The sequence below is a fragment of the Mercenaria mercenaria genome, chromosome 14 (assembly GCF_021730395.1).
Source record: "Mercenaria mercenaria strain notata chromosome 14, MADL_Memer_1, whole genome shotgun sequence".
In the NCBI taxonomy this organism is placed as follows: Eukaryota; Metazoa; Mollusca; class Bivalvia; order Venerida; family Veneridae; genus Mercenaria; species Mercenaria mercenaria.
This window is the reverse complement of record NC_069374.1, coordinates 57,196,034-57,315,659: the sequence shown is the minus strand read 5'-3', so window position 1 is coordinate 57,315,659 and position 119,626 is coordinate 57,196,034. Positions and strand designations below refer to the sequence as shown.

At 34.8% G+C, this 119,626-nt stretch overlaps 3 protein-coding genes across 4 annotated transcripts; 2 read left to right on the top strand and 1 right to left on the bottom strand.

Moving 5' to 3' along the window:
- The first annotated feature begins 10,684 nt into the window (after positions 1–10,684).
- On the top strand, positions 10,685–29,520 carry LOC123527885 (SCO-spondin-like). The gene is made up of 19 exons (XM_045307598.2): positions 10,685–10,726; positions 11,598–11,677; positions 12,691–12,759; positions 14,196–14,289; positions 15,402–15,563; positions 15,881–15,960; positions 17,611–17,679; positions 18,659–18,752; positions 19,460–19,621; positions 19,912–19,991; positions 21,649–21,717; positions 22,711–22,804; positions 23,511–23,672; positions 24,031–25,008; positions 25,929–26,022; positions 26,725–26,886; positions 27,127–27,206; positions 28,165–28,233; positions 29,364–29,520. The coding sequence occupies exons 2-14, from the start codon at positions 11,657–11,659 to the stop codon at positions 24,198–24,200; spliced, it is 1,326 nt and encodes a 441-aa protein (XP_045163533.2). The 5' UTR covers positions 10,685–10,726; positions 11,598–11,656; the 3' UTR covers positions 24,201–25,008; positions 25,929–26,022; positions 26,725–26,886; positions 27,127–27,206; positions 28,165–28,233; positions 29,364–29,520.
- Positions 29,521–33,779: 4,259 nt separating this feature from the next.
- Positions 33,780–88,146, top strand: LOC123527883 (eukaryotic translation initiation factor 4 gamma 1-like). 2 transcript variants are annotated; one of them, XM_045307593.2, is made up of 31 exons: positions 33,780–33,909; positions 37,523–37,746; positions 38,964–39,103; positions 39,924–40,022; positions 41,436–41,575; positions 43,873–44,059; positions 44,697–44,866; positions 45,537–45,732; positions 46,849–46,982; positions 47,496–47,621; positions 48,058–48,229; positions 52,237–52,406; positions 52,909–53,113; positions 57,640–57,777; positions 59,479–59,538; positions 59,952–60,098; positions 60,680–60,759; positions 61,698–61,854; positions 62,401–62,505; positions 66,324–66,450; positions 72,106–72,230; positions 72,459–72,598; positions 72,941–73,102; positions 74,037–74,223; positions 74,745–74,914; positions 79,020–79,224; positions 82,864–82,959; positions 83,492–83,714; positions 84,339–84,485; positions 84,857–84,924; positions 85,279–88,146. In XM_045307593.2, exons 2-31 carry the CDS (start codon positions 37,635–37,637, stop codon positions 85,378–85,380), a joined length of 4,290 nt encoding a protein of 1,429 aa, XP_045163528.1. In that variant the 5' UTR covers positions 33,780–33,909; positions 37,523–37,634; the 3' UTR covers positions 85,381–88,146. The 2 variants fall into 2 exon arrangements, with proteins under 2 accessions (XP_045163528.1, XP_045163527.1); XM_045307592.2 differs by having other exon boundaries at positions 47,493–47,621.
- Positions 88,147–103,039: 14,893 nt separating this feature from the next.
- Positions 103,040–118,555, bottom strand: LOC123527886 (uncharacterized). Its single transcript, XM_053523588.1, has 4 exons — positions 118,488–118,555; positions 116,810–117,152; positions 115,966–116,049; positions 103,040–105,789 (listed from the first exon to the last, which is right to left on the bottom strand). Exons 2-4 carry the CDS (start codon positions 117,144–117,146, stop codon positions 103,136–103,138), a joined length of 3,075 nt encoding a protein of 1,024 aa, XP_053379563.1. The 5' UTR covers positions 117,147–117,152; positions 118,488–118,555; the 3' UTR covers positions 103,040–103,135.
- Positions 118,556–119,626: the final 1,071 nt, after the last annotated feature.

Below are 119,626 nucleotides of genomic sequence, written 5' to 3'. Positions count from 1 at the left end.
GTTACACCCACAAGTTCATATGCTGAAATCTGGCTATTAACAATGCTTGTTTCTGTAAACCTGCAGAAAGACTATTTAAGTCATATCTTACTATACTTAAAGTAAATCAAAACTGCTAGTGCTAATTTATGTTGCCTTCTACAGAAGTATTTCAGTTTATGACACTGTCATATTTTATTTGTAGCAGGCTTCCTGCATTAGATTTTGGAAAAGTTGTACTCTTACATGTAGAGTGTTCTGTTGACAATGATGTTTAAGTAAAAAGACAATCGGATAACAACTCTATTTTCATCACCATTATCCATATTTGTGTTTTCTTACACTACAATAGGTATTTATTGTAGCGGGGACTTTTTTGTCGAGCCCGCTTGCGGAAACGAAGACATAGTTGTCCAAATGGCTGTTTGGTGTATCTGCGTGCGTGCGCCCGTCCGTCCGTCAATGCGTGCGTGCGTCCGTCCGGATTTGTTTGTCCGGACCATAACTTTGACCTCTATGGAGCAATCTTGTTTATATTTGGCATGAATGTTAACCTCAGCAAAGCGGAGTGTCAGGCGCAAATCCAAGGTTCATAGCTCAAAGGTCAAGGTCACACTTAGAGGTCAAAGGTCAAATTCAATAATGACTGTCCGGAGCATTTCTTCTTCATGCATGGAGGGATTTTGATGTAACTTGTCACAATTGTTCACCATCATGAGACGGAGTGCCATGCACAAGAATCAGGTCCCTAGGTCTAAGGTCAATGTCACACTTAGAGGTCAAAGGATACAAAAATTACAACTTTGTCCGGAGCATTTCTTCTTCATGCATGGGGGGACTTTTATGTAACTTGGCACAAATGTTCACCACCATGAGACGGAGTGTCATGTGCAAGAAGCAGGTCCTAAGGTCAAGGTCACAGTTAGAGGTCAAAGGTCAGATATCAGAATGACTTTGTCCGGAGCATTTCTTCTTCATGCATAGAAGGGTTTTGATGTAACTTGACACAATTATTCACCATCATAAGATGGAGTGTCATGCGCAAGAACCTATAATTACTTCCTTTTGTTGTTATTATAAATAACTTATATTGTAACTTTTTTTTTATTACTGGTCGTAGGGAAAAATCAAGACCACTTTTCTGTAGTACAACATGCATGTTAGATAAAATTCTGAGGCGTATTTTGACCTATCTCTACTGGTAAGGATTTTTGTGTGGACTTAAAACTTTTTTTTAATTTCCCTTTGCTGTTACTACAAATAACTTATATTGTAACTTTTTGCAATCTTTTTTTTTATTTGGCATAAATGTTAGCCTCAATGAGACAGAGTGTCGTGTGCAACTCCCAGTCCTTTAGACAGCTGACGGGCTCGACATGTTGCCCGTGGGCATCTAGTTTCTACATTCTGTCAATTCAGATTTATAAATACAATGTCTTTAAAAATTGATATTATGTTTAAGTTGAATGTCTTAAGCATGTATTTGGATAAATATACTATTTCTTTTACAGAATGACCACATTTTACCATGTAAAAATTAGATGTATAAAAATAGACTATTTTCTACCTATAATTTCATTTGAAAATTATGTTTTTCATGTATATAAAAACAATACTTGACTAAAACTTTAAAGAAACTTTGTAAATACACTCCTTCACTATTAAGAAATATAAATTTCCACTTCTAAATTAGAAAAGCAGGTTTATTTTAAGGCTAGATTGAATATATAAGGGCATACTAACTGAAATGTAGCAGCCATTTTGAAATTCAAGATGGCCGCCACACTGATGGCCTAAAATGTTACCAATGGAATTCTTAAAAAGTATCACATAAGCTTTCATAAAAACATAACTTTTCAAAATATAGGGAAAAGAATCACAGGATTACGATTTGCCACAGACTAGTAAGAATAACCTAAAATAAACTCATTGAAAGCAAGATTAACTTTTCTAGTTTACTTCAATAACTTAATAAATGTTGTGAGATGAGTATAAATAGAAAATTCTAACATGGCTCGATTTGATTTCACAAAGAAGTAAATTAAGCTCTGTATATTCTGAAATAAACAACGATTGACGCGCGGACCGGAAAAGAGCATTATGACTTCAAGTATGACGTCAAATTGCCGCATGACGTCCAATACATTATTCCTCGCGTAAATGAAGTCCATTATAATATTTATTGAAATATAGCAATGAGCATGTCAGAATGAAAACAATCAAGACCATCTTGTGATTTATCGTCTAATTTACCACGGTTCTTTGTTCAGATGCTTCAATATTTAACCAATTCCTACGCATCTGAACTCTGAACCGTGGAAAATTAGACGATAAACAACTCGAAGGCCTTGGTTATTTGTTAGATACATCATTTAAATAGAACATGTAAAGCTTAAAATCTGTCATTTCCTACAGAAATCAATGGGTCCCGGCATCAGAATTACTTACTTATTTCAAACGCTTAGGGAAGCGAGAAGATCATATTTTATTTTACTAAAAATTATATTGAAAGAACATATAAATATTGAAAATTACTTCAATAACTTGATAAATATTGTCAGATAATGCTTTTGATGTCATTTGATGTGTTAAAGGTTTTTCCCTTCTATATGTCAACAGGCGTAAATTGACCGATAACGGCTAATCGATATACTCGATAAGCTGTTTTCAAGGGAGACAATTACATATATAACTCTTGCAAGTAATTAAGAATTAAATCTTAAGTGCAATAACCTGTACGTTGTATGACATGTCCATTATTTACTAATAAGTTTGTTATTTAAAACATTCGCAAATTGAAGTAGTTAACAATACTTGCTCAATATTGCTTTGAACAGCATAGGCATGACTAAATTGTATGTAATTATTTAATTTCTAGTACCTTCCACTACTGGATGCACATACCATTAAACATGGTTTAAAACCATGTAAAATACCCATTAAAATAGGAAAAACCGTTAATTAACCCCATTAATTCTTGCATCACTTTATTTAACAGGTTTCACAATATTAATGGGTTACATGTTAAAATACCATTAAAACACCCATTTTTTACCATGAATCATGCCATTAAAAATCAAGTTTGGTAGCTAAAAATGTTAATGGCTTTGACAAAATAGTGAAATTCTGTATATTTTGAATTTAACAGGATTATTCATTGCTATTAAAATTGTTTGAATGCCCATTAAATATTCAGGTTCTTTACGATTTCATTTAAGAGTAAACTTAATGGCCCTTAACAGCAATGTGATGCCCATAAAATCCTTCATTCTGTAAAATGTGATTCGTATATTTTCTTTTTTTGGGTTTTTGGCTTGCACTCCAATTGAATGCTTATAATTCCAGTCCCATATTGTTCTAAAATGGACTTTAGTCACAATAAATACATACTATGCACTTATTATCTATAATATATCATGATGTTATATTTGGTTGCATTAAAGTTATTTCCCCTTGATGCAGTTATGCCATTGTTTTTCAATTGTTTGCCAAATTGTGTTCCTACAAAAAATCGGATTTATTTCAATGAAAGTCGGATGAAAACATATTAATTTATTTGATAACATCAATCTACATTATTTTGGTAAAGGTAATAACGATATCACTGAAATTTCCGATAGCGCAGTACACATCTGTCACAATGTATAACTGATACACAAAAATCCAAAATATAAACTTACATATAAATTGAAATGTTATAAAAACTTTACAAATTGATAAAATGTATAATAATCTCACTCAATATCCATACATCATCAGGAAGAATACATTTGTAAGTTCCAAATTCGATCGATAAACTTCCGCCTTTCAACATTTTATACCGTCACTGACGCGCTTGTCTTTCATAACTGGCATTTGGTCAAAACATGTAAATCATCATGGTTTTACTATCAAATGAAAGCTTTTTGTGAGCAGATTAACGTCCAGTAAAATATTTCCTGAAAAATGATACAGTAGTATTTTCTAAGCGCGAGTAGTTTGCCAATTTTCAACAAAAAATTCTTCAATTTAGATATATAATTAGGCAAAGATATGATAAAATATACTCAATACAATCCTTTACAAACAATATGAAGTCATAAAATATTGATTTCATTGCAGCGCAATGTGGCGCAGCAGGATTGAAGTGACCGGGGATGAGAAAGATTTCCTCGTCAAATTTCCGCTATTTTCCGCTGCTAAACCGGAAATGAACGAATGCTCACGAGGCATATGTCGTAAAATTTCGGTGATTTCCGTCAATAAGATTTACGTTCCCTTGAAGCTCTCCTGTAAAATGGCCGACAATGTTTTGACAGAAATGAAAATGCATTTCAAGCGAGGATATAATGTATTAAAATTATTCTTTATTGAAAATAATGTTATAAATTGATTTATAAAGCAGCATGCTATTATTGAGTATAGAATCAGCACATGACACTCATTATTTATATAGTTCCAACGTTTTTTATACACTCTAGTGTACCCCACCCACACATTTTAAGCTTGTTTATCTTTGAGCACAAATTATCATTGGTGTTTATGATTATAACATGGAGAGTTACAGGTTCTTATCTAAATAAATATATATTCAGGCAACTGTTTCCATTCCTTGAATAATTTTGTCTATTTAACCCATTTAGTGAGACATTATTTATTGTGATCACACTCTGTCTGTTGTTTTCAATGTAATAACTTAAATGTGTATTCATTTATTATAACTGAACGATTCTTCACTTGACTGCCATAATATATTCTACCGAAAACTAAGTTCTCCAGCCCCCAAAATGACCTATGAACGAAACAGAGGAGTTGACAAAATAAAAAGGATAAAATTTCATTTAATTTTTGAAAAAACAATTTTTTTTTTGCCATTAGGGTCTATTTATATTACACTATTGCTTTTCCTTTGACAAAACCTTCATTTTTATGTATTATATGCTTATATTGTTTTAAAATTAAAAAAATCCTTTGTTATCGCTAAAGGTAAATATTTATTGATGCATGCCACTTTTCTGTTTTTTGTTTTTCCTGTCCAAATAATTAGCATTTGTATAAGAAAAAGGGTGGGGTAAGGAATTTACATTATAAAATGTGCTCAGACCAGTTTAGATTTTCAAATTAATTTTCCAATCCTTGAGTAGAAATTAAGGTTTATAGAGAAGTGAACAGTACAGATGATTGTGAAGATTTACAGTCAGACTTAAATTCATTTGGGGCATGGGCAGATCAATCGCTTCTTCGTTCCGATGAATCAAAGAGTGTGGTACGCTTGATTGGGGAGGGGGAAACTTGTGATGCAATCCCTCAAACGTTTGCGCTTAGCTGTTTAAGTACATGCACCTGAGCACAAAGTACTGAAGTAGAGCTAAGTTGTGATTGCCCATTGGGCGCTGACATTGTCATCAACAGTTGCTTTTTGAATACATCTGATGCCTAATGTCTGTACCAATAAAAACTTGGTCAGAATGTTGGTCAATATTATAAGGTTGAATAGTTAAAACTACCCACATGGTCACTTGATCTATTAAACTGGTACCTGTAAACCTTTCTCAGTACAAAACAATACAATACAAAATCCATTTATTTTCTCATTTCATATGAACATATGACAGAATAAGGATACAATATGACAATATGTACGAGGCTGTTACATGTGTTTACATTACAAAATAATGAGAGAAAAAAGAAGAAACAAATATGCTTCTAGCATTTTACAAAACAGTACATATGTAAAGATACTATTACAAGTATAGTAATACATAGTTTAAATCAATACGGCAAAAATAAATATGAAGTTGATTATCTTAAGATGTCTATTCTTATGGCAAATTTGCATGGCCCTTAATTTGATATACCATTAAAATATTACGAACCCATTAAAATTGAATCTGGGATATTTAATGAGACCATTAATCGATTTTTTATAATTAACGGGCTTTAACAGAGTATTAAAAGAATTAATGGGGAATTAAGGGGTATTTTTTAATGGCACATTAATTTCATGCCAGTTAAAAATTTTCACGGAGTTTTAAGGAGTCTGTTAACTTATTTTAACGGTTCATTTTAAGCAGCTTTTCATGGCCATCAAAGTCATTTTAACAAGGTATATTTTACCATGGTTTTAATATACATATTTCATGGCTTTTTAATGTATGGCATTAAAACTATGGTCATGAAAATCCCATTAAATAGTAAGAACTAATGGGTGAATTTTAATGGTGACCTGTTAAAACTCTCTTAAAAACGTTTGAAAAAATTAAGGCCAGTTTCATGACCCTTTTAATGGCATATGCATGCAGTAGTGTTCCCTATTTATATCAACATAAGATTGATTTTTCTTTACCCGGGCCTCCTAGTCAGGTACGTTAGAAACACAATTTTTACATATTTCAAATAAAAATAGTTTATGAAAGAACTTTCATGCTCTCTAGGAGATAGACTTGGATAGTAAAATTATTAGTCATAACAGCAAATGCATTTTTTCAAGATAGAGGAACCTCACTGTAGATAGAGAATTATTTTTTTACTCCCGAAAAGTTGTGTATACAGAACAACAGTATATTAAGTATAACTGATTTCACCAATTTGAAATTCTCGCGAGTGAAGAGAAACACCTACTTGCATGAACCTTAAACGTGTATATATGCGATTCAATTATCAGTAACTTAAGGTCAAATGGCACATTTAAGGGCATATTACGACCTAATATTCGTTCATGGATCTGAAGAACTGAACACGTAGTTAGAATGTGCAATGGCGTCTTCTTGTAAGTAATCTTTCTTCTTATGGAAAAACAAAATGAAATTTAATGATTAAAGGATTAAAGATAATGTCAATGTTATTCATAAAGCACAGGTTTTTTGTTGTTGTTGTTTTGTTTTTTTGAAAATGTAAAATAAACGTAGATTCTAATTTCATTGAAAAACGCATATTTTGTAACCCATTGAAATTTAGTAGCGGACAAAGATCGGGTTCAACACCATTTTAGATGGGCAAATTTATTTTCACGTCTACCAGAAAGAACGTAATAAATACGCCTACACTCATTTTAAAAGTAACCATCCACCAGGTGTACGCAAAGGTATTATTATAACAGAATGTCATAGATATGCTAGAAACTCAGTCAATGAATTAGAATATACGCACATGATTAGTTTGTTTAGACTTAGGTTGCATAGATGTGGATATCCTTATAGGTTTATCGGTAAGCATATGTTAAATTTTGACGGTTCATCTATGTGTTATAAGGGTCAGGGTCGTTTATCTCGGTATAAGAAAAAGAATCATACTACAAGATACTATCCAATTACTTTTAACAGGCTGGACGGTAGACATATCATTGCGAAAAAGCTTTTGAATAGAGCAAAAAGAGGTTGTTTTTTGAAACCATGTTACAGAGTACAAGTGAAGAATAAGATCTTGTTACTGACAAATAGGAAACTCCACAAGAAAATGAGAAATTATATTGATAGAACAAATAACTTGTTTAATCAATAGAACTTGATGGATTACATGAGTAGTGGTACAGATAACGTCGCACGCTGGTGAAATTCTGGCGGTTAATAATTATGTTGTGTAAAACGGTACCTTGCTGAAGTTTTCCTTGTGGCATTTAGATAACTGTATTAAATATGTAAGAGGTATTACATAATCTACGCACATGCCGGCTTAGAGTTTGTATTTGAAGGTCATATAATTCTAAGGCGGTGCCCAGCTGTTTTTCAATGTAGTTGTTTTCGACTGGCATTTTTTACATCATGGACTGCTGGTATGCACTGCCGTATTTGGTAATACCATATAATTTAACTCTTAAAACGTTAACTGAAAATGTTTGATTAGATACTAACCTCGGACGCTTGTCTAAGTACAGTGGCCTGATAATTGGCGGAGTTTTTTTCTCCTGATCCGGAGTTACTTAGGTGTTTGTATGTTGTTTTTTTGGGGGCCCTACTACGATATGTATGGTTTCACTAGATTCGGAAATTGCTTTGATGATTATGTCTGCTTAGTTGTATGTTACGGTATATCTCTGTGTGTTTTAGAGAGTGTTTCGACACGTGTCTGCTTGGTTCTATTCAGATAGTTGAATTTCGATGGGCTCAACAGCGGCGTGTGTTTGGTATTGACAGATATTAACATAATAGTTATAAATTGGTAATACCATATGCTTTCATTCTTGTTCTGGTAACTGAAACATTTGATTGGATAAAATAACCTTGTACGCTTGTCTGGATATGCTGGCTTATTTTTGGGCGGAGATGGTTTCCCCCATCCCCCGATCCGGAGTTAACCTTGGAGTTTTGTATGTTTCTTGGTATAATTTATAGTATGTCTCTGAGTGCTTTAGAGTGTATTTCAACATGTATCTACTTGTTTTCATTTGGTGACATGAACCTTGCGTCCTATTGTAAAATTTTCGATTCTTACACACTGTATACAACAGGACATGAACACATACGACAGTGTGAAAATTCCAAGGTGTATAGTGTACTTTTCGGACACCAGATCATGTATGTACTATGTTGGAGATGGTTACTTGTGCTTGTTTTTTGCTTAGTTTTCGTAGTTTATACCGGGTCCCTCTTTATTTCTTACTAAATCATTTTGGCGGGGAATCAATAAATACGGCTGGCTGACGGAGATCATGCGGTGTGACCGGAGATCTAGGAGGATAAGTGGGCTGAAGGCTCTTGGCCGATGAATTTGTTTAAATGTTGGGAGGTTTTGCTCAGAATTCGGACGAAATCTTGGTATGTGCTCGAAATTCGGAGATTTGTTTTTCATAGTTTCTATCGCGGTGCCCGAATGGTTTCACTCCATGTGTTAAGGTAAGTATGTCGCATTGTCACAATTTGGAGAGGATTTCTGTTGTTGTCCTAGGATTGGATATAGATTGGTGTGGCTTCGGATTTCGGTAGTGGCCCAGCCACTTGAATTGTTTTGAGACTCATAGAACGGACAGATATTTTGATGGAGTTTTGAGCAGAATTACGGCATAATTTTCCTCGGCTATATATAGGGTATCGACTTTCAAAGATAATACGTCATATGCGGAACGTGCATCAATCTTGGTTGTTTACACAGACTAGTAATACCTATCTAATACTTGAATTAATTTTATCATAAGAACATGGATTGGGTCAAGGATATAACAAGACTGCTTCTTAGTGATAAGGTGTGCCATTTTTATGATCACATGGATATAAGGATTGATAGATTGCTTGTTGACTCAGAAGATGTTTTTTGGATGGCAAACAGCTCCCGTTTTGATCTCAAACAAATGCAAGTAACCAGTGACGCATATAAAAAAATTAGGAACAGAAGGCAGATTGGATGATCATCACAATTACTACAAACACTTTTGTCTTATCATCTACGATGTACAAAGTGATTGCACGGTTAAACTGATAGCCTCTTTCAATAAGGATCTGGCTAGGTTCTTGCACAAAATGAATAATGATTAAAAACAAGTGGTGTACAAAAATCTCCATAATCACTTTTTCATGGAAGATATTAACTTCGATGAAGACATGTAAACAATTTTGCTTAGGGGTTTTCTTCGGATTTGAGCCAGATAGGCAAGGAGCGTTGCGCGCGCGTAAAGGCCTTAACTTGCCATTAATTCTTCGCAAGGGAATTTATCTGGTGGTGTTTCCGGGGAATTCGTCGGGCTACTATTGTGCATGTCGGGGTGTGTTGATACAGGATGTTTGGGAGTGATTATAATGTTACGTTTGATTAATCAAAATTAACCAAACTGCTTTTAAACAGTTGGACACGGCCGATTGTATTTGCATTTAATGTGGAATATTTGAATGGCACTTTTCTGCGTGCCAGTTCATTCATTTCATTAATACAACTTGATGTTGCATGTCTCATGGGTACAGTGGTGAAGAGCACATACTTGTATGTGTCAAGCCAACCAATACATATACATACTATGTGTAACAAATTTATACATTCTTATCTGCTACCAAAGAATTTTTTGCTGCTATGCTATGAAATATAGTCCAGCAGGCGGTTATTGTGCACTAAAGGTCAAGAGAAATTTCTCTAGAAAAGATTTAGTAGACATGTCCCATTTGTGCAGGAAGACGCGATTAAAAGAAAATAAACGACAATTTTACAAATTTATCCCCATCCATTCATTTTACTATCCTGTAAGAGTGACGAAATATTTTAGTACAAAACAGTGCGTCACTTTGACAAGATCGTTTACATACTGGACATCATATCACGTTACTTATAAAATATACGATGGTCGTTTGACAAAATAGTATGTCACTTTCACATAGTACATATGTTAGACATGATATACCCACTTAACAGTATTGCTTGCAAGTCAACATGATAACAGAGTAAATAACAAGACATAACGAGATCTTGAGAAGATACCATTCTCAAAAAAGCAGATTCCTCGTATTCATCAACATAAGATAGCTTTCGCTTTTCATATTTTACCAGGAATAGATCTCTCATCCGCTGTATGTCCCATTAACATTTCTGTCGGTGATCTTTGACGTAACACGTAAATATTTTGCATCCAAAGTTTAGCCATACTAAGATTGTAGATAAACCCATAATGGTTTAGCTAAAACGGAGTAAAATATCTAACAGTTGTCACATGAAAGTCTTGCTATGAAAATAAAAACGAGTTTAGGAGGGCTAACAATCATCCTGCAGCAGCATTATAAATATGATATTATTATGATTCCAGGGTTGCACATTCATTTACTGTTTCTGTCAATACCAATCACAAATGCAGGTGGGTATTTCGTATATTTATTTATTTGTTTTTTAATTCATGAAAGAAAAAGTCTTCTTTTAAAACCATACATGTATAGTTACCCAAATCATTACCGTGCTTACCTGAGTTCGTCTTTCCGTAAAAACTGGTAACGTTATCATCATCATCTTACTTCAGTAATCGCCTCACTCTAGAAGAGTATACTCGCGATATACTTCTAACGAAAGATGTCGTGTTTTATGTGCTTTTACATTAATACATGACATTGCTATATTCGATAGGCATTTGTGAAACATTTTACGAATATCTATAGAAACATATAGTATTTCATCTCAAGGAAGAGCTGCTATTTCGATCTTTTCAGTTCGTTCAGCATGATATTTATGTTATGTTATATGTATTGTTTGATAGCTCTGAGTATTGTTTTATCACAACTTTTAGATTTTTTAGTCTTTTAGCAGTGTAGATCATACAACGCCCCCCCCCCCCCCCCCCACCACCACCACCACCATTTCTTGATATTCAGATTTCCATTCCACATTCAAATTATAGTGTAGATATTTCTGCCCACTGTTTTTTTTTTTTGTTTTTTTTTCGTGCAAACCCATCACCTTAACTGGGGACCATATGGCGCTTAATCTGGAAATGAGCTCCGAGTTTCACTGGCGGCTCCATGTACACGGCCGTTTTAACAACTCTGTGGATGTCTCTATTTTTTTGTACATGCAACAAGTGCAAATACAGAGTTCTGCTCAACCCGCGGTTGTTGGCATTAGCAATGGAACATTAATATAGTTGTTATGTTTAGCGAACGAAGGTTCCATTTTTTCTATCTTCGTATTGTAAGATGGACCCTACTCCACATTGTGAACATTGTTATTACTTACAGAACCGCTTGAATGTTATTCATGTCTAATTGGCTGGGATGTTAGGGGCTGCAACACTACGATGACTTGTCAAAATGGCGAAGTGAGTACAAGATTAAATATATTACGATATATATAGAGTATGTTTCTTTAAATAGGAAACTGTCAGGTTGATATTATATTTTATTCAAATACTAGTGGCTGTTGGTACAAAATGATGTTTTTGTTTCGTTTCGTTATGATACCGAAGCTAAACACTATTTCAAAACTTGATTCTTTGTTCAGAGTGTTCAAAAAGCCAATTCTCAATCAAATGCAAATAAAAAATTAAAAATAATATTTAAATCAAATGCAATAGTTCACTTTTTAAAACTTTCGTATTGAAAAGGGCTAATTACAAAATGTCTTTAGAAAATAACAAAACATACATGTTTTGACAGGGATCTAACTCTGTGGACCGGGTCATTTTGTTCTTTAAATAAATATCTGACAGATTATTTTAAAAATGAAAAATGTCACAAAATGGTGCTTAATTTTTAGTCTGCTTGCGGTAAGTGTTTCTATTTTGCCTTAGCGGTAAGTGGTTCTATTTTGCCTTTGCGGCCAGAGTACAGCTAGATCAGACTGCACATCTGTGTAGGCCGATCATGGTCTGCACTGTCCGCTATTCAGTCATTAAATTTTCAGTGAACATCCCTTTGAATAAGAAGTGGAACTGCTAAAACTGAATGCTGAACCAATCTATTTTAGAAATTTAGCAGGGTAAAAGTTAAACGTAATTGACCACCTTTAATCATTTGCTAATTTGATTTGAAGCTGTTGCTCTATTCTTTCTTGTTTATCTTATTTTACTGGATCGTGTGGATACAGAGTACACTTTTCAAAATTGTTGGTGCTATTCTCCGCATAAACGTGTTCAAAAATTGATTTGGCACAACGCTTTTTTTTGTCAAATTAAAGGAAGCTATGAAAGTGTGCGACTTCATAAGTAAGCGTATTCGCGAAATATATTTTGAAACTAATGACATAAATAAAATGAATGTCACAAACTTTGACCATAGTTCTATGTTTTTATAAAGCATTTTGAATTAAAACAAAATCTATGTTATTTTATAGGTTTGCTTTGTGGATTTAATCAGTGCTGGAATGGGTATCTCTTATACGCTTGGCTGCTCTGCGGAAGAGGTATTATTTTAATAGTGTAAATTCAGAAATTCAGGAAAAATCAGTTATTGTAAAATTAAACAAAGAATTTAACATTCTTTCGGTAGTCTTTGTTTCTTTTGCAATTCAACGCACCATAAATACCAGTAAAATACTAAACCTCCACGAGTAAATACAAAACAAAGACGGTAAGCGCGTACACGTAAATTCCGGAGGAAGATCTTATGCAAAAGGATTGAACTGACAAGGATCTGCGAAAGTTTAAACTTTTTTTTCACCCTTTACATGTACGTCTTCTATACACGTCAAACATTTTTATTCGTTTTAATCGTTATAACTGCATTATATCAAGGCTTGTGGCGGTTATTTGGAGGTTGGAAAACCAATCAATCTGACTAAAGTACTTGATCTTCTAAACGAAGATCTGAGAACGACCCATTCACATTCGTCTTCTGTATATTTTGGATTTCCAGTATTGCTATTTTTATTTTATCCAATCAGACGACTTGTTCGAATGTCAATGAGTAAGAAAAATGTGCAGTCATTCCAGGGCTCGAACCCGGGACCCCTCGCTTACAAAGCAAGTGGCCTACCGACTGAGCTAACCGGCTATCTGATACATTATGACATAAAAATTGTAAATATCAAAAGTCAAGGCTACAGGTAGATTTGCAAGATGTTGTAAGTTAGGCTCTGATTGGCTAGCGAAAGGGTCGTCAGAACGAGGCAATGAATAGGTCGTTCTCAGATCCTATGCGTAGCGTAATAGGATATGTACTTTAGTCAGATTGGAAAACCAATATAGCTAATTCTTCGTAGATCAAGCATATCTAAATCATCGTCGTTATATCATTAGATATGTAATTTTACAACATCACTTTGCATAATTTATAAGTTTGTATGTACATATTTGACCAACACAATCCGTAACAAAGATTTTCTTGAATAGCGGATTTGTCTTGCCAGATGTAGAATGAACTACAGTATTTCAAAGGTTCTCGGGAGTGATAGTAGAAGTCTTTTGAATTTCGAAAATGTCTTATAAATGATCAATTTCATGGCCCCTAAATATACTTTTCCATTCACAATTTCGAAAAAGAAATATTTTAAGACATTTTACAATTTAAAGATTTACATGGATTTATTGCTTTAATGCTTATTAAGATATCCTGAAACTTTTATAACAATCCATTTAGAAATAAAATCAAATTTGTATCTTTGGTATAGAAATATTTTGAAATTTACAAGTTTAAAAACGATTTTGCTATATGACGATGAATTGAAAATCAATCGAGATATTTTGAGCATTTAAAAGTGTCTATCAGCCTCGGGGTTCTTTTGTATGATATGTAATATCAATGGTATTACCCTATCCTTTAGATGAAATAGGTGCGGGGGAAAGTGTGGAATATATATAACAACCACTATAACTATGATTGGGTGCCTTATAATTTCAGCATTGCAAAGATGGTTCGTTCGCACCGGTACCACCAGGTCTCATTCACCTCTGGAGTTGCTGTCAATACAATCTATGTAACAACCAAAACCTAGGTTAATCTTTTTGTTCGCTTACCTTCTGTTGTACAATTGACAAATGCATTAGTTGCTTTTCGGCGCTGCCAATCGTCTCAAAACACCTTTATTTGTTATTATTTGTAACAAGACGTGAATGGAGATAAAGAAAATCATGCAAAAATGCTAGATAAATAAGTACTAAAGCCACTGCGGGGAATCACAAGATCAAAATAATCTCTAAACCAAAAAAAAAAAAAATTGATGAATAATGTCGGAATATATTGAAGAATCTTTTGCTGTAAATCTAAGATACAGCCTATCATACACCAACATACATGTATCCTAAACCTACATAGATTTCGATCACAATCACCTTCTGGTTATCTGGAACACTTCAATAAACTGATACTACTTATTTTCCTTAGTGTTTGTAATTATAGGATATCTATCATTAATGTCAACTCCATGATAATTTAACAATTTTCATTTCTGATATGGCTATGTTTAAATTTCATATCTTATCATGACAGGAAATTTATTCATGTTCTTCAAAATATAACTTTGGTTTAGAGATTATTTTGATCATGTGATTCCCCACAGTGAAAACTAAGGGGGAAGAAAAGGTCGTTCAACAAAACCTGCAGTTTTTCAATATCCGACTGCCTGTAAATGGACATACAAAACGTATACTGTAAAAGCAGAAATTTTCGCGAGGGTTTATTTTTTACTATAATCGCGAGGCCCTTTATCTGTCAAAAATTAATCCTTGAGAAAATACTTACCATTAGTATAATTCAAATTCAAGTAGTAGTTTTACGATTTTGCGAATATCAAACCTCGCAAACAACTCTCAGATTCAAATTCGCGAAATTTTGACCCAGCGGAAATATGTGCTTATACAGTGGTGTGTTTGCACTTAAAAAGACAAATGCAAATCTATGTTAAAGTTAAACCAATTTCTCCACATAAAAAAGGCACTGTTTCCGGAAAGATTATTTTCCTAATGCTGTGTCTCATTTTTATATGCAAATTCTTTTTATTCAGGGACATAAACTTACTACGTTTAGAATAATGTAATATGATTTTTATTTGGAGGTCTTCAGTACAAGTTTGACTGTATTGCAAACACTTAATAGCTCTTCTTTCAGGTCCGCCTGGTCCCTGGTCAGAATGGGGACCCTGGTCTCCATGTGATGTCACCTGCGGAAACGGAACACGATCTCGCGACAGACATTGCATTACTGGGCCGCCAGGTTCTTGTTCTGGAAATAGTACAGAAACTGAGCATTGTCAACAGGACCCATGTCAGGGTAGGCATTCGTCCTTGGAAATAAGCACAACTCAACAAGTGTTATTTGCTGGAAATATTTTAAATATTCAGTCTGAAATATGCTCGCATGATAGACAAATCCGTTTAGTATGAAAACTGGGCCTTTATCACGGAGTCGTTATTACATATTGTGTAATAGAACAAACAGCCCGGGGAAAGCGGTTGCGGGCTTTAGCATGCATTCCAATCGAACATTGGTATATTTGTAATGTTTATCGAACGAAGTTTCCATTTTTTCTATATTCGTATTGTAAGATGGACTCTACTCCACATTGTGAACATTGTTATTACTTACAGAACCGCTTGACTGTTATTCATGTCTAATTGGCTGGGATGTTAGGGGCTGCAACACTACGATGACATGTCAACATGGCGACGTGAGTACAAGATTAAATATATTACGATATCTATAGAGTATGTTTCTTTAGATAGGAAACTGTCAGGTTGATAATATATTTTATTCAAATACTAGTGGCTGTTAGTACAAAATGATGTTTTTGTTTCGTTTCGTTATGATATCAAAAAACACTTTACCTGTTGTTTTCTAGCGTTTTTATCAATTCTAAAAATGTTTGCATAATTTTTTCAAGATTATGTATTTAAAATGAAAGGAAAGTGCCATTAAAATTTGCGCTAAAAATAACATAACAACATACATATTTATTAGTAATACGAGTGAAAACTATTTGACCGCTGGTTTAATAACATACATATTTATAACGAAGATTCTATTTCCTCCTAAAGCGTAAATTAAACGCTTGTACAAAATGATAACATGTAGATCACATAATTCCATTATATCTATAGATAGCCAAAGTCTGTCCCTTTTAAAGGTGGTTAATCAGATTTTGATCAAGTAATGGTCATTATCATTTTTGTGTTCACTATCTGCTTTATGTACATGATGTATATTAAATTTCAACGGGTGGGTTTTCAAAATTTGATTTTCCTGTTCTTGTTGGAGTTATTTCAGCATATGTTTATATTTCATAAACATACTTTGTCTAAGAAATCATATAAGTATACGAACCATTGGTTTTATTTAACAATTCTTTACGAAGCCAAATTTCATTAGAAATGCATATGTGTGTTATTATATCATGACCTTTCTTTAACTGTCTTGGTTGCGCAACCAGGATGGATTGGAAATATAAGAATAACGAAGCTAAACACTATTTCGAGACTTGATTCTTTGTTCAGAGTGTTGAAATAGCCAATTCTAAATTAAATGCAAATGTGAAATAAGAAATAATATTAAAATCAAATGCAACACTTTACTTACTTTTTAAAACTTTCGTATTGAAGGAGGGTGGTGGTGGAGGTAACTACAAAATGCCTTTAGATAATAACAAAACATACATTTTTGAAAGGGATCTAACTCTATTTTAGTTCTTTAAATAAATCACTGACAGATAATTCTAAAAACAAAAAAAAAATGTATAAAATTGTGCTTCATTTTTAGCCTGCTGGCGGTAAGTGGTTTTGCTTTTGTGGCCAGAGCAGACAAGATCAGCCTGTACATCTGTGCAGGCTGATCATGGCCTGCACTGTTCGCTATTCAGTCAGTAAATTTTCAGGAACATCTCTTTGAATTAGAAGTGGAACTGGTAAAATTGAATGCTAGACCAATCCATTTTAGAAATTTAGCAGGGTAAAAGTTAAATGTGATTGACCACCTTTAATCACATGCTAACTTGATTTAGGCTGTTGTTCTATTCTGTCTTGTTTGACTTATTTTCCTGGATCGTGTGAATACACAGTACACTTCTAAAGATTGTTGATGCCATTTTCCTCATAAACGTGTTCACAAATTGATTGGACGCAATGCTTTTTGTCACATAATAGGAAGCAATGATAGGGCGCGGCTTCATAAATAATCGTATTCGCGAAATACATTTTGAAATTAATGATCTAAGTAAAATCAATGTCACAAACTCTGAGCATAGTATTCATGTATAATGATGATGTATTCCGTGATTTTTTAAAAATCATTTTGAATTAAAAGAAAATCTATGTTGTTTTTTTAGGTTTGCTTTGTGGATTTAATCAGTGCTGGAATGGGTATCTCTTATACGCTTGGCTGCTCTGCGGAAGAGGTATTATTGTTATAGTGTAAAATAAGAAATTCAAGAGAAATCAGAGTTATTGTAAAATGAAACAAAGAATTTAACATTCTTTCGGTAGTCTTTTTTTCTTTTGCAATTCAACGCACCATAAATACCAGTAAAACACTAAACCTCCACGAGTTAATACAAAACAAAGACGGCAAGCGCGTACATGCAAATTCCAGAGCAAGATCTTATGCAAAATATTGAATAGACACAGATCTGTGGAAGTTTAAACTTTCTTTTTGCCCTTTACATGTACGACTTCTAGACACGTCAAACATTTTTATTCGTTTTAATCGTTATAACTACATTATATCAAGGCTTGTGGCGGTTATTTGGAGGTTGGAAAACCAATATAGCTAATTCTTCCTAGATCAAGCATATCTAAATCATCGTCGTTATATCATTAAATATGTGATTTTACAACATCACTTTGCATATTTTATAAGTTTGTATGTACATATTTGATCAACACAATCCGTAACAAAGATTTTTTTGAATAGCGGATTTGTCTTGCAAGATGTAGAATGAACTACAGTATTTCAAAGGTTCTCGGGAGTGATAGTAGAAGCCTTTTGAATTTCGAAAATGTCTTATAAATGATCAATTTCATGGCCCCTAAATATACTTTTCCATTCACAATTTCGAAAAAGAAATATTTTAAGACATTTTACAATTTAAAGATTTACATGGATTTATTGCTTTAATGCTGATTAAGATATCCTGAAACTTTTATAACAATCCATTTAGAAATAAAATCAAATTTGTATCTTTGGTATAGAAATAGGTTGAAATTTAGATATTTTGAGCATTTAAAAGTGTCTACCATTCTCGGGGTTCTTTTGTATGATATGTTATATCAATGGTATTACCCTATCCTTTAGATGAAATAGGGGCGGGGGAAAGTGTGGTATATATATATATATAACAACCACTATAACTATGATTGGGTGCCTTATAATTTCAGCATTGCAAAGATGGTTCGTTCGCACCGGTACCACCAGGTCTCATTCACCTCTGGAGTTGCTGTCATTACAATCTATGTAACAACCAAAACCTAGGTCAATCTTCTTGTCCGCTTACCTTCTGTTGTACAACTGACAAATGCATTAGTTGATTTTCGGCGCTGCCAATCGTCTCAAAATACCGTTTTTTGTTATTATTTGTAACAAGACGTGAATTGAGATAAGCAAATCATGCAAAAATGCTAGATAAATAAGTACTAAAACTAAAAGTCGGTTAAAAAAGTCATTCAACAAAACTTGCAATTTTTCAATATCCGACCTCATGTAAATGGACATACAAAACGTATACTGTAAAAGCAGAAATTTTCGCGAGGGTTTATTTTTTACTATAATCGCGAGGCCCTTTATCTGTCGAAAATTAATCCTTACGAAAATACTTACCATTAGTATAATTCAAATTCAAATAGTAGTTTTACGATTTTGCGAATATCAAACATCGCAAACAAACTCTCAGATTCAAATTCGCGATATTTTGACCCAGCGAAAATATGTGCTTATACAGTGGTTTGTTTGCACTTAAAAAACAAATTCAAATATATTTTAAAGTAAATCCCAATCCTCCATAAAAAACACTGTTTGCGGAAAGATTGTTTTCCTAATGCTGTGTCTCTTTATAACATGCAAATTCTCTTTATTCAGGAACATAAACTTACTACGTTTAGAATAATGTAATATGATTTTTATTTGGAGGTCTTCAGTACAAGTTTGACTGTATTGCAAACACTTACTAACACTTCTTTCAGGTCCACCTGGTCTCTGGTCAGAATGGGGACCTTGGTCTCCATGCGACGTCACCTGCGGAAACGGAACACGATCTCGCGACAGACATTGCATTACTGGGCCGCCAGGTTCTTGTTCTGGAAATAGTACAGAAACTGAGCATTGTCAACAGGACCCATGTCAGGGTAGGCATTCGTCCTTGGAAATAAGCACAACTCAACAAGTGTTATTTGCTAGAAAGCTCGCATAATCAACAAATCCGTTTAGTATGAAAACTGGGCCTTTATCATGAAGTCGTTAGTACATACTGTGTAATTGAACAGCCCGGAGAAAGCGGTTGCGGGCTTTAGCATGCATTCTAATCGAACATTGATATATTTGTTATCATGTTTATCGAACGAAGTTTCCATTTTTTCTATCTTCGTATTGTAAGATGGATTCTACTCCACATTGTGAACATTGTTATTACTTACAGAACCGCTTGAATGTTATTCATGTCTAATTGGCTGGGATGTTAGGGGCTGCAACACTACGATGACATGTCAACATGGTGACGTGAGTACAAGATTAAATATATTACGATATCTATAGAGTATGTTTCTTTAGATAGGAAACTGTCAGGTTGATAATATATTTTATTCAAATACTAGTGGCTGTTGGTACAAAATGATGTTGTTTCTTTTTGTCGTTTCGTTATGATATCTAAAGGCACTTTACCTGTTGTTTCTAGCGTTTTTATCAATTCTAAAAATGTTTGCATAATTTTTTCAAGATTATGTATTTAAAAAGAAAGGAAAGTGCCATTAAAATTTGCGCTAAAAATAACAATACGAGTGAAAACTATTTGACCGCTGGTTTAATAACATACATATTTTATAACGAAGATTCTATTTCCTCCTAAAGCGTAAATTAAACGCTTGTACTAAATGATAACATGTAGATCACATAATTCCATTATATCTATAGATAGCCAAAAGTCTGTCCCTTTTAAAGGTGGTTAATCAGATTTTGATCAAGTAATGGTCTTGGTCAAACGTTTAACAAATGGTTATTATCATTTTTGTGTTCACTATCTGCTTTATGTACATGATGTATATTAACTTTCAACGGGTGGGTTTTCAAAATTTGATTTTCCTGTTCTTGTTGGAGTTATTTCAGCATATGTTTATATTTCATAAACATACTTTGTCTAAGAAATCATATGAGTATACGAACAATTGGTTTTATTTAACAATTCTTTACGAAGCCAGTCATTAGAAATGCATGTGTGTAATTATATCATGACCTTTCTTTAACTGTCTTGGTTGCGCAACCAGGATGGATAGGAAATATAAGAATAACGAAGCTAAACACTATTTCGAGACTTGATTCTTTGTTCAGAGTGTTGAAATAGCCAATTCTAAATTAAATGCAAATGTGAAATTAGAAATAATATTAAAATCAAATGCAACACTTTACTTTTTAAAACTTTCGTACTGAAGGAGGGTGGTGGTGGAGGTAACTACAAAATGCCTTTAGATAATAACAAAACATACATTTTTGAAAGGGATCTTACGCTATTTTTGTTCTTTAAATAAATCACTGACAGATAATTCTAAAAATAAAAAAAATGTATAAAATGGTGTTTCGTTTTTAGCCTGCTGGCGGTAAATGGTTTTGCCTTTGTGGCCAGAGCAGACCAAGATCAGCCTGTACATCTGTGCAGGCTGATCATGGTCTGCACTGTACGCTATTCAGTCAGTAAATTTTCAGGAACATCTCTTTGAATTAGAAGTGGAACTGGTAAAATTGAATGCTAGACCAATCCATTTTAGAAATTTAGCAGGGTAAAAGTTAAATGTGATTGACCACCTTTATTTATTTAATCATATGCTAACTTAATTTGAAGCTGTTGTTCTATTCTGTCTTGTTTGACTTATTTTCCTGGATCGTGTGAATACACAGTACACTTCTAAAAATTGTCTGCGCCATTTTTTCGTCATAAACGTGTTCACAGATTGATTGGACGCAATGCTATTTGTCACATAATAGGAAGCAATAATAAGGCGCGGTATCATAAATAATCGTATTCGCGAAATACAATTTGAAATTAATGATCTAAATAAAATCAATGTCACAAACTTTGACCATAGTATTCATGCATAATGATAATGTATTCTGTGTTTTTAAAAAACATTTTGAATTAAAAGAAAATCTATGTTGTTTTTTTTAGGTTTGCTTTGTGGATTTAATCAGTGCTGGAATGGGTATTTCTTATACGCTTGGCTGCTCTGCGGAAGAGGTATTATTGTTATAGACTGTAAAATCAGAACTTCAAGAGAAATCACAGTTATTGTAAAATTAAACAAAGAATTTAACATTCTTTCGGTAGTCTTTGTTTCTTTTACAATTCAACGCACCATAAATACCAGTAAAATACTAAACCTCCACGAGTAAATACAAAACAAAGACGACAAGCGCGTACATGCAAATTCCAGAGCAAGATCTTATGCAAAAGGATTTAATAGACACAGATCTGCAGAAGATTAAACTTTCTTTTAGTCCTTTACATGTACGTCTTCTAAACACGTCAAACATTTTTATTCGTTTTAATCGTTATAACTGCATTATATCAAGGCTTGTGGCGGTTATTTGGAGGTTGGAAAACCAATATAGCTAATTCTTCGTAGATCAAGCATATCTATATCATCGTCGATATATCATTAATTATGTGATTTTACAACAACATTTTGCATATTTTATATGTTTGTATGTACATATTTGATCAACACAATCCGTAACAAAGATTTTTTTGAATAGCGGATTTGTCTTGCCAGATGTAGAATGAACTACAGTATTTCAAAGGTTCTCGGGAGTGATAGTAGAAGCCTTTTGAATTTCGAAAATGTCTTATAAATGATCAATTTCATGGCCCCTAAATATACTTTTCCATTCACAATTTCGAAAAAGAAATATTTTAAGACATTTTACAATTTAAAGATTTGCATGGATTTATTGCTTTAATGCTAATTAAGATATCCTGAAACTTTTATAACAATCCATTTAGAAATAAAATCAAATTTGTATCTTTTGTATCAAAAAAGGTTGAAATTTACAAGTTTAAAACGATTTCGCTATATGACGTTGAATTGAAAATCAGTCGAGATATTTTGAGCATTTAAAAGTGTCTACTACCAGCCTCGGGGTTCTTTTGTATGATATGTAATATCAGTGGTATAACCCTATCTTTTAGATGAAATAGGGGCGAGGGAAAGTGTTGAATATATATTTTCAGCATTGCAAAGATGGTTCGTTCGCACCGGTACCACCAGGTCTAATCCACCTCTGGAGTTGCTGTCATTACAATCTATGTAACAACCAAAACCTAGGTTAATCTTTTTATTCGCTTACATTCTGTTGTACAACTGACAAATGCATAAGTTGGTTTTCGGCGCTGCCATACCGTTTCAAAACACCGTTTTTTGTTATTATTTGTAACAAGACGTGAATGGAGATAAGCAAATCATGCAAAAATGCTAGATAAATAAGTACTAAAACTAAAAGTAGGGTAAACAAATCGTTCAACAAAACTTGCAATTTTTCAATATCCGACTGCATGTAAATGGACATACAAAACGGATACTGTAAAAGCAGAAATTTTCGCGAGTGTTTATTTTTTGCTATAATCGCGAGGCCCTCTATCTGTCGAAAATTAATCTTGCGAAAATACTTACCATTAGTATAATTCAAATTCAGGTAGTATTTTTACGATTTTGCGAATGTCAAACATCACAAACAAACTCAGTTTCAAGTTCGCGAAATTTTGACCCAGCGAAAATTTCCGTTATACAGTAGTGTGTTTGCGCTTAAAAAGACAAATTCAAATATATTTTAAAGTAAAACCAAATCCTCCATAAAAAAACACTGTTTGCGGAAAGATTGTTTTCTTAATGCTGTGTCTCTTTATTACATGCAAATTCTCTTTATTCAGGAACATAAACTTACTACGTTTAGAATAATGTAATATGATTTTTATTTCCAAGTCTTCAGTACAAGTTTGACTGTATTGCATACACTTACTAACTCTTCTTTCAGGTCCACCTGGTCTCTGGTCAGAATGGGGACCTTGGTCTCAATGCGACGTCACCTGCGGAAACGGAACACGATCTCGCGACAGACATTGCATTACTGGGCCGCCAGGTTCTTGTTCTGGAAATAGTACAGAAATTGAGCATTGTCAACAGGACCCATGTCAGGGTAGACATTCGTCCTTAGAAATAAGCACATCTCAACAAGTGTTATTTGCTAGAAAGTTTTTAAATATTCAGTCTGAAATATGCTGGCATGATAGAAAAATCCGTTTAGTATGAAAACTGGGCTTTTATCACGAATTCGTTATTATATATTGTGTAATAGAACGTACAGCCGTACACTAAAAACGATATTTTATTTATGGCGACTAGTTTGATATTTAGAAGAACTTTGTTTAAAGGAAAAAGATTGTTATGTGTGTTATCGTTCTGATTTTTTAAACATATGCGTATATTTTGCTGTATTAAGCCGCAGTTGTGATAAAAATTACTTGTCGTTCCATTAAAAAATCATTGCTTTACAGAACCTCTGGAATGTTATTCATGCGTAGTTGGATGGGTTGTTAGCGGCTGCAACACTACAACGACATGTCAGTCTGACGAAGCTAGTATAAATAATGGATATGTGTTTGTCTTTAAGCTTCTTCTACAAACGTTTGATAACGTAACGTCATTTAATATCCGGAAAACGTAGAATAAAGCCTGGTGGAAAGCATTAACTTAAAGGAAAAATGATACTTAAATCGTTACACCAAAACTAGTAAATAATTTTAGAAATGTAGAACTTTGAATCCAATGTAATAACAATCAACTAATTTGCTTGAATAAGCAAGGATATGATGACCAAGATTGCCAACCAAGAAGTTAAAGATGGTATAACCTTACCTTACATGTATTAAGTTTGAATCATTGGCTGCAGTAACGTACTTGAAAATATGTTGCAACAAAATATTCACTGTATTGTTAATCCAATACGAGAACGAAAGACAAACTAATACGTTCAAAGTACAGTAACGAAATAATAATATCCATTGAAAACAAATGCAGGCGAGATAATCTTGACATCAACATCGCAAATCGCACATCTGAACGCAATGTCTTCATTACAAAAGAACGTACATGTACTCCACGTTGCATAATTTAAACGAATCACAGTCTAAACATACCAATGTTATATTTCTATTTCTAAAGTAAAGATTTCAGTCCTTTATTTATCATAAAACCCCTTTACTTGTATCTGGTATTATTTACGCAGATATGCTGCTTTCGTTTCTATAGAGACACACTACGTATGTTGCGATGTCCACAAACAGGAAACATCGCAAGTTATTGTACAAATCGCAGAATCGATGAGTTATAACCTTGTTTGAAACTAGTTGTTATCAAATGTTTGAGTTATCAGATAATATAAAGTATTTGTACTAATTTTCAAGGTCTGCTTCGTGGATTACATCAGCGCTGGAATGGGTATTACATATACGCTCGGTTGCTCTGCTGAAGAGGTATTAATTATGTTGTTATAAGGTATTATATATAGTGTTACTACCGTTATGCTATGGGCAAAGCATCGATTCCGTTTCACTTCTATACATTATAAGTTTCATTTATGGTACTTTTAATTACACCGATTTGGACAATGTAGCCACTGATTGCGGAGTAATTACACATTACTTTGAACAAGTATATGTATAGTACGAACTGAAGAGACATTTCCAGCTAGGGTCCTTTATCTGTTTGTTTTGTGATTCTATGAACATAAGAACGTCCAAGAACCCCAACTGCTTTTCAAAATAGTCAGTCTTCAATAGAACATCCTTTGCAAAGAGCAATTATACGTAAACAAAAATGTGATAATAAACTAACTTAAACAAATATCGATCACCTAGCTACATGCTATCTATACAATTCTTTGATTTCTGAGAGAAACTTGCTTTGAGTGTGACAACTGATAAATGTCTAAACTCTTTCGAAACAGAAATTTGCATGTTACGTTTTGCAAAAAAAACTCATGTTGTCAGTACAAATATTCTTAAACCGTCAAGTCAAGACGATTGCGAAGTATAGCTTCCGTGATATTTTAATGCTTATAAACATGATGTTCCGAATGCTCTGATATAATTGTTTTTTAAGCATTTTGGTCACATTTGGTTAAAATGTTACAGTTGAATGAATATCAATAAAAGTGTCTTATGAAACTAACATCAAATTCTGTGGTACAGCCGTATATGTATAGTAATACAACATAACTGATCCTGTGTGATGCAAGTCAACTTGTACATGTATGATTCAGAAAACAGTTTGACATTTATTTTAACTGATTAGGAAGGAAAAGCGTAACAAAAATAACAATTATCCTGTAATTGAAATTTACAGATTATTGTAGTGACAAAAACCACTTATGCTATTTCATTTATTATTTCAGCATTGCAAAGACGGTTCATTCGCACCAATACCACCAGGCCTCATTCACATGTGGAGCTGCTGCCATTCAGATCTGTGTAACAAGTACAATCTAGGTAAAAACATTGCTGCGTGTCTAAATATATAAAGTGTTATTTGCCCTGAAGAGTTATAAACGAAACCGGTAGGCAAATATAATGTAACTCATGTATATATATATGTGTGTGTGTGTCTGGGCGTGTGTGTGTGTGTGTGTGTGTGTGTGTGTGTGTGTGTGTACGTGCGTGCGTGTGACTCGAAGATGATGGAAACTAAACACATCACTTAAAACATTTAACTTTAACACACCAATTATACCTCGTGGTTGCGTTTAATGTATGAAATATATCACAAATATTTGGTCTGACTTCGACGCCTTCATATTGTGTCAAATATAGAACTATCTTATAGTAATATACAAACATTAAAAAAGTTAAATGTGATTATTTTTAATTCTTGGTGAAAACAAATCTAGGGAAGATACAAATTGAAAACTGATTAATTGACGAAAATATGATTTTTCGCGATCGAAATACAATGTACATACATGAAAGTGGACGCAAAACCTCGACAAAATAGTTAAGGTTGTACTTTGAGCTAAAATCAAATGTTGTCGTTAGAATAGATGCTAACATTTGAAGGTAAGACGATAAATGGTACTTTATCTTCTTGTTAAAACGCGAAACTGTTCTACTATAGAAATTATATGTGATATTTGTTTTGAGGCAGTATTTGATATCTACTTGTTCATTGTAAATCACCTATTCGCTTTCTTTAAGGGCCGCCTGGTGGCTGGTCAGACTGGGGTCCGTGGTCTTCATGTGACGTCACCTGCGGAAACGGAACACGATCTCGCGACAGACATTGCGTTATAGGGACACCAGGTTCTTGCTCCGGAAGTAGTACAGAAACTGAGCATTGTCAAGAGGAGCCATGTCAGGGTAGGCATGTTTCCCTACTGGGAAGGAATTAAACAGTTAAAACATTTGCAGTTAAAAGCATGTTGCATTAGTAAATCTGAAATACATGTATGTACGTTCACATATTATTCTTACAAAAACAAAAGAAACAAAATCATCAATATCAACCACTCTCTTTAAGAACGGAATCTTCAAACGAAAATAAGATTGATGTTGAATACCATGTGACCGATTTTGAATTTATCATGTTACTTTACACAGACCTACTTGAATGTTTTTCATGCACACTCGGACTGGATGTTAACGAGTGCAAAGCGACATCCACGTGTCAGCCTGGAGAAGTGAGTACAAAGAGAATTTTTTAGGCATTTTGTGTAGCCTGATACCATTTATATAATGTGGAACAACTTGATATACATTACATTTAGAAGATAACATCAGTTATAGTTAAAGTGTTAAACTGATATTTTACCAATCATTTTAAGTGCTCGAATTTGCCTTGGTCACGTATATTGGACCATCTATTCCATGATTTGATTTAACCATATTTTGTTGCTCATATATACATGCAAATAGATATATAGAACTACAAAAATACAAAGGCAAATGGGTTGGGCAACAGGTTCTAATATATTCCATGAAAATGGCAAATTTTAATAACTTTTACATATGGTATTCTCTATCGACTTGTTTAATTTTAACCGTACAGTCACACCTTCTGCGCATGCATACCTATATTAAACTGGTAAAATCTGCTAGACATGTAATTGCCACACTGTAAAACAATACATTTTCTTATGTATTGGTTTTAAATTCTGTTGCCCTTATATTGTCTACCTGTCTATTGGCGGTAAACTGGACCACTTTTGAAAAATATATGGCAGGTAAACATTTATGAAAATGGCTGATCATGGGGACAACCATTTTAGTGTATCAATGGTATCAATGACGTCACTTAGCAAATAACCATTAAGATAGATCAACTTCCATTTTTTCTTGTGTTTAAGATTAAAACATGGGGAATATTTTCATTATACAGCTGGGAAAGGTAAAGAAACTGTTTTACAGAAATATGTAAATACAATTCAAATATTTATTTAGAAATTAAATAGTTCCGCCATTTTGTTTAAGGTTGCGTTGCTAGGGAAACAAAATGTCTGCCATTAGATCAAATATTGAACCTTTAATTATTAACTTATTTGTTTGCCTGATTTTGAAAATACCTTCCCCTCTTTAAATAATTTAAGAAATCCTAGCAGACGGAATTAAATTACGAACACCATTTCTTTTCCCTTTAAGGTTTGCTTTGTGGAATCCAGTAGTAGCGGACAGTTTATTTCATATAAGCTCGGCTGCGCCAAGAAAGAGGTAATATTTAATACTAAGTCTCACATATACATTGCAGTTTATGGTTATTATTGAGGAAGGCAGATGTAACTGTACCCAGTGCCTAATGTGTAGTATATTTCTAGTACACATTATGTTATTTGCTTCACACAATCATTTAACCAGGTGTGTATCAGGTAAGTATAGAATGAAACATTTTGAAAGAAGATTCTGGAAAACCATATAACAATCCAGACTTTAGAAATAATTAAAACAACCTGTTTGTCAGTATTGTGTTAGAATATTCTAGACCACCATAGTATATAAACTACTCATAAAGTTGTCTCAAATCTAGGTCAGTAAAAAATGAATTATCAATAAAGCCTGAAGGGAATGGCATGTACTAGGCATTGTAACTGAAAATACAAACTTCAAGTAGGAGCTTTCTATATCAAATATATGTGTAGTTAACTGCATCAAAATACAAGGACTGAAAAAATTATTAAAATATCATTTCCTGAAAAAGAGTTATTTGAGCTGAAAAAAAAATGATCCTGGATGAAATATTTGGAAAAAATGGAGACAACTCCGCAAACACTTTATGATAGGCTTAGGTGACTATTGACCTTGAACCTCATTACAAACTATGGACTTTTTACCTCTAATCATGAAAAAAGCATGCATACTTCCACATGGATTAGCAACCTGAATAAAAAACTATGTAAAGATCAAATAATTAATTGCCCTGGGGAGTTATGGTGAAACTTGTCAACAAACAGAAGATTTTTTTAAAAAGTCAAAACCCACAGAATTGCACAAGGTGAAATATGTTGAAAAGGCTACTGCTGGATAGAGAACGATCTCAACTACCCATACATATGCGTCAAAGTATGGGAAAAATATCTAGAAATATGAGAAAATCGAAGAAATCAATTTCAAGACTGTTGGATGCATAACTGTGTAATCATACATGGCATTTATCATAGATAGGTTACTTTTCCTTTGCACTGATATAACATGGGCAGGATAAGGATTAAGAAACGGTGTTAACTCAACAATTTCACTATATAAACGGATTGTTTCCCTTGTGTAAAGAAGGTATAGGGTAAGTCTCTACATGTACATAACAACTAAAATAATAAATACTTAAAAAAAATTCCATTTTATTTCAGCTCTGCAAAGACGGTTCGTTCCCACAGGTATCCCAAGGATTCCATCCTCAACGGAGCTGCTGTCATTCAAATAAATGCAATAAGCACATGCTTGGTTAACATGGTTTAACTCTTGTTTATTGTAAAAGCTGTTAGAAACGCAAGTAAAGCATTTCTGATGCTAAATAGTGATGTTCGATTTTTGCCAATAAGGCATTGTATATGAATGACAAGCCAGAGACTTCCTTCGTTTTGCGGACACCTCAGTCGCTGGCCTGCGGTCAATCCTACGATTTACCACAAAGAAGAAGTCCTGGATGCCTTTATTTATTTACCATCGAAATAATAGCTCAGTTCGACGATATTCCAGATATGTTTTGAAACAAATTGTTTCGTTTTGCAGGATCCCAATCATGGTGCTGTCATCAAGTATGTAAACAAGATTGATCCTTATCTTTATATTATCATAGTTGTTAACCCCATCTGTATAGATCTAGGTTATTTTCTTTATCTATATAAGCCGCCATTTTGGAATCGGTGCGGTCAATTTTTGAAATCAGTCGGGCGTGGAGTAAACGGTGTGTTTATATATCTATCCTGTAGCAGACGATTACCTAACAATAGGGAGCCGCTACCCCGAAGTGAGTCATCGAGAAACAATAGGTGGAGCCTAAACGTGTTCCGACACGTTCATGGAGAACAATAGAGCTCCTTTATTATAAACAACAGGACGAATTCTATTTCAAGGACCCCTCCCAGTTTCACTTTATATTGCTACTATCTATTCAACTTAACCCCAAAATAAAGAACGTTAAATTAGTGAATTAGGGTCAATTTTGACGATCTGGGTATTTAACATTTTGGTAAGCCCGAGTGGTGTTCATTTCGAAAAGCTGATCCTCGACCGGAAATGACGTCATCAAAATGCAAAGTCATCGTAGAGGCTCGGGACCGGCATCATTGGAAAGGTCTTGTTGAGTAGGTTCAGAAAATATATATTATGAGTCTATCACATATGATTTTCTAGATATCGGGGTTTAAAACGAAATCATTCATGCGTTACAACCCGGTTTTTCTCCTTCGTTATTGGACAGAACCTAGGCATGTAGGGTATATAACGAAATGTCTCGATGAGCGCTATTTACTTTGAGAGTAGAATCGAGGTTAAAATCACTCATGCGTAAAAGTCACGTTGGAACCCAGTGTTGAGTTCGAAAATATATACTTTTATGGGTCTATCTGGTACCCAAATATGGGGATCTAAAGCGAAATCATTCATGCGGATTCAGCAGAACAGCAGCAGCCACAGCAGCAGGAGCAGCAGCAGCAGCTGCTGTGGTGGCTGCTGCTGCTGCTGCTGTGGTGGTTGCTGCTGCTGCTGTTGCTGTAGTGGCTGCTGCTGCTGCTGCTGCTGCTGTTGGCTCTATTGTTCTCCATGAACGTGTCGGAACACGTTTAGGTTCCACCTATTGTTTCACGATGACTCACTTCGGGGTGCGGCTCCCTATTGTTAGGAAATCGTCTGATACAGGATAGATATATAAACACACCGTTAACTGCACGCCCGACTGATTTCAAAAATTGACTGCACCGATTCCAAAATGGCGGCTTATATAGATAAAGAAGAATGACGTCTATCTATACAGACGGGGTTAACTACTTATCATGTTAATTAAAGCGAAGGCCATTGCCTATAACTTGGCGCTCTTTGGTGGGCCCGTCGGTGTAACGCCCTTGTCTAAGAAAAAGCAATACTCTTACGATATATATAAAAAAGACAATTTCTCTGAAAATCTTTATTTCCCCGAAACTATTATAGCCAGAAATGTTTATAAAGTACATGACGACCTTGCGATTCAGCAGTGAAATAATTTCATTTATTCTCTGAATAAAAAAAAACCTTAAAATATCAGAAGTCTTTGGATATATTCCTTTTCATATTACACAATATTAGACTTAAACACTTGTGTGGTAGACCCGCCCGCTTACCTCAGTAGGTAGAGCGTAGGTCTACGGATCGCGGGGGCGTATGTTCTCCGTGACTATTTGATAAACGACATTGTGTCTGAAATCATTAGTCCTCCGCCTCTGATTCATGTGGAGAAGTTGGCAGTTACTTGCGGAGAACAGGTTTGTACTGGTACAGAATCCAGGAACACTGGTTAGGTTAACTGCCCGCCGTTACATGACTGAAATACTATTGAAAAACGGCGTTAAACCCAAAACAAAAACAAAAAAAACAAAAAAAAAACAACTTATGATGTATATTGACAAAGCAGCGATTTTATTCGCTTTATATGATCCTGTTGTATCATGGTCTCTCAGCTTCATTTATAATTTTGTTGTCTGTTGTTGTTAAACCCTGAAATTTAAAAGTGAAGAATTAAGTACAGTTGGCTTGTGGAAGGTCGGCGGTTCCACCAAGATGCCCGCTCATGCTGCAATGAGGTCCGGATGAGCAACTGGTATCCTCCTATACAATCAAAAGTTTGAATGTCGCGATATGATCCGAATAGTGTCGGTGTGACGTAAACGCAAGCACAACAAACGGGCAAATAAATGTTAAAAAAGACAATTTCTCTGAAAAACTTTATTTCCCCGAAACTATTATAGCCAGAAATGTTTATAAAGTACATGCCGACCTTGCGGTTCAGCAGTGAAATAATCTCATTTATTCTCTGAATAAAAAAAAACTTTAAAATATCAGAAGTCTTTGGATATATTCCTTTTCATATTACACAATATTAGACTTAAACACTTGTATGCTATATAATAAGGCACTGCCTCAGTCGGGAATCGATCTGGCTTCAGCTCGTTCAATAACATTTGAAAAGAACTATCTAACGACAGCACGGAAAGTTAATATATCATTCCTCATTTCGCATGTTACCGTAGAGGGATCAATTCCGATTTTCGTCGCTGCGCGTAAGATCGATTCCCTATCAATTTGAAGGTAGATTTTGGAATTAAAACAACACTGCCCATGTTGTATTGTATTACAGGTAATATCCGCCTCTTGGATAGGCGCAACGTCCGGAGCGGTATATTTATCTATATGAACTGTGCTGACTAGGTGCACACCACGTGTATACCATATATCCATATTTGTACTGATGTGCAAGACGTTGCGGTTCGGACAAGTTATATGGACGCGTTTTAGGCACAAGGAAAAAGCGTATTCTTCCAAAAAGCCCAAAGTCAGACGTTCTGTGCACATGCCGTTAGTACACATTTTTTAATTTGGTAGTATGTATCTCATTCGGAATATCGCATTTTACGCTACGCGACGAAAATCTTTGGGATCGATTCCCTGTAAAAGAGCACTGATTGCCTAATTTCACGTACCAATTTTTTGTAACAATATACGTCAGTATTAAGAAGACACTGTTTTTATTTTAATTATTTCTAAATAGATACATATTTTTAAAGAAACTAGTCAAACTCCCTGGCAGACATACTAGTGCATCCTTTTACAGGTTTATCTGCAGAAATACGGAATCCCAGTGCAATATGTGAAATGATAATACGATCTTACTTATATTTATAAGTACATTCTGGTAGAAATTGTTCATAAATTGTAAAAGAAAGGATTAATTTAGCGTCTCAGTTTGGCTGTCAAAACTACCAGAATCTTTTGAAACAATTCACTGTATTTTTTGATAGAAGTTTTATAAGGAACATTTATGCCAAGTTTTAATTACTTTGGGAGCAATTTGTGTTGACATTCAAGGAACGGACAAAGATCTGATTATGAAAGCTCACCTTAATCTGCAGCAAATACTATTCAAACACTTAGCTTACATTGTAACTGTAAGTAATGATAAAATCTATCTATTCTCGAAGTGGCTTCAACAAATTCTGGAAATGTTGACTAAAGCCATTATTATGCTCTTTTGTATAACAGTAGTGTTATACCACTTCGACGTTGACGTCGGTTTAAGTATAGAGACGTTGGTCGAATTGATGATGACTATAATAGGTAAGGAAAGAATAAATTTTTATGCTTTAGCGGGAAAATCCATTATTGCATGTCTGTCTTTCTACACTGATTTAATTAAACTGACCAAAATGTTCGCATTACATCATTTTATTTAATTCGCTTCATAAAATCAATATAAAACACGTCAGTAATACAGAATTTGTATATAATCATATTCTAGATTTCCATACGATATAAACATTTCCTTTTAGTATAAGATACAGTTTAACGAATAGGTTCAGATATGTAAGAAAATGCTACATTATAATTTAAATCTGCCCTTTCCATTTCTTCAAACAAATTATAATCTAAACAAGTCTACTGAATATATTCAAATTATAATCTAAACTAGTCTACTGAATATATTATTAAGTGGTTCAGTCCGATGTAGTAATGTTATTGATAATCAATATTCATGCGTATGTTTACATTTATTAACGACAAATGACGCAGTAAGATTGGTTTATTTCGTTTAAATATTTTAGATATGAATTGGGAAAACCAAGTTTCGGTTTGAAAAAGTGCTTAAATTATTTCATTTGTAATCTACACTAGATAACCGTTACAAACTAGATTACCGGAATATAGGTAGGTTGAAATAGTGACCTTATGTGAACCAGAAAAGAATTTATTTATATCTTAAATCTTTGTTAATGTCCTATCTATTTTCATCACATATGTGTTGATGTTTTGTTTTGGGATGTGGGGGTCAGACTTAGTGTCACGCCAAAACAATGTAGGTTACATGATAATTTTTCAAGCTTTTCAAGATAGAGGAAGACGCAACGTGAACTTCAGACCATGGTTTCTTCAGGCACGATCATGTACCTGTGTAGAACCATCGACCTTCCATAAGGAAGCTGGATGGTTTGCTCACATGCATAACTATTCATCCCAAGCGAGGTGTCGAGCACGCATCACTAAAGAGGAAGTGGTTTGAAGCAAGTATAAAATAAACAGAATGGCAACAAGAGATAATCTCGGGTAAGCTCGTGTAGAAAATACCAATAACATTTAAAAACACCATTACCATAATAAACAAACGATCTGGTAGAAAGTTTTTCACGACACAAATTTTTATCCTTCTGTTGTCAGTTTCATACACCGGTGAAACTAGATCTCATTCAGTCGCCACGTGATGTTGGCGAGATTTACTCTATATGCCTTTCAAGTTGGCGATATCTTTATTTTTATAGCTCTTTGTCAGCGACCTTACCACTCGGATATGGAGGCCTCTCATATGTGACGTAACAGTTAAATAACAATCATTAATACAATTATGCATAGTCGTACTGTTAGAATAATAAGAGATAACCATGATTCATCACACAACAATTCCTGTAGGTTTAAAAAAGTAAAACAATGTAAATGTTGGTAAATCTTTAAGATCATACTAGATACAATTAAAACTGTATGACGGATTAGAAACAGTTGCACATATAACACAATATGTATTGCAAAGCATGAAGTGTAAATGATATAAATTCACTACAAATATAAAGCTGTTATATATCTTAAGAGGTTTTTGCACATATACGTATCGATGACTGATAGCTAAATAAGGTAATAAGTTGGTTGGTTTTAGAAACATCAATTGAAAATAGATCACAAATGACATTAGGTTCATTAGAAAACCTAATGCTATTATACACAAGATGTGCTTGGCTCCCATCCAAAACCATCTGTAAATGTTTGGTTTTCTACTCATATTCTCGTATCTTCCAGTTACGCGCACATCGTATAGAAATTTACCCATTACTGACTTGTGAATAAAAGATAACCATTTTTAAAGAAAATATGGTATCATCGTTCATTATAAAAGTACTGCCAGTACTTGAATTATTATTTACATTACCAAACAAGAAAGCAAACCCATGTTCCCATTTATCAAGGAGGTAGACTCAATATGTTGAGGTAGAACCATATTTTTATAGTAGACTTTCAATTTTCTTGGTATGATCAACTCAAATTTTCTAAAACGATTTGCAGACAAACTTACATTATGTTCGACAACTGTTTAAAATTCAAAGTGTAAAATTTTATCTTAAACATCTTACTTATAGTAGCATTTTTATCGTACTTTCAGAATAATAATCGTTGACAGAATCGTTGACAACCTGATTTTAAGGATTTATGATTAGAATTCATTAACTAACATTTTATCAATCATCATTCATTTTTTTGTTTTTCTGATCACTCGATGTCCGGCGTCCGTCGTCTGTCTGTCGTCTATCGTCTGTCTGTCCGTCAACATTTAGCTTGTGTATGCGATAGAGGCTGTATTTTTCAACTGATCTTCATGAAATTTGGTCAGAATGATTATCTTGATAAAATCTAGGCCGAGTTCGAAAATGAGTCATCTGGGATTAAAAACTAGGTCACTAGGACAAATTAAAGGAAAACCTTGTGTATGCGATAGAGGCTGTATTTTTCAATTAAACTTCATGAATTTTAGTTAAAATGATTATCTTGATAAAATCTAGGCCGAGTTTGAAAATAAGTCATCTAGGATCAAAAACTAGGTCACTAGGTCAAATCAAAGAAAAACCTTGTGTATGTGATAGAGGCTGTATTTTTCAATTAATGTTCATGAACTTTAGTGAGAATAATTATCTTGATGAAATCTAGGTCAAATTTAAATATGGGTCATCTGGGGTCAAAAAATAGGTCATTAGGTCAAATCAAAGAAAAACATTGTGTATGCGATAGAGGCTATATTTTTCAACTGATCTTTATGAAATTAAGTCAGAATGATTGCCTTGATGAAATCTAGGTCAAATTTGAATATGGGTCATCTTGGGTCAAAAGGTAGGTCACTAGGTCAAATCAAAGGAAAACTTTGTGTATGCGATAGAGGCAGTTTTTTTAATTGATCTTCCTGAAAGTAAGTCAGAATGATTGCCTTGATAAAATCTAAGTAGAATTTGAATATGGGTCATCTGGGGTCAAAAATTAGGTCATAGTTTAAAAAAAAAAAACTCGTGTATGTGATAGAGGCTTTATTTTTCAACTGATCTTCATGAAATTTTGTCAGAATGATAACCTTGATAAAATCTAGGCCAAGTTTGAATATGGATCATCAGGGTTTAAAAGCTAGGTCACTAGGTCAAATCAAAGAAAAACCTTGTGTATGCGATAGAGGCTGTATTTTTCAATTGATCTTCGCGAAATTTAGTCAGAATGATAGCCTTGATGAAATCTAGGTTAAGTTCGAATATGGGTCATCTGGGGTCAAAAACTAGGGCACTAGGTCAAATCAAAGAGCTTGTTTATACTCAAGGTGTTTGCTCCAATTTTATTGATAATTGGTCAGAATATTTTTTTCCATGAAATTATTAGGTCAAACATGTTTACACTGTTATGGTGTATTATGGTGTGTTTCTCAGGTGAGCGACCTAGGGCCATCTTGGCCCTCTTGTTTTATTTAACTACTGATATTATTTACAAATGCAATATCGTGTTTTCTTTGCTTTTGACTTTGCAAATATTTATACTGTAATTGTTTTTGGATTAAAAAAGACTGAGTGTATAAAATGCATGCATTTGTGCAAAATGTTTGTCAAACAATTGATAATGATAATGTTAAAAATGAAATTTTTGCACGTGTTAATATCATTGTATTGTAAACTATCAGAATTAAAACAAATGAATACATTAAAGTAGATCCTAATTTTAAGATATATTTTTCAGCAGAAGGAAACTTGATAGTATTTATGTTGATTAAGTGAAAAACACTCCAAGTGGAATGTAACGCTTCGCACAATTATTGTACCTTATCATTACAATTTTTCTTGTACTGCTTTTTTTAATAATAAAAAGGATCTGTTTATTCGAAAAGCTGGAAGGACCAAATAAATCTGTCGTCATATAAATTCTAAGTAACACCATAGACACATGTCATGATACCCCCTCAGGTTTGTTGTACTGACACCGGGCTCACAAGTCCTATATCTATCCTCTTCATGCTGAACAACAGGCAAGGAAACCGCTAGTACCATGTTTCACGTCTTTAGTATGATGCGGCCAGGGAGCGAACCTACGACCTCCCACTCTTGAAGCGTGCACCCTACCACTAGATTACCGAGGCGGTTTTTTATCAGAATTAGGACAGTTTTAAACTAAACATAAAAAGCAAGGATGCTTTAAACAAACAAGCTATATCACCAAATAAAGGTAACTGATTCGTGTCTCCTCATTTCAGCCAACAGTACTTGAACAGTTAATCAGGCATCCAGATAAATACCTGATCCTTCAGTACCTGTGAGATCTTAACCACAAATTTAATAGCGCCCACAGAGTGGACAACGTAACCAATGTTGAAAAACGAGACTAAATGGGAAAGTGGAGGCTTAAAGGAAGGTACAAGTGTAGACGGTGAAGATAAAGAAACAAAGATATTAGGACTAAAATACAAATACGCTAAAGGTATGAATAGGCACCCTTTCCACAGACTTTGCTACTCATTCATGCAGTTTTATTTTTTCATTTGGGCTGATAACTGATACAAGATGTGGCTATTATTTTTTTCTCGCGTCGGTAGGTCGGTCGGTTGGTTTTCGATCAATTACTTGTGTACGCATGGGCCTATGTCAGTCAAACTGCATAGGATGGCAGCTGTTGCTCTAGTTCAATTGTCTAGTGACATTGAAACTGAAATCGGTTTCAGTAACTGGATAAAACTTTGGCCTACAACCGTTAAATTTTGTCTAAATATAAGTACGTAAAAGGTCAATGCCAACGCTTGGACCAATGACCTTCTGGCTTCAGAGGTTAATTGACTATAGTTAGTAGACGATTATTATTGCTTCAGTGGACTGTACATCACAATGGAAATAAGAGATGATTTCTATTTCTTTTTTTGTGTCATCCTCTGTGTTATGTTGAATTTTAACATTCATACTTGTTCATTGTTATCTGTATGTTGTTATATATATTGCCATGAATATGTATACTGTACACAGAAATAAATCTATCTATCACCATCACCAAAGAACAAGGTATTTTTTATATTGAAACTGAAACTGTTTCCAACGCTTAGGTATACAATTCCCATGCTTCACAACATAACTACTTGTACATGACACCATTTTGTTTTATGGAATTCGACAATTGATCAAGGTTAATTTGAGACATAAAAAATATCTGATTGATAACTTGAGAACGTTTTGGGACTTTACTGCCAAACTTTATAGTAAAGGCTAATCGGATTGTGAAAAGTGAATGACCCCAATCGCTCTATGTTCTCAAAGCTTTTATGTGTTTAAAAGGTTAAACGTGAAAGTCATAGTGACCATGAATCTGAAAACAGTTTCATATAGTAGTTTATCTTGATGAGATTGCATTTTATTGACACAAGGTCATGAAATCAATGATCAAGATCACATTGTACCTGAAATTAACAACAACATAACCAGTTGCCTCCAGTGGGACATCTCGGGGGTACGTGTATTTTATTCACAGCTCTTGTTTCACGGATAATTCTGTATTTTTCTTGTCAATTGTTGTCTCTCTTAAATGAGTAAATAAAATAGATTATTATAACTCATTTGCTGTTGCCTGTATCTAGGTTTAGACAGTAATTAAATGCTAAAGTAAACTCAATTTAGTTTAGTAGATATACAATGTATTTCTAAATGATTCAGGGCAATGGAGTCCCTTGCATCCCGAGGGAAAGAAGCACTATGACAGAGAATTTTTGTTACAGTTCCAAAATGATTATAATGCCATTCAAAAGCCGTCAGGACTTCCCGACATTCCAGAAATTAGTCTCGACAACTACAAGGTACGACAAAACATCGCTTGAAAGTTTAAAATAATTGTGTGTCTGCGGATAGAATGAAAAATAAGATAAGCCAGATAAGCCACTGATATATAAATTGGATGCAAGCAAAGGCTTCTCTTTGTTTATTTTAATATCCTAAATGAGATCTTAAATGTCAGTAAAGGTCAAACTGCATCAATAACATACAAAACTGCAACAGTATTAGTGAATTTATAATAGACTGCTTCACTAACAATAGTCAGTTCTCAGAATAGACTATAATATGAATGTGGATGGCCGCGTGTAAACTCAATAAAATGCTCATAATGCCTTCGCTTAAAACGTGGCTTCCACATTTTCCATCATGATCATGAAATATATTATTTTCTGGTTAAATCATATCTCGGATAGTATTTGTCAAAGATTTGAATATTGATGAACAAAGTAGAAGTTTAATTGAATCTACTGCTTTTGGTCACATTCCTTTATTGCTCTAACTGTAAAAGTTCATGCGCGCATGTACTGTTTAAGTAGCTCTTTTCTAACCATCTTATTTCATAACATCTACTTGGGCAGTTGTTTCATTTGTTTGTAACGTAAAATATATAAAGCCTTATGGCTCTTTATCACGTTACATCAATACAATTCCATATTCATCTTCTCTATCAGCTTTTAAGCATACAAGTACTTAAATAATCTATTAAAGTAGCTGGGTCGAACTCAAGAGTTTACAAAAATGACCACCTAGGAATGAATGTATTGTATTATTTGCTATTATGGATAATAACTTTAAAATGCTAGAACAATATGATTTTACATGATGTAATAATCTCTAATACAGCCCCTGGGAAAGAGTGGAACCATTCCTGTAGGAATACCTGGCATTCACTGGGTTATGGATTTCACACCAAAATATGTGTGGGGTAAAGGAGACCAAAAGGTAAATAAAGATATATATCGACTTCTGTGAAAACATTTAATTTCGTTGGCAAAACATTTCTGTAGAAACTGCTAATTCGCAAAGATATTGCTTTATTAATTTCAGATTCTAAGGTAAAATAAGTGGGAATTCTATTGGCACGCTTTTATTTAAATTACCTAGCTAATCCATGGAAGATTGTCCTCAAACTACAAGACTTATACTGATTGTATTTTAACTGAGGTCCCAAAATGAAATTTGAAACATGTATGGGCAGAGGGACGAAAGTTCAGCAGAATAATGTCGTAACTTAATAATGTTGAACGAAAACATACATGCATTCTCTATTATCATGATTATTGATTTCGACACTTTTACATGTGTGCTTAAATGTGCTTGTTTCCTGTTAATAGTAATGGGACGTTGCAACCATTTCAGATATAGTATTTAAATTTTTACCCTGCTCAATTGCTAAAATGGCCTGGTACATCATTCAACGTAGGCAGTACCATTTATTATTCGAAGTAGAGTTTAATGAAAACTTACTGATTGAAAGCGAAAAATGCAGACCTTGATCGGCCTGCTTAACATTTACAGATTCCCGTTAGAGTAATTTTGCTATTGTATCACTTACACTCGATTTCACGATTGTACGATGTCCCGATAGTAATGACACGACATAACGACAGCACGATGTTATCGAAGCAAAGAAAATATGACAGGGACGCGATATTATGATGACGCGATTCTGGCGGAGCGATGCTACGACATCACGATATTACTTCGCTCCTACAATCATCTTGCCTTCGCTCCTTCACCATCGCACTATCGTACCATTATCATCGTGCTGCCGGAGTATCGCTCCAACATCGCTGTCGTATCATCGCCTCTCCGTTTGACATGCGTAACAGAGAAGTAGTTTAACGCCAGTATTTTGTTAAAAGATGTTCGTTTTCTGATACAAATTTCGACAGAAATACAGAGGATTGCTTATTTCATATTTTCTGGTAGAACTATCGGAACGTTTAGCGTAAGAACCCGAGCCAAGGGTTGTCCGTGCTCAAACGAAAGTGCAGTGTGTGACCGCAAGTATTGCATTAATTTAGTCTAAGGGGTAAAACACCAATCAAGTCGGACGTGTTGTCTGTCAGTACGATCTCTAGACTTGTTATGGGGGCCAAAGTTAATGACCATTTTTAAACAAGATATCATTATTTTGAATTAAATTGATTTTAAACAGCACTAGGAATTAAATGAGACAAGGTAAATTTAAATTAATAGGTAAGCGGCGGCTTAATGATTACCTTCCAAATATTCCTAAGTTATTTTTGAAAGCCCCTTTCTGTTGAAAGACCATCTATAAAATAGTATACCTATCCCAAATTGTTTATTGACATTAAAATAGTAAAATGATGAGATAGTTCTTTTTTGTAGCAAACTGTTGATATGAGTGCTATTCAGCTAGGCCCTGGTAGTAGTGCTGGCATATTCTCAGGTTGGGGACGGGATAGCACTGATAGAATTGCAGGCAAACCCGCGCAACAGACGGACCACCCAGCCAACGCTGCAAAGACGTGAGTGAAAACATTATTTTGAGCTTAACGTCTAATCCTTGCTATAAGACTGGTTGGTGGTTCAACGTCAAAATTGATAACAATTTCTATTCAGTAAACAAAGTTATTCATGTGAATAATATGAAATTTCAACTATATGCATTTTATTTATCTGTTAGTTAAAAATTGAAATCCGCCGACCGGTCAATAACTTTTGTTTGTATTTATATATTGATATGAAATCAGGATGGGGTTGCATGTAGGGCTAATAGTCACTTTCACTGAAAAAAGAAAAGTAGAGCCCATTCAATAACTCAAGTAAGCGATTGAAACGTCGGCTATAAAAATCTTACATCAATGCTAAGGGTGGTATGACATAGTGAGGTCAAGGTCAATGTCACTGGTACTAAATATTAGAAAACAGTAAAATAATTTTAATTGAAAAATGGAAAAGAGGGGCATCCGTGTCTGATTAATTAAAGATCGTTGACTTCAAATAACCTGCACCTCACTCATGTGGGTTCATAACCACACTAAGCATGTAGATTTCTTAACTTTGTGAATGCCATACAACTAGCTTAAGGAGGGTTGGTGGTTCTATACAACTGTCAGCCCCTTGATGAAACAATGCCCGGATGAACAACATGGATATTCCTCCGCTATTAATAGCTGAAAAGTCGCTATATGAACTTTAAATTAATTCGTTTCGGTGTAACATGAAACCTTTACAAAATAGTCAAACATAAAACAAATTGAAATTTTTAGTTAGACAAGGGTTTTGACTGAATATGAAACCATTGGGGCTATGATCACAGTCACTGTGCCTTAAATAAGAAAAAACACGGTCACCGCAAGTTAAGATTAAGCAAAGTAAATTATTTTAAGCTACAAGAAGTTGATATCAATACCGGGGATTTTAGCTGAGATTATTTCGCTAGAGCCAAAGGCTAATTATGGAGGCTACTCTGGCGTCCGGCGTTCATACACACTGCCCGTGAAGCGTGCGATAGATCTTCACCAAACATGGTATTTAGCATTCTTGCAACGAGCTCTCCCCAGTTTATTTTTTTCAAATGGTTCAGTCGTACAGACAGGGGTTACACCTTAAAAAGAAAAACTTTAAGCAACTTCTTCCCATGAAACCTCTGATTAATCTGCCCCAAATTCAGGTTTCCCTAGAAAAAAAACCCAAGTTTGTTTAGATGTTTTTCTGGGCCTTTAAAGGGGTTTGTTAGCATTTTAACAAAAACAATTATAAGAGGCAAACTAAAATAAATATTCTACTCTAAAAGTATCGTGTTTATGATGCTCTCCTTGCTTCCAGTGAAGCATATTAACACAAGTATATAACTATATATATAGAGAGAGACTTTATACGCCACAATCACCACCACAATATTTCTATTGTGTTTAACATCGCACCGACACAATTATAGGTCATATGGCGACTTTCCAGTTTTAATGGTGGAGGAAGACTACAGGTGCCCCTCCGTGCATTGTTTCATCACGAGCGAGCACATGGGTAGAACCACCGACCTTCCGTAAGGCAGCTGGATTGCTCCCTCACATGAGACCACCACAGTATACCAGACCAATTACGACAAAGCGCATAGCAGTACAAACGAGCATTTACATTGCACAACAGATTACTCCTCCATTCCCCAACCCCACGGAAAGCTACTTTTATATTCGTGTGTCTTGGTATTGGAGTGCGTGAACCAGGTCGGTAGTTTTAAGGTAAATGTTACAGGGGGGTCAACTCTGTCCGTCATATTATGTGCCCAGACTAATTAACTAATTAACCATTCAAGGCATTGATTTCAGTATTGCATATAGGTAGGTGGCGACGAGACCATGTGCAGAGCGTATGAACTTGGTCATTATGTCAAAAATGAGTTCAAACATGTCTTTTTCATTTTGTGTTAGAGGCAAAACTTTAAAATATTCAAGGATTTGAGTTTAAACTTAGAATATAGGTTGTTGTTGGTGAGAAGGATGGTGGAATGCAATAATTCACATTACTCACCCCGAGTAATATATAAACATATATTAATCCCCTCCCTCACATCCTATCACTTTTTTGCCTAAGCATTCCATCATCACCACTTTACCCCGCCCCCACCCCACCACCCTACCGTTGCATAGCACCGCACTTTTACAAACACACAAAAAAGTCAATAATTATGTAGTATCACAAAAGCATGAGACTAAGCTAAAGATAGTTCGAAGAAAATGCGTGTAAAACTAGTTACATCATGCTGTAACATCAAAAATATTTGGTCAGATAGAAAATATTCATTTTGTATTATTTATTACAGAGCAGTAAGTGAAAGTCAGTCTGTCGACTGTTGTCTCGTACAAAAAAGTCGCGGGTATTTTAAACCGGAGCCTCAGCTATCACCAATTCAAACAGAGTTTACAATGCTAAAGGTCCTGTCTGAAGAGGATGTGGAAAAGAAAACCGAGGCTATCCTTCATGAATACTTTGCCACACAAGACATAAGGGTAACTTGTTTTTTGTCTGCTTCCTATGATATGTTTTCTACTTTCTATGTAATTATCCCTTTTTGCAATAATTTTATAAGGATAAATTTTATGTCTGTCTACTCAAGTCAAAATTAATATAATGATAACTTGTATTTCATTCTGCAGTATTTATATAATTTAAAGATGTCCTCTATTTCCTGTTCATATTCTGCAATATTCATGTCAGGATGAATTACATTTATATGAACTACTTCCTGTAATATTTAATATCCATATAATGGAAACTTGCATTTTTTATCTACAGCCTACAATATTTATATCAGGTTAAGTTGTATTAATTGTCTATTTCCTGCAATGTTTTTGCAATATACTATAGTAGTCGCAACTTGACCGCGATGGTTGACCTTAGGCTGATTATTCATATCGATTATTTCATTGTAGAAATAAGGGGTGCTTATGGTAGCCGTATATGTTTGTATACAATGTAGTATCAAAGTGTGTATACATACAGTCCTTTTCAATAATAGGTTGTGCCTCATTATGTATTATAATGCAAAGGTCAACCATCGGGGTCAAGTTGCGTCCACTATAGCAGTAGATAATTGGTATTCAGATATTCCACGGTTTGTTAATAAATCTACTTGGTTCTTTTCAGGATGTTATTCTGTGTGTTCAGGAGTTAACTTCCCAGAACCATCATCATTTTGTATGCAATGCCATCAATCATGTCCTAGAGAGATCTTCACAAGCAAGAATACAGACTGGCCATATACTGCACGATCTAGTCAAACTATCTGTTATATCTCTTGATAGTTATATAAAAGGGTAGGACTGTCAATTTTGTACTCATGAGCTGACTTAATCACTCCATTGATGAGTAAATACTGGAGTAATTAGACTATGTCTTGTTTTTGCATTGTTTCAATATGTCAAAGAATAGTCGTTAAAATATTTATTATCTATTTTCTTATTTAAGTCGGGTACTTGAAAGTAATAAACATGTTCACAGTGTTCCTGGATTCTGTACCAGGTCAAACCCGTTCTCCGCAAGTAACTGCCAACTTCCCCACATGAATCAGAGGTTGAAGACTAATGATTTCAGATACAATGTCATTTATCAAATAGTCACGGAGAACATACGCCCTGTCCGCGAATCGAATTCACGACCTCGCGGTCCGTAGACCAACGCTCTACCTACTGCGTTAAGCGGGCGGGCGCCATGATATAAGAGTAAGAATAAAACTGGGAAGTGTTGTTGACGATATAATTCCATTTTCAACTGTGGCCATTTACAACTTTGTATTGTTTGAAAGTAAAAAGGGAAAATGTGTTATTGTCGGAGAACTGGTAGGTAAATTTACGGTAAGACAAACTGAAGAATCCAAAAGACAGCAGTGCAATCTTTAATTCTGTTTAGAAATAGGTTTGATAAATACATTTATATTTTAAACTACAGCTTATTGCAGTGACAAGAATATATGATAAATATTTGCAGATTGTCGGAAACGTTAAAATATGCAGAAGATTTGGAGATTGACATTCCTATGATCTGGCAGTATTACGGAGAACTAATAAGCCCTATGATACAAAGTGATAGTGCTATTCTAAGTTTCCTAAAATACATAGCAGCTCCGCTCATAGCAAATAACAAAGCCGGAATTCTTCTCGCAGAAATTCTTGATGAAAGAGAGGTAAATACATTCAAATGTCGTAATGAAATGTGACACGCAGAATACTGCGTTTTTTCGAGAGAAAATACTCTACGGACCTACGGATCACTGGGTCGTGAATACGATCCTTGGGCGGGGCGTATGTTCTCCATGACGATTTCATAAAAGACATTGAGTCTGAAATATTTTGTCCTCAACCTGATCCTTGTTTGCAGTTAATTGCAGAAAACAAGTTCGTACTGCTCAAGCAACAATGGACCAGGTTAGATTATTGCATGTCGTTAATAGGTGAAATAAGGCGCTGAACTCAAAACACTCTAACAAATGAAAATGCACGTGACTTTAAAAAAGCTTTCGAAACACAAATTTTATTTTTGCAAAAACTTGACAAGACCTAGTGCAAAGTATGTTTTTAAAGTTCACTTTTGGAAAATTTTAACACCAATTTCGTATTATGGTACACATTTTCTGAAAAGAAAACCATTTTAATTTTCTCATTTCTAATGATATGTAATATTATCCAGTTCGCTCCTTTAAACATGTAGAATCATGATAACTTGACGTATATGTCTATTTGTGTTTTAGAAATGTATTATCGTATAGAGGGTTAGTATATTAACAAGGTCGTTTTTCCATGTTTTAATGCGTAATGTTAGGGAAAAAATTACATGTGTATATGAAATATCCTGACGAAGTTCCTGAAATTTGGCTTAATCATTCAGGAGGATTTAAATATCAAATGTGCAAAATTTGGGAAATGAGAATAAACAGAAAAGCTATGGGTGTAAAATTTACTAAAATATGTGAAAATGTAAGGTCGTTTCTACAATTTAAGACTTTTAGAGAAACTTCTGATAGGTTAGTTTGATTGAAACACTCTATTCTTGCTTAGTTTTCTTTGTACATGTACTTTTGTTCCGTTACCACCTAAATAATTATACTGAAGATGAGAAAATTTAACCTGAAAAGTTTAAATTGGATTAGACATGTTAGGAACAACATTAATTTGAGAATACATTTCCTTCTCAAGACCAGTTCATTAATGTAATTACTAATTAGAAAGATAAAGTAATCATAATTCAAATTGCGAGTTAGTGAGATGTAAACAGGATAACTATTGAGATATTTTATTTATAGCAAAGCGTAGATGCGAGTTCTATTCAGAAAGGAAGTGGTTCTGGCAGATTCTCAAGTTGGGGATGGGGTAGTACTAGGGGAAACACTGGCAAAGCCGTGGAAGAGAAGGAAAATCCAAACACTCGAGTTAACAGGTGAATGTAATTTCACTGGGGCAAAGCGGCTGAGCTCGCTGTCTTAGCACTTGCCTCTCACTTGGTTCGAAACCTACTCGATTCGTAATGTAAGGGAGCTATCCAGCTGGCTTGTGGACAGGGCTAGGTGTTCCATCCGTGCCTGAAATGATGCTCGTACGGACACATGGGGTCATCCTCGTCAGGAAAAGCTGGAAAGTAGCCATATGACCTGCCGAGACACTGAATACTTGGAAGAAAGCTAGTCTAAGAGCTATAGAGCTTCAAAGCGGGTTTTATGCATTAAATCCCAAGACAGTGTAGAAAATATCTAAAGGTTAATCACATTTGCTATTGTATAAGTGTCTGTATTTGTTATCGTATGAAAATGTACAATGCTTGACGTCTAGCCTGAAATGAATTAGTTTTGGTGATCATTGAACCTTACGAGATAACAGCCAAAACATAAGCACAAGAAAATACATGGTATAAATACTTAATAACGTATAATTTCATATTTTCTTACCTTAGTAGACCAGATGAACACCGAACACGTAGATTCGGTGGTGTTAATTCTGCTTGTGGTGGAGGTAGAGTACATGACTTTGGAATGCCAACATCATTGGGTACAAGAAGATTTCAAGCCTTGGAACCGAAAAGGTCTGTAGCAGAATGAACAATGTAAGTTACTGTATTTACCCTTTGACTGCCACTATCTTTATGCAGTCTAACTACTGCAAAGACAAATTTTCTAAAAACCAGGCATTTGAAATACATTTAAAAACCAATAAATCTTGTCTTGAAATTACTCATTTATGTGAATTTCATATGCAATGTAAATCCTATCGCTCATTTTCATCATGAAGTAACAAGTTAAGCAGCCGATTTGATCTTTATGTCGGAATACCAGTCTAGTTTCATGAATGTTTCACCTTAGCACCAATTGACATTTACAGATGTGTTCCTTGATGACTGCTTTCTGGATCTGTGGTCATTACTCTCGTCAGTGTAAGGGATCGAGGAGACCGCAGTCAAGTTCCACTCTCAAAAGAATTAGAAATATGTGACCCTATTGTATTTGTATCAACCATTACAGAGCAATTGGTGTAAGTCAGTCTGCCGAGGGTGGTCATACAAAGGGAAGTAGTGAGCGTGCTGAACGAGAGTCTGAACCAGCGCCTGCAGAGTTCACAATTCTGTCTGAAAAAGATATGGAGAAGAAAACCAAAAGCATTCTTGATGAATACTTTGCTATTCCAGATAGGAAGGTTACTTGTACATGTATTTCTTAACCATTTTTGAAGTATTTGCATGATTGAAATATTCGATATCACCAGAAGACTGTTCGTAGGTATATTTAAACAAATACACACAGTACTCTTAAAACGCAACCCTAGTTTTCCTCGTTTTCTCATAATACAATAAGTAACATTGTACGACCAAGACATTTTAGAAAGTATTTCAAAAGAGATTTTGAAAAAGTAAGGTAATTAGATTTCTTTCTATCATAAATAAAATCAATGCATTGGGGTTTTTTTAATGTGTACAATATAAGTTTTCTTTATTTATTTGAAGAAAAACATTTTCTGACTTTAAAACACTTTGTTTGCAGGAATCGTAATATAAATAAGACAAATGATTTGTTTTGACGTTTCAGGTGTTTCAAAATTCCAACAGTAACTTTATGGATAAAATAAATTACAAAATCTTTAACATTGAAACAAGCTAGTCTTCAACAATATTGTTAAACTAGAGTTCACTCTGTGATTCTTAGATTGGAGCTAATTTTCCCTTTTAAAATGTTTAACTGTCGGATTACATAAAAGTTTTGTTTGCGCATGTGTAAAATGAAATTTAAAACTTTTGATCGATCTGACGTTTTTCAAGTAAACAATTGAATGAATATAAAGTCGAAAAAGGGGCATAATTTTGTAAAATTGCAAAACAAGGTTATGGAACCTGTACAATGTCTACATTCTCATTACAATGGACAATTATGTGAAGTTTTAATCCATTCCCATGAGTGGGTACTGAGACACCAGCTTACATTCAAAAACTTAACCAAAAACTGCTATATCGAAACAGAGGCATAGTTTTGTTAAAAAGCAAATAGAGTTATGGAACATGTGCAATGTAAGTCAGTTTATCACAGTGAATAAGTGTGTGAAGTTTTCCACAATTGGCTACTGAGATACCAGCTTACATACAAAAACCAAATCGGGACGCGATGCGGACGCCGGCGCATGAATGAGTCCAATACCTCTACCTATTCTTTAAATAGTCGAGCTAAAGACGGTAGATTAAAATCAGATGTTGAAAATGTAACATGAAAGCCTGGTCTAGATTTTGAGAATTCCTATCATCAAAAGTGTGCGTTTTTAAATGTACATGTACTGAGAGTATTATAAAAAGTACAGTACCGGAAACAGATTCGGAATGACTATTTTTGTGTCAAAATACAACCAAAATTGTTAGTCACAAAGCAGTTACAAATTAAGTATTTTTACTTGGATAATTTTCAAGTTAGTCTACCAGTTGTTTCCAGACTGTATGGCACCATTTTCAAGATAAACACATGCTTTATATATTTGTCTCAGGGTGTAAAATTCATCTTCTGTCCGTACAGATAAAGTGCAATCTGGCCAGAGGGACAGGGAAAGGGAGAAAGCCCCAAGAACAAAGATATCAGTTATGTCTGGCTAACTTAGTCTACCATTTGAATAGACAGCCTGGTTCTTTAACGTTACTGTAAGCATCGATACAAGAAAAGCCATCTTTTCTGTGAAGACACAAAATTGACCTCTTAATCGGGTGGGCGGGGTGTAGACGTTCTCAGATATTTCCGGTGCCTGGTATGGAACTCGAACCTAACAATCAGGTCACTAAACCATCGGACTACTATATAGCCTTTCAGTGTGTTCTTTAATGATTCCAAATGTTTTATGCTCCCACTGTATGTGTGTATGGGAATAGTAAGATTTACCTTTGTCCGTCCGTCTGGATGTGCACACGTCCGACAAATTTTGGTTTCGCATGTATCCCAAAATAGTTTAACCTATAGTCATTTTCAGCATGTAAAGTTGTAACCCTTGGGTTTCGCTTCGGATTTTATTTAGTAAGAAAAGCTATAGCCATTGCTTCTTTATATTTCTAGCACCACCCCGTAACTCCTACCCCACCCTACCCATTCTGTTTTGGTTTCTTAACAACGAAGAGTAGTCTTGCATTGTCAACAAGAACATATGACTATACGCAGTAAATGGGGTCACTATGGACACACATCTAGTTTTATAAGTATTATAATAGGGGCAAGTTGGTGAGTTGTTCAAAACTTAACCAATTGATCATTCATACATACAGTAAACCTCGCTTATAAGGAACAGCTTGGGACCTCTAAAAAGTGTTCCTTATAACCGAGGTTCCCTATATCCGTATAGCGAACTAATTCCTTATAACCGATTTTTGTATAACGAACACAATTTGTACAGCGAACACTCTTTGACTGACGTTTGAAAAGGGCTCCGGGTCGACCATGAATCTTTATGTGAGAAAGTTGTGAGTCTAGTACCGGTCCTATCCTACAGAAATTGAAATAGTGTTGAAACACGGCGTTTAAACCTAAACTAAGCCAAAATGGGTAAGAATGACGTGATTTGTGTTGATTTTTTGTCGGCTATTTCTATCTTCCTTTTTAGGAGAGCACTACATTATGATTATAAGATATGTTGCAGCCCTTACCTTGCTCGACAGCACTTTATATGAATAGGCATCAATGCTAATATAAAATAAATGTTCAAATAATTAGTACAAAATGTTAAATTAGCCTACCAATTCAAATCAAGTAGTGTGTTTATGACATACAGTGCATTACGACTAAACAACGGCGCCATACAAACGGACTAAAATGTAAATTATATCTATAGTTTTGCTATTGTCCATTTTAGCACCTGCTATAATTTTTACAATTGAAAATTGGGTAAACTGGACTGTTTGTCATTGTTAATCAGGCGTAATTAACACATTTATTTAGGATAGTATGACATGACCGTGTCCACGACTGATTTTCGTTCACTATTGTTAACATGAAATACCTAATACATGTAGCTCTCAAACATAATCTCGAGTAAATATAAGTTAATTATGATATTATTTATTTTCATTTATCATATTCGTGAAATAACAAACTAAAGACCATAGAAATGAAATAATATGTGTTTATTCATGTGCATAAAAGCGCGTGAAAGTGCCGACGTTACTCTGACGTCATCAGCGATTCTCCTGTTTATTTCCAGTTTTCAATAATTTTTATTATTTATGTATGTTCGCTATAACCGAGGTGTTTTCTATTGAATTTCGAACTTTGGGACTAGAAAAAGTGTTCCTTATAACCGGGTGTTCCTTATAACCGAGTTCCCTATAACCGAGGATTTTTACATTGAATAAAGAAGGAATTAGATCGGGGAATTGGAAACTGTTCCTTATAACCGAGTGTTCCTGATATCCGAGTTCCTTATAAGTGAGGTTTACTGTATTTGTGTACAGTGTGTTTTAATACACATCAGATTTCTACTTAAAGTATTTTTAAAATTTGATTTCCTATCCTGGTTGTCCTGGTTAGCATAAGTATTAATTTAATAAACTTTAACATATTTTACCTAAGGATTAATATGATTATAAGCACTACTGTACTAGAGTTGTCAAAAATTTGCATTGCATTGACAAGTACATATTTTGTCAATTAAAAATGCAATTTTATAAAATCATTATTACCTCCATTTGTCTTTCTTGTTTGCGCAACCACATAGATTGAAAATTAATTAATTCTGAAGCTACACTCCGTTTTAAAACTTGCCTTTTGTTTCACATAGTTGAAATATCTCAATATTACCAAATGCAAAATCAATATAAAACTAGAAATTATATTGAAATTAAAAGAATTAATCAACTTTTTAAATATTCTTATCTTAAAGGGAGGTAATTACAAAATTTCATAAAAAGTAATAAAATATACATTTCCAATAGGGATCTAATTCTATGTAATGGCTTTTATTTGTCCTTAAATAAATCTATAACAGAATGTATGAAAACTGAAAAATGTCATAAATTTTGCCCAGATGTGACTGACTACCTTTAACAGTATTCAGTGATTCGGTGAGGCTGATATGAGTTGGTGTCAAAAATACAAGAATACAGACTGAAGCAGTGACAGTCAAAATACACACGGAAATACTTCCGCAAATTCCACGACTAGAAAATCTTACTTTTTGATTTTCAGGTAGTGATTCTTTGTGTTCAGGAGTTATCTACCAAGAACCATCATCATTTTGTATACAATGCCATCAATCTCGTCCTCGAAAGATCTTCACAAGCAAGAAAACAGACTGGCCATATACTTCACGATTTAGTCAAACAATCAGTTATATCTGTTGATAATTATATAAGAGGGTAGGCAAATCATATTAATTGTAATTTTATAATGAATAGAAGATGAGCACTTATTACCGAGTAATTTGCAGTCCTAGTTAGGCTGAGTTTGGTTTCAACCCTTCTTTTTACTTGCTTTAAAAAAACTTGAAAATTATATTAAATGAAAAGAAGGAGGATATAATGTTAAGATTTACATGGAAAAGCTTGTAAAAGCTTTGAAAATCGACTTGACTTTGCGTATTCGTCCCATTACATTTGATCAAAGAAGGTTCTAAGCACTCTCTGCTGCAGTGAACATAGTCTTGTTCAAAACAAATCGAACATACTGAATAGTTTGCTATGAACTTACAACCTTTCCTCTAAAACCTTTTAGATTTTTAAGCTCATACCATGTTTTTCCTTACAATCTTTCAGACTGTGTAGCGCAGACCTGGATATTTAGTATTAAGGCGGATTGGAAGAACTTTTGTGTAACGGGTTAAGTTGGATCAAAATATTGAGATAATGACCGATTTTTCAGGTTGGTTGAAGTGTTGGAGTTTGCAGAAGATATGGAGAAAGACAGTCCTGAGGTCAGGCAGTATTTCCCAGAATTGATTAGCCCAATGATTCAAGACAACAGTATTCCTCTAAGTTTCTTTAAACAAGCCATCTCCCCGCTCATCGCAAACAACAAAGCTGGAGTTCTTCTCGCAGAAAACCTTTTTAATGCTGGTTACAGAGAGGTAAATGATTTTTATTTCTTTATAAGACCTGATTAAAAGGTGTTTCGGAGAGAAAATACTATTACGTGATTTCTTATGTAAACCATCAGTCCATAGTTGGACTAGTTTATATAAAATACCTTGGCCCGTACGTTATAAACTTTTACCCGGCTGTTAAACTTACTGCTGGTTAAATTTTGTTTCAAATTATTAGTCGTGGTGTGAAACACTAGTATGATGTTTTGATTTTGCTATAAAGACTTTTAGTGTTCATAATCTTAAACACATTCTTTCGTTTTTCTGAGTGTTTTAAAATATCGAAATATAACCCTATAAGTTAATTGACCGTTAGCTTAATCGATTGATTAAGTTTCGAACATCTTTGTGCTGTTTGTTGGGCTAAGTCAAAATTTGAAGAAAGGACCTTTGAAAAAAATTACCTGTGATGTCGGGTAATATTAAAGCATAGTTCATAGTGCAAAAGCCTGTTTATATTCTTAGCTTTTGTTAAACAGACTGCACTGTTACAGAGTACTAGACTGTGTTTATTTGATAATTATATTCCTGCTTTACCTTGCCAAATTTCAGACCTTTTTCAGGTATCCATAACGTTCAGTATTATTCAGGGTATTTATTTCGGGCTTTGGCACTAACTTAGTCGGTTGGCACGGTGTGTGTATTTAGGCAATGACCACCGGTGCACGCGGTAAAACCAAGACACATTATTTGTAGTTAAGTTATTGTGAGAAATTCGAGGAATGTATCTTTTAAACTTGAAATAATGTTTTCCAATAAATTTGAGCTTCACATTTTATAAAACGGTCTTCATGATCTTGATAAGCATTGACTTTGCTCATTCTTGAAGTGGATCAGCAGTCGTGTTAATCACCGAATGATAGTCTCAAAATTTTTTGTTGCTAGGCACATATTTGAAGTTTGTATTCCGAGACCAATTTCTAAACATTTTTATAACCGAAAGAATATATCTGTCGTTTCTTCCCATTTTCAGAACTTTAGCTCTATAATGCATAAACTAATTGACACTGAGGAACAGGGTCAATCAGATTAGAGATCTGCTGCAGGAATTTAAATCTAATTACTACCTCAAAGAAATCAACACCAGGAGTTTTCTCCCAAGATTTCCCTCACTGTAGATTCAGTTACATTCAAGATGGTTTGACATTCTAATATTTGTGGAATATCAAGCAGCATAATTTTAGAAAGAGTATCCAAAATTGTACGAGTGTGGTTATTTGTTGTTGTTTTTTGTGTTGTTGTTTATTGTCTTTTTTTTCTTTTTGTTGATTTTTTTTTTTGTGGTTTCTTTTTGTTATGGTTGATTTTTGTTGTTTTTGTTTTCGGTGAATGGGGAAATGGCATGTAAGGATGGGAAAATTACATCATAATGACTAAATAGGGGTAAAATCGAACCAAATTATGTATATTTTTTTAACCCATCTGCTCAAGGTTAGCTATTCTGATCACCGTTTCCGTCATCAGCCATCGTCGACAACTTTATAGGTCACAATTGTGTCCTAAGCCATGGAATCTTACCCTCAATAGAATCTCGGAGGAGTTTGTTACTTAGTCATCTGGGGTCAAAAAATAGGTCCCTGTGTCAAGTAAAAATGAAATCTTGCTATCATCTAGATGCCGCATATTTTATCTTATCTTCGTAAAATATTTTCTGTATTATATTATATTGTCTCTGAGCGATTTAAGATAAGTTTGAAAGTGTACTATTAGGGGTAAAAACGTGATATGGTAACAATGTTACTAGGTCAAATCATAAAAAGTAACATCATTGAAATGATCCTTAGGAAGCATAGAAAGCAACGGAGCAAAATGCTAGCAGACTTGGTTTGACTGAACCTGTTTATGAGAGGTATTTGATAGTGTAACATCTCTCACGCCCACTAGCACCGGCGTAAGCGGAATTCTTTTACATAGATATAGAATTGACTCCATTATCCCAAAGGAGCACAAAATATTACAACACTGAATTCAAGAGGGAGACTGGTTACCTTATGACCAATCTAGAGGTAACATTTCTACTTGATCGTCATGTGTCTTTGTTGAAATGTTTGTCTCTGTGAAGTCTTGTTCAGAAATATAAGTCATACATTCGGTAAGTCATTGAAAAGATTTATTAATACTTAAGAGGCCAAATTTTCTACTTCATCCTTATAAAACTTTGTCAGAATATCAATCTTTATGAAACCTATGTCAAATTTAAAAGATTTTTTACATTGGTCAAAAACTAGGTCACAAGTTCAAAACTTAGAAGAAAAAAATTAACACTCTAGAGGGCACGTTTTTTATTTGATCATCATATATTTTTGTTAGAATGTCTTTGTTCATAATGCCTAGATCAAATTTAAATCGGATCAACTGAGATCAAAAAAACTAAATCGCTAGATTAAACCATAAAATATTGTTTTAGACATTCTAGAGGTCACATTTCCTAAAGTTCAAAAGTGGGGTTCCTGAGGTCAAAAATGATATCACTAGGTCAAATAATAAAAAATCTTGTTAACATTTTAAGAGGCTACATCTACTTGATCTTCAATAAATTCAATAAACTCCGTTTACCTCCAGGAAATCTAAGTCAGATTTGAAACAAGATAATGTATGTCAAAATCATCCAGTTGTTAAAGTATTTTTAAACCGATGTAGACTTATTTCCAGACTGCATCACTAATAGGGAACATGTGTAGAAGAAGAGCCTTAGTTGAATCTAACAATAATACATACATGTATAGAATGTATTGTTTTCATAAGCAATTTAAAATTCATAACAAATATAAAATTGTTTTTGAATATTTTTTCCGAATCTTAGGCATCTAATAATGTTTTTATATGATCTGCCAAAACGAACACCTTGATTTTATATAGAAGCTTAATAAAAAGCTCATCAACTGCAGAAAGTTTATATGTGATATTTTTATCAGAAAGTAAAGACATTTTAGTACCAATTTATCTTGAATCACTTTGTTCAGATTATATCCTAGCAGAATTTTAACTCACTTGTGCACAAAGTGCTGAATGTAAGGTATGGAGATTGCCCTGTGTCCGCCGTGTGTCGTTAACACTTAAGAGGCCGCAATATTTGGCCAGTCTTCATAAAACACAATGTCAAAATAATGGTCAAGGTTAAAAATGGGTTTCCTATCACACTCTATGGGCCATATTTTCTGCTTGCTCTTCATAAAATTTTGTCAGAATTAATTTTTGTGCATGAAGTCTAGGTCAAATGTAAAAAAGTTCAAAACTAGTTATCAAGGCAAATCTATCTGATTAATGTAAAACATGGTCGAAATGTTTGTTTCTGTGAAATCTACTGTTACAGAAAATAATATCACAGAAATCCTTTGGTGACCTCATAGGCTCATACCAAGTTTCTTAAAATAGATGGGTGGTCAGCTTTTGATATACAATATATGTATACCGTATTTCCTGTATAGGACAGAGAGAGATCTTGTACCAGTCTTTTTTGTTTGAACCAAGGTGGTACAACTGACCCATAGCAAGGCTAATGAACCAAATATCATGAGACGCGCATGGTTTTGTTTTGAAAAAGGATTATAAATCATTGTGTGGACATTCGCATTATGGTAAGGACATTTTCCGGTTTACTGAACTTTTTTATAATATATTATGCAATGCAACTACATTTTAATCAATTTGATACTAAAAGAACCTACGAATCGCTTTGCAAAGAGGTACAGTACAAAATTCTGTTCATTTAAGAAACAACACATTTTTAAAAATTCTTAAAAATACGAAATGTGATGTAATAACGATGAAAAACAAAAACGGTTCATAAATTTTCAACCACACATTATATAGTTTTAAATGCAGTTTTGTAGTATAATAACACATACTTGACATTAGTGACACTTTTTCCGTTTTTCCTTCTCTTTGTCACTGCTTTCGACGGCATCAACTGACTACCTACAGTTACATGATCGATATTACAGCTGGAAAAATTGCAAATGGTTGCTACGTATTAGCACAGAGCAAAATAAGGAATAAAAAGTGTAACGTTATCTATAAACCGATGCAAATATTACTTGGTTTATTGCTAACTGTAAATCTGTTCCTTGTCCTTCTTCTGCGACAAAAATCTAGTCAAGGTAGCTTAGGCATGTATAACTGGTCTGAGCACAAATTACATACTCAAAAGTAAGTGTACATACAAAAATAAACGAATTTGTTTTGTAGCGCTGGTTTGCAAGTCTTCCAACACAGCACGATATTTACATCAAGTATGTTCATTAGGCCTATGTTTACCTGTCTTATTAGGGGTCAATTGTACCACCTTGGTTCTAACGAACAAGCTTTGTGCAAAAAATGCCATCTCTGTGACCTTCTATATGCCTAGACTGAATACATCAAAAATCGTCGTGTCAGAAAACGCTTACCTAATTTCAAAATTATTTCATAGATATTTTCCATGCGGAGCCGCTGTCATTTTGTGAAACTCAGGTGAACGAACTAGGGCACTCATGGACCTCTTGTTAACTTCTTTTATTCTATCATTTTAGGAACTGTACAAAAAGACACGAAGTTTATTGAACAAACTGACTCCACAGAAGTTCCAATCACTTGTTCCCCAAATGCAAACATTACCTATCGACTCGGAAAATCAATTGAAGGGAGTCATTGATTTAGTCTTTGAAAAGGTACATATATATCATTACACAAATGTTCATGTTGTAAGTTATTAGTTACACTGCTTTTTGATACCAGATACGGGATATACGCTGTCAGGGATATCCATATAGATATGGATTTTCGAAAAAGCGTATATCCCGTATACGGTCACTAATAAGCAGTAAAACGATTTTTATCACATGTTTAAAGTCGCGTGAATGAAATACAGCCACTTACTACACTATGTTGGTATAAAGCTAGTGTAATAAAACTTTGACTTTGACGTCGTTTAAAGTATAGGAGATGCCGGTAAAAATGAGAATATAAAATGTAAAGAAAGAGAAATTTTGGTTTTTAGCAAGAAAAGCATTCATGTGATCAAAATAATATAACATTTGTGCTTTTTCACATTGATTTTATAAATTCGTTGAATAAAACTGATACAATTCTCGGCATGGCCTCGCATTTTATTATCGTTTAATAAATTCAGTATGAAAAGACACTAATATAATGCCCTTTATAGCTTGCCGACTACCCTTTACGTCCATATTTTCTGAATTTGGACATCACTCTTGCAGTTAAAAATTATATCTCGCCGACTACTCGGTACTTCAATATTTGCTGTATTAGTTAAAAGTGAAAAACCGAACGGTAAGTGGTCACAAAATGATACAGGCTAAATATATACAAACAGGTTAGTATTAGTATACATTTTCACATTGTCATTGGGACGTCTTGTAAGCTAACTTAGCTATTAACTATTCAGACTGGAATCTTTCAATCTAAACTTGTTCGGATTGTGACATTGGCCCATTTACAGGTTTTAAACTGATTCTTTCCCGAAACACTGAACACTTACGTTCAATCGTTCAAAAAATCGTTCATCATATTTTCTGTTAAATCCTTTATCTTGCTTGTAGAAACTATCCTACAGCAAACTGCTAGATACGGAATAGGTTTAATTTATTGCTTTACGATGTTCACGCTTGTAAATATGAATTTAACATAATCTCCGCAAAATATCCGCAAAATCTCCCATACAGAGGTCAAGAAACGGCAATACAACACTACATTTACTCTGTAAGTGCAGCTGTAATATTTGATTTGACTATGCAGCCACTTTGTTTTAATTTTAATTAGAATTACTACCCCCAATATGAAATATGGTCGGCATTTATTCTCCCGCATTGTGTATACGCGCACATTGAATGCACACTATTAAACTTATGTTAAGCCTAACCATAACCGTAGGTAGTATATTGTACACTCAATACATGCTAACATCCAATAGGGGCGATTTAATGGCGTGTGGAATATATGCCGTCTCTTAATAGAAAAGTAAAAAACTTGTAGATGGCGAGACATATATTTATGTGGTCACATGTTTATATGGCCATACAGGTTACCGCAAATAACGAGATCTCTAAAGAGTAAACGATTATTTTAAATCCCCATTTATTGTATCTGCAAAAAATGGAATACACGATTTTATTATTATTTCAATGAAATATCAATTCCATTTCAAACAAAACCACGAAATTTCATGTGAACTTTGTAAATGCTATTAGAGTGCAAACGTAAATAAATTCTATGTAAATTTTGTATATGAACCTTGCACTAAAACGTTATGTTTCAAGTGTAAGAACAAAATGGCATGAGCATGAAAAAGATTATGTTTGTTATTTGAAATTAAATAGACAATTTTAATTGTTCCTCTTTGAATATTTCAGGCAGTCAGTGCACCCAGTTTTAGTGTAGCATATGCGAATATGTGTTATTGTTTGATGATGGTAAGTAGAACACAATCTTGTGTCAACATTTTATAGTAGACGAGAGAAACTAAAGACTGTGCTGAATGTCTTCTTTTTCGTCTAATATGCCATTTAGTGATGTCGTTGACCTGCCAATATCGCAAACTAAAGACTGGCAATGTATAGAAAGAATCCTGTAATAATAATAATTAGTTTGGAAACCTTTTCATAAATGAAACCTTATTATTGGTCAATTACAAATGAATGCATAGAAGCATAGAATGCTAGAGTTTTGCGTCTCATCTACATTCTTAGTCTAATAACATTGGAAGTTACAATCCAACTTACTTTGTAAACAGAGAGATGCTCCTTGTCAACAGTAGCATTAATATGCTAAAAAGTCCAATTACACACAGTACATGGCTGTTCATGGGATTTGTTTGGAATTGCAGTTCAAAGTTCAGTCGGAATCTAAACCAGAAGAAATGGTGAGTTTTCGAGCTGTGTTAGTGGCGCGATGTCAGATGGAATTCATGAAAGATACAGCGTCACAAGCTATGTTTCAAACTAAACGAGAAAAAATCCAGATGACTGAGGATGTGAGTATCAATACAGATTCTTTCTGTTTCGTGAAAGAGGCCGATTAAGTCTAACAAAACAATATGAAAAACTTGAGCTATAGGAAATATGGTGCTGTTCTGTTGGATGGATTTGGAATAAAGCAAGAGAATTATATGATACTCTCATTGGGTTAAACCAGGTTGTTTTAAGTTTAAATTAGGAAACAAAATTTTTTCTCTTCACTAAACATAATTTAGCAAGAACTTATAAAATAGTATTCAAACCCATTACTTTATCTGGGCACCAAACGCCGCTTTTCAGGGAATAACACGCCACAAAACATGTATCATTGAGGGTTCTATGTGCACCGCCGTTTGAAAACATCTGAAGATGTATTTAAATTGCTTTTAGTACTTTTAACATGTGTAAAGGTTGAGTTCTGCTCAACCTGGGGGTGGGGGTCGTGGACGGTTGCATGCATTTCCACTACCGTCCAAGAACAGGGGACATTTTCGTTTTTGTCGTGTTGAGCGACCTGTGAAGTGTCTATTTTTTCTATTCTATTCTGCATAGAGATTTTGTACTTACCTTTTTCTGCATACATTACTTGATATTATAGGATGCAAAGAAAGAAGAGTTAAGAAAAGAATTACAGCATGAGGAAACTACAGCTAAGCAAAGATCATTAGCATATATGAGGTATGAACCTGTTTGGCAAGGAAAGGAACTTCTGTAGAAATAGGCTCTGTTCCGGGCTGTATTACTTAATCCAAGTTTGACTTTGCTTGACAGTTTGTATAGTGATTGTCTTTGTTTAGTGGTAAAAGATAGCGACAGTATATTGTATGGACTTCTTTGTAAAATCATCCATATATATATTTATGCCAGTAAAACGGAACGTGAGGGGTGTAGCACATTTAATTATTTCAGTACAGACTCAATCAAACCGAGTCTGTCATTATGTTGCTTAGTTGCGTTCTTTGCTTCCAAAGGATCCTCTCACATACATATTTTGTTACTTGTACAACCATTAATTTTATAACAAATGAATTTCAGTGAAATTACATCCTGACTTTTCTTATTAGATAGTGAAAGAACTCCACGGGAGAGTAGGCCAAGCCGCTGATTTCCAATCACTTGCTTTTCACCGCTGTGGGTTAGAGAGGTGTAGAATAAATCGATGTGCAGAAACAATTGAGCTGCCAATCTGAAATAATGCCAAAATTTGCACCAAGGGCTTATCCCCCGCCATCCAAAGCTTCCAAGTAAATATATGGCATAAAGTGTGACTCAAAACCCAACAAAACATATAATATTTATTGAGTAGTGAAATATATGCAATGGCTTCCCTGACTGAGTGGCACTAAATGACTTGCCTCACACTTGTATATCTTAGAAACCCAACATCAAAATGTAGATTTCTTCTTTTTATGTGAAAGAGCCATCCAGCTTCCTTACAAACGGTCATTGGTTCCCAGTTGCAAGCTTGTGCCTTCATAATAATTTCCGGAGCGACCAATGGGGACTACCGCCAGTATTACAAAGCTTGAAAGATTCCCTATGACATGAAATTGTGTTATTGTACCCAACGAAACAAACATATAGTTATTGTTTGAACGATTGTACTCTATTTACAGGTTTATAGGAGATTTATTCAAATTGAAAATGTTGACAGAAAATAGTATGCATGATTGTGTGTTTAAATTATTACGCACCAAAGACCCTGAGAACCTCGAGTGTTTATGTCGACTACTCACATCTATAGGAAAAGAATTAGACGTAGATAAAGCAAAGGTAAATGTTTTGTCTACTTTCTATTTAGTATAAGATGAGGGACTGTGAGGAAAGCTTCAAGCAAAGTTCGACCACTTTCAAAACTACTTCCTTGAGAAAACAAGCATTTGCGTTTAAGCCTGTTTTTTGTCTCAGTTCTAAGAAACACCAGTATTGGTGTTTAAGGTATCATTAAAGAAATAAACATAAATGTAGTAAAATGTATAACATACGGGTAAGCAGCATGTTTGATGGTCCACTACTGATGTGTGTGCGGACGTTGTCGGTATTAACAAATAACAAAATAGTCTTGGCACAGAATACAGATCGATGTACATACTGATTAAAACACGGAGTTAAAATAGAAAAACGTGGAAACTTCACAGGTCGCTCAACACGATAAAAACAAAAATGTTGCAGGCTCAGTTTGATTGAGCCTTTTCATGGACGGTAGTGGAAATGCATGCTACAGCCATTTTAAGCACACTGGTTATGTTCACATTTTATGTGACAAATACCAGTTTTTCGCTTGTTAAAAAACAGATGTAGATTGTATTTACTATTCAGCCAAGAATGGATCAGTATTTTCAACAAATGGGCAAAATTGTCAATGAGAAGAAGACTCCACCAAGAGTGCGATTTATGTTACAGGATGTTATGGATTTAAGAACAGTAAGTTCTGATCTTCTCAGTATAAAAATTTGAAAATGTCAGCTATGTGATTATATTGCACTGTATATTTGATAAATACTACTGGACCTTTATTTAGATGAATAGTGATGTGGGCATGGCATTTTCCTCTCTCTTTTGGGAGGAATCTCATTCTTCCAGTTGAATATTGGTACAATTGTTATATATATGAAGTCATTGTTGCATGTATATTTAGTGTAAATGTGCACAACAAAAATGGAGTTAATTCCTAATGTCAAGACATGTTTTTTCTAAACATCTACATTCTATAACTGGTAATCTCACTTCAACTACCAGCACAACAGCCGTTCAAAATATTGGCACGCACACAAACAATACGCATATGCACGCACGCACGCACATACAATCTCACAAACACACGCACGCACGTGTGCGCATGCACGCACACACGCAAAACGACAGCAAAACAATCTACACATATTAATGGCATTTGTTTTTACTTTTTTTCATAACAGGATATTATCTCATGAAGATAGATATCTTATTGTAGCTGCTGACTATATATACATGAGTTATTGTTCATGTAAATCTGTATGAACAAGATTCGTAAACATATTTTGAAATTGTAGAGAAAAAAGAGTATATATATTGTATATTGTAACAAATGAGTGAGCGAAGTACATAATATCTGTGTTTGATGATGTTATCACTGTCTTACTGTTTGTAGAAGATACTTTCCTCTTTACTGAAATATATCTGATATAAGTGTACAAATGTTATAAAGTCACTTGATCGAATGAGAAAAAAAAAACAGAATTGTAAACCAGTTTTTGCTTCAAAAGTGCAAGATTTATTTTAAACAGCCATTTCATCCTACTTGCATTGTGATAAGAATTAAGTGCTATAGAAAGTTAGTTGAACTTAATAACTTTCATGTTGACATCTGGATTATAAAACAAATTTTAATTGGCCTTTGAATGATACTCATACATGTAAAAACAATGAAACGTAGTTTAAGACCTCAAGTGGGCATGTCAAATTGATCTTGATTGCCATTTTCGGTAGAGACGAAAAAACTCGTTCGGGGTTTCTACAAATAATCTTTAATACATGTTCATTTATCTACTTTATAGTATAGAATAAAATTATCTCTGATCATTACCAGTACAGACAGTAACTGTTACTTTGCTGTAATATATAAATAATGACATCTATGCAAGATATTCAAACAAATGTGAATAGTAGACCTCCGATGAAAGAACTGACAGACAAAAATAAGCACATAAAACAGAATCAGCTGAACCAGGGATTAACACAAATCCATCAATACATACGAAACCAAATACTTTATCCTTATATCATTCACTAATATTATAAATGCTAAAGCACTTCTGTCTCTAAACAAGCACTATATGAACTAGTTAAACATGGCGGCCTCTCCTGTAAACCAAAATCATATGACCACAAAACAACCAATTATCAAATCTTATTGACCAAAACAAAAAGAAACTAGCCAGAAATGTTTTGTCAAATAATAAAGTTCATTTTATTAGCTCACCTGACCACAAAGTGCTCGGGGTTAGCTATTGTGATCGCTCACCGTCTGGCGCCCGTCGTCCACACTTTCCTTTAAACAACATCTCCTCTGCAACCATTTGGTAGAAGTTGATGAAACTTGGCCTGGATGTTTCTTGGTCAGTCCCCTTTCAGATTTGTTAAAATAATTGAATTCCACACAGAACGCTGGTTGCAATGGCAACCGAAAGGAAAATTTATAAACATCTTCTTGTCCAAAACCGCAAGGCGAAGATCCTCGATATTTGACCTGTGACATCATCTAATGGTCCTCTATGAAGACTGTTTAATTTAGCTCCTGAGGTGAAAAGAGGCCCCACCACGGTGTCCCCAGTTTTACATAGACTTACATAGGAATAAATTTTAAAACTCTTCTGGTCTGAAACCACAAGACGTAGGCCTTTAATATTTTGTATAGAGCATTGCCTTGTGGTCCTCTACCAAAATTGTTCACATTATTACCCAGGGGTGAAAAGAAGCCCCGCCCCGGGGTTCCCAAATTTTACATAGACTTTAATAGGAAAACACTTTAAAACACTTTTCTTCTGAATGTGCAAGGCCTAGGTCTTTGATATTTTGTATGTAGCATTGCCTGATGGTTCTCTAGCAAGATTTTTAATTATGCCCCTGGGTTGAAAAGTGGCCCCGTCATGATGGTCTCTTGTATATGAGTTGTATAGGAAAAGATAATTAAAATAATATCTGATAAATTAAACACGTTCGAGACTGTTTAATTATAATTACCTCATGACCGAAAGTAATTAGGTGTCACTTGACTGACCTTAACCTACTTTCTATTTTTTACCTTACCTGAGCACAAAGTGCTCAGGGTAAGCTATTGTGGTCGCTCACCGTCCGGCGCCCGTCCGTCCAGCGTCTGTCAGTCCGGCGTTTAGCGTCCGTCCGTCTTTCCATTCATCCACACATTCCATAAAAACATTTCCTCTAAAATCACTACGCCAATTTTGATGAAATTTCACAGGAATGTTTCTTCGATGGTCTTCTTTAAAAACTGTTTAAAAATGAATTCTATACAGACCTGTGGTTGCCATGGCAATTGAAATGATTAGCTTTTAAATCTTTATGTCCAAAACTACAGGTCCTAGGGCTTTGGTATTTGGTATATAGTATAATCTAGTGGTCCTTTAAAAAGATTAGTGAAATTATCTTCCTTGGGTCAATAATGGCCCCACCCTTGGGGTCACGTGTTTTATATAGCCTTATATAGGGAAATATTCTTGTCCAAAGCCACAGGGCCTAGGGCTTTGATATTTCGTATGTGGCATCATTAAGTGGGCCTCTTACCAAGACTTTTCAAACTATTCCTTATGGTCAAATATGGCCCCGCCCTGGGGGTGTCATAGGGTTTATATAGACATATAAAGAAAAACTTTTAAAATCTTCTTGCCTGAAACTGAAAGGCCTAAGCTTTTGAAATTTGGTATGTTGCATCATCTAGTGGGCGGTCGAGCCTCTACAAAGACTGTTCAAATTATATTACTAGGGTCAAATATAGTCTGCTCTGGGGTCAATGGTTTATATAGACTTATATAGGGAAAAACTTTGGAAATCTTGTTGTTCGAAACCACAGGCTTGGGCTTTGATATTTTGTATATAGCATCATCTAATGGCCCTCTACTCGGGTCAGATATGGCCCGTAGGGGGTCACGTGGTTTATATAGATGGCCTAGAGCTCTTATATTTGGAATGTAGCATTGTGTGGTAGTTCCTTACCAGAATTTCTCAAATTCTCCCCTGGGGTTAAAACTGGCCCCGACCTGTGAGCCGTGAGAAAAAAACAAAAACAAAAAGCAAAGAAAAAAAATACACACACACAAACACACATATTTATTGCCTGCCTGAATTTATTTAGTAGGAACTTTTAACTGTTCAAGTGATTAACTCCGAGAGATATAGGGCTATCATGGCCCTTTTGTATCACTCAGGATTTGTTTTACCAAAATTAAGGATTTTTTACTAAAGATAGCAAGCCAGTCAGCTAGTTATAATAAGATAAAGTTTGAAATTAATCTAGTCTTGAATGTTTCTGTGTTAAACAAATCAATATTGATTAGTGTATGGACCTGTTATTTGATTTGTTTGAAAACACTTCCCTCGATACTGAGCTAGATCTGATATATACATATATGAGCTACTCATGATTTCCAGCTTCCTCAAGGATGTATATATGCCCACACTTTGTTCCTTTGGCAAAGTAGTGACTTTACACTAAATCTAATTATAGAAACATATATATATTTTAGAACTTGTGGAGGCCTCTTCGTGTTGATGACATCCAAAAGGCAAGACACAATGAGGTTGTTCAGGAAGAACCAGTACGGACTTTACTTTCCCAACAAAATCAGTTAAAGCAGTGGGCTCATAGAGGTGGTGAGTATGACATAATATCAATATCGTGTTCACATTTCAAATGGGCATGTCACTTTGAGTCTTGATTGCCCTAGCTTCTTGGTAGAGACGAAAAACTCGTTCGAAGTTTCTACAAATAATCTTTAATAAATGTTCGTTCATCTACTTTGTTTAACAGACTAAAAATTACCAACTGATTATTACCAGTGCAGACAGTAACTGTTACTGTGTTGTAATATGAAAATTATGATATCTATGCAAGATATTCAAACGGAAGTGAATGGTATCTGTAGATCTGCGATGACATAACTGACAGAAAAACTTATAAAATGGGCACATCTGAATTCCATTTAAACCGGTGCAATGGGGCGTGTGGGGCGGTGCACACTTCATTGCCTCTCATGAAACTAATTCGAACTGAGTGTACTTTTATGTTGCTTGGTTGCGTTCTAAGCTTCTCACCGATTTCTTTAGTATGCATGTGTGTATTCGTATACCAGCACAAAGACGGATAAAAGTTGCAATAGCAACAGAAGAATATAGCAGATTGTAAGACTATTTTATGTATAAGACTTGCCCTATTAGAAACTCAAAGTGTCAAGATGCCCAGCAAAAACCTTTCAGTCCTTTGAATGTGCTGAATGGAAAGTATGTTGTCAATCATTCATCCTCTACATCTTTGGAATATATAGAGCGCCATATTCGGAGAGACACCCAGTAACTCAGGCTATGTTTATGACAGAATTTACTGAGTTTCTTGAACAAATCAAGACAAGATCTGAGTATCTGGTGCTGTTAGGTGACTTTAACATCCACATGGATATCAGACGTGGTGTAAAATAGTATTTATACATGTCCAAATCTCTAAATCTTAGTTCTAGAATCCTGTTCATATTTTGTATGCATATATTTTAAATGTGTGTTATGTAATTGCAAAGCGCAATAGAATATTTTATAACTTATATAAATGCCATGTATTTGTATTTGTATGTAGTGATAACAGATATAAATAGTTTGTTTCTTTGAGATTACCGAGAAACACCCATTTGTTATTCTTATCTTTTCTTTTCAAACACTTTTAAAGGCCAGAGGAAAAGTATACAAGCCAGCCAGCCAGAAAAATGGCCACTTGTTTTGAACTCTCTGAGCTGTCTGCTAGCAGAAACAGAGAAATCAAAATGCTATTTTTTTTATTTTCTAAAGACACACTGCATACTTTTTTCTGAAATTTGGCATACTGTTTATTTAGAACACAAGCAATATCATCTGAAAATTTTATTTAATTCTGACACTTATAAATGTGTTAATCCAAAAATCTTTTACAAAGCAGTTTAAAAAAATTCAAATCTGACGGTTGCTTGAGTGACAGGTGAATAGAGGTTATGACCTTTCCAGCAGATTTCTCTAGGAATGTAAACTTTCTCACAGCAATGAGGTCAGCTAAGGTTTTGACATATGGCGGGAAGTAAATACTACAAACTGCTGGAATTACCTGAATACGAGATGTATCTTATTGAATCAAATGTACATTAGTAATAGTATAAAGGAATCAAAGCATATTCAGAATGCACATTTTGGAAAATAATCTTACTATATTAAACACTTCCTTTACAGAATTAGTATACACTAATAATGTTCTTGAATGATTTCCTTGAAGAGCGATTAAAATGTAAACAAGGTGTTGGTTATAGATATGGAAATCATTTATAATAAATACTGATTGAATAAAATTTGATTTTAACTTCACAAAAATTAATGTTTCCATCTGAATGTTTTTATTATGATGTGCACTGTTTATTCCCATAAATGTCCCATGTATGGATCTCCAACTGGATTTGGGAACCATTCCCTCACGACAGTTAAGACACATTTTGCATAATATCACGCCTGTGCCATACATATTTTTAAATCGCCTGTCTCTTTGTAATGCAACAGTTTTTGCTTCAACATAACGCGGATCAAACCAGGCTTTGCGGTGAAGTAGCATTGTCCAGAAGCGTTTGTACAGTTCCTTACGCAAGCTACTGTTTCTCGCACTGGTAGGGTTATTTTCAGTTTCCCACCAAAGTTGCCTCATACTTTCGTCCGTAATACATGGCCTACATAGACAGTATCTACACTCGTCTTGAGAATAATCCTGTTCAATTTGAAAATCAGTTACACAATTGCTGTTTTCCTCATTATGAAGCGATTCATTTTCTACACATGTTTGAGTTGAAACTTCTGTATTACTGGTGCAACCATTCTGCCTTTGAATTTCCTTATATTCCCACTCATAATGATTGAATAATTGATTTACTGTCTCTAATTGGGTTGGTAATAATTCAAGAGTTACTCTGATTCTTTCCTCAGACATAATAATTTAATATCAAGTCACACATATTATGTTATATTAATAAATCCAATACTGCAATTAGAAATGATTTTATTTTTTCTTGTAAACCTGTAGATCTGAAATAAATTACAAACTTCCTAATCCTAACAACTCAATGTATAACACTTCTTTATAAATGGCACTCAACATCTGTATCAGATTTGCAACATAGATAAAATTGCATAATGTACTGTTACTTTATGGTCAGCATGTGGTCAAGAAATGCTGAAGGGATAAAGATCAAGATAGGCATTGGAATAGTCAAATATTATGTTCATGCAGGTAAAGTAGGTATTAAAACTTGAATGAAAGTCACTGTGACATCTTATTATATGCATGTAATAACAAAGTTTTGTGTAATAGCAGCACAATGAAGTACAATATAACGTATGTAAGATGTTTTTTTATTATTATAACAACCAATTAAAGGGATAACTGGGCTGTTACATTAACCTTTAATACGCCCTGTAAAGGATTCCTCCATTATACATTCACTCCTTTGTGCAGAATCCTAATCTCTTTTACAATAGATATTGCTCTCTATTACAACTTACATACATTATTATAATACATATTATTTTGGACATTGAAAATGAATAGAAGAAGACCGCCTAGTTTTAGGATTGAGGTACCTGGAGATGAAGATAAAAAGAAAGAGTTTCTGCAAAAAATAAAAAGTGTCAGGGATGTATTAACACGAACATACAATAAGCCTGCCAACAACTTGGACATATTAGATACTGCTCTCTCGTTTTGGATTGATAACTTTAATGGAAGTGAAGGAGACAATACAACAACTGCATCCTTCGCAACAGTTGACAGGAATGAGACAGAAGAAAGCCTGTTTGTGGTGGCAGGCTCTTCTCTGCAACGATTGGTGACAATGACTGAGGAACGTGCTAAGTCGTGTAGGCATTCGAACAGGGTTGTGAAAACAGTATGTCGTGGACATGTGGGAATTAATACATTACAGTGTGACAAGGCAGACAGACCTCATGTTATGAAGTGGTCATCATCCCCGTACCTACCAAATAACAAGTTCCTTGTAAACTACAGAATGCATCATGCATTTATTTGCAGTGGAATGCTTCCTGTTCATTACACAAGGTTTGCCAATGCTGCTGGAATTGGATGTATAACGAAAAAGGAAAGAAAAACCATGTCAGGGATTTATAATGAAAGTGTCCAGGAGGCATACAATTCTTCAACTGAGGAGGCATTACTGGAGGAAATTGCCTGGTATGAAAACCTTGATGGCATTGACATCATGACAGACGCCCGCCACGGTTGGCGTAAAAATGCAAAAGACAGTAGCATCGTTGCGCTGGGAAAAAAGACCCACAAGGTTCTTCAGTGTGGTACTGTGACCAAGCAAGATGACATAGTGTCTCAGTGGCATGAATCAGTTGGCACAGCAAAAGTGTACGAGTATTTAGATTCCAAGGATGTCAGTGTACGCGTTCATACCCATGACAGAAATTTGACAATAAATAAAATGGTTAAAGGCAGGGGTGTTACTATAAATCAAAATGATTCCTGGCATGGAGTGAAGAATTTGAAAAAGGCAATGAAAGCAGTGTCTTCTGGACCACTGTATAAACAAGGACAAACTTGGTCAAAACAATTGCTGGATAAGGTTGAGCCTGTTGCCACACACTTTCACTGGGCAATCCGAAACTGTCATAATGATCCTGCAAAACTGAAAAAGCTGCTTCTGAACATTGTTTCACATTATAAAAATGAACACAGCAGTTGTCACCATACATCAAGATGCCAAACTGATGCAAACTACGAACCTTCAAGAACAGTGATCACGGATCCAAAGGCTGAAAAGATACTTCAGACTGTCATTGAGCAGTCTGTGATATACAAGAGTCCTGAGGACTACATACTTGCTAGGGACACATCTTATGTGGAATCATTCAACAATATAATGAACATTTTCCAAGACAAAAGGATTGCCTTCAGTGATGCCACATACAACACCAGATCAATGTTAAGTGTCCTGCACTGGAATGCCAATGTGGACCGGGAGTACACATCAGTCTGGAACCCACGTGATCCACGAGCACCGAGAAGGAAACGTGGTAAAAAAAACTACAAGTCACTAAATTATAAATACCGTGATGAAATTTGGAATAAATATATGAATTCCATTTACCAAAGACGCCGTCAGAGGAGACAATAGATCAGGCCATGAAAATTGTGTTAAAATGCTTTTCTACAATGTACAAAAGAACATTTGAGCCGCATCATGGGAAAATAGGTCTTCGGGAATCTTCGAGGCTTTGCGACCAGTGTGGGCCCTGATCAGCCTGCACATCTGTGCAGGTTGATCAGGGCCCCCGACACTATAATTTTACTGTTACGTCAAAGAAGGCTCATTCTACCTGGAGATGCAATTTTCTTATCCTAATTCAGATGCATAAATGTACAGGACAGCCTAAAAACACGTTCCGGAAATTCGCGAAAATATCCGAAGGAACATATTCCGGTGATGTGGCTCATTTTTTCGTATATATATATATAGGACATTAATGAATAAGTGACATTTTAGAGCATTACTTCGATCAAAGACAAATCATGTAAAGTGACAAAATTGATGCAAAAAGTACATTTATAGTGTATTCGTTTAAATAGTGCTTCTGCTTCATTCTAAAAAATATCGGTCTGTAATATGTCATATATAGTATAAGAGAAATTACAATGGAATTCACAATCATGTGAGTAATATTTTAATTATTTATCCTGCAGGTATATAATCTTAATTACATAGATTTCTGTAACATTTTGTGTTTAAATAGAAGCTAAATTGAATTCTGATTGTACAAAATTACACCTCTTTCCCCAAAGCTTTTATCTATGCAGCAGACCATGTGCTTCTATTTACTAGAGAGTGAATGTTTATAAACTTATCTGACCCCAGGTCAGTGCTGTAACAGTGTTGTAAAACTCCACCCCTCTAGCCATATAGGCTTAATGGCCATCCACCTGGATATTTGAGTTCACGGACTCCGGCCTTTAAGGAAACTAAGGAAACTAATTATTTCCTAAGTCTATTTAAGACTCGGATGTTAAATAAAGATCTGTGCCTGTTTTACGTTATGTACATCTATGAGGACAATTACCTTGTTACTGGAACAGATCGTAACTTATCTGAAATGCCATCATTTCAACAATCACATGGAAAGTATCCTGACAAATGATGTCTTAACAACAATGAACAGGTACCTCTCATTGTGAGGTATTTCAAACTCGATGCTATATCTGTTACACGAATCGTATCATTTTTTATGGTACAGGTCGAAGAGGTGGACCTCCTGAACCAAGGGATGGTGCTGACGGTTGGAACCCAGTTGGTGCAAACAGAATTCCGCTCAAATTTGTAGATAGATCAATCGGCCCATCCAAAATGAAATTATCAAAAGTGAGTTAGAAAAAAAGACTTTTACACAAGGTGTTCAGTTCTACTTTATGGAAATACTTGCTAAAACTAAAACAATATAACTAAGAAAAGACTTTGAAATCACCTCTTGTACCCATGTCATTTACAGTAAGGCATGTTTATTTACAGAAAAAGATGAACTATAATTGCTGTAATTTGTGAGTTAATGAGCTTTAAACAGTATAGTTAATGGGATGCTGTTGTTTGTAGCAAAGTGTAGAGGAGAATGCTATTCAGCTGGGTACTGGTGGTGGTGCTAGCAGATTCTCGGGTTGGGGACGAGGTAGAACTGCAGAAACCACTGGCAGACCCTCACAAGAAAAGGAAAAACGAAACACTCCAGCTAACAGGTAAATAAAATATGAACAATGCAAAACTTTAGTCAGGGGTCTCTTTGTTCAAGTGATTAAAGTTGCTGACTGAATCACTTGCCTCTGCGGGTTTAAGCCAACCTCGAGTCATGCATATTTGTTTTTAAGTTATGCAGTGACATATGGAAAACGTTAAATGAGATACCTGACGAAAGAATGGCTGTAAGTTAGAGCTAGACAAAGCACCATGCTCAAGGGGTCAGGTGTTAGGTACAGCTTAAAATAATTCAGCTTTGTTAAAACATTGAACATTTAGAGGTAATATTCAAAGCCTTAGCAAGGGGAAATACTTCTGGTAAGAGTGAGCATGTATAATTTCAGATTCTCTGCCCTTAGAAGACCAGATCAGGACCAGGGACGTAGATTTGGTGGTGTTAGTCCTGCTCGTAGTGAGGTTAGAGGTTTTGGCGTTGGAACGCCATCATCATTAGGTGCCAGACGGTCTCCGAAATCAAAACGCAAAAGAGCTGTAGCGGCAGCTAAGTAAGTTACCATAGTAACCAGTAACCTGGCAGTAAAATTTTTGTTAAAATCTGACTGGTTGAAAACATTCATTTACAGAAATAAACTTTGATATACTTAACACAAGATCGTGCTGGTTAGCCCTTGGCTGTTTTGTCTAAATTCCGTGTACAAGGTAATAAAATCTGAAAAGTAGATCCCTCGGAAGCACCAAGAATAAGGCAAACAGTGAAAATTGCAGACTTGGTTCGATTGAGTCTGTTCATGAGCAGTAATGAAAAATGCAACACTGCACACGCTCCCTTCCACCGACTTAAGCAAAATTCAATCTTCAAATCTAAATGAGTTGAAATCAATTATCCTGAAGGACAAGAAAATATAACAACACTGAGATGAAGTCGGGGCGACTTTTAACGGCCAACACACGGCGCTTAACACCTGCTGTTGTGAAGTAAATAAAATCTGAAAAAGTAGATCCCTCGGAAGCACCGAGAACAAGGCAAACAGTGAAAATTGCAGAATCGGTTTGACTGAGTCTGTTCATGAGCAGTGATGGAAAATGCAACACTGCCCACGCCCTGGAAGTTGCAGATTTGATTATTATGTCTGACTGCAGGTCTAGTTTAGTGACAATTTCAGATAATTTTGTTTATCCCCTAACTACAAATGACCCTTGATGACTGAGTCCTGGTATTCAGACAAGTACACTGGCTTTTGCATGGTATTGTGGAGACCGCAGTCTGAATTCATAAAATAAGGAACTCTTCTAGCTCGCTTATGGAATGTTGGTTCTACCCAGGTATTTATCCCAGCCTGTAACGAAGCATGGAGGGGCACATTAGGTCTTCCTCTGCCACTAAAACCCAAACAAACGCCATATGATCTAAAACAACTGTGTTTCCGTACCTCAAATTTATTAATATCACAGTTTACATAAATCATTTGATCATTACAGAGTAATTGGTGCCAATCAGTCTGTCGATGGCGGTCACAGAACGAGATGTCGCGGGCGGGCTGAACCTGAACCTCAACCATCATCGGTTCAACCAGCGTCTACAGAGCTCAAGGTCCTTTCTGAAAAAGATATAGAAAAGAAAACCAAAGCTATCTTTGATGAATACTTTGCTATTCAAAATATGAAGGTAACTTGTATTTCTTGGCCACATTGTGCAATACTTGTATGGTAATACTAAGTATTGAAATACTTTATAATAGTTTAGAAGAATGCAGGTTAACTTAAGTACTGACAGGTTAGTATCATGAAATTCAATGTGAACCTATTCATAATTTAGACATAATGAACTTTTAGCCCGCAAAATTGTCTAATTAGAGACTTGGTGGTTTCAAAATAAAATCCCTACTTCTTGAGTTACATATCATGTATATTTCTTCATGCACAAATGGTGAGACAGACATTTATACCATAATATATATACAGTGGATGTATTGATAAAATCAAGTTTTGTAATGGTGGGTACACAGCTTTATTTGAAATCAAATGAGTTGTATAGATTTCCAAGTTTTTTCTACTGATATCACGTTCTTTGAGGTTGGATATGCCTTTGTTATATACAATCTGTTGTAACGTCAGTGAAAAGACACAAGAGGTACTCTGCATTAGTCTTTATTCATCTGTTTCATTAGAAATTCTTATTGTTTTCAGGAAGCAATTTTATGTGTTCAGGAGTTATCTACCCAGAATCATTATCATTTTGTATACAATGCCATCAATCATGTCCTCGAGAGATCTTCACAAGCAAGAAAACAGACTGGCCATATACTGCATGATCTAGTCAAACAAACTATTATATCTGTTGATAATTATATAAAAGGGTAGGTAATTTATTCTAACTAAAAGGTAATGATTAAGGGTAGTCAACAAAATGCTTATTACTCTGTTTTATGGTGGCATATTTCTGCCACGAGATAGCTAGGTAGCTATCGCGAAAATAATATAAACTTTCCAGAAAATGTGTTTGTTTCTTCTGAAACAAAAATCCGCAATAAATAATATTTTCTGAAAATATTTCAGCGCAAAATTTCGCGTCATTGCTCGAAACTGCTACGAGATGCTTGGTAGCTATCACGATAATATTCTAAACATTCCAGGAAAGTTTTGCAATTTTCTGAAAATATTTTTGCAATAATTTATATTTTCCAGATATTTTTATTTTCTGAAAACTTTTAAGCGCAAACTTCCGTTACTTCAACGTCACACTTGCTAAATAGCTATAAATAGAACACTATGTACTGCAGTTCAGTGTTAAAATTTAACAAGAGCCATGTTACACATGGCTAATCCCCCCACCGGGCATATTATAATTGAAGGCTAAAGTTCCTGGCAAGTTAGTGTCTGAAAGTATTAATTTTGGGGAAAGCTTTGAAGAACCATTTAGTTGTGATCCGCATCAGGGGTTTTAAAGATGTGGAAGAAAGAATAAGTCAGTAGTGAGGTGGTTTACTGCTAAATTTTATTAATTTTCATGAAGAGTATAGCTATGATGTTTTTCTATATGGCTACTGTAAAAAGAAGGAATGGAAAGCTAACAGGGAACAAGAGTGCCAGAATGTCACAATATATGCCCGTCGCAGCAATTTCTTTACTCTAGCAGCTGTATTTGCAAATGGAATGTTAATTTTGTGGTTGTTTAGTAATCATTGTAAGTCTTCTGTTTTTTTAAGTCCACAAAAAAAACTCCTCACCAGGAAGAGATACCTGATATATAATAAAATACACCTAAAATTGGAGAGTAACATCCATGTTGTACCACAGAAAAGTGGACTTGTTTTTTCCCTACGGTCAATTATAAAAATGTTACAATATAAGTTATTTATAGTAACAACTAAGGGAAGTTAATCTTAAAAAAAAAAATGCAAGTCCATACAAAAATCTTTATTAGGTAGAGATTGGTCAAAATACACCTCAAAATTGGATATAGCATGCATGTTGTACTACAGAAAAGTGGTCTCGATTTTTCCCTATGACTAGTAAAGAAAAAGTTACAATAAAAGCTATTTAAAGTAACAACAAAGGGAAGTAATTCTAAAGAAGGGAACTGGGCATGACACTTCGTCTCATGATGGTGTATAATTGTGCCAAGTTACATCAAAATCCCTCCATGCATGAAGAAGAAATGCTTCGGACAAAGTCATTCTTGTATCTGACCTTTGGCCTCTAAGTGTGACCTTGACCTTAGACCTAGTGACCTGGATCTTGCGCATGACACTCCGTCTCGTGGTGGTGAACATTTGTGCCAAGTTATATCAAAATCCCTCTATGCATGAAGAAGAAATGCTCCGGACAAGGTTTTCATTCTTGTATCCTTTGACCTCTAAGTGTGACCTTGACCTTAGACCTAGGGACCTGGTTCGTGCGCATGACACTTTGCCTCGTGGTGGTAAACATTTGTGCCAAGATATATCAAAATCCCTCCATGCATGAAGAAGATATGCTCCGGACAAATTTTTTTAAGAAAATATGATAAAGGGGAATGACTCAAAAAATAGGCAAGGTAGAGTTATTGTTCTTGCACACTGCACTTCCTCCCAATGTGTTCTATCAGTGTATGAAGTTTGAAGAAAATCCCTCAAGTACTTTTGGAGTTATGCTCCGGACAAATTTTTTTAAGAAAATATGATAAAGGGGAATAACTCAAAAAATAGGCAAGGTAGAGTTATTGTTCTTGCACACTGCACTTCCTCCCAGTGTGTTCTATCAGTGTATGAAGTTTGAAGAAAACCCCTCAAGTACTTTTGGAGTTATGCTCCGGACAATTTTTTTTAAGAAAATATGATAAAGGGGAATAACTCAAAAAATAGGCAAGGTAGAGTTATTGTTCTTGCACATTGCACTTCCTCCCAATGTGTTCTATCAGTGTATGAAGTTTGAAGAAAATCCCTCCAGTACTTTTGGAGTTATGCTCCGGACAAAGATTGTTGCGGACGCACGGACGGACGGACGCACGGACGGAGAGCATTTCTAATATCTCCTTCGCCTTTGGCGGGGGGATAAATTATGGGGGTTCAGCAGTGTTCCATCGGTGCTATTTAATATTTAAAGATATCAAAATGGCAGCTCTGGGCACTAAATGCAAAAAATATCGAGATAATATGGTTAAACATATTTCCAGGAAACTTTTCAGAAAAGTTCGAAATATCAAGATTTCTTTTCCTAGATAATAAATGGCAGATGTGGACACTTACGCAAGTATCGAGATATAAAAGGTAAATTATCGCAATAATATTTGCAGAAAACTTTCGACTATTGAGAAAATCTTTTCAGAAAATTTCGCTTTATCACGATAATTCTTTTAATTATTGCGATAGCTACCTAGCTATCTCGTGGCGGAAATATGCCACCATACTATCTATGTCGTTCAAATATAGTAGGGGCCTCCGTTGCCATGACCCTGTTAGGGTCATTATATAAGAAAGCGCGAAAATGCTTTTTAGCTTATAAATTAATATCCTGTCCTCAGAAATCATCATGCAAATATTGTTATTCGCCTCGTAGGCAAGTGTAATTATTACAGAAGGATGAAAATACGCGTGTACAGATGTCTTTCCACTGGCCGAGAAACCTTAAAAAACAAAGAAAAATATCAAACAGGGAACGCCACGCACCAAAAACGCAGCCTCCCCAAAACGAAACCCCCAGCACGCAGACGCGTGCACCACACACACACACACACACACACACACACACACACACACACACCCAAAGCCAACACACAAGGACAAAACGAACAACACACACGCACACAAAGCCAACACATAAGACGAAACGAACAAACAAAGGAACACAGTGGGGCACCGCCTTGGAACGGCCAGTGGCAAAAACACCACTGGGGAGCTTAAACCGGTTTATGGTGCACCTAACCTCACTCTTACCCCCACCATGTTCCAAAGACATGGGACAGTGTAAATAAAAGTAATCCCCTCCAGGCGAATCTCTAACACACGTAATGGAAACAAAAAGGCATGGCATGTAAAACACAAAAATGCTCGTGTATAAATATATAAAAAACAAACCTTAAGAACCAAAAACGTATGTACTCAATGCCTTTTCAGAAGACAGAGCAACAAGAGAAACACCCTTAAGGGCCCGACGAAACAGGTCAGAAGACAAATATCAAAACAGTTCAGTCCTGGTAGGATTTAAAAACTGCTTATCATAGAGTCCTCCCCTTCTTCCGTTAGACGCAATCAAAGAGGGAAGCGTAGTGTCCAACTGTAAACGGGTTGAACACTAAACATGCGGTATGTCTCAAAACAGTTGGGTCGTAACCTCTTTTAATAAAACGTTTGATAATCTTTCCAAATACATTTGGAAAATTACCGTGACCCAAGATCTTACGAAGTTTGTAAACCACATCCCCATAAAAAACGGGTTTAGAAATACCTTCTCGCAGAAGTGTCTTTAAATTACTATTGAATTTTAAAACTAAATCAGAATTACGATAATAAAATTTAGCAAAATATTTACGCAATTTGTAATAACGGTAGCCTTGCTGAAGAAGTTTACCTGTAATATATTGATTACGTTCATTGAAATGCTTGACATGACTACACGCTCTGGCAAACCGAATTAATTGAGAAATGTATACCCCATAAGATGTAGCCTGAGGTACATCCCCATCCAAATGGGGAAAATTTACAATACTAAAATTAAAATCATCCCTCTTGTCATAAATTTTGGTATGTATAAAATTGTCATAAATAGAGAGATGTAAATCTAAAAATGAAGCATCAGTATCCGAATTGTTAGTTTTAATTAACTGACAATACCAAATATTTGGCTATGGTCCGCTACCTTTCCTCCTATAAAACATTTAACTTGTAGGATATACTGAACGGTATATTGTTAAGACAAAACTTGGAGTAAATTAGTTATGAGTTATTTTGGAATAAAATATTGAGATAATGACTGAGTTTTCAGGTTGGTAGAAGTTTTGGAGTTTGCAGAAGATTTGGAGATAGACATTCCTAAGATATGGCAGTATTATGGAGAACTGATCAGCCCTATGATTCAAGATAACAGTGTTCCATTAAGCTTCCTCAAACAAGCTGCTGCCCCGCTCATTCCAAACAACAAGGCTGGAGTTCTTCTCGCAGAAATCCTTCATGATGCTAGTCACAGAGAGGTACATAATTTTTGTCGGGAAGCAAATGTACCATTTGGTAAAAATTTTTATGTAGAGAAAGTATTATTTCAGCATTAATATTTAATAATATCATGGTCTCGGTAAAAGTGTCTATTTTAATGACGAAACAAATTCAGGGGGTTTTAAATTTTGAATATAAAATTAATTTATCGGAATTTGATTTGATAGTTGGAAATGCATAATAGTTAGTCTGACTACACATGATTTTGTTTTATGTCTGATAATTAGCTTTTAAACTTAGATGATTGGTAATTGCTTAAGTTCAATTTTGATGTCACAGTCTTTGAAGTTTAGGTGTAACTTACCTAAGAAAACGGTAGACCAAATAATAGTACTGACCAAAATAAACTATTTTTAAACAGAGAAGATTTTAATTTTACACATTTTCAATACACAAAGAAAACACATCATGATCTTTTTTTCTTTTACGAAACAATGCAAAGCTAATTGAATTTAAACAACAGCACAGTGTTTTAACGTAATTCATTCATGTGTTAAAGGTTTTGCATTTTGTTACAGACTGAACTGTTTACAGTAAGTGTTCCAGAGTGCTAAAATATGTTTCTGTAGTGATTACATAACTTGATTCTTTCTTAGCAAAGAATTGCATGCTTTAATAACTTAAATATTTTCTTCAAAAATGGTATTATATTATATTGTATTATACAGTGTTGCATTGGGGAGTATTTTGCACTAACTAAGCCAGTTGGAGAGGTGCGTGAATCTAGTATATGTAATGACGTCCGGTGCACATTTTAATATCTAGTAGTTGTAGTTTATTTATTGTGCTATTCTCGAGCAATGTCATAATGCTGACCTTTACTTTATATAAGAAGAGAAGAAGCGCTTAGAATTACTTTTCAGGTTGGGTCCTCTGGTTAGTGACTTGAACTGTGTTAGACATGTTTCAGAATGTAAGATAGCACTAACTAAGCCAGTTGACAAGGTGTTTATATCTAGGCAATGACGTACGGTGCACACAGTAAATTCTCGTTTGTATTACATTGTTTGCAATGATATCTACGTGTCTTGAACATGATATCATTTTAAGTTGAAATCTATGAACAAGACCTGTAAATTGGAAGTTCAGGTTGAACAGCATTGCCTTTGCTCATTTCTTAAATTTAAATGGATTGGCAGTTGTTTTCTAATAATCTGCCTAGAGTCAGGGCTGGAGGAAAATAGGAGTTGGGAATGGGGCAGAATTATGATCACGGGAATGGCCATGCGAAATAAAATCTTAAAAACAAAGACACATTTATCAAATCTCGTAATGCTAGTACTAGGTTTATTACCCTTTTAACAGTTTGCGAAAGCATTTTTCTTGTAAAATTTCTTTTAGACTGCCGTAAGTGGAGTTTTGGTATTTAGGCATAGTCCTTCAACATGTTTATTATTGTCTGACTGTCATTTATGCAGTGTAGTTGCACACAATAAGTTGCTATCCATTCAAAGATTCAACCAAATGTTTCATGTGATACTTGACTTCCTATGCTTATCAGATTTATATGATTTCTGGCATATGTGTTGCACCTTTTGTTGGCAGTTCTGTTCTTGTACACCCTTGTTGTCGATTTTAACTGCCATTTTCAGTTTCTTTTCAAAAATACACTCCCAATATAGTGAAAAGGGATCTCTTAGTTACAAATGAGCATAAACAGTAAGAACAAACAAGAGCTGCTCCACTGTGCGGCGATTTGACAGTAAAATGAATATATGTCTCAATAAGAAACTTTTACTTTTAAAAGGAACATACACCAAGGACAAATAATTCTATTAAGAACACAAATTAGAGTTACTGGGATTGTTACCACACATGTAGATAATGATAGTAAAGATATATTTTGAGTTTCAAGTCATTATCTTATATATTAATAAAGTTATGTCCAGAAAACGAAGTTTGTCAAAAAAATAAGTATGAAAGGGGCATGGTTTTAGTCAAAAATACAATAAGAGTTGTGGGGATTGTAACCACACATGCAGATGATGATTATAAAGAAACGGTTTTAATTTCAAGTCTTTATCTTATATTGCACTAAAGTGGTATCCAGAAAGCGAAGATTGCCAAAACAACACTAAGTATGAAAGGGGCATAATTGTGTCAAAAATGCAATAAGAGTTGTGGGGAGTGTAAACACACATGCAGATGATGATTATAAAGAAACGTTTTTAATTTCAAGTCATTATCTTTTAAAGTACCAAAGATATGTGACCTTGACCTTGGGTTTGATTGGCCCAGCCCCTGCATATACTTTGTTTGTATGCTGGACAATGTTTATGTGAAGTTACAGTAAGATATAAGCAATAATAACAAAGTTATGACAGAAAAACAAAGGTTGCCGAAACATTTTAACCTTTAAAATAAACTAAGTATAACACCTTGGTGACCTTGATTTTTGGTATAATGGGCCCAGCCCCTACACATGCTTTGTATGCTGGACAATGTTTATGTGAAGTTACAGTAAGATATATGCAATAGTAACAAACATATGACAGAAAAACAAAGATTGCCGAAAACCATTAACCAAGAAAGGTCAAGCCGTTGCCGACGCCGGATCGAGTAGATTAACCCCCCTATTCTCCGAATAGTAAAGCTAAAATGATTATGCATATTTCTCAATACAAAAAATTCAAAGATGGTCATTTCACTGCGAAAATAAAACACATTGCATGTGTTGTGTACCCAATCATAGTGTTATGATGGCTACTTACATAAAAACAGATTTTTCTAAATCCGTAATTCAAGAAAATACAAGTTAGATTAAATGCAGAAATCAATATGAGGACCAGGTTTTCTCATTCCTGGTATACTACTACTTTGAGATTGCTTATACAAATTTCACATTTATGCATGCCATAAAAACAAGGACTTTTATACAAGCTTTTGAATGTTAGCAAATTTATGCAGGTTTTTTAATACAAGTACATTTATGCTGGCTTTTGTTTACATGCACATCAATGCAGGTTTTTGAATACAAGCACATTGAAGGGGCCTCCATGGTTGAGAGATTATTATCAATTAATTTGAACCACATGTTCTTAGTCGCTGCTAGTTTGAAACTTCGCATGTGTGTAGAATTCACCATGTGTTGAAGCCATCCATTTGGCTTATGGAAGGTCCGTCATTCTATCTAGGTGTCCACTCTTCTGACCTCTGTGGTAGCCAAAGTACAGTCGTGTCTGTCGTAAAGAACACATGTGAATATAAACCACATTGCCTTAAAGACAATTAGTTTCATTTCCAATTTAAACTCTTGAATGTCTTGGTCTGTAAACAAATACCACCTGCAACAAGATGAAACAATTTTATTACCTGACCCGCAGAGTCGTTTTTGTACCCAGGTTTAACTGTATTTGAACGATATCAAAGAATAAGGATTGTAAGGATCTTATATGACTGCCTGTGTAAGACAGGGTTTACTGAAGCCCAATGGACAATGTGGAAAGGATAAGATCACTACCCAGAAAACCTTGTCTTCCCCTGCTAGGTAGGCAAGAATATGTATCAGCTTGTGTACAGGAGGGAAAAAATGTATATGATGGCTGTTGTAAGGACATAAGATTGTTTACTAAGTAATTAAAATTTGTTTATATAGAATGTATGTGTTTATTTTTCAGGGTCATATGAAGGTGGCAGGTCTATGGACAAGCTCTGGGCTACAATGGTTAGATTTTGTGCCTAAACACCAAGTTGAACAGTTCCTAAAAGATCAGGTCAGTATTTACTGTAACCTGAAAAATAAAATTATTTTTAATGAATTTTGAAATAAGGATGGTTCAAGGGCAGCATTGTGTTCTCTTAAGTGTTCTGATTTGTCATGGAATTAAATGTGTCAGATACATTTAAGGCAACTTACACTGTATCATTTTTTCTGCAGTTTTTACAAAAAAGAACTAATCAGTGTTCCCAGAAACCTACAAATGTATTTTTCACCCTCACAATGGTACTTTGCACCCCCAGTTTTCGAGACAGCTGTTATATAACTCTAAGTGAAGGTGTGCAAAATTGCAAGAAAAACACTGCTTTTTACATGATAGATATTTTAGAGTTGGTGTCCAGTTGTTTACAAGTGAAAAATTTTAGTGATATCTTTCAATTGATAGCTTAGCTCTCAGACACAAAAATAGTACTTGATGATGCTATTTTAATGTAAAAACTGTCATTTGCTTACTTGACAGAACAAAAAGAATTTGTAATTGTACAAACAACAACAAAGGCTGATAGATTTTGTTCATATATTTGTAGGGACTGGAATACACAAGTGGAGGCGATAGTGCCCCAATCACCCTTACAACCGGGCTTCCATTGAAGGAGATTGATGTAAAATTGCATGAGCTCATCGTGCAAAACAAGGCAGATAATGAGACCGTATTCGATTGGATCAAAAGCAATGTAGACGATCCAACAACAAGAAAAGCGGAATTTATACGTGCTCTTATGACTGCTGTGTGTTATAGTGCAATCAAAGGTACGCTCATGTTTGTTGTGTTCATGTAGGAAGTTCTTGTGCTTTCAGTTGGTTCCTTTTGTTAAAAGACATCTTAGAAAAATTTGGATTTTAAGCAGATAAATTTCTTAAGGGAACATCGCAGGTTTTGAAGAAAATACACATATATGATATATACATGTAAATGTTAGTGGACGACAGTGATGACAACACTATGTTGTGGATTTTTAACCTTAACATGTCTTGAAATCTCAGCCCACCTGATTAATGTAATAGGGAAAGCACAGATCTAAGGGTCTCGGGGTGAGGGTTGAGTGGATGAGGTGTTTGTTTTCCGTGACAATTTACTTTGTATAAGACGCCTCAGTGTCTGATTCACGTGGAAAAGTTAAATGTAGAGAACAGGGTTAGTACTGGTACAGAATACACTCAGGAACACTGGTTAGATTAACTGCTCGCCATTACATAATTGAAATGTGGTGCTAAGCCCAAAACAGACAAATGAGATCTCTATCTCTATCTCATTGTTGTTTTTGTTTTTCATCAAACTTGCTCTTTATGGTTTAACAGCGACATCTAAAAGTTGACCGACCTACACTTTGATGTTTGCATAATTAGATATATTGAGAACTTGAATTGTTGCAGGTGATAAAGGTAAAGAGAGACTAGAACCAAAGGAGATCAGTGCAAGGAATGATTTATTACAGAAATACCTCGATCACCAAACTGAGTCGGAGCTTCAATCTCTTTATGCAGTACAGGCATTGATTGCCAAACTGAAACATCCTCAAGGTTTGTTGTTAATTTTGCAAGAGCTGCGACCTTTGTCTCTTACTAAATCTTAGACAAAACGTGTTGCCTACTTATAGTAGGGGACTCTAGTGGTTTGAACATTTGGGCTCACCTTGTGCGTGCAAACCACGTTAAGCTCTTCAGATGACTTGCAAAAAGTGATTTTCTTCCGCCACTTAAGCAAGAAAGATTTATATATTATACTGCACAAGATACCAGGTTCTGTTCACAGTATCAGAATGTATGCCATGTTGATCAGTGTAATGAGAAATTAATGATATTCACCTTCCTAAACATGTACAAAATGCAAGCTATATTATGTCATTACCTATGCATTTTATATTAACATTTTGTTATTTATTCTGTTACAGGCGTACTACAAGGAATGTTTGACACATTATACGATGAAGATATTATTTCAGAAGATACATTTTTTCAGGTATGTAACCCTTTAAATGATATTGTGTCCTTGCTAGCAAACTGTAGGTTAAAATTCAGATGTAGGTCTCCCTTGAAGACAACTCAACCTCTTACACTTAAACACAGTTTGATTGTTCCATATATCTTGGGTGAGGGCAGAAGAGGGGTCTACATCAGTTGTGGAGGGGGTAAGGGCACAAATAATCTGAAGTTGTATTGGACACAAATTGTGAGTTTCCCTAGACAAATACTGGTTCTCCTATATAAATAGATTAAACATTGGTTATATTTAGGGAAAGATGATTAACTATCATTAACATGAATAACGTTTCACTGAGTCAGCATGTTAACAATAATTTCCCTTACATTTCAGTGGGAGAAGTCCGAGGAGGAACCAGAAGGAAAGGATGTTTGTCTTAAACAAACCATCCTGTTCTTCACATGGTTACGAGAGGCAGAGGAAGGCAGCTGCTAATAGCTGAATTCTAGGAACTTATTTACAATTATTGGACATGCATTTCCCTCTCTCATCATTAAACTGTGAATACTGAAAGAAAAGTTTTAAAAAACTTGACTTTTCTACAAGCAACTGTGGTTGTTTGAAACTATTGTGATATACACTATATAAATAGAGTACAAAAGTAGATTTATATATTTGATAAGTATACTATGTTCATTAGAGTTAGTTAGTGTCTTGTGGAAATGAGGGGGTATTTAGTACAGACGTAGATGGATGTTGGCTCCAAATGGATTGTTCAGACAAAGTCCTTCGATAATGAATTAATTGGAACAGTTTTGCGAAGTGAAATTCATAACCTGTGAGTGTAACCTGGGTTTGGGCGTAAATCCGTGCAACTCATTCCAGTTCATAATCATTTTTTTCATCTCTTTGAGTTGAACTTATAATATATGCGGTGTTTATTTATTCATAATTTTGTTGATTTAAGCCCTTTTTTATTTCTATTGTTGATAAATTGCGCGCGAAATCGTATTGTATAGACTGATGAAGTAAATTTGCGCAGTACGTTATACTGGGAATATGACTGTTCACTGTTCATTCGATAAAAGCTGCCAAGATTGCATAGCTAATGAGACGTTGTGGAGAATGTTCAAGAATTTATTTTACATCAAATCTTACTACATACTTAAAATCCTCCACCTCTGATTCATGTAATTCATGTGGGGAAGTTGGCAGTTACTTGCGGAGAACAGGTTTGTACTGGTACAGTATCCAGGAACACTGGTTAGGTTAACTGCCCGCTGTTACATGACTGAAATACTGTTGAAAACCGGCGTTAAACCCAACACAAACAAACAAAACTGAAAACCTCTGTTTTTGAAAATAGAATAAGTACAAGTAATGGGCAAAAATGGATTGTTTTTTGTAAGTAAATGTAGAATAGAAGAATAATATTTCCAAAACTGTGAACAAAAAACTAATGAATTGTTGTTACTTTAAACGGATTTGCATCTGCACAGAATATGCCTGTTTACAGTATTTTACATGTGCCTCTGAAACAAAAAGTTGCAACAGTGATTTGATAAGCACAACTTGTCATCTCTGAGAAACTGATGTTTATGCAGTCTTCAAAATCGAGGAGGGAGATGTGCTTGCCATTTGAGTTTGAAAATCTAGAAAAAATGCCCGAAGTTTGGCTTACTTGCCAGTTGTTTATTTTACAAACGTCATATGATTTTCTAAGTAATTTGTATTTTCATTTATATAATTTTATATAATCGCTGGTCATATTCTCATCTTTCGGTAAATCTATTATGAAAAGAAAACAATACAATATTATGTTGTGGAAATTTCATTAGGGGACTACGACCAGATAATGCCACAGTTTGACGAATTATATGTTCTCGAATTGAATTTTCCTTGGACAAATTTGTAAATGTATAGGTTCTATGTCAATTGTACTATCCCGTGTTAAATGAGAACATCTAGCACTTGTGGTTTTTCACTTTAACATTAAAAGCATTGTAGATGGCCATTTTTGGTGTAAATGTTTACTATGAAATACTTAGCTTGTGTGTAGTTATAGTTTAGATTTAACAATTGCGAATTTTGGTCTGCATAAATTGATTTATCTCCTCGATTTGAACAGGAGGTTTGTTTTGCATAGGACCATTATATAATTTGTTACCTTAATTTGTGGCAGAAGGAAAATGGATGAATTCATATAGAGAGAGAGACACAGAGAGAGAGAGGGGAGGGGGGGGGGCATTTATTCACTTCGGCACTGATATAAAGAATATTGTATTCCCTAGTTGAATTGATAACATAATTGATTTTCAAATGAAGAAATGTCACAATTTGAAATTCTTTTGTATTAAACTGTTATAAATTCGGTTTCATTTATAGCCTAGATTCTTAACTGTAGATTGGTCAGTAGACGTTGTTATGAAAAAGAATATGGTTTTATTTTGGAATGATCTCAGTAGTCCTGGAAATTGTGTAAAACACACGAATGAGAAGTATTTGTTTTTCTCCCCAAGATGAATAAATGGCGATACATTATTTTTATTGCATGTTTTTTTTTTTATTTCAGTTTGTTCTACAAAGCAGCATATATTAAACATATTGGCTGCGAGATATAAACTAGCTTTGGATGCAGTGACTGCCCTTAAAATAATAATCATGAATAAATTTGCTACTTTATCTCGTTTGTTGCCATACTAAATTTTCTATATCTTACATTAGGTTGCTTAATGCCAAGATTTAAATTTGACCTCCGTTTAGTTAAAAATTAGAGGGTACAGCAACATTAAATGATGCAAATACCAACTTCATCATCTGGCCTTTTTCTGTAAAAGAATGTGTTATGAATGTTTGTTGAAACTAGTACATAGTTCATTAATGAAAGGATCAAAAATTGTATTTATTGTTAACATATATGCTCCAAGTATGTTCATGTCGATTTCTGTTCATTGATGTGTTTTTTCTTCTTTTTGCCAAAAAAGTGTTGAAGAACATTTTCACAATACTTTTACTTAATGCTGATTTATCGCATTGTGTAATATATTATAAACAGAAAATTTAATGAAACAATTTCTGTTACAGTGATAAAAACAGGTAAAGGAAAAACATACAAAGAAAGGAAATAAGTTATTCTTCCTTTTATATTGTCATCCATATCAAATACGATTTGGCTCAGCTTTATAAAATTATTTGTTCAACGCTGTTAGTAAAGTTTGCCATGAAATATTATACTAGTATTTGTGTAAATACAGTAAACGGCAATTGGTCAATGCTAGTTCAGAATTACCCATTACCCCTCTGTTTGTCTACTAATCTTTTTGCCTTATAATTATGCAAAAAATGATGTACAACTTGCCTGTCAATCCAGAGGTCTAGAGGTCGAACCACGGTTCAGGCCCTGAAAATTCCTGAGATGCTCTTGAATGTCACCAACTTCATAAATAAGCTAGTACTGATTCTTCCATGGAAATACTGCTTGAAGTGTATCAATGCTATCGCGCACGTTAAAGAACAATACTGTTGAAAAGGGTTATGTTACCTAGATAGGCTTGTAGTTATTAATGAATTTGGCAACTGGACTTACATTTTAAGATTTCTGAATTCCGTAGAACTAATGCCCTGAACTTTAAAAAAGAAAGAGAGCATCATGACTGATACTTTAATATTTTGAAATAAATGATTAAGCTGTGTGTAAGTGATGTCATAAACACACTTAAATTAGTAACTTCATGGTAATTCCAGACTGCTTTATCTGTCTCAATAGAGGTCCGATTTTAGAAATTCTTACCTGTTTACTCATAGCACAGTATCTCAGTTTCTTGGTATCTCAGTTTAAAATTGGGTCGGCACATGAAACGATCATTAAAATTGGAATAATATAATAATCATTCAAACAAGACTTTCATTGTTACTTTTTAATTCAACACATTCTCAATAGTACAATACTATACATTAAAGTTTATAATCAGTAAAAAATGTTCTGCACATAGTTTGGTAAGGTTATACATTGCACATAGTATAAACATTTGACAACAATATAAACATATGATTATTAAAGAATCTCAATAGGCAAAATCATGGCTCCTGCCTCATGAAAACAGGGTTCGTGAATCATTAAAACTTAAATATAAGCAACATCATGATTCAGGGTGAATGAAAACAGGGTTCATGAAACATTAAACTGAAGATGCATAGGTAAAATCATGATTCCTGCCTCATGAAAACGTGAAAGTTATCCAATAGCTATCTTTCATTTAAATATTTTATATTAAGATATTTACTTCAAATGTAGAAAATCCTTATTAAATATATGTAACTTCACTAAATGTATAAATTAATTGTGGTATACTACATTCATAATTAAATGCCATGCAGTTTCTGCAACAGTCGATTGTTTAAAACACTTCTATTTTTTAGTATAAGTATAACAATTATACTGTGTTTAGCTATACACGCATACAGTGTGTACCTAATTTAACCTAATGCATAGTACTAGTATAAAATGTTTACATAAACTGTATGTAACTTTTGCTCATGTGTTTCAATCGGACATTTAGGTCTAGTAATTACTAGTTTAATTAATCAAACTAAAGATGCATAGGCAAAATCATGGTTCCTGGCTCATAAAGAATCAATTCATGAAACATTAAACTAAAGACTTATGATGTTTATATTCTATTCAACGTAGATTTAGACTTTGTTCAAGTTGTAAATACAGCTGATAACACCAGTGTAAAATGCCAAACCTAACCTTTTGTTCATTTACCGTTGTTAATTTTTTTCTGAGTAACAAGTGTTCCTGCGTCTTTGTTTGATACCCATCTAATTATCCAATCAGGGACGATCAAGACATGTACCTGATCAAATGGTGGGGACTCCATTATATGAATAAAGAAGTTTCGTAGAAAATTTAAGAGGTGTAGTGTAGATATTTTATCCCTGAATTAATAAAAACAAATTTTCCTAAAATAACTTTTGTGCAGTTCCATTGTTTCATAATGTTGATATCGAAATATTACATATGGATACGTATTGATATAAACAAGGTCACTGAAATGTATCTGATGTTCGAACTACTGCCACACTGTTATCATTTTAACAGACACCTCAAACTATACGGCAGAAATATAATTTAAAATAAACAGTTATATTATCAAATCATACATTACAAATGCATGTGATGTTATGTAGATTGTAGATTTGGAAATAACATTCGACAAAGCAACATTTTTTATACATTTGATTGTATTGAATCACAACTACTTTGTGCTAACGTTTATCTCAAATATTCTAAAGACATATATAGCTGTAACACAAAGTCCGTTACTTCAATGGTAGACAAAAACTTAAATGTACCTAAACTAAGTACTGAAAACAAATCTTTAAACACTGCTGCCCATTCAAATTCACAACCTGAGCGAAAAAATATCATATTTATACATTTAAATCCTATAAAGTTTGACTCCCAACATAAGCACACGCATCATTTTTTGTTGAGTTTAACGCCGCACCGACGCAATTTTATACAAGGTTGTAAGGTAAACAAGTCTGAGTTCTTTTGTAATGATTTTCTTGGCAGAAAGCATCAACGATATATGGAGAGTATGTGTTATCATTTTGATTCGGTTTAACGTCCAATCGACATAATTATGTCATAATTATGGAGACTTTGCAGCTTTTGATGGTGAGGGAAGACCCCAAGTGCCCTGTCGACATTATTTCAGGCAAAGGATGGTACCTGGGTAGAACCATTAACCTTCCGTTTCGAACAATTAGAAGTGCGGGGCAAGTGACTCGAAGTCGGCATCCTTAACAACGCCGAGGCCCCATATGTTATTAAGATCACTAACAACTTTCTATACATTTAAACATAAAAGTTACACGCTATATACAAACTATGTACAATTGACTTTCAAATGTAGCTGAAACACAAAAGGTCGAAACTCTTTATATTACAAAGAAGAATGCATATATGTAGAAAACTAAATATTTCCCAACATCAAAATTTGGAGTATAATTAAAAATCTTTAAAGAATTTTTCATCATTTATGTAACAGTCGGGGGAAATAAATGTTGTATACTATAGTGTGTGGAATTTGTTATACCTTTACACATCTGATATAAATTACTGAAAGCAGTAATAATGGAAAATTGTAAGAGTGTATCATATCAGCAGAATATGAATATAAAATTCACCTCATTTTAAAAGCCAGAATCGAAACGAAAAATAATGCAACTGAGAAAAGACACTTTGGAAGCAAAGAATGCAATGAACAGATCAGACCCGGTTTGATTTAGAAAATTATAATATGCAAGTTCTTTATTATAACATGTTTGGTTTATATTTTACTTTTGTATTTGAAATGATTAACATTGAATTTTTATTGTTTTAACTCATTGCTGAACTATTTAAAACATTGTACTTTACAACACTTTAAGGGCCTCCGTGGCCGAGTGGTTAAGGTCGCTTGCTTCAAATCACTTGCCCCTCATCGGTGCGGGTTCATGTGAGGAAGCCGGCCAGCTGGTTTATGGAAGGCCAGTGGTTTTACCAAGGTGTCCGCTCGAGGGGCACCTGGAGTCTTCCTCAACCATCAAAGCTGGGAAGTCCTTGTGACCAATGACCTATAACTGTGTCGGTGCGACGTTAAATCAAACAGTATAAATAAACAAATAAATAAATTACAACACTTTAAAACTATCATGTAATAACCATGCCTTTTCAAAAATAATGTAAAACCATGAAACATTTCTAGGATGTGGCTGACAAAGGAAATGTGTTAAACTTTGTATAATGTAATCCTTAACCAGAATCTTAGCTTCATTTTGAATACAAAATAACAAAATGCGAGTATCTATGTCCCTTGTTACTACATCTGAAGGTGACAAGGATCTGTACAAAATTTACCGTTATGTATACAATGGTCAAATGCACCAGTGCATAGTTCTTCAACAAATCATATGATAAGGCAAGTATATATCGCAGCTACAATTCAGTCTGCTACATAATGATATAACAATCAGTATTCCTTGACTATTCTAACCAAGCACAAGATATATACATGTACAGACAGCCTATTTACATGTAAACTCAACTCGAACAATGTCTGTTTCTGTACAAAACAATACGGGAAACATATTCAGATCTTAGCATAAAAAAATCTGATTAATAAGTAAAGAGGAACACATATTTACACTTCTGTTAAATCACTTTTTCTCAAAACCTCAAGTCGTGCTTTTAATCAAAACATGTACATGATAATCTGTGTATTCCCTGAGTATTATAGGCATCAATTAAGTGACGATGTCAATGCTACATATAGACAGTATACTTACATGTCGATTGAAATGCATTGTCTATTTATGTACAAAATGGAATATGGCATTTTTATACAGCATATTGAATCTGATTTCCCTGAGTATTCTTAGTCATGAACAAACTAATTGCAGTATATAAACTGACGGAGCGAAAGACATACATTGCATGGCATGTATAATTTGTGAAAATTCAATATATGTTATGTATGATCATACAAGCTGTTTATAAAACGAAACCAGAAAGCCGCGAATGTCCTGTATAACTCATCTGAGTTAACAAGATAACACAGTTTTCAATATGATTTACTTTCAAATCTTAAAAAAATTATATTGCTCTCTTAAAGTTTTTTTAAAAAGTTTCCACTAATTTTGCCTAGTGACCTAGTGACCCGATGTTACCCCTTTAGTAGTGTCCCTAGATTTATCAAGGCAAGAAAGAATCTTCGTTTCTTTGTTTCAGACCTGACCTAGATTTCATTAAGTCGCATATTCTGACAAGTTTCATATATATTAGGTGCTGTCAACTTTTTTATTCAGTAACCTAGCTTTTTTTGATAAATGGAATCAAATTTTAAAATGGATATAGATTTCATCGAGACAATTTTTTTAGAGATTTCATGTTAATCGATATCTATTGCGACTATTTTATTTGTCAACACAGTTTGTCTACGGTAGCACAGTTAGAATTTGGCTTGCAATTAGAGTCCAAAAGATTAATGTTCTGTCATGGTTTAATATAAGACAAGAAAGAAATGTTTCATCTATAAAACTGTCAGAATGTTTGTATCATTTGACCAGACAACCTGATTTTTGAGATGATATGTACGAGTTCCAAACTTGCCTAACCTTTTTTCCAGGCACATATGACTAGTCTTCTGGTAAATCATGTGCAACATGTAACCTTATCTGTGTTAACATGATTTTCTTTGATATGATCCCAGTAACTTCTGACGAATATGACTAAGTTTCAAACATGATATAGATAACATATAGTCACATATTCCGACCAGGTTTAATGTACCAAGTTGAAAATGTGACTTCAACAGCTTTTCTATCTTTTTCATGCAATGCTCTTTATCATTGACTTTATTTTCATCAAATTCCGATGCAGTTTTTTAAACATCGCCTTGACTTCTTAAAAACAAATATTCAAACGTGGATCTATGAAGATCAGGTACAAAGAGCTGCCTCTAGAGAGTGTTGATTAGGATATTATAGGATTAAACATAGTGAGCTAGTTTTTGACCTTGATGACAGATAGCCTTTCTTCCAACTGGACATATATTTCATCATTTTGATGATGTATTACATCATCAAGTGTGAAAATGTAGTCTCTAAAGTGTTAACAAGTTATTCTGTTGTTCCTTTAACTTGGTCTGGTGACCTAGTTTTAACCCCAAAACATTCAGACCATGTTTGATTATATTCATATTGGGACCTCTAGAGTGTTTAAAGTTCAACTGTTGACAGCAGTCGGCACACGAAGTCGGATACAGGTAGATCGCAATAGCTCATATTGTCCACGTTTTATTAATGTGTGATAAAAAACGTGGCATATACATGTACACAGCAGGTTTCTGACGGATTTTACCCTTGGTTCGAATTTAAAAGAACCATAAACATCTCAGTAAATATATGAATTGTAGAAGTCGTTAATCTCTATCTTACAGGTATTTTTACATATACTGGTTTTAAAATCTCAATTTCTTTATTGAAACAGAATTTAACTGCGAAGCTTAGCATTCTTAATCTGATTCATAACGTTGTGTAGTAAAGCTAACTTTTAAACATTGCACAAAATTTTTTAACGGAGCTGGCACGCACATGGTTATGTACAACTGCTGGTCTGCAAGCTTTGTTACTTCTCAGTAAGACCAGGATCCAGTAAGTAATTTTCGGCTAATAGTCCAAGACTTATTACTTTCATGAATAGGACTGTGTCGATAGAGTCCAGTAGAATTGATTGATTGTAAAAACTAAGTTACTGTTGCGTAAATGTCTTGAGATCCAGGTATAAAAGTACATTTTCTGTTAAAAAGGGAACGTGGTGGTGAAACCAATAGTCTCCGAACTTACTCTTTAGTGGTGCTGGAATCTAGGCAACCGGTAGTCTGAAAATAGTATACACATGATTTGTCAGTCTGAAACATTTGTAATTAATATAAAATATTTGTTGTTTGTACAGTGTTATAAAATAATGTTTCAAATGACAGTTACATTGTTAATCACTTGGTTAGGACCCTCGTAAGTTTTCAACATTCTTAACTGCATATTGTTTGAGTAAGAGCAACGCTAAATGGAGTAACTGCCACTTTAAAGGCAAAAGTAATCTCAATTTATGCAGTATCATTACTTAAAGCATATATAAAAAGCAGTTAAAAAAACATGATGTGTAACAGAGGGAGAATTTTAAATACATGTAACAATTGAGAGAATCAGAGAACGTTAATACCAGTGTTTGTCAATGCAGAGATGCACTACATATCAACTTTATGTAATGCTGCACTTACCTATATACACCATGCAGTTAAAACTTGTTTCTTGGGTTAGCATTCTAGACTTATAATACAATTGTTAACCTTTTTATAGCTTTCAATATATAACATCTTACTTTAAACATAATTTCATTATAAAGTAGCTGGAAAACTGATTTGAAAACACATGTATTTACTTTATCATATGAAAGGGAAAAACTTCCATGTACCAATACAACCAGAAAGTTAACTTGGATGCCTGTGACCTTGACCATAGCACTTGATACATTGTCTTGTTATGGTACATATTTATGCCAACGTTTTAAATATACATCCATGCATAAAATATATAGACAACACAAACAAAGAATACTAAAATTGTTTTATCTCCAAGGGTGACCTTGACGTTTAGCTAGAGGTCTGAGTCTTACATGCAACAAATTATTTTGTTATGGTGACTGTGTTAAGTTACTTCTATATACACCCATGCAAAGTAAAACTACTGACCAGAGCAAAAAGTGATCTATTATTTTGACCTCTTAGACCTTTCTGGCAGGGTCCTGGGTCTAGCATGCGGCACATTGCCTCATTATTGGGAACATTTGTGACGAGTGATTTTGAAATCCCTTGATAACTGGTAGATTTATGAACTGGACATGAAACTGATGACCTCCAAGTGTGAACTTGATCTTGGGGTCTAGGTATTGCACGTGATATATTGTCTCATTCGTAGGAACATTTTTTCCGAGTAATTTCAAAGTCCCTTGATAAATGGCAGAGTATTATTCAAATATGCATTCTTCGAAAAAGGCGGGGATGGCAATTATCTAATTTACAGGACGCTCTGGTCATTTTCATATACCAACAGTTTATTGTATATATACAATAGTTATGTTTTCTACAATGTAATCAGATAAGACACTTATATTTCTACTTTAAACATAAACGTTGTACACTTATATTCCTCTTCATCAATTCTTTAATACGGCTAAGTTAAGAATTTCACTAAAACAACTATTTTTATATATTATAATTATGTTGCAAAAACAAGGTCTACATCTTGCAATAACATTTGATTGCTAAAAAGACAGCCAGTTTTTATTGGTAGTACGCATTTATACTGTGTTTATCTATACATGCATACAGTATACAATATAAATATACATGTATACAATACAAAACCTAATGCATAGTACTGTTTATACACATTAACTTGTTAATCATATGTTTTCATACACTAAACGAAGTAACTGTTCATGTTTTTAAACATGGTATTGTAGTCTAGTACACCTTTAAATACTCACTTAGTTGCTGAGGCAAACTCGTTAGTGAGAAATGTCATGCATGTGTTGCCATGGTGCAGTAACAGTAACATAAAAAGGAACTGACGAATAATCATCATTCAATGCAGTCCTGAAAAATTAAGAAAGCATTTCATTTAATACATGAGTAAACAGGTAAGCACTGACAAGAGTTGTCAGAGGAGACAGTGAGCTCAACCATTTCAATGCTTGATGGTAAAATAGGACAGATCTGAGGAAGCAAGAGCTGTCACTGCAGGTATAATACCTCTTGATGTGGGTGAGCATGCTGGACGTCTTCTTTAAATTTATGATTAAAATATGCCAATTTCAGGCCCAATCTTTTCAGTTTTTAAGTCCTTGAATTGAATGAATTTTATACCAGATTATAATAACATATATTCCTCATGTAACCAAGGGATCAAATTTCTTTGGCTCAGCTTGAAAGTTTAAAAACTTAAAAACATATCAAAATGCGGTATTTGTAATACACTGGCAGTTTTATTTTCTACATACCAGATTCAAACATAAAAATTTATATATAAAAAAAGTTCAAGCACAGATACCTGCAAATTTAGAAACTTTCCAGAAATGTGTAAACTGAAAATTACTAAGGATTTTTTTTCAAGTGGGCGTATACACTGATCTTGATGTTATGATTAATCAAATTATTTACCAGATTTCTATTTTAACAGGTCATTCTCTGTCAAAGCTAAAGCCATATAGATTGAAAAATAGCAAAAATATTGACAAGTGACCGTTTGAGTTATCTATCCTTATCAGGCACAGGCCCACAGTTATTTTTACTATTTGTTCTATATGTATACACTGTACACTATTGCAAATGTATGTTTGTTTCCTTAGGTAAACGTTCTCGATCTACATGTCTTGGATAAATTTGCCATATATATCTATCTTTTGAAAATATCCATCTTTGGAAACATAGTAGTATAGGGTTTTATTATGTTCACAATAACAGCACATCCATAACAGAGTATCCATTTTCAAGAATACAAATATAAACCGCCTCGATAGCCTAGTGGTAGAGCGTCTGCTTCGAGTGCAGGAAGTCGTGGGTTCGATCTCCGGCCACGTCATACCAAAGATGAGAAAAATGGTGCCAGTAGCTCTCTTGCTAAAAGGGAAAATGGCCTCTTCCCTCATACCCTCGTGGCGATAGATTCCATCAGGAATGAGGTGTCGAGAGTGATTAAAATAAGTTGTAGAACTTCCTTCGCAATCGACCTGAAATAAATCATGTATAAACCAAGACTACAAATAGCTCGCGAATATACTAAACAAAAATACTTCTCGCGAGAACATTTCCATTTACAGTATATTTACCTTTGCAATATCAACAGATCCTATATATACGTACCATAGGATAACTGTTGTGAATGTATTGTATTGGATCTATCAGATGAAATCAGACAAAGGTAAATTGCAGATATTGACAAATATTTCCTCCATGCTGCACACCTCAATGAAAAATGATTTCTGTGAAAAAAATCCAAACATAAAGAATGATATTTTTAATGAAATGACTTTTCTACAATATCAATAAAATTATGACAGTTTCTGATTATTTTGGTCAACAATTTTTTTATGAAAAGGGAATTTACATTAGTATAATACTTTAACCTGTACCATGCTAAGTTTCTATAATGAACTCGCTCATCCTTTACATTGGACAGTACCATCAACTGTTAAAAGAGGTGCTTACCAAAAACATACTTATGAATGGCGGCGAACAGTGCAGATCTTGATAAGTCTGCACGGATGTGCAGTCTGATAAAGATCTAATCTGGTTGCAAATGCAGAATCAATCCTGTCCAGCATGATAAGGATTAAATTGTTATATGGCCATTGTGCTTCAATATAACGTTAAATAGTAGTAAGCCTTCACAATTTATCCTACTCTATCATTTATTCCAATTCAAGCCAAAGAAAAGCAACAAAAATGATAACTGGTATGTTAAATTAGTATTATATCAATTAAAGATTATTAAAGGAATCCTTATATAAATCACCGGTCCATAGTTTGTAGGATATGACTGATCTATATTCTACACAATTACTGAGCTAATAAGTCAAAAATGTAAAAATAAAACTGTGAAGATTATTTTTGTTGCCATGTAACAAATAAAACTTACTGAAAGGTTTGTCAGTCAACAATCAAAACAATAAGTTTATACTATTATCAACAGCAAACATTTCCCTAGTCAATCATAGTTCCTCATCCTATCTTATAATTCAAAAGATTAGTAATTATTATATAGTATATTATTTATTTATCAGCATACCTTCTTGAGGGGACAGAATCCCACAACCGCGGTTAATAGAAGCGGAACTTCTATGACGACTGTCCACACAACTGTTCTTCACAAGAGTATAATAGTTGAATTAGGACAGCTATTTGTCTCATCTACACCAGCGCGTAGCGAAAATCCAGTGAACAGGCGAATCTTTCAACAGGAAACAATAGATACCCTTGACATCTGGTTTCTTAGTCACATATGAAAACAGTCTTACTTAAAGATACTTACTAAACAGATAATGTGAGTGTGTCAAATCGGTATAGTCGGAAATATAAATCGTGAAATTTTAGGTTTCTTTAATTTTATGTTTTAAAAGGGAAATCATGATAATAATTCGACCATTTTATTGACACAGGAAAACCAGCAAATTTTCCGTACAAACCTTTTTACAAACAAGAGTTGTCTAATGACAGCGCACTCAACTATTTGGAGGGAATCTGAAAATATCTGATCCAGTAATTCCTATGAAACATACTTACAGGCAAAACTGTCACAAAACTTCTTTTATAAAATGAGCCTAATTTTGACAAAATAAAATCTATCTAGTTACAGGTCTGTGGTCAATCTAAAAAACAGAAACCTGAACTTCTTTTGTGTTTTTGTTGGGATTAAAGTCGCACCGACACAATTATTGGTAATATGGCGACTTTCCAGCTTTGATGGTAGAGGAAGACCTCAGGCGCCACTTCGTGTATTATTTTATCACGGACGGGTACCTTGGAAGAACCAGCAATCGTACGTAAGCCACTTGTATGGCTTCCTCACATGAAGAATTCAACTCCCCGACTGAGGCTCGAACACACATTGATGAAGGACAAGTGATTTGAAGTCAGCGACTTTAACCACTCAGCCACGGACGCCCCGCCTGAAATTTTATCAATAAAACGCCACAAGTCTATATATAGAAAAGACCCCTTCTATATAGAAACAAGAGCTCCATCAAGCGGGAAAATATACACCAAAGGCTTATAAAAGATGAAGATGCTAGCAAAACTTTACTTTTTATTTTATTTTTTCTATTTTTATTTTTTATTTATTATTTATATTTGGTGGGAGGTGTAAGGGCAGGTGTGTGCGGCAGTATTGACAGGATATTATAGAGCAAGAAACTAAATGAAAAAGAAACACAACATTTCTGTCCTATGGAGTGTGGGGGAGAGAGAGTTAATAGGAAGGAAGTGTTGTAATATAGATTGTTGCAATCTGTACATCGTCTCATCACCACTAGCAAATATTCGAAGTTTCAAGTCAATATGTAAGTCCTTTAATATTTTTAAGTTTTGCTCTGTATTTGAAATATGATGGGAAGATTTGACCTTGCTCTCTGTATATTGTCTGATAACCAACAACCTACATCCAATTTATTTATCTATTTTGTTGGGTTTAACGTCGTACCGACACAATGATAGGTTACATTGCGACTTTCTAGCTTTGATTGAGGAGAAAGACCACAGGTTCTCCTTCGTGCATTATTTCACCATTAGCGGGCACCTGGGTAGAACCACTTCTAAAGCCAGCTGGATGGCTTCCTCACATGAAGCATCCAACGACCCGAGTAAGGCTCTAACCCACATCGATGAGGGGCAAGTAATTTGAAGTCAGCGACCTTAACCACTCGGCCTCGGAGGCCCCTTTCTTCATCCAAAGTTTAAAGTCAGTACCAGGAATGGTTGATTGGTTATCCTCCGGACGCAAAATAGAATTGACCTAAGAGCTCAATAAATGACCTTGACCTTTGCCATATATACCCGGTTTATGTGCTCTGAACATTGCCTCATCGTCATCTATCTATATGCCAAGTTATGCTCCGGACACGAATTATGACGGACGGACTGATGTACGCGTTGTCAAAAATGGGCGTATAAAATATAGACTGGGGGTCTAATGAAATACTGTATTCTAAGTTAAATATTTTTATATCTCATCACTCACACTGTGAAAACATGAAATCTATATTTTTACACTGTAGAGATAGCTCTGACCCCTCATACATTGTGTATGAATTTTAAATTATTTGCTTAAAACAGGATGAAAATTGTAGTCGCACTTTGTTCTTTATAGTATATTTCTCGATTCAAATTATTTAACTTAATGAGTATTTCATAACGTTATGCAGCACAAAATAAAATAAAATGGAACTTTATGTTGTGTGCGTCTTTCTAGCGTCACAACACGTCTTACGTCATGTCTGTTTACGCGCGTATGTCTCCCGCGCTGAGATTAAAATTGTTGCAAACATCTTAACGTAATTGAGCATAAAATAAAAAGAAAATTTGTTTGTTTTTCCGTGAAAATTGAATGTATCTCACCTCGAAGTGAGAAAATGTTCATATTCACTCAAAAGAAACTAATATCCTCTATTTATTATACATGGACTTGTGTTGGTTTATATAAATCATTAGATTGGGAGAGGGGATCTTTGTATATATATATATACATATATATATATATATATATAGACTTGTGGATAGAATTTCAGACAGCTGAAATGAACGAATTCTGTTTTCAAATTATGAAACCTCTTTCACGGACCTGATAAACATTACGAGGCTCAATTCTATGAAATTGTTCAAAATAAAAAATAACCTTGATAAGTGTAGTATAAACAAATAACGGAACTTACTTGTGTTAGTGCAAAGATATTCAGCCAGCCCTGGATAAAAAGAGACATCCGTCACTTAACTATATTAAAGTGTCGATGGTTCAGCAAAGCCAAGAAGTCTAACACCCCTTCAATGTGGGAAAAGTATGCAGCCATTAAGCGAAAAACCAAGAAAGTCTTCAGAGCAGCCTATGAGTCACATGTAGCCTTCATGTTAGCTAAGAACCACGAAAACCCAAAAGTCTTCTTGAACTATATCACATCCAGAAAGAATGAATGATAACTTTGGCGTGTCTTCTTTGAAGAAATATGGCATCACATACAGCACAGCCAAGAAGAAAGCTGATATACTAAACTAGCAATTTTTCATCTGTGTTCTCCAAGGAAGATGATACCTCTAATCCCTATCTGCCAGCTAGTAAAATTATACTAAAATATCCTCAGTTGGCACCATCAACATCACAGAACAGAGAAAGATATGTTTAAATTTCTACAGGGGCCCAAACCAAACAAAGCTGCTGGGCCAGAAAATATCTTTTCTAAACTTTTGAAACATGCTGCTGATGAGTTTGCGCTGACGTTAAGGCTTACAAAATTCCTCCAACTATCTGTCGACTGTGCTCAAGAAGGACAACCGCTCCATTCCTTTCAACTTCCGTTCCATCTCCTTAATCCCACATCATGTCTCACTTTGATTACAACAATATACTCACTGATTTTCAGCATGACCTCCAAAAAAAACATCCCCCAGAGTGATACTCAAAATATTCACACTGTAAACGACCTAGCCAAAGGCATCTTCCAGAATGTGCAAATAGATTCTATTTTCCTAGAGTTAGGTAAGGCAGGTGATAAAATTAGTCATCACCGTCTCCTGCAGAAACCAGACCACTACGGAGTCAGGGGCAGCATTCATTCTTGGATCGCAAATTTCCTGCACTGTTGAACACAACAAGTAGTCCTTGATGGTGTTAGCTCAGAATTCGCTTCTGTCTCATCTGGTGTCCCATAGGACAGTGTTCTTGACCCTCCTTTCTTCCTTACATATGTAAACAAGTTGCCTTTGAGAGTCAGATCAACAGTCCACCTTTTGCAGATGACTGTCTTATGTAAAGACAAATCAGAAACCAGGAAGACGCTAGACAACTCCAACGCGACCTTGATTTATTGCAAGACTGGGAACATGGGGGGGGGGGGGCACATGTCATTTAATCCTGACAAGTGTAAAGTTACCCACATAACCAACAAACGAAATTCATTTGACTTCACATACCCAATCCATGGAACCCGGCTGAAACCAACAGAAGACGCTAAGTATCTCGGAGTCACCACCACGCCCTACCTCTCTTGGAAAACCCATATAAATAGCATCACCAAAAAGGCAAATTCTACAAAGGCATTCATCCGCAAAATTATCCGCTCAACTTCACCCAGTGCCAAAGCAACAGTCCATTCCACGGTGGAATATGCTTCCACTGTGTGGTCCACCTACGCTGACAGCCACATCAGTCAACTGGAGATGATTTAGTGAAGAGCTGCAAGGTTCGTCAAAAAAGACTACCAACGAAACAGTTCGGTCTCGAATTTGATCCGGAAAATCCAGTGGTACACACAGGACAGACGCAATGTGTTCAGAGTAGCAAAGTTGAACAAAATTATCCACAATATTGTTGACATTATTCTTGTTCCTCATCTACGGCAATCAAGATCTGCCTGAATCCACAACCAACAGCACAACCTAATCTCCTGTAGCAAATCTGCTTACCAACATAGCTTCTTCTCTGCCACTATTGTCCTTTGCAACCACCAGCCTCTATGTGCCGTAAATCAGTCTATGCCAGAGAGCTTTAAGGCTGATTTAGGAAATATCAACACATGCTAATTGTCAGCCTTTGTTTCATCAATTTTTAAACAGTGTACAAAGAGGGACTTAGTCTTTTATATGTGAATATGTGAATATTATTTCATTGCGGCTTCGCATGTAAAGTATTTTAACCAAATTGCGAGTGTACTCCTTTACAGTGATTCGATTACTGACGATGATGAAGAATGAATCCATGTACAGGAGAACGGCCATCACTTTCATCATTTTCTGCACAAAACTACTTTAACTCCAGGGCATAAAAAATACAAATTACATTATTTCAGATTAATCAGAATTGGTTTTCGTGTCTGTTTCACTCTCCTGTATTTTGTTTATTCTGTACAAATATATACATTATATTGATAAAATATTTACACGATCGGTCCGAGTTCATTGAGTAAATCATTGTACAGTACTCGACTTTCATATTCGGTTGTTTGAAAAACAAACGCATACTTGTTGATCTGATAGACGCCATCAAACTGAACTACGAAATTCTCCGATGCTTTTATATATTTTCTAACGACTTTAAATTCTGTTTCCGGTGTTATATTACAAGCTCGCATATCTACTCTCACTGACTGTCGAAGACCCTCCACAACCTTAACTAGATAACGTAATGATAAACCAGACATTGTTACTTCATCCAGCACAACATGCTCAAAATGTACCATCTCGGGTGACAGTGACCTTTCACCTAGGTTGATACCTAACAACTCAACGTGTTTCACTTGATCAAGCAATGGTAATGTATGCAGCATTGTGTCAATGTCACCGGGTAGTTTTAAATAACCACACCTAAAAGTGTGTAGTTTACTGGCTGCTAGCAGCTCACAAAGGTATGACGTCACCAGACCGGGTTTAGATAATCGACCTACATAACAGTCCTCTAACGATGATACATTCACTTTTAATTGTGACACAGGTATAGTGCCCAATTCTAACGTCCTTAGATCTGAATGCTGGGAAAAGTCCAAGTTAATTTCTTCGCAGGAAAGACGATGTGTTACACAGTGTAAGTTGTACAACACAATCTCCGCCAATGATTTTCTGCTTATAATATGATTCAGAAACTCCTTCAGCACGTCGTGTTCCATCTTGAAACCATCGATATTAATTGCTCGTAACTGAGTAATATTCTGAAATGTTCTAGACAGTTCGCTGGAACAAGAACTACATTTGCCTACAAAGTTATTACCTTGCCATGCGCTCGATACAACAGTTACACATTCCACAGTCCTATTAGTCAACAACCGAATGATTTCCGCTTCCTTACATTCCCCTTCGTAGTAAATTTTCTTGACGCTGAAAAGGTCATCGAGTTCACATTGATCGATCAGCTCATGTAAACTATGAACACCTGTTCTGATTAATACTGACTGTATATTAATTTTATTGTGTAGAGCCAGCCGTTTTAAAAGCTCCAAGTGTTTTTCTTGTTGATAGTCCTCGTCAATAATAAAATCCTGGAAACACAGATATGTATTACCCGTGTTTTCTTTCAAACAAGAAATGTACATGTTTCGTATGTCTTTCAGAGGATTTACGTACTTGTAATCGTAATATGCCATAGCTCTGTATCTTCTCGTTATTTGATCTTTGCTGATCACAGACATCAACTCGTGTGATATTGAAGACATGATATCTGCATTCATTCCGCTGATGAAAACAAATACTGTCGACATATCAAGGATATTTTGTAAACTGTTGAAGTTTTGTAGCACAATATCCTGGACATCCCTTTTATTTTGGCAGCTAATGTACAGTGCACAAAAATATTCCTGTATAGTTTTATGGGAAAACGAAACTTTAGAACTTTGTTGGGTTAACTTTTCTTGTTTACTCTGTGTTAATATTCCTGAGAGAAGACATAATTTCAAATCATCTGTGTTCAGATACCTCTCGGTAACCGACTGACTAAACACTAGCGTGCTTTCACGTTTTTCACTGAAAAATGTTTCAAATGCTAATTGTTCTAAAGCTTCCAGAAGTGTGTAGCATTTCCTACAATGTACATGTTCACTGAAGCATTGTGGGATATCACTTTGAGGTGGTTCGCGTGCCTGTTGCATGTCTGGATATTTTTTAAACGTTCGTTTCAGGAGCATTTCAACAAGTTGACAGTATAACTCACATTTAGACCTTCCTAGATCTATTCCATCACACCATAAACACAGGAGATACATCAGTAAAAGCGGAACATTTTCCAAATCAGAAATACCTTTATCTTCGACAGCATGACCAAATTTATCAATATGTTCGTCTACAGTTTCGGGTTTGTCGCACAATAGCGAAATCACACTCTTCTTTAATTCATAGGCTGACCTTTTGTTAAGTCCAACAAGTTCCAACTTTTGCTCTATTTGACTCGACTTTAGACTAATAACGCTCAACTTCCATGGTCTAGTTGTTGTGAGGATTGTACATTCCCTAGCTTTCCTGTGTGGAATGACACTTGGTCCTAGCTTACAGTAGGACGTTGGGTGTACCCACTCGTCTAAACCGTCTAGAATCACCAAACATTTGTTCTTAGAAAGAATAGTTTCTATGATGCTTACAGTTACGGTAGGGTTTGCTAGTCGTGGAATTATTTGTTTCACGATCATCTCATCAATGTCACATTCATCAGAACAATCACGTAATGACAACAAGAACACAAATCTAAACTCTGACATAGCCTGAATATCTTCCTTCTTAAAGTATTTTTCTTCACTTTTGATACCCTTTTTGGCTTGACACCACGTCAAAACGAGTCGTTTACTGAATGCAGTTTTTCCAAACCCAGCATCTGCTGTAAGGTAGATTTCACGATACGTTTTGTTTTTCGTGTAGAACACATCGCGCAAAGAGGTGACATCTGTTTTAATTTCGTTGCCACCTCCAAACGACCTTTGTGTTTCCACTGAAGTTATGTCTGGCATGACGTAAAACTTAAGCAGGGGTGTGTCTTGTTCTTCTATCAGAGGTGATAGGGGCAGGGTATGGTAGTGTTGTCTGTAGAGAACTATCAAATCTTCTTTCAGGTCTGTAATGTAGACAAACATCGTTCAAAGTACGTGTTCGTGTGTCAATTATTTCATTCTGGTTATGACAGATTTTCTTTCTAAATGAGCACATTTATAGGAATAAACATAGGTAAGCGCCTGATGAGGTATTTATGGACAGCGGTTTTTATTTCATAAAGTTGTGCAAATACCCTTGTCAACAAGAAGCTCATTTTGTTTCATTTGATTGTATAATACGTATCACACAATGGGTATTTTATATGTACGTGTTCATGTCACATTGATTACATACGCGTTATCGTCATGGAGTAAAATTAGGGATTTAATCATTAAACAAATTACAATGTTTAATGCTTTACACCATGTATTTATACGTGTTTGACAAGCATTAAAATCTGTCAGATAACGCAAGCCGATTGAAATTAAACTCTTACTAGCGAAATGAACTAGGGCGAATGAGTCAACGGCCCATACAACTAGAAGTCAAAGGCATTTAATCCCATTATATTGGAAAACATAATTCACTATATCTGAGCTAATAATTAATGAATACAATAACATTTAGCCAAATTATATCTCTTTAATATCTGATATTTCTATTCTGTGATTCATTTCGTAGTTAGCTCTACTATTGTTATTAAGCTAATTTTACTGTAAAAGCTACATGTTCCTTCAGATACTGCTGTCATCCCTAATCCTCTATACTGCGACTACAAATAGCATGTTTCTAATGCGATTGTTGTCATTCCTACTCCTCTATACTTCGACTACAAACTGCTAACTCTCTATACCGCAACTACAATTGGCATATTTCTATTGCTACTTCTGTCATTTGCTAACTCTCTATATTGCAACGGCAAATGGCATGTGTCTAATGCTACTGCTGTCATTGCTAACTCAATATACTGCAACGACAGTAATGGCATGTTTCTAATGATAATGCTGGCATAGCTAACTTTCTATACTGCAACGACAGCTGGTATATGTCTAACGCTACTGCTGTCAATGGTAACTCATTGTACTGCAACGACAAAAGGCATCTTTCTAATGCTACTGCTGTCACTGCGAACTCCCTATACTGCGACTACAAATGGCATGTTTCTAATGCTACTGCTGTCATGTGCAAACTTTCTATACTGCAACATTATACTGCTGTCATTGCTAACCCATTGTACTGCTACGACAAATGGCATGTTTTTAATGCTACTGCTGTCATTGCTAACTTTCTATACTGCGACTATGAACGATATGTTTCTGATGCTACTGTTGACGTTGCTAACTCTCTATACTGTGATTACAAATGACATGTTTCTAACGCTAACTCTCTACACTGCTACTACAAATTGTATGTTGATAATGCTTTTGTTGTTATTGCTAACTTTTTATACTGAAACTACAAAATGGCATGTTTCTAACGCTACTGCTATCATAGCTAACCTAACTTTCTATACTGCGACAACAAAAGACATGTTTCCTATAGTACTGCTGTTATTTTTAATTGTCAAAACATTGACAACAAACGCCATGTTTCTAATAAAAGTCCTGTCATTCCGAACTTTCTATATTAGAACTACAAATGTCATGTTATTCCAGATATTGTTGTCATTCCTAATGTTCTATACTGTGACAACAAATGGCATGTTTCAAATGCAACTGCTGTCATTGCTAACTCTCTATTCGGAGACTACAAATGTCATTTTTGTACTGCTACTGCTCTCATTGCAAGCTTTCTATACTGCAACTATAAATGTCATGTTTCTAATGCTAGTGCTGTCCTTCCTAAGTCTCTATACTGCGAGTACAAATGTCATGTTCCTCCAGCCACTGATGTCATTGCTAACTCTCTATACTGCGACTACAAATACCGTGTTATACTAGTAATACTGTCATTGCTAATTATCTTTATTGTGATTACAACGTTATGTTTCTACTGCTATTGATGACATTCCTAGCCCGTTATACTGCGACAACAAATTCCGTGTTTCCATTGCTTCTCTTTATACTGCGACTTCAAATACGTATTGTTGTCATTCTAATGTTCTATACTGTGACAACAAATGGCATGTTTCAATGCAATGCTGTCATTGCTAACTCTCTATTCGAGACTACTGCATTTGTATGCTATGCCTCATTGCAAGCTTTCTATACTGCAACTATAAATGTCATGTTTCTAATGCTAGTGCTGTCCTTCCTAAGTCTCTATACTGCGAGTACAAATGTCATGTTCCTCCAGCCACTGATGTCATTGCTAACTCTCTATACTGCGACTACAAATACCGTGTTATACTAGTAATACTGTCATTGCTAATTATCTTTATTGTGATTACAAACGTTATGTTTCTACTGCTACTGATGACATTCCTAGCCCGTTATACTGCGACAACAAATTCCGTGTTTCCATTGCTTCTCTTTATACTGCGATTTCAAATACAATGTTTCTCTTACTACCGCTTCTGTTGCTTAGACTCTATATTGCTGCTACAAATGCCATGATTCTAATGCTATTGATGTAATTCCTAATAATTTTCTCTTATAAGAGAACCTAGAATGAATTCGTAGTTGTAGTATAGAGAGTTAGCGACGGCATCAGTAGCAACAAATGTATATTATTTGTAGTCGCAATATAGAAAGGCAGCAATGACAGCAGTGGCAGTAGAAAAATAGCATTTGTAGCCGAAGTATAGAATGGTAGCCATAGCATAAGTAGATGTACAAGCATTAAATTAATAGTTGCAGCATAGAATGTTAGCGATGACATCAGTAACAATAGATGTATATTATTTATAATCGCAGTATAAAGAGTTGGCAATGAAAGAAGTAGCAGAAGAAACGTGATTTGTAGTCGCAGTATGGGGAGTAAGCAATGAAGGAAATAGTAGAAGAAGCATGGAATTCGTAGTCGCAGTATAAAGAGTTAGCAATGACTTCAGTTGCAGTAGAAACATTGTATTTGTAGTCGCGGTATAGTGAGTTAGCAATAACATCAGAAGCGATTGAAACAAGGAATTTGTCTTTGCAGTATAGCGGGTAAGCAATGACGTAAGTAGCAGTAGAAGCACGACGTTTGTAGTCGCAATAGAGATAGTTAGGAATGACAGCATGACTAGCAGGAACAGGTATTGTAGTCGCAGTATAGATAGTTATCAATGACAGAAGTTTCTGTAGAAACATGGCGTTTTTAATGTCATTGCTAACTCGCTATACTGAGACTACAAATACAATGTTTCTCCTACTGCTGCTTTCATTGCTAATACACTATACTGCTACTACAAATGTTATGTTTCTACTTCTACTAATGTCATTCCTATCGCTCCATACTACGACTACGAACACCATTATTCTATAGCTACTGCATTCATTGCTAACATTAAACTGCAACAACCATCATTCTGTTGTTACTAAATCTCTATTCTGCAAAAATAGATGACACATTTCTGCTGCTACTGCTGTCATTGCTAATGCTTTTTACTTCGACTACAAATTCCATGTTTCGACTGCTACTACCGTCATTGCTCATACTGTATACTGCGATTACAAGTGCCATGATTCTTTTACTACGGATGTAACTCCCAACTTTCCATACTACGATTACAATTGAAATGTTCCTACTGCTACAGCTTTCATTGCTAACTCTCCATACTGCAATTAAAATTGCTATGTTTCTACAGCCAATACTGTCAATGCTCTACTACAAATGCCACGTTCTACCGCGACTACAAATAATATACATATACTTTTACGGATGTCATCGATTGCAGTCTATAGTGCAACTACGAATGCCATGCTTCTACCTCTAATTATGTAATTACTGACTATCTATACTCTTACTACAAGTGCGATGTCTCAAATGTTACTGCTTTTATTACTAAAACTCTATACTGCGACTACAGATTCAATGTTGCTGCTGCTACTGATGTCATTGCTACCTTTCTATACTGTGAATATTAATGCCATGTTTCTACTGCTACAGATGGTATTGCAAACTGCATATACTGCGACTGCAAAAGCTCGCTAAGTTTCTACTGCTTCTGATGTCATTACTAACACTCTATACTGCGACACAAATGCAAGGTTTCAAGACAACAGATGCCATTGGTGATTCTCTATACTGTAACTAAAAATGCCATTTCTCCACTGCTACTGCTGTCATTCCTAACACTCTATACTGCGACTACAAATGCTTTTGTTTCTACTGCTACTGGTGCAATTGCCAACTCCCTATACTGCGACTACAAATGCCATGTTTCTACTGCTTCTGATGTCATTGCTTACTCTCTATACTGCGACATCGAATTCAGTGATTCTATTGTTACTACTGTCATTGCTACCACTCTATACTGCAATAATTTAATGCAAATGTCATATTTTACTGCTATTAATGTCCTTTATAAATTTCTAAATCTCTATACTGCGACTACAAAAGCCACGTTTCTACTGCTACTGCTGTCATTGCTAACTCTGTATACTGTAACTACAAATGCCATGTTTGTATTCCTACTTCCACTTCTGTCATTGCTAACTATACTGCCACTTGCAATGCATATTCCTACTTCAACTGCTGTCATTGCTAACTATACTGCCACTGGCTATGCATATTTTACTTCCACTACTGTTATTGCTAACTATACTGCCAACAGCAATGCTTATTCCTACATCAACTGCTGTCATTGCTACCTATACTGCCATTGGCAATGCATATTCATACTTCCACTGCTGTTATCGCTAACTATACTGCAAATGGCAATGCATGCTCCTACTGCTACTTCACCAGTAAATCTATGGTCATTTGTTGTCCGCAACATTAGCTTCGAGTAAATTTTCAACAAGAGCTTTTAACATGTACAGTATTCCGATAGGAAAAAAAGAAATTTAATGATAAAAGAAATCACAAAAAGACAAATTTTGTTTGTTTCTGTTTAGCAATCGACACTTAGTCCCGACTGTATATTCCATATGTGCACAAGGCAAAGAATCAAACGTTGTTTAACAGAAGAAATTACTGTATTGGTTCTTCCGTAAAATCTACATACCTTTAATCTAAATTTATTGTTTTTGGTAAATCATTTTTTTCACTCTATTCTAATGACTATATTACACCATAACTAGCGTTAAATGAAATAAACTGCTGGCTTATAAATACATTGTAGTGTCGCTTTACAGGAGTCAACATTTACTTTATTCATATTGTTTATTATTATTATATGTATGGATATAAATGTATATTGAAATATATTATTTTCACTGTATCATCAGTCTAAAGATATAACTTATAAATACATATACAAGGGGGTCATGATGGCCCTTGATCACTCACCTGAGTAATATGAGCTATATGTTTCAAATTACAAATTGATGCTAAACTATTTAGAAAGTAAGTCATATTCATGGTCACTGAAGGTCGTTAAGATCAGTGTGCAAAACTGTATATGTCATCCAAATTATAAGGCTGTGTCTTAAATAACATGAAAGTAATTACTTTGGGTCATTTGGTAATTATAATTAAACAGTCTAGGAAAAATAATTGATAAGTTTTTAAGTATTTTTCCTGTATAACTCATATACAGATCTTACTGGGTCCGTGGCATGAATTCCCAAGATTATAATTCATTTTGTAGAGAACTGTTTCACCTTGAGAAACCTTTGAGAATCTTAGAAAATGTTGGTACAAATGGATTAAGCCAAGGTCGTTGAGCCCATCCAGTCCCATCCAACGAGCCCATTATTGTTTTCCGGGATGAGTAAAAGAAAATGGCCAGCCAATTATTGTAACATTTTAACAGATTAAAGACACTGTAGAAACGCTGCGAAAATTTCGGACCTGAAAACTAAATCCGAAGACTGTTATTCCTATAAATGCACGTATTATATATGGACTATTTATGTATTCTGGTCTCATTTTAAACGTCGCATTTAAAACATGCATATTACAACTTTATATGTAAGATATATAGTTGTTTACATATACAGGGTGTGACATCAAGTTATAGACGTTTCCGGCGCGTTTAAGTAAATATTGGAAAATATTGTTATCTACACGCAAAAACTGGATGAGTGCTTCCTTATGACAAGGCAGTTTTACACTTAATGCGTTGAGGCGACGGTATTTTCCATCTTCAGTGAGTGTAAACTGCATAACGTAGTCTAAAAAGAATTTTTTTTATAAGTAACTTATCTACGAGGACGTGTAACAGTACAAATGTGATCCAATTTCAACTGTAGAACCTTTGTACAGTAACTAAAATAAAAAATATGACTAGTTCTGATACTTAAACATTTAGTGAAAAAAGTACTAGATAGTCTTAACAGCAATTTGTAAAAGACATCATAAATGTAAACCAACCTGATGCTAATATAAACACTAAATAAAAACCAAAAATTGATATTCTCTCCTTAAGCATTCCAAACAAGATTCAGCATCATTCACACCAGTTAAATGACAAAACAGAATACTTCAGGACACTATCAAACGTCAGTTATAAGCAAACAATTTCAATGTGTGTTTAGCAATAAGTCACTACTAAACGAGCTTCCTACTCCAGGTTATGTTTGACTCTGATCAAATGACCCCATCTGAAATCAATCAAAGCTTAGGATACATGATTTTACTATCTGCACCAACGACATAGAGAAACTCTTAGTTAACCTCAATCCCCATTGGGAGAATGGTCCTGATAAGACTAAGCCAAAAACATCAACTAATTTAGCACAATAACGCTAGCCTGTATTAAAAATATAATATTTTTCATAGGTCCATTAATAGAATGATGGTATACTGCAAAAGTAGAATGCTGCAAATATAACGCCAATTTACAAGAGGGGCGACAGGTCAAATCCTGAAAATTATAGACCTATTTCTCAGATATGTTTTATCTGCAAAACTCATGAGCGCATCCTGTCCTCATAAATCATTAACGTTAACCTTTTACTAACCTAGGCATTCTCTTAGATACAGTGTGGCCAAACTTATAACGCTAGAACACGATCCTCTCTTATCTGTCCACAACAAGTAACAAACTGACATCATTCTTTTAGACTTAAGCCTTTTATAAGGCGGGTATAAAAAAGTCCTTCTAAAAGTCCATAAGTACTGCATATTTTGTCGAACGCATATATGAGTTATTAGGTTTGTTTTGACAATATATTTCACTCAGTAGTGTTAGATTGCTCTATTTTTTATTCAATACTGGTTTCTCTGGAGACCCACATGGGTCTGTTCTCAGTCAGACTTGAATATCCTGGAAATTTGCTAGATGGATTAGTACCTAGAGTTTAACCCATTAACACTTCAAGTTATCCACGTCCTATTGGTAACGTCACTGCTAGATACTTGGGCGTGGATATATCAAATGATATATCATGTGACTAACACATTAGTAGGTCAATAAAGAAGGTAATCCAAGCTCTTTTATCCATACGAGGATATGTTAAAGAAATCCTGATCCCGTTAAGTTCATGGCTAACCGGACCCTTGTTCAGCAATAACTGGAATATTTATCTGAAGACTGGTCTCTCCGCACGCGTCCTGAAATTGGCCAAACCAAAATCGTAATTTCTTCCAAATAAATGCAAAAGTAAACTCTGAACCACCTAAGTCCACGGCTTATCAGATACTTGTTCGGCCACAACTGGAATGTGCATCTAAAGCCTGGTCTCCCTACATCAAAACTCATTAAACAATTAGAATCTGTCTAAAGAAGATCTTCGCGCTGGGTCAAGTCTGAGTTCAGACGCACTTCTAGTGCCAAACAGATAGTAAAGTCTCCTAACTGGCATTCGTTGGTTCGTCATGCTGACTGTAGGCTCTGTATGATGTATTGAACTGATGAACTAGTCGACTTTCCCTTTTTTACCTCACGCAATTAGAAAGAGCCTCCCAACATGCCCATCTGCTGACTTATAGTATAATACCATCCCGAACGAGTTCTGCAAATTCTTTTTCATTCACCGACTGTTTGCCGCGCTGGAGCTAATATTTCGTCCTTACAAATACCTGAATAATTCAGTATGACTGTCCATCTCACGCCCTAATCCAGATGACACACTGCTTTTACTTTGAACAACATACCTATTTTCTTTTTTATTACTTTTACTTTTATATGTATAATACAGAAATCGTATTGAAAATGTCACATTAACAAGCAGATTTGAATTTAGGTTTATAAGAATGTATACTGATTAAATTTATAATAATCTTAAGTAATCTATATAAATACAGATCACCTCACAGGGTTTGTGAAAATAGACAGAAAACGATGCTCTCTTCTTAGTTTCGACCTCAAGAAGCACATAAATCTAGGGGCATACAGAGGAAAATGAAACATGAAGTACTGATGGCAACGAACGTTTATATTATCACATCTACATTTAGGGATTTCTCCGGCTCCGGCTCCGGCTCCGGCTCCGGCTCCGGCTCATGAAACCGTACACGTGAATTATTGAAAGCAAGGAAAGTAAATATGATCACATCTGATGGTGATATACAGAGTCTTTCATGACATCTGATTATGATATATGGGACCTTCCTCCAACCCCGATACTGCAGACGCGAACTACTAATGGCAAGGAAAGTTGATACTATCACATTTGATGATGATGATATATAGGCCCCTTCCCCAGCCCGGTACATGAAACCGTACACGTGAAGTATTGATTGTATGGAAAGTTGATACTATCACAAATGATGATGATATATAACCCGTCGTCTAGCCCCGGTACATGAAACTATGCATATTCACCGGGTTATATTCCAGTACAAACTAGAGTTATCACTAAAGGTGATGAATGTGCCCCCCGCATGCACTGACACAGTACATTGCAATTTGACGCACACAAGATTGCATAATTATGTGGACTGTACGTATATAGACTGTATGTATACAGTATAGTAACAAAAAACAAAGTCCCATAACTATGCAGAATATTTATCTAAAAGAACGTAACATGCACCATACCCCATGCACAACTAGGGTTGGTACTGATCACTTGTGTGAAGTTTCATTAAATTGTGTGCAAGGGTTCTGAAGATTAGGCGCGCACAAGTTTGCATATGCAGACTGTATGTACATAGTATGTTAACAAGAAACAAAGTCCCATAACTCTGCAATTGTTGTCGTTGAAAGAACCTAACATACCCCATGCACAACTACTGTTGTTACTGATCACTTGTGTGAAGTTTCATTAAATTGGGTCAAGGGGATGAGGAGAGATGGTGCCACAAGATTGTGTCTATGTATATAGTATAGTTACAAAAAACAAAGTCCCGTAACTCTACAATTTTTTTTTCTGAAAGAACCTAACATGCCCCATGCACAACAACTGTTGTTACTGATCACTTGTGTGAAGTTTCATTAAATTGTGTCAAGGGGACGAGGAGAGATGGTGCGCACAAGATTGGTCTATGTATATAGTATAGTAACAAAAAACAAAGTCCCATAACTCTACAATTTTTTTTTCTGAAAGAACCTAACATGCCCCATGCACAACTACTGTTGTTACCGATCACTTGTGTGAAGTTTCATTAAATTGTGTCAAGGGGATAAGGATAGATGGTGCGCACAAGATTGTGTCTACGGACAGACAGACGGACGGACGGACGGACGGACAGACAGACAACCTGAAACCAGTATACCCCCCACCTTACAACTTTGTTGTCGCGGGGTACAACAAGGAAATTTGACAATTCTGAAATTAAAATCATCATCTCTCTTATCATATTTCTTACAATCTTATTACCCTTTTTTAACCTTTAATTTCAACATTACACTGAAAAACATAGTTATAATAATTGATCTTTCCCACTGAAAAAATACTGATGTATTAGAAATTTCCCTTTTTTTCTCTTATATTTTTGGCAAACATTCCAAACAGTGAGAAAAGTTCTACCATAAGGACAAACATAAGGATATATTATTGTGTTAGTTGCCTAAGATATTAACAAAAAGTCTGAGACGGAACATACAGAAAACCAATTTGCAAAATTAATGCACGCTTGAATATAAAAACAAAATATTCAATACATACCAAGAATCTAGATTCAAACGAATTGAGAAGAGAAACTAAATACTCTTTTAATTCAACCTGTCGAAAATTCTTAAAATCAACTTCTAAGAAAGTACAAGAAATTGAAAGATCACGAACAAAGAGTCAGTATGTCAGGTCAATATCTAAGGTGACTGGTATCTCAAATGTTACATTACCTTTCTTTATTTTGGGCATACGTATCTTCGTGTATAGTCTTTGCACTATGCTAGGCGGTTCCCTTGCTGCACTTTCTGATTCATCTGAAAGGAAAGTTATTCAATTTATTTAAGCATTATTATTATTAAAGCATATAATACAAACAGCAGTTCTTAATAATTTTCAGACAGGTATCGGTAATATTTATGTTAGCCATTTAATATCAGTTAATTTGGTAATTTCAGATCTAAAAATGATTTAAATATTTTCGGCTTGACATTTAAGGGCTATACCATTATGAAATACATGTATATAAATCAGGTGGGTGGGATACATGATATCATTACTGATGAATTTCGAAGTCACTGATGAATTTCGAAGACTACTGTGAGAAATGTTATCAGTATTTTGGTATCTCAATTTTCGGTACAAGTATTTGGTATCATCCCTATTGTAATATACATTAATAAAAGAAATATCATTAAGTATTTAACATTTACAGAGCCTCTTCCGTCAAAAGCAGCCACCAAGGTACAATGGGAAACTAATTATTGGTACATCAATTCCAAATTTTCATAATCTGTATACAAGTATTTCATAAACAAGTAACTAACAACTAAAGAAAGATTATCAAAGGAATCACTGCTGTTACTTAAGTAATTCGTTGCAATATATGTCAAATGTTCCAAATCTCAACTGAACAAGCAAATAGGCCTAATTCTAATATATTCATCGGCGTTAAGAGGCCAATTGTGCTGTCATTAAATGTTCTAAAATAACTGAACATAGCAGAATCATTATAACATTTTACATTCGAAATTAACTAATTATTACAGTAATATATAAGTGAGAGGCCGCTTTTACCTTTCTGTTTTTGTGTTGATTCATCGTTCTTGGTTATTTGTTTTTCAAGATCAGCTACCTTGTCTTGTGTGCCCCTTATAAGTTCTGTACATTCTGACGTGCGTTTGTATATTTCATCCACTTTGCTCTGTTGTAGCTTAACCTGCTCCTTTATGGCTTGATTATCTACTTTTACTTGTCTTAAATCGACCTCTACACCCTTTTCAAGTTTTCTCCACTCATCCACTTCTTTCTGTATCCTTTCTTCTGCTTCTGGGTCAAGTGGACTTTGTTTAATATCATCAATTGTCTGCTGTAAGTTTGGAACTGGATTTATCACCGAAGTGTTTAGCCTCATAAGAATCTGTAAAAAATGGAATGTATGCTCTTTTATTTTCTACTGACTATTCCGAAAAGCGAGTAATTTCATTTCTAGATAAACAATTGGACGATCATTAGACAAGTAGTTTTGGGTCACTGGCCTCAGAATCTTAAGACGGAGTATTTATTTACTTTGGAAATGATGCCAGCTTATCTGTTTGTTAATAACTTTACAAATGAAACACTTAATAGTATCTATGATCCCTTAGAAACGTAGAATGCAACGAAGGAAAAGAACTGCAGACTCGGTTTAACTGAGTCTGTTTGTAATAAAGCATACAAAACTGCTCACGCCCGCTAGCAACGACTTAAGTGGTTTACATTTCGTCCACGCCCTCTAGCCCCGGGTTGAGCAGAATTCAGCATTTACACGTTAAAAGTACTAGAATATAACCTTCTGCAAAAAGTATTCGTGTACAGATGATAATATACATGTTAACTAAAAATACAAATGGCCAACCAGTAAATCTAAAAACTTATGTACGGGCATTATATAGACTGATCAAAATCTGATCTGATATTTCTGAATAAGAAAATGTCTACTTGTTTAGATGGCAAATATGAGCTATTGTGCACTAAACTGAAGTCGAACAGTTATTACGAACCGGGCGAGCAAGACATTTTTAAGAATATTATATAAATATCATATGACAGCGTGTGTGACATTGATATTGTCAACCCGAGGGCAGAATGTCACCCGAGGCGAAAGCCGAGTAGTGACATTCTGTTTCGAGGGTTTACAATATCAATGTCACACACGCTGCCATATGGTATTTATTTTATTATACCGAACATAACTAAGCACATAAAAATGTTTTTAAAATGTTTTTAATTCATTTAATTCAACAGTTTCATCTTTAGCGCGGTAATCAGCTGTGTACACATTGAATAGTGACGTCATTACAATATGACATTGTGTACAAGGGAGGCAATCATATGGCTAAAAAACTGAAGCAGTTATTTGCCCTTATATGACATTCAGAATATCAGCTCGGTCACATGACCTGACAGTCACTTTCGCTTGGTCAAGTGTCAAAAAGATTGAATGTTTCTGATAGTCAAAATATCTCTTTTTCGGGTAATGGGATTTTACCATTGTAGACAAAAGTGAGGTATAATAAAAACTGATATTATATTGGGAAATATGAAACTCTACTTAATTATATACGAATGGGTTTTCACAACAGGGCCATGTTCTGAAGGTTGAAATATATAACCCCTTGAGCATCGTTGCATAGTTGTCAGTGAGAAACGTGTCGATATCACACAGATATATTACAAACATTTGGATGTTATAAGTTTAAGCTTGTTTTCTCACCTGTTCTATCTCAGGCCACTTAATTTGAAAATCTTTCAATTCGATCCCTGTTGTTGTCGATATATGACAGATCTGAAAGTAAAGGGAAACGTAGAAAGGAATTACTAGAGACATTTACTCACAGTAAAAAGTTGAACTAACCAATTGATTTTCAAGAAGGTGCCATAAAATGTTTATTTTAAAGACTTTAAGATTATCTACAGCACGCTTTGGATGGTTTTATCATAGGTTGTTAACAATATTTTAAGTATTTTGTTAATTATTAAGAGTTAGAGTACAACATAAACAGTCAGAATTAGAATTCCTAGGAAGAATATATTAAATACCTCATTCCTGTGTAATTTAAGCCTGTAAATATCAGCCTCCACTGATACGTCTGATGCATTCGGAATAACATTCCAGTTGAATTTTGTGAATCCACAACATTTTAGACTCCTAAGAAGGCATATTATAAGCGTAATATCAAAGTCTGCCGTCGATGGAAGTTGTCCGCCTGGTGGATACAGTAGATCATACTGGACTTGAGTTATTATTTTCTGTCCTTTCAGACGTGTAATTGTCGGTCTTTCTTGACTCAGGCATGTGCTCAGAGAGATGTTCTGAACATTGAGCTTCTGGTCTAGTATGTTTCTTAATACTAGAAGTCCTCCATCTATGATAAGCACTTGTAGACGGAAAAGGTAAACACGATTTTTAGGGTCTGCTGCAGTTGCCATTTTCCTTCAACACGAACTAATGTTAATTCCACATATCTGTAAAGAAAATTGGCTATTTTGTATTGTTTTGCAAATGAAGTAACAATTACTTCATTTTTATATAATAATAAGTGAACTTTTAAGGTAGTTAATCAGATTTAGGTCAAGTAACGGAAGTGCTCGAAACGTTTACAACTGATCATTTACACTTACAAATGTATGTGTGTTCAATAACAGCTTGACAGATTTTCACTTGTGGTATCTTTAAGAATTGATTTTCTTATTCTCTTTGCCAAACCTAAATATAGTTATTTTAGCATAAGTATATATTTTACAAACACTTTGACTATGGAATTATTATTAAAATATCTCAATATTTATCAGATGCAAAATGTAAAACTAGAAGTTAAATTGTTACAGAAATAAGTATTTGAGCCGCGCCAT

Coding starts and splice junctions, on each gene's coding strand:
- LOC123527885 (XM_045307598.2), top strand. CDS start 11,657: ATGACTTGTCAAAATGGCGAA. Junction 11,678..12,690: donor TGACTTGTCAAAATGGCGAA/GTGAGTACAAGA, acceptor GTTATTTTATAG/GTTTGCTTTGTGGATTTAAT. Junction 18,753..19,459: donor ATGTAACAACCAAAACCTAG/GTCAATCTTCTT, acceptor CACTTCTTTCAG/GTCCACCTGGTCTCTGGTCA.
- LOC123527886 (XM_053523588.1), bottom strand. CDS start 117,146: ATGAGGCTAAACACTTCGGTGATAAATCCAGTTCCAAACTTACAGCAG. Junction 116,050..116,809: donor ATCAACACAAAAACAGAAAG/GTAAAAGCGGCC, acceptor CTTTCCTTTCAG/ATGAATCAGAAAGTGCAGCA. Junction 105,790..115,965: donor TATGCCCAAAATAAAGAAAG/GTAATGTAACAT, acceptor TCTACATTACAG/ACCTGAAAGAAGATTTGATA.
- LOC123527883 (XM_045307592.2), top strand. CDS start 37,635: ATGTTGAAAAACGAGACTAAATGGGAAAGTGGAGGCTTAAAGGAAGGT. Junction 37,747..38,963: donor AAAATACAAATACGCTAAAG/GTATGAATAGGC, acceptor TAAATGATTCAG/GGCAATGGAGTCCCTTGCAT. Junction 79,225..82,863: donor ATGATGCTAGTCACAGAGAG/GTACATAATTTT, acceptor TTTATTTTTCAG/GGTCATATGAAGGTGGCAGG.